Raw genomic sequence first — 144,179 nt, 5'->3', positions numbered from 1 at the left:
AATGGTCTATATTCCACTCTATAATCCTTCATGAAAATTCAAAATTAAAAAAAAAAATATGTAAAATGACTGGAATAATCTAAATTTGTAAATAAAATAGTGAATTTACCTCTTCAAGCCCAATTAATGGGTTGTTTTTGGATTCCACCACCATTGTTTCTCTTATAACAACCATATTTGTCACGACCTCCTCCAAATCTATTACCCTAGTTATCCAGATGTCCTCTAAAACCCCTTGTGCTAACATGTATCGTAACTCAAAGATTCAGATAAGCATGTAAGAAATTTAGAAATCCAAAACAAAACATTTGTGTGTGTATGTGTGAGAGAGGCATAGATTGGTTCAGTTCGGTGAGCAGAATTTAGCACTATCTTTTTGAGTCATATGAAAGATAAGCATATAGTCTCTGCATATGGTCACAACTTCATTGCTATTTCTTTCCGGGCAGCGGATGGTTAAACATAGACGACGGTGTACCTAGCGACACGATTGAAGGGTTTAACGGCTACGGTGGAGACTAAGAGAAACGAAGACGGTGTTTTTGAGTCTAGGGTTTTAGAGAGAAAGCCTATCTGAATGCTAAATGGAATTGAATCTATAATTTGAGATGGGGATGAATAGTTCAACTAAGGAGATGAATAGCATCTGATATAGGGAAAAATGACCAACATTGAGAGATTTTTGCCTAGATTTCATGCAAAGATAAATCGTCAATTCAAAAACCTGCAAAAGATAAGGAAAGGTATAATAATTGACTTTTTCAGCATCTGATCAGATAAGATAAATTTTTTCTAGAATGCAACAAGTTGTTATCTACTGTCTTCATCCCAAAATTATTGTCGACGTTTGACTTTTGAAGTATTTCCATGTCCACTTTAACTATAAATAACCTTATTTGTGTTATATAATTTTTGATGAAACTTATAACAATGAAAATGCATTTCAAAAACAATCTATTCATATATATTGAATAAACAGTTATAATAGAAAAACTAAATTATTTGAAGTCAAAGTTGGATAAAAGAGACTTACAAAATCAAACGTAGATAATAATTTTGGGACGGAGGGCATATAATGTTTTAAGGGTTGTATCTCTTAAAATTCAAAATTTGAGGCTAAATGCTTATATATATTCTAATAAATGAATAGTTTTATTCTTCATTTGACATGCATCATCCTATTAGACCTCCTAATTAATGCATATTTTATTCTACTTTTGTTATGTGTCATCCTATTATGTATCCTAATTAATGCATGTCACTTGTCAACTTCATTTCAAATTTTCGAATTTTGAATATTTCACTCTAATTATATTAAATTAATAACATTAGAATTAAAATTAAAATAAAATTATTACAAATTATAAAATCATATAATTTCACATATTTATTTAAATCAATGATTAAAATTTATATAACTAAAAATATCTCTTAATTACTAATTTATTTAAAATAATTAATTAATAATTTTGAGTTTTAAATATAAAAATTTAATTAATTTTGTAACCGTGGTTCCCACACGTTATAAACTAATATATATATATATATATATATATATATATATATATATATATATATATATATATATATATATATATATATATATATAGAGAGAGAGAGAGAGAGAGAGAGAGAGAGAGAGAGAGAGAAAGAGAGAGAGGAATGATCATTTAAAAACATATAGTTTCCGAGAACCTAAGAACTAATTTTAGACCATTAGATCAAAAAAATAGAAGGCTGTGATTTATAATGGCAACTTTGTAAATAACTGTGAAAAAAAAAGAGACGGGGCTATCTATATTTTTCTTAGCCAGGGGTGTTATCGACATTGAAATACATCCAAACTCTTTCTCTCTCTCTTAAAAATCAATGTCACACCTGTAGATCTTTAACGATCTCTCCCTTTATCCCTCTACCGTGCCTTTTAATCACGACCAAATTCCGATAGAATTGATGACCTCAATGTTGCCTGCGGTGTGAGATCTCCTTACATTGTTGCCTCACCTCATCGTTGATGTTCTTATACGATGTTTCCTAACCACTTCTATATCTGGACCCATCTCATCTGCTCTCCTGATTCTCTAGATCCTTAATTTATCATCGCCTCTGCCGTTCCAGTGCCTGACATCGGTCATAAGTCGGTCGCCTTATGGATTCAATATCAAATTTCACTTGATGTGTTGAAGATCGAAAGGAGATGAAGGTGAAAGTTGTTCTAGGGTTCCGGCCAGATGTTTTCTCATAAACAGTTATCTCTGATGTCCCTGTATGCATGAAATCTGAAATCAAAATTTTTATCAGCTCATCTGACCTTGTAATCGTCGAGATCAATCATCGGTGTACGGTTAGATTCTAATGTTTCATGTTGCTTTTATATTTTGATCTCGATTATTCCAACATCTGCTTTAATTTAGTATGTTTTGGTTACCATACGAGGGTGAGGGTGAGAGTGAGATGTGAAGGCTATCTAATTAATTATTTATATCTACCTCAACTCATTTCATAAACAATTCAAATTCTTGCTGATGAATCCAACTGGAGTAACTGATATGGTGGTTATCATTGTGTTCCTCAGGATTTGCTGATGTTAACCTATTGGTGATGAATTCAAATTGTTTTTTTTTTTGAAATTCCCAGAAGGTGTTTGATCTTTTGTCCATATGTAGTTCTGTTTGATCGGGGTAGGATTAATAGTCATATCTTCTCTCACATGTTTGTTTACCTCATTGAAATGATCTTACTAAACATATACGTCTGGAGCTCATGCTCTAGGGTGTAATGGTTTTCAATTTAATAATTATCATATATGTGTTGATATTCTTTATGTTCTTCTTGTAGTAGAGTGTAAGTCCATTAATAAAGCTTGGAGTTGAAATGACGGCTACACCCATGTTGCCACCAAACTTAGGACCTGGAGATGAAAATGCTCCAGTAGCTCCGCTTCCACCAGAGACAGACATAACCTGAATATGCTCCAGGGATCAATAATGGTTAAACACATACGCACTTGACCGCAATCTTGTCTTTGATTACTTTGCATTTTCTCCTTTCTATGATTACACATGTAACAATGAACAACTCAGGATGTGCTCAATTCACCCTTTAGACATCTCTCATCTTCCGTAAGGTTTTCTTTCCATTCAATTTCAATTCAAGTGTTATCTCTAATCCGTATATAATGAGATTATGATTTAGTCTTTACATACAGTAGAATGAGAATGACCCAGATCGCGCTCAAGGGAATGTGCTCGAGATTATGATCGTCAAAGGTATCTTTTTTTTAATAAAATTTACTTATTAAATTTTGGTATATATGATGGAATGGAATCACAAAGGAATGGAATGAGGAAGGTAATTAGAAAACATAAAAAAGTTATTTTTGAAACTAAACTTTTAATCAAGTAAAGATACATGACTACATTTATGTATTTCAATTAGTGTAACTAATATTTTTGTTATTTTTGGAAAATAAAAAGAAGAATCTAATTGAAGTTTGAAATTATTTAAAAACATTAAAATATTATTGAAGATTATATAAGTAATTTAATTTTTGTATATAAAAGTTGTTTATTATAGTGATTCACATGTAAATAACATGTGATTCACATGTAAATATCATTTGATTCACATGTAAATCACAAGTGAATCACATATGAATTACATGATTCACATGTAAATCACATGAGATTCACATATAAATCATATGTAAATCACAAGTGAATCACATATGAATTACATGATTCACATGAGATTAACATGTAAATCACAAGCGAATTACATATGAATTACATTATTCACATGTAAATCACAAATGAATCACATATGAATTACAAGTGATTCAAATGTAAATCACATGTGAATCTTAAAAAATATAATCGCATGTGAATCTTACATGAAATAATCATATGTGAATCTTACATGATTTATATATATGTTTTTTGTGAATGTTCTTGCATTAATCATTTCTTTTTTAATTTTCTTGTAGATTTAGAAGAATATTGGGAAACATTAGAAGAGATGAGAAGTGATAAATTGATGAAAATATAGAAATCTTGACTCAAATATAGGAAAACGCTTTGAAATTTTGTAGCATTTTTATTTTATATGGAATAAAATACTTGTACTATTGTGTTTATAGATAGTAAGTAAAAATTGGTTTTGTATGATTTATTTACGAATATTATAGTATAAGAAATATATATACATGCACTTGAAAAAATATGTAGATATGCTCCTAAAACATCGTTTTTTTTGGTTAAATAAGCTATAGTTGTTGTTCTTGTTGTTGTTTTTTTTATTTTTTTATTTTTTTTATTTTTTTATTTTTATAATTTTATGCTTTCTAAAAAAGTTAAAAAAAAATCCGCAATTTAAAAAAAAAAATACAAAAATATTCTTTTATAAAAAAAATCCAAAAATTTGTTTTATAATGTTAATTTGAGAGTTTTTTTATTAATATTTCCAATAATACAAACACTACAGATGATTGGTATGATGACGATCATGCCATTAATATGTTAATCTTGATCTAACGCTCTACCTTTATTTCTTAGGTTCTCGGGAAACTATGAGTTTTCAACGGATCTCAACCCTATATATATATATATATATATATATATATATATATATATATATATATATATATATATATATATATATATATATATATATATATATATATATATATATATAGACACACGGTTAGGATCAAATGTGAATCACAAATATTGTGTGAATGTGTGATGAGAATTAGATTAAAATAGATGAATAAATGTGATATTAAGGTACATGTTATTAACATGGATTAACATGTACTATATAACTACAATTAATTAGTTATAAGAGTAATTATGACATTTTATTATGAGAGAGAAATAAAAAAAATACATAAATTTTAGAAACCCAAATAAAATAATTAATAAAAATCAAATCAAATCTCATATTTTATCCAATACATTTAAATCAAATCATATTCACGACTTCATTCAACACGTATGAACATATACTTCCATTATTTCATTCTTTATTCTTATAGAATAGAATTTCATTCATTGATTTTTTTTTATTTTTATTCTTTCATTCTTAAAGAATACAAATTATTGAGAAGCAACATTTTTAAAGAATACACATCATAAATTAGACAATAAGATATCAATCTTTAAAAAATTATTTCAATATAATCAACAATTCATATTATGATAATAAGAACCATTCTTAAAACAACCATTTTTAAAACATAAAACAAGAATATATACAATTTTTTTTTTTTTTAAAAAATATAGTGTAATAAGAATTACCATTTTTAAAACGTAAAATAAGAATATATAAATCATTTAAAAAAATTTCCACAACTTTATATAATACTTTCTTTAAGAATATAACATCATTCTTGAATATACAAAAGTTTTATAATATATACTACATTCTTTAAGAATATGGCATCATTATTTAAGGATATATCTTTGTTGTTTGATGATTTTCTCATGCATCTATCTTTACCTCCTTATGTTTGAACCTAAACATACAAATCATTCAATTAAAACACACAACATGAGAAATCATATGATACAAAATAAATCAAGAACATCCATTAGGTAGAACCAAAAGCAATACACAATTTGATAAGCCAAATCTTCAAGTGTATAAGAGCATAAGAGCTCTTTTCTAATACTAACGGATACAAAAAAAAGTAATAGACTAAAGAAAAATTGAGGGTTGAAATGTGTATGTAACCATATAAAGTTATTCAGGTTCATATACTAGTTATTGATTATGATAGTCAAATTAAAAGCCAACACCTGCATCATCAGCCTAATCAGTATATTTCTAACTATAATTCTAATTGAGAAAAACCCTATTTTGTATCCAAGTTAAGATAAAAAAAATAGGAATTGATGACTTACCAAAGTGCAACCCAAATAAGAACACATAGAATAAGATTTATTATTATAATAAATTATTCAACGGACTTGATGCAATTTCAGTTCATACCTACTGCAGTTTTGTGAAAATAAAGATTTTGAAAAGAGAATATAGGTAACCTGAAAGGGTACTCTTGAATCAACAGTGAAGAGGAAGGTATCAATTGTCTCTTGTAACATATGGACAAAATTTTACCTCCAGAGGATCTCCATCAGTTCGTTATCGTGACTCGTTTGGGAACCAATTTGAACATAAAATTGATCAAAGAACTCAAAAGTTTTCTGATTTGGGACTCTGTTGGAACCCCCACCGGTGTTAGGGCTCATTAGATTTCACCATTAACAAAATTAAACAAATGAATAAGGTCGATTATGTTCCCTTAGTTACATCCGATTCCTGGTTTTCTTAAGCACAAAACATCGTTAGGTCATGCTCGTAAGTAAGGTCGTCGTTTCCATTAACAAAACAATTGTCGATGAGAGTGACAAAAGGAAGGGAAACAGAACTCCCGGATGACGTTGTTGGCATCGGTCGAGATGAGATGGTCGGGTATGGTGGTTTCTCGTCGGAGATGATGAGTAACTCCAACATTATCCTTGTTTCTTGAATTCATCTACCTCGCCTGATACTTTCGTGCCCTAGTCTATGGAAACTAAATATTGTTAATGTCTTCCTTAATTGTAGGTAATTTTATGTTTGAATATTAGTTTTATAATTTTAGATAGTACATTAATTCATTGTAGATTTCCAAAGTTACATTTTTAAATTGATTGGACCATATTTGGTCATACAATCACACAATAGTAGTGTGAAATCTAAAGATTAGAAAAGTAATACATAATAACAAGAAATCAAGACTTTTATAGATTAAACAACAAAAATCATTCTTATACTCAATCTATCTATTAACTTAATATTTAGAAACTACAAACCCTAGATCAATCTTCCGGAAAAAACTTCTCGCCGGAAATCATAGTACATCTGTTGGATATCTCACTAGAATATATTATCATTGCCTCAGCCATAGTACTCACCACTCTGCATCTCTCCGCTCTGTCATTATTGACCAATGTGTCTCGGTCTCTCTAGTCTACCGTTTTCAATAACTCGAAATCCGACGAACAACCTCCAACAGTGCATCACTACAGGTGTCTCCATTTCGCCTTCCACCGAAATGCAACACCGACTAACATCTCATCAGTATTCTTCCTCACTCTACTATGCCAGATTTGTAAGGTAAATCTTCATGTCGCTCTTTCTCTTACTAAAAGTCTAGAAGTGTTTTAAATTTTGAAAGATGTTAGCCTGACAAGTATTAAAAGATGCACCAATTTTACTATTATTTATTTTATTACCTTTTAAATATTTTAATATGATTTAATGTATAAGAAAACCTATATAAACGTTACAGAAAAACTCAAATAGTAACTTTGTAACGACCCAATTTTCATGTCCAAAAATTTTCATTTTAAAATATTACTTTTAGAAAACATTAATAAATAAAAGCATTGTTTGATCACGCCATAACACCTCGCAAACCATGTTTTAATATTCAAACCATACAATCCATCAAATATCAGAGTACAATCCCAGTGAATCTCGTAAATGCGGAAACCGAAGAATGTGTGTGTGTCATGCTGCTACCGTGCTAGTTCCTTTCCCCTAGCTGAGGAGGTACCTGAAACCAAAACTGAAACCGTAAGCACAAAGCTTAGTGAGCTCCCCCATAATACCCCATACCATACAGCATATAACAAATAACATGCAATTAGGAGATACGGGCCCCGCCCACACTCGTGAGGATACGGGCCCCGCCCACACCTCACTTTCTGAGAGATACGGGCCCCGCCCACACTCGTGAAGATACGGGCCCCGCCCACACTTCGCTACCTGGGAGATACGGGCCTAGCCCACACTCCATTCTCGGAGGGATACGGGTCTCGCCCACACCCAACTGTCAACACATATCATACAAGTATCACGCAGCCAACAAGTATAAACAGTTCTATCATACTGGTATATATCACAATCAACTCGACTAATAGATACGGGCTCGGCCCACACTATAATACTAACGTCTCATCTATACGGGCCGACCTTGGTGCCTTAGACCCGTTACTAATGAAAGGAAACTCACCTCGAAATAGCTGCTGGTCTGTGTGGGAATTGATCACCTACTACTGCTGCTGTTGCTCCGGAAACTCCCCGGCTGTAATTCCCACAATATACTTAATCATACACTGCTAACTGTCCTTTGGTTAAAAAGACCATTTTACCCCTGGTCTAGCCCTAAGTCAAATCGAAGTCAACTATTAGTTTACCCGACTCGCCGAGTGGATCTCCACTCGCTGAGTCCCTAGCAAACTATTGACCTGGGTCCCTGATTCTACTCGTCGAGTTGGGCTATGACTCGACGAGTTCATCTTCTAAACTGACGTTCAACCTCTTCATCCTACTCGCCGAGTTGTATGAACAACTCGTCGAGTTCATCTTCATCCGAAGAACACTTTATGCCAAGACTCGCCGAGTTGTATGAACAACTCGCCGAGTCTGTTCTTGATCTATGAAGATTGCCTTGGACTCGCCGAGTCAGGGCATTGACTCGCCGAGTCCTAACATGGGTGAGTTCAGCTCCCAACTCACCGAGTCACCCCCTGTGACTCACGGCTCAACTCGATACATCATGAAGGGACCAAATCGGTGACTCGCGACCAAACTCGCCGAGTCACCCATACGACTCGCCGAGTCATCGCCATGCATCCACCAAATACACCGATTTACTCGATTTCAGTCCATGCCATTCATAGATCTGGACTTCTAGGACACAAATCACACGTAAAGTTTCCAACTTTACGTGTGGATACTCACTAATATGGATTTTAGGGTTCAAAATGCCTCAAAAGGGTAGATCTAGGATGAACAAGCCACATGGGGCCATAAAGCTAACAGATCTGAGCTCCTGGAGCTCAATCTTGCCTAGATCTAAAGGCCAATCCACTTATTATGAAACATTAAGTACAAACAAGCTTGAGGAATTGCTCAAGAGTGTCTTAAGTGAAATCTTAAGCATAGAAACAGGGGAAAAACGAGATATACCTCAATGATACAGCTGAAAAACACAATGATGCTTGGATGGCTCTCCTTTCTCTTGATCTCCTTCCCTTCTTGCCTCAAAACCTTCAGGAATGCACACAAGAGCCTCAACTACACAAGAAACAAGCTTAGGACGAGGTTTGGGAGCTCTGGGGGTGAATGGGGGCTGGCAAGGGGCAGATACGGGGTTTAAATAGGGAGCAAACCCCTGAAACTTAGGGTTTCATCCAACAGCGGTGACTCGCCGAGTCCAGGATATGGACTCGCCGAGTCGCCAACTTAAACGTGTCCTGGGTCTCGTCCCTACTCGGCGAGTCGGACCTACTGACTCGTCGAGTCCAAGGCTAAAATTGGGCAATACTCAAATAAAATTCACATACCGGAAACCAGGTGCTACAAATCTCCCCCACTTATTTTAGACTTCGTCCTCGAAGTCTGCTGCCCGGTCCTGAAACAGCTCGGGGTAATGCTCCATCATCTCGTCCATCGGTTCCCAAGTCCATTCCGAACCCTTGCGGTGCTGCCATTGCACCTTTACTAGTTCTACCCTCTTGTTTCTCAACATCTTTGTCTTTCTGTCAAGTATTGCGACTGGGCGCTCAATGTAATTCAAGCTGTCGTCAACCTGAATATCCTCCAATGGTACTACTGCTGAATCGTCCACCAGGCACTTCCGCAGCTGTGAAACATGAAAGGTGCTGTGGATCTGACTGAGCTCGGCTGGCAGGTCCAGCCTATACGCCACCTTGCCCACCCGGGCTGCAACCCTGAACGGCCCGATGAACCTTGGGCCCAACTTGCCCCGCTTCCTGAATCAAATGACACCTTTCCAAGGCGACACTTTCAGGAGAACCATATCCCCGACTTGGAATTCCAAGTCGGATCGACGTCTATCGGCGTAGCTTTTCTGCCGACTCTGTGCAGTCTGAAGTCTGCTCCGAACCTGCTGGATCCTCTCGGTCGTCTCTAGCACCACCTCGGTGCTTCCCATGACTCTCTGGCCAACCTCACCCCAACATATCGGGGTTCTGCACTTCCGCCCATACAACATCTCGAACGGTGGTCGGTCAATGCTCGCGTGATAGCTGTTGTTGTAGGAGAACTCAGCCAAGGGAAGATAGGTATCCCAGCTACCACCGAAATCCAACACACATGCCCGCAACATGTCCTCCAAAGTCTGGATGGTCCGCTCACTCTGACCATCTGTCTGCGGGTGAAAGGCGGTGCTGAAATGTAGACGAGTGCCCAACTCGTCATGAAATTTCTTCCAGAATCTGGAAGTAAAACGCACATCCCTGTCCGAGATCACCGATACTGGCACCCCATGCCGTGCCACAATCTCCCTGATATAGATGTCGGCCAATTTTTCGGCCGATATGCTCTCCTGAATTGGAATAAAGTGAGCACTCTTGGTCAATCTATCCACGATGACCCAAATCGAATCCACTCCACGTGCGGTCCTGGGAAGCTTTGTAATAAAATCCATCGTGATATCTTCCCATTTCCACAGTGGAATGTCCAACGGCTGCATCTTGCCATGCGGTCTCTGATGTTCGGCCTTGACCTTCCTGCAGGTCAAACACCGCTCGACGTACCATGCCACATCCCGCTTCATGTAAGGCCACCAATAATCCGGACGAAGATCCCTATACATTTTCGTCGCCTCGGGATGAATAGAAAATCGGGACTTGTGCACCTCATCCATCAAAATCTGACGCACGCCACCGTGATACGGCACCCACACCCTACGGTGTAATGTCAAAAGTCCTCTGCCATCATAATCAAAGGAGGAAACCTGACCCACCACACGCTCGCTCTTCCAATGCTCCTCCTTGATAGCCTCCTGTTGAGCCTCCCGAATCTGCTCCAACAGGGGAGTCACCACAGTCATCCTTAAACAAACGTCCCTGATCGGCACCGTCTTGCGGCTAAGCGCATCGGCAACCACATTGGCCTTCCCCGGGTGGTAAAGGATCTCGCAATCATAATCCTTCACCACGTCCAACCACCGCCACTGCCTCATATTCAGATTCGGCTGGTCCATGAGGTACCTCAAACTCTTGTGGTCCGTGTAGATGGTACACCAAACCCCGTAGAGGTAATGTCGCCAAATCTTGAGGGCAAAGACCACCGCCCCCAACTCCAAATCGTGCGTCGGGTAATTTACCTCGTGAGGCTTGAGCTGCCGTGAAGCGTAGGCAATGACATGCCCTCTCTGCATCAAAACTACGCCCAACCCCGAAATGGATGCATCGCAGTAAACCACAAAATCCTCGACGCCCTCAGGCAGGGCTAGGATAGGCGCCTCACACAATTTCTGTCTCAACATCTCAAACGCAGCCTGCTGCTCGGGTCCCCACCGAAAGACCACGACTTTCTTCGTCAGTCGCGTCAGGGGTACGGCTATCTTGGAGAAATCTTGGATAAACCTCCGATAGTAGCCTGCCAATCCCAGGAAGCTCCGAATCTTAGATGGAGACTTCGGGACCTCCCATCTCATCACGGCCTCGACCTTGGCCGGATCAACCAGAATCCCGTTCTGGTTGACTAGGTGCCCAAGGAATTGCACCTCGCACAACCAAAACTCACACTTGGGGAACTTGGCATACAAGCTCTCCCTCCTCAGGGTCTCTAATACCTCCCTCAGATGCTCCTCGTGTTCCTCCCGAGTCTTGGAATAGACCAAGATATCATCGATAAAGACTATCACAGACCGATCCAGCATCGGTCTACACACGCGGTTCATGAGGTCCATGAATGCGGCAGGAGCATTGGTGAGCCCAAATGGCATCACCACGAACTCGTAATGACCATAGCGCGTCCGAAACGCAGTCTTCTGCATATCCTCCTCCCTGACCCTCATCTGATGATAACCCGAACGTAAGTCAATCTTGGAGAACAAGATGCTCCCTGAAGCTGGTCAAATAGGTCGTCAATCCTCGGAAGCGGGTATCGGTTCTTCACCGTTACCTTGTTCAGCTCCCGATAATCTATACACATCCGATGCGACCCGTCCTTCTTTCTTACAAACAGAATCGGGGCTCCCCAGGGTGAACTGCTCGGCCGAATAAATCCCTTGTCCAGCAGCTCCTGTAGCTGCGTAGACAACTCATGCATCTCGGGAGGAGCCAACCGATATGGTGCTTTGGCTATCGGATCCGAACCGGGAATGAGGTCAATCCTGAACTCCACCTGTCGCTCCGGAGGTATCCCAGGTAGTTCCTCCAGGAAAACATCTGCAAAATCTCGAACCACCGGGACCTCGCTCACGGTCGCCTTACCCGCCTCCCGGGTATCCATCACATACGCGACATAACCCGCGCATCCCTGCTGAAGGTAGCGCCTAGCCCTCGCTGCTGAACATACAGTGGGTCCACACTGCGGTCGCTCTCCATGAATCACTAACTCTCCCCCGCTTGGGGTCCTGACTCGCACTAGCTGCTGCGCTCAATCTATCACTGCCCTATTAGGGCTCAACCAATCCATACCAATAATCACCTTGTTCCCACGCAATGGGATGGGAACCAAGTCTACCAGGTAACGCTCCTCAAACAGTCGCAGAACACAATCCCGAAACACCATCGATGCTCGCACCGATCGATCGTCAGCAATCTCTACCTCTAACGGGCAATCTAACTCGCCTGAAGTCTCATGAAATCTCTTGCTAAGAGCAAGGGAAACGAACGATCGGGATGCACCCGAGTCGAACAATACCTGAACCGGAATGTCGTTCACATGGAACGATCCTAATTCACATGCATACACACGGAGCACATATCAATATCATAACATAAAACAAAAGATAGAAGGAAAGAATCATACCCGTCACCACATCGGGCGCGACGCGTGCCTCGTCGGCAGTCAACTGAAATGCCCGACTCCTCACTACTGGAGCCTCCGCCTTGCCCTGCCGACCGTCCGTGATCCGCAGGGTCGCTGGAGCCGGCGCCTTCACTGGCGCTGCAACTGACAACTGGGGGCAATTGGCCTTCTTGTGGCCCCTCTGGTTGCAGTGAAAACACAGCAACTCGGATGTCTGAATAGCTGAAACTGGAGCAGTACAATCCCTGCTAAAGTGCCCTGTCTTGCCGCACTTGTAGCAGCCTCCTGATCCCATCTTACACATCCCCACGTGCGTCCTGCTGCACTTCCCGCAGCGGCTCGATCCTGAATGACCTTTCGGTCTACCGTCTGGTCCCTTGGGCTTCTTCCCCGAAGCCCCTCCTGCCTGACCGTCCTCTAGTTTCCGTTTCCGGATGTGCTCCAAATCTATCTCTCTCTCCCTAGCCCTGGCAATCATGGAGTCCAGGGTGGGGCAAGCCGAAAAACTAACATGCTCCCGGATGTCAGCTCGTAGCATATCATGGTAACGAGTCCTCCTCATGTCCTCGTCACCGGCATACTGGGGCACCAATAAAGCCCTCTCACGAAACTTGGCGGTGATCTCCGCCACGGTCTTTGTCGTCTGCCTCATGTCTAGAAACTCCCTGGCCAGCTGCTGAAGCTCGACCGCCGGCGCAAACTCTGCCCTGAACCTAGCCACAAAGTCCGACCAGGTCATTGCCTCGATAGCCGAGGCTCCCAACGAGTCACCCACTGACTCCCACCAATCCCGGGCTCGGTCCCGTAAACACCCTGCTGCGTACCTCACCTTCGACCCCTCGGGGCAGAAGCTAGTCAACTGGGAGGACTTGATATCCGCAATCCACCACCGGGCGACAATGGGGTCCTTCACCCCATGGAAATCCGACGCACCACTGCCCCTGAAGTCCTTGAAGGACAGTGTGCGAGATCCTAACTGGCTAGGGGCTAAATCGCTCCTGAATGCCCGTAGGCGATCCTCCATCAACTCTATGATCCCTTCCTTGATAGACCCAAAGAGGATGGGGGTCGACTCAAGGATGCCCCTGGTAATCTCCGACGTGATGAACTCACGTAGCCTCTCGTCAATCGGCTCGGTGCCTGATCCCGAACCTGACCCCTCTCCTGACCCGCCATCTGTCGGTCTCGGTCGAAGTACCACCATTCTGCAAAACATCATAATAATCATTAGTGATACTGCTACTTTCTGAGGGATCTCAACTACTTACAGGTTCCTTGGTCTCGTCTTGGCCTTCCTCGGCTAAGGTACGGATCCTCTGCTTCCAGTAGTACGGGCCCATACTACCTTTCACATCTATCCGTACCTTCCCCGAGAAATTCCTCGACTTCACCAGATCCCCTTTACTACTGCTACTCTCTGTCATTCTCATCCTAGGATTGCCCTAGGGAAAACTCAAGTTCAACACGATTGGTCCTCAGCTGCTGTAGGTCTCCTCATAGTGCCAGTTAGCCACCACCTAAACACCATCACATGGGACGAGGATTAGATAATCCTTCAAGTAAAAGATCCGTCCCTACAACGGTTGGACTCAAACAAGAGCTGCGCAATAGGGCCAGTTCCAATACTTTGGGATTATTCAACCCTGATTACATGTGGTGTGACGTGTTTACCTAGTGGCTAACTCCCATTACTCAGAACCCCACAAAGCACGAAGCAAGCAGCATTCGGATAAGGGGAAACAGACTCAAGCCAAAACTATCCTTATAACAAGAAACGACACTTAACATAGGATGCTAAGCTCATACTATCAGGCATAACCTAAACAGGCTATCCTACTGCTGTCTACTCAATTCTAGCATGCAATATTCATAAAGTTGTAACACACAAGCAGGCACATAAGGCATCACTCCTAGATCCTTAGCCCTATTCTAGCATGCAGTTCTACGTAAGCTGATAAACATAACATAAACTTGTATGGGTACTATGGGGAATACTTACTTGAGCTCGGCCGGTCGCGCACGTCACACACTTCGCTCTTTCTTATGACTCTTTTCCGGGTTTTAAGGAAAAATTTCTTTTGGAAAATCTTTCAATCCCTCGATTTGAGTTCAGACACTCCCGAAGGCGTGTCCGAATCCCTCAAACCAGGGCTCTGATACCAACTTGTAACGACCCAATTTTCATGTCCAAAAATTTTCATTTTAAAATATTACTTTTAGAAAACATTAATAAATAAAAGCATTGTTTGATCACGCCATAACACCTCGCAAACCATGTTTTAATATTCAAACCATACAATCCATCAAATATCAGAGTACAATCCCAGTGAATCTCGTAAATGCGGAAACCGAAGAGTGTGTGTGTGTCATGCTGCTACCGTGCCGGCTCCTTTCCCCTAGCTGAGGAGGTACCTGAAACCAAAACTGAAACCGTAAGCACAAAGCTTAGTGAGCTCCCCCATAATACCCCATACCATACAGCATATAACAAATAACATGCAATTAGGAGATACGGGCCCCGCCCACACTCGTGAGGATACGGGCCCCGCCCACACCTCACTTTCTGAGAGATACGGGCCCCGCCCACACTCGTGAAGATACGGGCCCCGCCCACACTTCGCTACCTGGGAGATACGGGCCTAGCCCACACTGCATTCTCGGAGGGATACAAGCCTCGCCCACACCCAACTGTCAACACATATCATACAAGTATCACGTAGACAACAAGTATAAACAGTTCTATCATACTAGTATATATCACAATCAACTCGACTAATAGATACGGGCTCAGCCCACACTATAATACTAACGTCTCATCTATACGGGCCGGTCTTGGTGCCTTAGACCCGTTACTAATGAAAGGAAACTCACCTCGAAATAGCTGCTGGTCTGTGTGGGAATTGATCACCTACTACTGCTGCTGCTGCTCCGGAAACTCCCCGGCTGTAATTCCCACAATATACTTAATCATACACTGTTAACTGTCCTTTGGGTAAAAAGACCATTTTACCCCTGGTCTAGCCCTAAGTCAAATCGAAGTCAACTATTAGTTTACCCGACTCGCCGAGTGGATCTCCACTCGCCGAGTCCCTAGCAAACTATTGACCTGGGTCCCTGATTCTACTCGTCGAGTTGGGCTATGACTCGACGAGTTCATCTTCTAAACTGACGTTCAACCTCTTCATCCTACTCGCCGAGTTGTATGAACAACTCGTCGAGTTCATCTTCATCCGAAGAACACTTTATGCCAAGACTCGCCGAGTTGTATGAACAACTCGCCGAGTCTGTTCTTGATCTATGAAGATTGCCTTGGACTCGCCGAGTCAGGGCATTGACTCGCCGAGTCCTAACATGGGTGAGTTCAGCTCCCAACTCACCGAGTCACCCCCTGTGACTCACGGCTCAACTCGATACATCATGAAGGGACCAAATCGGTGACTCGCGACCAGACTCGCCGAGTCACCCATACGACTCGCCGAGTCATCGCCATGCATCCACCAAATACACCGATTTACTCGATTTCAGTCCATGCCATTCATAGATCTGGACTTCTAGGACACAAATCACACGTAAAGTTTCCAACTTTACGTGTGGATACTCACTAATATGGATTTTAGGGTTCAAAATGCCTCAAAAGGGTAGATCTAGGATGAACAAGCCACATGGGGCCATAAAGCTAATAGATCTGAGCTCCTGGAGCTCAATCTTGCGTAGATCTAAAGGCCAATCCACTTATTACGAAACATTAAGTACAAACAAGCTTGAGGAATTGCTCAAGAGTGTCTTAAGTGAAATCTTAAGCATAGAAACAGGGGAAAAACGAGATATACCTCAATGATACAGCTGAAAAACACAATGATGCTTGGATGGCTATCCTTTCTCTTGATCTCCTTCCCTTCTTGCCTCAAAACCTTCAGGAATGCACACAAGAGCCTCAACTACACAAGAAACAAGCTTAGGACGAGGGTTGGGAGCTCTGGGGGTGAATGGGGGCTGGCAAGGGGCAGATATGGGGTTTAAATAGGGAGCAAACCCCTGAAACTTAGGGTTTCATCCAACAGCGGTGACTCGCCGAGTCCAGGATATGGACTCGCCGAGTCGCCAACTTAAACGTGTCCTGGGTCTCGTCCCTACTCGGCGAGTCGGACCTAGTGACTCGCCGAGTCCAAGGCTAAAATTGGGCTATACTCAAATAAAATTCACATACCGGAAACCAGGTGCTACAAACTTATAATAATTTGATATATTGTAATGATATCGTAACCATTTAAATTTTAATATTTATTGATTGCTAAATTGTTAGTAAAATTTATTATTTGTTAGTTACCTTTAATGCTAATTAAATTCAATGTAATTAGTATAGTCAAAATGGAATTATAAATTGATATTTATTAACTACTAATAGATTATATTATATAGTAGGTTACAATCCGCGGGAACCACATGTAAAAAATTTATAAAACATTTATATCATACCTGTATATATCGTCATACCTTAATACGAAATCGGGTGACAGAATTAGGTATATATTTCAAACGTATCACATTAAATTTTAATGTAGACCCGTTACCATAAAAAACTGATATTAACCGGGTATCTATTTCAAACATGGACATCTGATTGTTTTAATATAATGACGTGCTTTTATAATTATAATGATGTGATTTTTATAGAATAGAGGCTGAAATAAAAAAGGGGCAAAACGGTATTTAACATAGGAAGAAATTAGTGTTTTTGAAGGGACACATGGCAAATTACTTTGGTTTATTAGAGAGAGAGAGATTTTGTATGAAAATAGAAAAACAATATCTCACTTTCTAAAAAGAAACAAGACACCACCGTTTTGAATGTTTATGCCTAGTGTTCATAACATTTATCAAAATAAAAATTTGTTTATATAGGTGATTGTTTAAACGTTTTGGTTTTGCTCCTCCTATTATTAGGATTGGTCCAAACGTATATGGGGTTCGAGACAAAAAGAAAGAGAGGGCACTTTAAAGACAGATATAATAAATATTAAAAAAAATATTATTTATTCTATACTATAAACGTGTTCAATCAGCAATAACAAGCAAACCAAATTGTTTATCTTTTGAGTTAGTTTAAGTTTAAACAAACTTTAATCCCTAAAAATCATATAATATATATATATATATATATATATATATATATATATATATATATATATATATATATATATATATATATATATATATATATATATATATAGTATTTTTAAGACATACAAACTATTAAAAATAATCACTAATATATCCTACTATTTTTAAAAATATATTGAATATAATAATATTATTTTTTCTAAGATGTACAAACTATTAAACTAATAGTACAAATAATCACTAATAAAATAATATTAAATTTTAAATTTTTTAACCTTATAAACTCAATGTACAATCAACCAATGCATAAAATTTGACTCAGTTATTTAATCGGGGATGACTATGTTGAATCCTTGAATATCTAGAAATTTATCTCTGTTCTCGCCGCCGATCTCGCCCCTTTTAGCTAATTGGATCCACAACACCACCAGATACACGTTATATATCTTTTTCTCTCTTTCTTCCTTCAATCTCTGATACGCACCGGAAGAACTCCACAACTTGTTGTTTTTTTTCTCGCCGCCACCATCACCGGTTACCACTTGATGTCGATGTTTTGCTCCATGGCTTTTGATTTTAGGGCTTATTTAAGAAAAGGTAATGATTTTATGGCTTATAACCGCACCATAAGCACATTCCTCTCTCTCTCTCTCTCTCTCTCTCTCTCTCGATTCCGATTTCACAGCTTCAGTTGTTTTGTTTTATGATTTCACAGGTTTTGCAAAATTTGATTGTCATTTGATTAGCTTCATTTTTTCATCACCCTTAGCATCGCCACATAAGACCCTTCATAAAACACGTCTTAAATAAACCCCATATTCGAGTTTTTTTATTTTTAAAAGGCTATATTTTCTCTGAATATTTGGTTTTTTCTTTTTATCAATATTTTATCTCTAAGGCTACCTCCAGGTTTCTAATTAAAGTTTTTTTTGACTAACTCATGTTTCCATCCCGATTTTGTAGGAGGCTTGGACGCATGTAAACAAGATACGACAAAGTCTAACCATGTAAATCAACTATGGATCTAGATTTTATTTGATTTTCATATGTGTTCTAGTTGTTTCCATCGATATGGTTTTGATTTAGGTGATGATTGGATACAAGTCTGGTTTTATGTTTCATTGATGGATTTCTTCTTTAGATTCGGGTGTAAGATATATTACTTTTGATTAAAGACATTCTCTTCACAAGAAACTTCAGATCTAAAATCTTACAACATGGAAACCTTTTGTATCAGAAAGTTATCTCTTCTTATTCTTCAGGTTAGATTTAGGAAAGCAAGAAGCAGAGGTGCTTAAATTCTGGATTTGTTCATCCTTTGGGTTCTTAAACTTTTTGTAAGTGAGTTGGTTTTTAAACTCTTATAATATTATTATGCTTCGTTTGTTGATTATATTGATTCTTATTTCACGGTTTTGGGATTAATGATATCATTATTCTTTTGATATAATTGCTCCATTACTCAAGTCTTTGTGACTTTTGGTTTTGTTGTAGGAAGTGTTAATGGATTTTGCTTAACTGTTGATTACTGGAAGTGTACTATAGAAAAATATTGAGATCAAGCTTACATGTTGACGATTAACCTACTTCTCTCTCTCTCTCTCTCTCTCTCTCTCTCTCTCTCTCTCTCTTTCTCTCTCTCTTTCTCTCTTTCTCTCTCCTTCTCTCTCTCTCTCATGCATGCATCCACTTCTTAACAAGTTTATATCGTGACCATTCTTTGTTTTGGGAAGTTTAGCCATCGTATGAAAAACATCTTAATTGACTTGAATGGGAATAAGTTCCACGAGGAATTATTGCCTATTGAACTAAACGGTTTCGACATTGTGCTAGGAATGGATTGGCTTAGCGCCAATGATGTCGAGATATTGTGCAAGAAGAAGATTGTAAAAGTAAACCCGTCTGGGAAAGAGTCATTTATGGTGTATTGGGACAAATGCAGAGTAAATTCTGGAATCATTTCAACAATGAAAAGCTAGAAAGTGTTTGGCCAAAGGATGTACATCATATTTGGAATTCGTGATCGATGCTAAGAAGGAGAAAAAGAAGATGCAGAGAATTCCTGTTGTATGTGAGTATGCAAAAGTATTTCCCGAAGATTTTCCCGGATTACCGCCTGATAGACAAGTGGAGTTCAGAGTAGACTTGTTACCAAGGACGACATCAATAGCAAAAGTGCCTTAACGACTAGCACCGACGGAGATGAAGGAGCTACTGATGCAACTTCAGGAGTTATTGGAAAAAGGTTTCATTAGACCTATTTCATCACCCTGGGGAGCTCCGGTGTTATTCGTGAAGAAGAAAGATGGAAGCATGAGAATGTACATCGACTATAGAGAGCTGAACAATGAAACAATAAAGAATAGATATCCGTTACAGAGGATTGATGACCTGTTCGATCAACTTGAAGGCTCAAGTTATTTTTCAAAGATAGATCTGAGGTTAGGATATCATCAGTTGAAGGTGATAGAGCAGGATATAGAGAAGACTGCATTCAGAACACGATATGGACACTACGAGTTTTTGGTTATGTTGTTTGGACTAACCAATGCTCTAGCAGCATTCGTGGATTTAATGAATCGGGTTTGTAATCCGTTCCTAGATAAATCTTTGATAGTGTTCATAGATGACATTCTGATTTACTCAAAAATCCAAGAGGAGCATGGTAAACACTTGCAAGAAGTGTTAGAAGTCTTGAAGAAGGAGAAGTTGTATGCTAAGTTCTCTAAATGGATTGGGTTGTGTTTTGACCCAAAGAGATAAGGTGATCTCATATGCATCTCAACAGTTGAAAGAGCATGAAAAGAACTGCCTGACTCATGACTTGGAGTTGGCAGCAGTAGTTTTTGTTCTAAAGATATGGAGGCATTACCTCTATGGCACGAAGTGAAAACTGTTCACTGATCATAAGAGTCTTCAATATCTCTTTAGTCAGAAAGAATTGAACATGAGGCAGCGGTGCTGGCTAGAATTACTTAAAGACTACAACTGTGAGATACTTTACCACCTCGTTAAAGGAAATGTTGTCGTTGATTCTCTCAGTCGAAAATTCAATATTGAAAGAAAAAGGCCAATAGCGTTGAGAATAGAAGTTGTCTCGACAATTGTGGAGAGTATAAAGAAAGCTCAAGAAGAAGCTTCTAAGAAGAATGACCGAAAGGAGGAACGTTTGGGCAAAACGTTGGTGTTTGGTACAAATGGTCATGGACTGAAGGTATTCCAAGATCGTATTTGGGTACCTAAGTCAGGAGGAATAAGAGATCTTCTGATGGAAGAAGCTCACAAAACCATGTACTTAGTTCATCCTGGTAGCACTAAAATGTATAGGGACCTGAAAACCTATTACTGGTGGCCGACAATGAAGCTTGATATTGCAAAGTATGTGGCGAAGTGTATGACCTATGCGAGAGTCAAGGCACAACATCAAAAACCATATGGGAGTTTAGAACCTTTACCTGTGCCTATGGGTAAATGGGAAGACATTGCTATGGATTTTGTCACTAAACTGCCCAGAAAAAAGAATGGTCACGACATGATTATTGGATTAATGTCTAAATCCATAACTATATTTGGTATGTACTTGACTCGACCTGGCATGATCCATTTGGGTTGCATGGCATCATGCACTTGGATAGACTAAATGAGAGAAATAAGACACTTACGGTTATTAATATATTATAAGTTCTAATATATTAATAATAAGAATAATAATATTTAATTAGTATTGATCAAGAATTAATTTAGAATTAATTATGTGATCAAAAGAAGACTAATTAAATATATGGGTTGATTGTGTAAATCATCCATAACTTATATAGTGGGCCAAACCTCCATGGATAATCAAGTTGGGTTAAACCCATAGGATGATCCATGGAGGTTACATAACCCATGGGTCATCGAAATGAAAGGTCATGACAATTAGGGTTTACATGGTGTAACCCTAATTGTAACATACTATATAAGCATCATATTATTCACCAAAACCGGACACTAGTGTGTGTAAAAAAGGGTAGCTGATTTCATGATGTGTGGATTTCTCTCTAAGTTATTCCAATAGCATTTGATGTTATGTGAGCCATTTGAGGTGTCACCATTGAGGCACTATGCACTCAAGCCCCATAGAGTCAAGCTACACTATAAGAGGTATGTATTCTATCTATATTATTACCCAAGTATCTATGATTGTATGCTAGATAGGGTAATACCTTGGAATATTAGTATTTGCATGTATATTAGAGAAAACATAGATCCAAGGTATTTAGGGTTGCATGTACACCATAGGAGTGTTAGAATACTCAAAACCCAATGGTGGTATCAGAGCCTAAGCTTGTTTTCTTGTTATACTTGCAAAATTGGCTGAAAAGTCAAAGTTTGGAGCTGTCTGCACAACAGACTCGCCGAGTTCACGAAGGGACTCGATGAGTCCAAGGAAAAAAGCATCCAACTCGTCGAGTTGGTTTGTGCACTCGACGAGTTGGACCCCTGACAACATATATTCGATTGTTTTGGCTGGAATTGAACTAGAAACATTACCCTAAGATGTTTTTGAACTTATAAACTTGTTTTTGATGTGGTAATGTTCATACTAATCCAATTCCAAATATAATTGTCAATAGATTCATGTGTTGTATCAGTTTAAAAGTTATGCTAATTACATGAAAAAGTTTGATATGTATTGTCTTTGTTCATATGAGTTGCTTAGATTAATAGATAAGTTAATTGATTATGTGTTTTCAATCCATTTTAATCAAAGAGGAGATTATATAATGTGTTTGTGTAACTTGTCCTCAAGTTACATCAAAGGTCACATTTAAGTTTCTTAAAACTCATAAAAGATGGCAAAGGTTACAAAATGAAGAGTCGTGTTCTCATTAAATGGTTTTATGAATCCATAACTTGTCCTCAAGTTATGGAGGTTCAAGAGTCACTTCATTAAGTAATAAAATGTGTAACCTTAATTAATTTCATAAGTTACAAAATAAAGAAAATGTACATTCTTTTATTAGTTTAAAGTCTTCCATAACTTGTCCTCAAGTTATGGAACTTGAAGAGCCTTTTAATTAAAACTACTTTAAAAACGTAAGTTATGGAATTAATTAGTTTTGAATAGTTTCAAAACTTGCCCTCAAGTTTTGGAATTTGAAAAAGTTCACTTATGAATACTTTAATTCCAAGTTAGCCCTTAGAATTTTAAAAGTTAAAATTCAACCCTTATACCTTATAATATTATAAGTTAATTATATATATATATATATATATATATATATATATATATATATATATATATATATATGTATGTATGTATGTATGTATAAGAGTAAAGTCAATCTTACCGTTAGTAGGCCTCATTCACAAAGTCGGTGTATAAGGTTGCTGCCTATAAAATGGCAGTTTAATAGGTGTCCACTCTCACCCACCGCTTCCTTGACTGGTGGAGGGTCGTTAGCCGAATGGGTAGGACAAGGACTATAATCTTCCATTCATTAAAATTATTAATGATAAATACGAAGTAACTAAACCTTTTATAAATACCCAATCTTAGCTGCTTAGGAAAATGTGAATAAGTTGCTAATCCATGAAATTACACTTTGCACTTTGTTTAAGTCGGTTAGTGGAGCGTGTGTGGTTAACCACTACACTAACTCGTATTTAACAAGGTAGTCAAAGGGTAACTTAATGTTTATCATAGTATCGATGGAGTGTGTGTGGTTAACCAGCACATCGATTGAGGGGTAAACACTTAAGGGTACCAAGTAATTTGCATGGTTACTTCACACCTTGTTTTGTGATCCTCAGCATCCCAGTCACAAAACCTGAAGGGCACACTCGAGATTGAAACATGCCATTGAAAAGTTTAATGAATCTTAAAAGATCTAGGAGTTTCAAATCCAATTAAAACCTAATCATACATTTCATTTATCTTGGTGGAAATTGGTGAATCGTCATTCACCTACCTTCAAATATTTTATAGCTTGGATTACGGCATCCATATTCTAAGTTATAAAATAATTTGTTGGGTCCTAGCCTTAATATTTCATATTGCTTGTCATATTAATGGCTTTAGATCAATTATCTTGAATATCTCCCAAAAGATGTCTATGTTCAGACATCTATGATATTCCCATATCTCTTGGAACTTTACTTCTTTCACCTCCTCTAATTATTCTTCGTAACCCACAAGTTCTTGAAAAGTTTAAGGTCAGTCAATCCCTATTGGCAATCAAGGTCTATGTGTGATCACATCTTGGAGATGAAGTCACATATTGACAACCCGGGAGAGTTGGGTGTCAAAATCTACACGAAGTGGATGTTTAATCACTTTCTAAGTCACATAGTGAATTCCTTTGGGACTCCTATGAAATAGACTATGACAAGACCCTTAATAATATTATCTATTTTCTTGGTGCTGCTAAATCAGAAATGATTTGTTGTACTAGTAAAGCAAATTTTATTAGGAAATCAACTTCCCAAAATTTTATGGACGAGGACAATAGTGACACAAGAAATCCAGAAAAGCATTTTCTTCCCAATGGAAGGGGATTGACCATATTCAACTTGGTTGACAAAATGGTAAAGAAAAAGGCTAAGTCTGAGATAGTCCCATGTACTATTACCTAAGGGTCCATATGTTTCTATTGCCAAAGGAAGGGGCATTGGTTACGAAGCTGCCAAACTTACCTAAAGATGGTTAAGTCAATAAGTTTGACTTTATTTCAGGTAAAGTCCATTATCTAACTCTATTAAGTTCCTACTTTGAGATTCTTATTACATGATGTGACTTGGTCAGATGTTGATGTTTTAAGAATCAAAGAAAAGTAAAGAAACTTAAAGGAAGTATATGTTGATTCTGATTGCGAAGATGGATTTCGATCGCATGGTTCGGTGATCAGAATTTTTGAGCTATTGCTTAAGAGTTATGATATATGTTGCTTAGGTATAGATAACAACAAGGTTTTCATAGGGATTGTAAGGATAAGGTTTTCCGCAAAGTTTTAAGATAAAAAGGAAAATTTTTTATTTCATTTATTTTAAGTATCCTTACAATGGTATTTGTGGAAAAATTGTTGCTTATAAGATTCCATTGATAGCATTATTGAAAATGGATTTGATTCTTTCGTCTGTGGTAGAGTCTAATTTTACCAAATAAGGAAAGATTCTCATCAACCAAGTTTAAATTAGACCGAAACTTGGAATCAAGCATGTTGTATTGTATGATGAATGAGAATTTTCATCTTTGGAAAATTAAGACTAATTCCTTGTTAACATGTATATATTAGTCAAAGGAAAGAAAAAGGGATCGGGTAGACTTGGGTGTGTGCTGGTTAGGTCCACCACAAAGAATATTCGTCATGATTTACTAAAGCTTAGTAAATATGGTTATACTTACAAGTTTAAGTATAATTTTGAAGCATTGAAAATGCTTCAATGTATGGCAGAACGAATGAGAAGAATCAAATTTGGCAGAAAGATAAATGTTTCTCAAATCTGAAAAGATGGGAGAGTACTATCATGTTTATGATCATCTTAATGATTAAGATACCTTATCATAATTGATCCTCTAAGGTCATCTTAGTGCATTTTTATGACTAAGAAGAGGAGTCATGAATTGTTTAAATGGTTAAATAAAAAGGATGAGTCATACTTCGTTCCAAAACAATTTTTAGAGTCATACTCCAAGATTGTAACTTGAGTGACATATCTTAAAGAAGGTTTATTAACACTAGTCAAATGTAAGATTAAAAGGTTATCTACTCTTGTACATTTGAAATTGGTAAGTTGTGATGTTTTGGATAAAACAGAGACTAAATTAGACCAATTGTGTGAAGTGTTTGTCTTGATAAAGAATCCGCACTATCTCTTGTATATTAGGTAAGTGAGTCTTATGTGTCAAGAGGACAGTGGGAGTCATAAAGCTCTTGAAAGTTTCAAGACCTAATCAAGAATAAAACTTGATATTCATCACTAGCACACGACTTGAGGTGTATAACCTATCGTGTTGACATTTCTGTGCCTATTCAAGTTGACTTTGCATAGTAATTCTGAGAGTTCTAAATTGGTTGCACAACTACTTGGAAGCTATGGCAGGCCCTTGTGCTGCCAGGTGGCAAAAATTAATATTGCACAAGTTCAATCCATATGAGTTTGGATTTGTCACTAACCTTGTCTTGTGATTATGGTTTTCACAAATTCATATGGGTAGAAACTCATACACCATAAAAATCTAAGTGTCATAAGCTTTCTCTCCGATTCATGAAAATGATGTTGAGGAAACACTTTCACTAAGTAGTTTTTTTTAAGTAGATAGCAATTATGATATTTGCATTCTCAAAGTCGTTAGTGGAGCGTGTGTGGTTTACTGGCACACTAACATAGACTTGTGAGAAGTGGCAAAGGTCTAAACAATTGAGACTATGATTAAGACATCCCTTTTCATAGTTATGAAATTGTGTAGACACATCTGTGAGGTATCTAAGATAAGGTGTATGATTATCATAAAGTTTTATCAAAGCAATCTAGTATCAGAAATCTGAAGTTTAGTAATAAAGTTAATAAAGTATTGATTTCTAGAAGTCCAACTGATTTCTGAGTACATGTTAATGCTAGTGGGACCATAAGTGTTCTGCTAGTAATCATCATGTTAGTGGGAGCATGATAATTATGGCAAGTTAGCAATGTTAATTATAGAAAATAAAAGTTCAACTCGTGAGGTTGCAAGGGTTGAAAAAGTTGTTTTGCTATAATTAAGGGAGAGGAAATTATACTTCATTTCAATTCTAAAAGGCTTAGATTGAGATTTTAATCATTTTAGTCAAGAATATATATATATATATATATATATATATATATATATATATATATATATATATATATATATATATATATGAATTTCATGTTTGATTGGCTCAACTTAAGGAAATTCTATATATTGCGTTCTCAAAATTCGGTTAAGATTACGACATCCCTCTTCATAGTCAAATTTTGAAAACATGGCAAACAAAAATTATTGTATAACTAAAGTGATTAAGCAATTGTCGAGGACATTCTAAGGTTTTACCAAAGATTGGTTGCTCAAGGGTAGTTGGAAGGACCATATTGACATATTCAGGAAAAGAGACAACTCTTGTTCAGAAGTAGTAGTCAAAATAGGAATATGGAGTTGTCTCCATAGGTGGAAGTTATATGTGTAAGATTAGAAAACTTAATGCAAGAAGGATATTCAAAGCAATGTGCTTTGAGACTTCATCTCCATGGAATTGATCTCCATTGGAATAACCTGTAATGACTGTTGACAAGTCTTTGTGACTTTGTACATATTCATTACAAGAGGTCCTGTGCATATAAGTTTAAAATCTAAACATATTTTGGTAAATGTTAGGAATTTGGAATTCTTACATTTTTCGATAAGGATTTGGGAGTGTGAAAAGAGAATCATTGAAAGTACGTTTAATCGATCTATTTCACAAAGTAAGGATCATAGACAAACATAGAGTGCATACTTGATGTATTGCAAAGCAATTGTTTAGAAAATATAGTGTACATGCTTGGAGCATGGGACAACTAGTGTTTTTTAAATTCAAGAATAAAATTGATAAAACTGAAACAATGAATAATGAGTAGTCAGTATGGTGATAAATAAAAAGTGTTTTATTTGTATTCATAGTTTTGATACCATATTAGATTCATTTATTCTTGTGTTTCATTTTACATGTTTTGACTTCCAGAATAAAATAGGTTATTCTTCCTGAATGACTAAGTTATTCAAACCATCCATAGTCAGTCATATGTTGGAAGTAGATATGAATCAAGATTATGATGGGTTGGCTTGTAGAGGTCCAAGTTGGTGGACAAAGTGGTGCTACAATACTCATGAATGCTCATAAGTTCTGAGTATTGGATTTAACCAGCGCTCATTTGAATCGCTTCATGGATTTTATCACGAGTGATCATTTGACGATAATATCTTATATTCTTCAAACCTAGAGATATGTGTTGTTACTATGAGTTTATAGTACGTTGATTGCAATGAAACACATTGGTAACTCGATGTTATAAAACGTGCCTTTGTGTATGACTCAACAAGTAGTAGAACAAGCCATATGAGTCGAAGTTTATCCATTCCTTTTACCTTCAGGATAAAAGCGATATCTGTGGGCCCCTCGATGATTTAGTGATGATACATGTGAGTGCTTGGCCAAGCCAGGACTGATGTGATTTGTTCAAGCAGTCAATCATCATAAATCGAAAATCGGGAAACATCAAATGGACAGAGAGAATGATTATTAATCCATGTCTCAGTTCATATGATACCTAGAATGGAGGAATATATTATCCCTTATCTAATGCACAAGTCATAGACAAGGTCAGAGTTCAGTTACAAGGTCAGAGTTTGACAATGGCTTTTGAGAGCTACGATTGCTAATTAGGTTTCGAAGTCATACATAATAATAGTTTTAGACTTATCCAAGTGGGAGACTATTGGATTAATGTCTAACTCCATAACTATATTTGGTATGTACTTGACCCGACCCGGCATGGTCCATTTAGGTTGCATGGCATCATGCATTTGGATAGACTAAATGAGAGTAATAAGACACTTATGCTTATTAATATATTATAATTTCTAATATATTAATAATAAGAGTAATAATATTTAATTAGTATTGATCAAGAATTAATTTAAAATTAATTATGTGATCAAAAGAAGACTAATTAAATATATGGGTTGATTATGTAAATCTTCCATAACTTATATAGTGGGCCAAAGCTCTATGGATAATCAAGTTGGGTTAAACCCATAGGATGCTCCATGGAGGTTACATAACCCATGGGTCATGGAAATGAAAGGTCATGATAATTAGTGTGTGTAAAAAAGGGCTAGCCGATTTCATGATGTGTGGATTTCTCTCTAAGTTATTCCAAGAGCATTTGATGTTGTGTGAACCATTTAAGGTGTCACATTTGAGGCACTAGGCACTCAAGCCCCTTGGAGTCAAGCTACACTACAAGGGGTATGTATTTTATCTATATTATTACCCAAGTGTCTATGATTGTATGCTAGATAGGGTAATACCTTGGAATATTAGTATTTGCATGTATATTAGAGAAAACATAGATCCAAGGTATTTAGGGTTACATGTATACCATAGGAGTGTTAGAATGCTTAAAATCCAACAATGATATGGGTGGGTGTTGATCAATTCACTAAGAGTGCACATTTCGTAGCAGCCAATGAGAAGTGGTCTATGGATAAGCTTGCGAATTCTTATGTGAAAGATATTGTGAGGCTTCACGGTGTTCCTTTAACAATTGTATCGGATCGTGATAGCCGTTTCACCTTAAGCTTTTGAAAAAGTCTACAAGAGTAGTTGGGTACCAAGTTATGTTTAAGTACAACTTACCATCGTCAGACTGGTGTTCAGAGCGAACGAACGATACAAACGCTTGAAGATATGATGAGAGCATGTACCCTGAAACTCCAAAGTAACTGGGATGAACATTTACCCTTGGTAAAAATTTCATACAATAATAGTTTCCACTCGAGTAGAAAGATGGCACCTTATGAAGCTTTGTACGGAAAAAAGTGTGGTATGCCGTCTTGTTGGCTTGAGGCTGGAGAAAAGCAATTTATGGGGCCTGAGATGGTCCATCAGACTGCTGAAAAGTTGAAAATAATTAGGGGGCAAATGTTAGCAGCTCAGGATCGTCAAAAGAGTTATGCTGACAAGAAAAGAAGACCGATGACTTTTGAAGTTGGAGATTCGGTTTTACTTAAAGTCTCACCGTGGAAGGGACTTATAAGATTTGGTAAAAGAGGAAAACTGAGTCCAAGGTTTATTGGACCGTTTAAAGTTCTTCAGAGAATTGGGAACCAAGCTTACAAGCTCGAATTACCCGAAGAATTGAATGGAATTCATAACACTTTTCATGTGTGTTATTTGAGGAAGTTCACGGGAGAAGTTCCCGACATGATTCCACTTTTGGAGTTGAGAATTGATGAAAACAAAAGGTTCATTGAAGAACCAGAGGCAATCGTTGACCAAATGACTAAGAAGTTGCGATGCAAGATGGTCGAATTAGTGCTTGTCAAATGGAAAATACGAATGAGCTAAATCTCACTTGGGAAACGGAGAGTGACATGATGAGTCGCTATCCGCATTTGTTTGTTGATGTGTGATTCCGGGGACGCAATCATTCTAAGGTGGAGAGAATTGTAATGCCTGTGTTTCTGGGCTTGTCATTAATAGCGATGTAATAGGCTAGGTTAACCTTTGTAACCCGTCTTGAAATAATAGAGATGCATTATTTGAGTATTATGTGATTTGTGCTTGATTGTGTGACTTAAATGAATTAAGGATAAAAATAAGCGTCAAAATGAAATGTTATATAATCCCAATATCTATGAAGGATGTGGTAGTGGTTGTGACGAGGTTTCCGAATATATAAAGAATGCTGAAATCCGAGTTATAACGAAGAAGTTACGACCTGTCGAAGTTTCGCGACAAAACCGACACGATACTGAATGACGTAAAATATAAATTTAAGATAGAGCGATATCTAGACTTAGTGATCCTAAAGAAAGTCATGGAATATGTTAATCCGAGAGCGTACATAAAAAGAACATCCAAATCTGACTTCGTATGAGGAAGTTATGATTTTTCTAAGTTTCAGCTTAGTAGTAGACAGCTCGAAGTTCGAATATGAGATCGAGCAATATTTAGCCAAAACTTTCTAAATGAGAATTGAAGATCTCGTCAATAGTAGTGCAACGACGGAAAGACAGACGAAAACGGACGTCAGATGAAGGAGTTATGATTTTCTAATAGAGTTTTCCTGTTCCGACCTACTAAAAATAATATATAAAATATATAATAAAAATAAATTCAAAATTAGCCGACGAAGTCTAAACGAAAGTTGTAGATATTGTTTTCACCTACGCTTTCATATAAATAAAGTCGCAAACAGAGCTCGTATGCGAAAGATATGAATTTATGAAGTTCGGGGCATGAAACCCAGTACTGTGTCAGAGTTCACGACATGAACACTGTGTTCACGACGTGAACTGTAACGCCCGGGTTTCAGGGCTAAGCATTTTTATCAATGTAATAGTCTAGGTCAACTATTGTAACTCGTTTTAAAGTAAGAAATATGAAATATTTGAGTATTATGTGAATTATGTGTGTTTATGTGTTTATTATTTAATTATAAATGTATAATTAATAAAAAATAAAAATGAGCATCAAAATTAAAGTGTGAGATAATCCCGATATCTCTACATAAAGTTGTAGAATATGTCTCAAGGTTTCCGTACATATAAAGAATGCCGAAATCCGAGCTATAACGAAGAAGTTATGGCCCACTGAAGTTTTACGGCAAAACCGGCACGACACCGGGAGACGTAAATAGTGAATTTACGATAGAAGACTTTTTAGCCTTAGCAATCTAAACAAAAGTCGTAGAATATGTTAAACTAAGAACATTGATAAAAAGAACGCCCAAATCTGACTTTGTATGAAGAAGTTATGATTTTTCTAAGATTCGGCTTAGCAGTGCACGACCCGAAACTTGAATTTTAGTTCGAGCGGTTTTTAGCTTACGCGACCTAAATGAGAGTTTAAGATCTCATTAATAGGAACTCAACGGTAAAATGACAGATGAAAACGGAGTCCGTATGAAGGAGTTATGAACTCTTCGCGGTCATTTAACAGTCTAAACGCCTCCTACTGTTAAATTTGAGATCGGTAGAGAATTAGCCGACGGAGTCTAAACAAAAGTTGTAGATCTTGATTTCACCTACGCATGGTTATAAAGAACGTTGAAAATGGAGCTCGTATGCGAAAGTTATGATTTTTCTAAGTTTGAGGGCTGATACGCGATAGGGGGTGACTTGGCACCACTAGAATTGGACACGTGGCACCACCAGAAGGCCACCACATGGACCAACTCGGCGAGTAGGTCCCCCCTACTCGGCGAGTCCATCAGATTTCTCCCCTATAAATAGAGGTGCTGGGTTCCCTCATTTCCTCACTCCTCAACCCTCTTCTTTCTCTCTCTAAACTCTCTCTCTCTAAGCCCCCTAACCCCCTAAAAGCCTAGGTAAACCCCCTAGCACCCGAAGGAAGCCCCGAGGCTCCCGGAGTCCCGAGAAAAGAGCCTTTCGGCTCGGGAACGCTGCTGCAGCGAAGCCCGGTTTTCGAGAAAAATCCGCTGTAAGTGAGCTGTACCTATCCTATCTTTAGTTTAGCTTATGTTTTAATATAGGAATGTTATTAGGTCCTTAAAATAATTATTTGGGCTATTATTATGAGTTATATTGAGTGTTATTAACGCTTATATAATAATAATAATTGTCAGATAATTAATTTTTCGCGGTTATCATTAGACTAAACCCTAGTGGTATCGATACTAGGTTTTATCGAAGGAATATCATTTTGAGAGTATCGAAGTGCTGTCCGAGTGCTGAGTCACCACCTAATCAGGTGAGTGCATAGTTACTTTCAACTTACACATAGATACGAAGTATTTTATATAAATTACGTGCTATGTGTGCATATTATCTGAATACTTGCTATCTATGCTAGATGAACGTTGTTATACATGTTTTCAATGATTTAAACTGTATATGTATTTTATATCTACGAAAATGTTGGGGTAAAACATGGGTAGATGTAATAGGTGATGTGTGATAAAATGATGAGAGGCCTCAATGTTGTTGTTGTTGATCCGATCATCTAGCGGAGTATAGATGACGACCACAGACTCTTCTAGACAGTCTAGTTGAAGACTAGCAGGCTCGCAACCTGTAGGTGTTGTGAACGATGTGTTCACCGGTGTACTCCATCCCCCACATGGTTGCCTATTAGGACATTTATTGCTGAGGAATCCCCTTAGCAGTAGTGTCCGTCCCGATGATGATCCTTAGGCTAGGTCCCTTATGATACGTGTTTAGGGACGTAAAGTGAGGATAACGGGAACGGGTAATGGGGTATTGTTGATTAATGAAATTAATAAACTTATTTATTGTGGGTTGAAAACCCTATGTGCTCACCAGGCTCCCAAGCCTGACCCACTCAGTTTTATGTATTACAGGTAGCGGCGCATGAGCATAGGTGTGATGTTTTGGACGAGGGATTACAGATATAGGCCTGTAGATATGAAATAATGTTGTAAGGCTTATATTGTACTGTTTATACTTTTGATCTGTACGAACATGACATCCCGAGTCTTTTAATGAAATACATTTCTATGGAAATGCTTTTGATAAATCTTTATCATATTATTGTTTTGGGACAAATTCCGCAATCCTTTTTATTTAAAGATAACTTTGATTTTGAAATAAAGTATAAACAAAACCAGTCTTTTCTGGCCGTGATTTTGGGGATGTCACAGTTGGTATCAGAGCATTAGTTTAAGCGAACTAGGAATTTGTAGGATTTATAGACTTAAACTTAGAATGCTAGGCGATGATTGTGAGGTGTGAGCACTAGCTTATTTTAGGAATTGTGCCTAAAGTGCTTTTAGGTGCTAAATGCTTTATGCATGATATGCTGTTATTTTGTTCGGATCTATGGTCTGTTGCCGACCGGATCTGGAAACCTTATGTGTTTAGGATTCTAAACGTACGACTACGATATTAGAACTAGCATGTAAACGTTTCGGAGTGATAAGGACGATTTAAACGTCTATCCTAAATAAAGATCTAAATTCACCTTATTCGGTGTATAGATCAAGATGGCAAGGACCCGTAGTGGAAACGTGAACGCGAATGGAGGTAGGAACCAACCCCCAGTGATCGAACAAATACCAGTTGTGGAAGCCGCTGCCGGACCAATAACGATGGCCGGAGTGCAAGCGATGATCCAAGCAATGTTGGATCGTCAAATGGAGGAAACCAGGCGTTTGCTCCAGCAAAATCGAGAGGAAGCGACTATTCAGATCGAACAGCCCGAGTTGAATGAAGGGCAAACTGAAGAAGGAGACTACAGTGGAACTGTTGGTCAAGTCAACCCACCAATAGTCCCACAAAACAACCAAGATGACGAAGTCGAGAGGAATGGATGCAAGTACAAGGATTTTCTGACTTGCAAGCCATCGGATTTCACGGGAAAGGAAGATCCAATCGAGGTCATGGATTGGATCTCGGAGATGGAGTTAGCTTTCATGACGTGCGGTTGCAGAGGAAAGCTACAGATCACGTTTGCAGTGCGTCAGTTTCGAGGAGGCGCTGTACGTTGGTGGAATACCTTGGGGAAGACTTTAAGCCCCAACAAGCCCCTGCAACTGACATGGGCAGAATTTCTGGTGCAATTCAAACGAAAGTACTGCTCAGCCCAAAACCTGCTAGAGTTAGAGAACCAGTTTCTAACCTTAAAGAAGGGAAGCATGTCAATCGATGAATACATGAACAACTTCACAGAAAATATGGAGTTTGCCTTGCGTCTTGATAAGTACGCAAAGGGACTTCCATGGGAGTACGCAGTACCAGTGCGTCAGGCACCTACTTTGGAAGCAACTATCTGGGCTGCCAAATCCGTGGAGGACATGATTAAGGGAAGAGCTGCCAGCAAAATCGAGGTTGGTGAGAAACGGAAGTTCGATGGATCCTCGAAGTCCAACAAGAAGAGTAGATTCTCGAAATCTGGGTGGAGAGGAGGAGGATCAGAAGCAAAGTGGTGTGACAAGTGCAAGAAGAAGCACTCTGGGAAGTGTGATGGAGGGGTCACTTGTTACAAATGCGGAAAGCCTGGGCACTATGCCAATGAATGCACCCTCAACCAGAAGGCCTGTTATGGGTGTAATAAAGAAGGGCACATTTTGAAGGACTGCCCGAAGAAGAAAGAGGCAGGAAGACCCAACATACCACCGAAGCCGAAGGCAAGAGCCTTCCAGATGACTCTCGAGGCTGCAAAGGAGGCAGCAGACGTCACTTCAGGTACCTTTCTTGTAAATGGTTTACCTGCAAATATACTATTTGATTCCGGGGCCAACTACTCCTTTGTGTCGCAAAAATTTGGTGTGAAATTAGCATTGCCTGTAGAAAAACTAGATAATGCTCTAATTGTAGAAGTTGCCAGTGGCAAATTCGTACATGTTAGTAATCGTATTAGGAACATCGTCATTGACCTAAATGGAAATGAATTCCATGAGGAACTATTACCCATAGAATTAAACGGTTTCGACATCGTTTTGGGTATGGATTGGCTTAGCGCCAACGATGCCGAGATATTATGCCGCAATAAGATAGTTAGGATAAACCCACCCGGAAAGGAATCATTTATGGTGTACGGGGACAAACGTAGAGTGAATTCTGGAATCATCTCCCTGATGAAAGCCAGGAAATGTTTGTCCAAAGGATGTGCATCGTACTTGGCATTCGTAATCGATACTAAGAAAGAGAAGAAAGAGGTGCAGAATATACCAGTTGTGTGTGATTATCCGGAAGTCTTTCCCAAAGATCTTCCCGGATTACCACCTGATAGGCAAGTGGAGTTTCGTATAGACTTATTACCAGGAATAACACCGATAGCAAAGGAACCTTACCGATTAGCACCGACGGAGATGAAGGAGCTCATGACGCAACTTCAGGAGCTGTTGGACAGCGGTTTCATTCGACCTAGTTCATCACCCTGGGGAGCTCCAGTGTTATTTGTGAAGAAGAAGGACGGAAGCATGAGGATGTGCATAGACTACCGAGAGCTGAATAAGGAAACGGTGAAGAAAAAGTATCCATTGTCGAGGATTGATGACCTATTCGATCAGCTGCAAGGTTCGAGCTACTTCTCAAAGATCGATCTTAGGTCAGGATATCATCAGCTGAAGGTGAGAGAGCAGGATATTGAGAAGACTGCATTCAGAACAAGATATGGACACTACGAGTTCTTGGTTATGTCATTCGGACTAACCAATGCTCCTGCATCATTCATGGATTTGATGAATAGGGTTTGTAAACCCTTCCTCGATAAATCTGTGATAGTGTTCATCGACGACATTCTCATCTACTCAAAAATCCAGGAGGAGCATGGCAAGCATCTACGAGAAGTGTTGGAGGTGTTAAAGAAGGAGAAGCTTTTTGCAAAGTTCTCCAAATGCGACTTTTGGATACGGGAAGTCCAGTTCTTGGGTCATGTGGTTAACCAGGAGGAAATAATGGTTAATCCAGCAAAAATTGAAGCTGTAATGAAGTGGGAACGTCCAAAGAGTCCCACGAAGATTCGAAGCTTTCTAGGATTAGTCGGATATTACCGACGATTTATCCTAGGCTTTTCTTCGATATCTGCTCCATTAACAGCTTTGACCCATAAAGGAGCTACGTATATGTGTAGTGAGAAGCACGATGAGGCATTCGAGAAGCTAAAGAAGAAGTTATGTGAAGCACCAATACTTTCTCTACCCGACGGAGTCGAAGATTTCGCTGTTTATAGTGATGCATCTGGATTCGGGCTGGGATGTGTTCCGACCCAAAGAGAAAAGGTGATAGCATACGCATCTCGACAAATGAAAGAGCACGAAAAGAACTACCCCGCTCATGATCTGGAGTTAGCAGCGGTAGTATTCGCCTGAAAGATATGGAGGCATTACCTCTACGGCATGAAGTGCAAGCTCTTCACTGATCATAAGAGTCTCCAATACCTCTTTAATCAGAAGGAGTTGAACATGAGGCAACGACTCTGGCTAGAACTTCTCAAGGACTATGACTGTGAGATACTTTACCACCTAGGTAAAGCAAATATTGTTGCTGATACTCTCAGTCGGAAAGTCAATCTTGAAAGAAAAAGGCCAAGAGCGTTAAGAATTGAAGTTGTCTCGATGATTGTGGAAAGTATCAGCAAAGCTCAAGAAGAAGCCTTAGAGAAGAATGGCCGAAAGGAAGAACGTTTGGGAAAAACGTTAGTGTTCGGTACAAACAGTCGAGGACTGAAGGTATTCCAAGATCGAATCTGGGTACCTAATACGGGAGGAATAAGAGATCTTCTAATGGAAGAAGCACACAAGACCATGTACTCGATTCATCCCGGTAGCACTAAAATGTATAGGGACCTAAAACCCTACTACTGGTGGTCGAAGATGAAGCTCGATGTTGCGAAGTATATGGCCGAGTGCGTAACATGTGCGAGGGTTAAGGCACAACATAAAAAACCGTATGGCAGTTTAGAACCCTTACCTGTACCTATGGGTAAATGGGAAGACATCACCATGGATTTTATGACTAAACTGCCCAGAACGAAGAACGAACACGAGATGATTTGGGTAGTCGTGGATCGTTTCACCAAGAGTGCACACTTCATAGCAGCCAACGAGAAGTGGTCTATGGATAAGCTCGCAAATGCTTATGTGAAGGAAATTGTAAGACTTCACGGTGTCCCTCTTACAATTGTATCTAATCGTGATAGTCGTTTCACGTCGAGGTTTTGGAGGAGTCTGCAAGAGGAATTGGGTACAAAATTATGTTTGAGTACTGCTTACCATCCGCAAACTGATGGTCAGAGCGAAAGAACAATTCAGACGTTGGAAGATATGTTGAGAGCATGTACCCTCGAATTCCAAGGGAATTGGGACGAGCACTTACCTCTGGTAGAATTCTCCTACAACAACAGTTTTCACTCGAGCATCAAGATGGCACCTTATCAAGCCTTGTATGGACACAAGTGACGTACACCGTCTTGTTGGCTTGAAGCCGGAGAGAAGCAGTTTATGGGCCCCGAGATAGTCCATGAGACTGCTGAGAAGTTGAAGGTGATTAGGGAAAGAATGTTAGCAGCTCAGGATCTTCAGAAGAGATATGCCGACAAGAAAAGACGACCGATAACCTTTGAAGTTGGGGATTTGGTTTTGCTTAAAGTCTCACCGTGGAAGGGACTTATACGATTTGGGAAACGAGGAAAGTTGAGTCCAAGGTTTATTGGACCATTCAAGGTTCTTCAGAAGATTGGGAATCAAGCTTACAAGCTGGAATTGCCCGAAGAACTCAATGGTATTCATAACACCTTCCATGTGTGTTATTTGAGGAAATTCATGGGAGATGTTCCCGACATAATTCCAATCTCAGAGTTAAGGATGGATGAGAATAAAAGGCTGATCGAAGAGCCCGAGGCAATTGTTGACCGTAAGACTAAGAAGTTATGACGCAAGATGGTCGACTTAGTGCTAGTCTGATGGAAACATTCGAATGGGCCGAATCTCACTTGGGAAACAGAGGATGACATGATGAGTCGCTATCCACATTTGTTTCCTGATGCATGATTCCAGGACGGAATCATCCTAAGGGGAGAGAATTGTAACGCCCGGGTTTCAGGGCTAAGCATTTTTGTCAATGTAATAGTCTAGGTCAACTATTGCAACTCTTTTTGAAGTAATAAATATGAAATATTTGAGTATTATGTGAATTATGTGTGTTTATGTGTTTATTATTTAATTATAAATGTATAATTAATAAAGAATAAAAATGAGCATCAAAATTAAAGTGTGATATAATCCTAATATCTCTACATAAAGTTGTAGAATATGTCTCAAGGTTTCCGTACATATCAAGAATGCCGAAATCCGAGCTATAACGAAGAAGTTATGGCCCGCCGAAGTTTTACGGCAAAATCGGCACGGCACCGGGAGACGTAAATAGTGAATTTACGATAGAAGACTTTTTAGCCTTAGCAATCTAAACAAAAGTTGTAGAATATGTTAAACTAAGAACATCGATAAAAAGAACGCCCAAATCTGACTTCGTATGAAGAAGTTATGATTTTTCTAAGATTCGGCTAGGCAGTGCACGACCCGAAACTTGAATTTTAGTTCGAGCGGTTTTTAGCTTACGCGACCTAAATGAGAGTTTAAGATCTCATTAATAGGAACTCAACGGTAAAATGACAGATGAAAATGGAGTCCGTATGAAGGAGTTATGAACTCTTCGCGGTCATTTAACAGTCTAAACGCCTCCTACTGTTAAATTTGAGATCGGTAGAGAATTAGCCGACGGAGTCTAAACAAAAGTTGTAGATCTTGATGTCACCTACGCGTGGATATAAAGAACGTTGAAAACGGAGCTCGTATGCAAAAGTTATGATTTTTCTAAGTTTGAGGGCTGATACGCGATAGGGGATGACTTGGCACCACCTGAAGGCCACCACATGGACCAACTCGGCGAGTAGGTCCCCCCTACTCGGCGAATCCATCAGATTTCTCCCCTATAAAAAGAGGTGCCGGGTTCCCTCATTTCCTCACCCCTCAACCCTCTTCTTTCTCTCTCTAAACTCTCTCTCTAAGCCCCCTAACCCCCCTAAAAGCCTAGGTAAACCCCCTAGCACCCGAAGGAAGCCCCAAGGCTCCCGGAGTCCCGAGAAAAGAGCCTTTCAGCTCGGGAACGCTGCTCCAACGAAGCCCGGTTTTCGAGAAAAACCCGTTGTAAGTGAGTTGTACCTATCCTATCTTTAGGAATGTTATTAGGTCCTTAAAATAATTATTTGGGCTATTATTATGAGTTATATTGAGTGTTATTAACGCTTATATAATAATAATAATAGTCAGATAATTAGTTTTTCGCGGTTATCATTAGACTAAACCCTAGTGGTATCGATACTAGGTTTTATCGAAGGAATATCATTTTGAGAGTATCGAAGCGCTGTCCGAGTGCTGAGTCACCACCTAATCAGGTGAGTGCATAGTTACTTTCAACTTACACATAGATATGAAGTATTTTATATAAATTACATGCTATGTGTGCATATTATCTGAATACTTGCTATCTATGCTAGATGAACATTGTTATACATGTTTTCAATGATTTAAACTGTATATGTATTTTATATCTACGAAAATGTTGGGGTAAAACATGGGTAGATGTAATAGGTGATGTGTGATAAAATGATGAGAGGCCTCAATGTTGTTGTTGTTGATCCAGTCATCTAGCGGAATATAGATGACGACCACGGACTCTTCTACACAGTCCAGTGGAACACTAGCAGGCTCGCAACCTGTAGGTGTTGTGAACGATGTGTTCACCGGTGTACTCCATCCCCCACATGGTTGCCTATTAGGACATTTATTGCTGAGGAATCCCCTTAGCAGTAGTGTCCGTCCCGATGATGATCCTTAGGCTAGGTCCCTTATGATACATGTTTAGGGACGTAAAGTGAGGATAACGGGAACGGGTAATCGGGTTATTGTTGATTAATGAAATTAATAAACTTATTTATTGTGGGTTGAAAACCCTATGTGCTCACCAGGCTCCCAAGCCTAACCCACTCAGTTTTATGTATTACAGGTAGTGGCGCATGAGCATAGGTGTGATGTTTTGGACGAGGGATTATGGATATAGGCCTGTAGATATGAAATAATGTAGTAAGGCTTATATTGTACTGTTTATACTTTTAATCTGTACGAACATGACATCCCGAGTCTTTTAATGAAATACATTTCTATGGAAATGCTTTTGATAAATCTTTATCATATTATTGTTTTGGGACAAATTCCGCAATCCTTTTTATTAAAAGATAACTCTGATTTTGAAATAAAGTATAAACAAAACCGGTCTTTTCTGGCCGTGATTTTGGGGATGTCACATGAACTCAGAGATTTTACCCTTCCGGAGCTGGCAGACCCAAGTGGATGAGTGACGCATGCAGTGACGATCAAGCCCCACGACGTGAACCCAGAAAATTCACCCTATAAATAGAAATCAAGGGTCAACCGATTTAGGTTGCTCCTCCCTTACTCTCCCTTTCCCGATACCATCTCTAAGCCCTATTTTAACCTCCCGAAGCCCCGGTATCATCTCGATACCCGAAGCAAGTCTTGAAGCACCTAAGATCCTGAGAAGAAAAGAATTTCCAATCCGAAGCTCTACTTGCGAAAAGCCCGGTGTGTGAAGATCTTCCAGTTTCACCGATGAATACTACTCTTAGAGTCGTGGTGCTATTCGAGCATCTTCTGATCAAGTGAGTGTGTAGTTACTTTCTTCTAACGCATAATTACGAAGTATTTTATATGAAATACGTTTTATGTGTATATTTTTTTGTTATATGTGTGAATGTATATTCACTTTCTTCTATCTCATAGATATGATTTATTCTCTATGAAATACGTGTTATGTGTATGTATCGCATCTGTTGTTTGGAATATGCATTGAATGAGAATGCTATACATGTTTTAAACTATGTATAAAAATATATATTTTTATCTACTAATATGTTGGGTAGAACATGGGTAGATAGTTGATGTGTGATAAACATATGAGAGGCCTCGATGTTGTTGTTGACCTAGTCATCTAGTGGAGTATGGATGACGACCACTGACTCTTTCTAGACAGTTTTGTGGAATGCTAGTACGTCCATAACCTGCAGGTGTTGTGAACAATGTGTTCAGTGGTGTACTCTATCCCCTTCATGGTTGCCTTAAGGACATCTATTGCTGAGGAAACCCCTTGCAGTAATGTCTGTCCCGATGAAAATCCTAGATTAGGTCCCTGGTAATAGATATAGTTTTAGGGACGTAAAGTGAGGTTAACGGGAATGGGTAATCGGGTTATTGTTGGTTGATCAATTAAATATAATTATTTATTGTGGGTTGAAAACCCTATATGCTCACCAGGCTCCCAAGCCTGACCCACTCAGTTTCTTTGTATTACAGGTAATGATGCGAGAGCATAAGTTGGATGACTTATCAAGATCTTTTGATATTAGACCAGTTGTAATATGTATTTTTTGTATGGTCTATCTTTTGTTGTTTATGCTTTTGGTCTGTTTATCGGAACATGACATCCTGAATATTGGTATATAATGAAAATGCGTCTCTTGATGAAATGCTTTGATAAACTTTATTTTATCATATTTTGTTTTGGGAACAAATTCCGCAACTCTTTTAAATCAAAAAGATTTACTCTGAAATTATTTTAAAAACATAAATGAAACCGGTCTTTTATGGCCGAGATTTTGGGGATGTCATAGAATGTATGCAAGATGCCAACATAAAATTTGGGCTGGGGGTCGATTCTTGAAGATGAAAGGTCTCATTGAAGATAATGTCACCACCATTGATCCTGATTTAGATAAAGAAAAATATGCATCCATTGTTCTTCCAGTTAATGTTAAAAAGACAACATGAGGAAGATAGGATTTTTAGTTGAACCTGAGCCATTGGAGGAATTACAAACTGATGAAATTGAAAATTTTGGGGCTTCTTCCTACACATGCTTCTGATTGGGTTTCTTCTTTTCCAATTGCACATGAAGTTAGGTATTCCTCTGCTGCCATGGTTTTTTCCAACGAACATGAACAAAAACGGAGGTGTAGAAACCCTACTTGTATCTAGGTTCTAGCCAAGGAGATTTGACCTGCTCCTCCACCTATACTTCGATTTTTTTTGTTGAAGATCCAAAAAGAAGGTGATGCTTCACCAGAAGAGCCGCCGGCTGTAGAGTTTCTTGATTTAGAGAGAGAGGGAGAGAGAGAGAGAGAGAGAGAGAGAGAGAGATGGGGTGGGACCGCTTGCATATTAAATATTATTTATTTATTTATTTAAAAACAAGTAATTGAAAACATCACAAATGGTCCCTGTGCAGTGAAATGCCAAAAATGGCCATGACTTAACGGCTAAATGGTAACGGAGTTAGCCGATAGGACCAAATGTTAAAAGTTTTGAAACCACAGGGACTATCTGTGAGATTTTTTGAACTTAGAGATTAAACTTGATATTTTCGAAAACCACATGGATCATTTTTGAAGTTTTGTCTATCATAAATTTTGGATTTATATGAATGGTATGATATTAGAAACATAAACTTCTGAATTTTGTTGCTACTTTAGTTAGGGCATCACTACTTTGCTTTTTATATCAAAATCAGTTGGCCCGGTTAATGCTAATTGGTTGCGGCCAGGGTATCACTACTACTTCAAGTGACACTTTTATAAATTGTGGATTATAGGATCGTACGCTAATTTATTTCTTTATACATTATGAAAATGAAAGTAGAATTATATATGAGTAAGTTACATGAAAGTAAGATGCTATCTATATTGAACATTGATTTTGTTTTGTATAACAAGGGAGGTTAATGATTTTTTTGCAAGATGCTGGTATGTTTTTTAATTTGGGACATGAAGGGTGGTGAAAATATTACTAAAGATCTGGTTCTTTACAACTACACATGTAACAACATAAATTTTAAAACAAAAATTTCATTTTTGCAAACATCAAAAACCATCGTTTAATATTCCAAATTCAAACGTGAACAATGTTATCATAACCAAATACATCACATGATCATCAAAAAAATAGTTTCTCCGACAGTGTGTACAATTACGCCGGCGCCTTCCCACGGTTCTCGCTAGTACCTGAAACACATAACACAACAACTGTAAGCATAAATGCTTAGTGAGTTCCCCAAAATACAACTTACGCACATACGCCTTTCCATGCCCTAACCTTCCGGTCCATGTGTCTCAGGGGACTTCCGTCCCGACTAGGTAAACCTTCCGGTCCTACCTGCGTCAACCTTACGATCCACATCACAACGCCTTCCGGCCCATAACATATACGCCTTCCGACCCATACCATAATGCCTTCCAGCCCATATCAAGCATATCATACATGGCACATATAAACGTTTAACTTATCACATACAATGCATATAACTCATAACATATCCGACCTTCCGGTCACACAATAAAAACCCTTCCGGGTACAGTATAGTGAGAAAACTCACCTCGTGGAAAGTCTAAGATCTCGTGTACTCGCTAACTCCAAATCCCAACGACAACTCTACCTCGCCTAATCATAAAAATATCATTTTAATAATCAGAGACTTCCACAATTAAACTTTAACCCTTATCATCACTCCTTAGAGGGTAAAAGACCATTTTACCCTTCCTTCACCCAAAGTCTTCATGTTGACCAAAACCCTAAAACTCAACAAAAGTCAACCTTGTGAGTACGTGGGGCGTACTGCTTGATGTACGCAGGGCGTACATCGCCAACCCATGGATCGGGGTCTTCACCCAGTATGCTGCGCGTACTGGGAGTTACGCCTAGCGTAACCTTCAGACTTTAACATACTTCATTTCTGGTCTTAATCGGTTAAGCCATTACTCCAACTTCTAGATCCGACTCTGTTTATGCATCTATACCTAATAAGTCGAGACCTTTAAGCCTTAGCATGGCTGTAAAGGCTCCAACACTTCTTAACATCATTCTATTCCAACTCAAGGACCTAGATCTCATGCATGGTGTATCATTCACGTCCAAGATATCATTTTATGAGTCTACAACTCCAATAGGCCAGAAATATGATGGATCTAAGCTTATGGAGACCATTTGCACAAAAAGTCTCCACCTTTGGGACTAAAACCCTAGAAAATGGTACTTGAAGCATATAACATGAACCATATGTCAAGATCCGAACTTTTTACCTGATAATGAAGCTTCAACCTTTGCAAAACTCAGATCCACACTTGAACACCACTTCTAGCCTCCCCCAATGAGCTCTTCTTCTCCTTTGCTACATTGGAATGGCATCACCAAGCTTAGAATACTCACAAAATGGCCTAAGAACGGATGCACACTCTTTTTAGGGTTTCTCTATGAGGGATGGTGGCTGAGAAGTCCAGCCACACATTCCTTTTATAGCCCTCCGAATGGATTAGGGTTTTTAGGTCAGGACTGGTTACGCCCAACGTACCCGAGGGTGAACGCGTCCAAATGAAGCGCGCGAGTACGCGTAGCATACTCCTGGTACGCCCAATGTACTCGCCTAACATGCAAACCCTAAATGGCAATATATCAAAGATGCAGGGCTAAATAGAAGGATACTTGGATTTCGGGTTGCTACAATTCTCCCCCACTAGAACCAGACTTCGTCCTCGAAGTCTCATACTGAAAACAACTCCGGATACTGATCCCACATCTCAGACTCGGACTCCCATGTCAGCTCGGACCCCTTCCGATGTTGCCATTGCACTTGTACCAAGGGTACTTCCTTGTTCCTCAGAACCTTAACCTTCCGATCCCTGATTGCCACTGGTCTCTCCACATAGTTCAGGCCTGCATCCACCTAGATATCATCTAATGGCACCACTGCCAACTCGTCGGCAATACATTTCCTCAGCTGCGAGACATGAAAGGTGTTATGGATCTGTCCCAACTCAGCAGGTAGATCCAACCGGTAGGCTACACTACCTACCCTAGAAATCACCCTGAAATGTCCAATATACCGGGGTCCCAATTTGCCCTTCTTCCTGAATCATATCACTCCTTTCCAAGGAGACCCCTTTAGGAGCACAAGGTCACCAACCTGAAACTCGAGCTCGGACCGACGCCTGTCCGCATAAATCTTCTGGCGACTCTGCGCGGTCAACAATCTCTGACTAACCTGCTGAATCTGCTCGGTCGTCTGGAGTACAATCTCCATGCTACCCATCACCCGCTGCCCCACCTCCCCCCAGCAGATGGGGGTGTGACACCTCCTCCCATACAACAGCTCAAAGGGGCATACCAATGCTCGAATCATGGTTGTTGTTGTATGAAAACACTGCCAAGGGTAAATAGGTGTCCCAACTCCCTCCAAAATCCAAAACAAATGCTCAGAGCATATCCTCAAGTGTCTGAATCGTCCGCTCGCTCTGTCCGTCCATCTGCGGGTGGTATGCGATACTGAAATGCAGCCTCGTACCCAACTCCTCATGAAACTTCTTCAAAAACCTAGAAGTAAAATGTACATCCCGATCTGAAACAATCGACATCGAAACCCCATGCCACGATACCACCTCCCTTACATATAATTCTGCCAACTTCTCCGCAGAAGAGCTCTCACCGATGGCTAGAAAATGAGCGCTCTTCGTCAATCTATCCACAATCACCCAAATCACATCGACTCCCCTCACAGTCCTCGGCAATTTGGTGATAAAATCCATGGTAGTCTGTTCCCACTTCCATTCGGGAATCTCCAACGGCTGCAATTTACCGTGTGGACGCTGGTGCTCGGCCTTAACCTGACGACAAGTCAGGCACCTCTCGACGAACCATGCAACATCCTTCTTCATACAGGGCCACCAATACTTCTTCTTTAGGTCCAAATACATCTTAGTAGCCCCTGGATGAATCGAGAATTTCAATCGATGTGCTTCCTCTATCAAAATAGTACGCGTACCACCCACAAACGGTACCCAAATCCGGCCCTGAAAAGTCATGAGTCCTCATCCATCCGTAACGAATTCCGATACCTGACCGACAACCCGCTCCCTCTTCTGGTTTTCTGGTCTCGCAGCCTCAGCCTGAGCTTATCGGATGGTATCCAAAATCGGAGTCATCACCGTCAACCTCATACAAATGTCTCGGACCGGGGCGCTTTCCGCTGTATGGCTCAATGCATCGGCCACTACATTCGCCTTGCCCGGGTGGTACAGGATCTCACAATCATAATCCTTCACCACATCCAACCATCTCCGCTGACGCATATTCAGATTTGGATGATTCATCAAGTACTTCAGACTCTTGTGGTCCGTGTATATGGTACACCGAACCCCATAAAGATAGTGCCGCCAGATCTTGCGGGCAAACACCACAGCCCCCAGTTCCAGGTCATGGGTGGGATATCTCGACTCATGAGGCTTCAACTGCCTCGAAGCATACACTATAACGTGTTGCCTCTGCATAAGCACCGCCCCTAACCCCGATATCAATGCATCACAGTATACCACAAAATCCTCCATCCTTTCCAGGAGTGCAAGCACTGGGGCCTCGCACAATTTCTGACGAAGGGTCTCAAATGAGGACTGCTGCTCCGGTCCCCATGAAAATGCAACAGCCTTCCGGGTCATCTTAGTAAGTGGCACGGCGATCTTGGAGAAATCCTTGATAAACCTTCGATAATAGCCGGCCAATCCCAAAAAACTTCTGATCTCAGTGGGTGATTCTCGACACTTCCCATCTCAACACCGCCTCAATCTTGGCCGGATCGACCAATATCCTTTTCTGGTTAACAAGGTGCCCTAGGAACTGGACCTCTCGTAACCAAAAATCACACTTGGAGAATTTGGCATACAGCCTCTCCGATCTCAATACTCCAAGAATTTCCCTCAAATGCTCCCTAGACCTCGAATATACCAAAATGTCATCAATAAATACGATCACCGACCGATCCAGCATCGGCCTACACACCCTGTTCATAAGATCCATGAACACAGCCGGGGTATTGGTGAGCCCAAAAGGCATCATCACAAACTCGTAATGTCCATAACGAGTTTTGAATTCAGTCTTCTGAATATCTTCGTCCCGAACACTCATCTGATGATAACCCGACCTCAAGTCTATCTTAGAGAACCAAGATGCCCCCTGCAACTGATCGAACAGATCATCGATCCTCGGTAACGGATATCGATTCTTAACCGTCAACTTGTTCAACTCCTGGTAATCGATACACATCCGGTGTGAACCATCCTTTTTCTTGACAAATAGAATCGGCGATCCCCAAGGTGAGCTACTCGGTCGAATAAACCCCTTTCCCAACAGCTCCTGATGCTGCGAGGATAACTCCTGCATTTCTGGTGGAGCGAGGCGATAAGGCACCTTGGCGATGGGCGCCGCTCCCGGAACCAGATCGATACAGAACTCCACTTGCCTTTCCGGAGGCACGCCTGGTAATTCTTCGGGGAACACATCCGAAAACTCGCATACTACTGGAACCTCGTCAACCGAAATTGGCCTCCCCGCGGCCACTCGAGTGACCATCACATAGGCTATGAATCCACTGCAGCCCTGCTGCAAACTCTGCCTCACCCTGGCAGCCGAACAAAACGCTGACCCACGCCGGGTCCCCTCGCCATACACAGTAAGCACTCACCCACTAGGGTCTCGTATAGTCACCAGTTGTCTCTCGCAGTCAATGACTGCCCCAAACTTACTCAACCAATCCATGCCCACGATGATGCAGACTTCCCCTATCGCTATAGGAATCAAGTCTATAGGGAACTTGACACCAAAAATCTCGAGCACACATCCTCGAATCACGTCAGTGGCGTATACCGCTTTCTCATCCGCTATAGAAACCCGCAAGGGTCGACTCATCACCTCTCGATCAATACCGATGTGCTGGCTAAAAGCCAAAGATACAAAAGATCGAGTCGCACCCGAGTCAAATAATACCAAGATAGGTACATAATTCACAAGAAAATTACCTACGCATATCATAATATAAGCACAATATCTTAGCATAAAAGTAAATACACGAAAGAATACATACCAACTACGACATCGAGCGCCGCATGGACCTCCTCCGCAGTTAACTGAAAAGCTCTCCAACGAGCCTTCGGAGCCTCGGCTTTCACCGGCCGAGTCTCGGTAACCCTAGCAGTAGGCGCAGATCCCTGGTGAAGCTGAGGGCACTCGGACTTCCGATGGCCGGTCTGGTTACAATGAAAGCAAACCATAAATCCCTTGGGGCAATCCCTAGCAATGTGCCCCTCCTTGTTACACTTGTAGCAAGCACCCGATCGACATGCCCCCTCATGACCCTTGCCGCACTTTCCGCAAGTGCGGCCCTTCTGACCTCCCATCCTCGAATCGGCGGACATGGTCCGCTTGGCTGCCGGCTGGCACTGAGTTGGCCGCCGATCCACCCACTGAGACTCGGCCTCCTCCCTGGCCTGAGTCTCCAACTCGATCTCTCTCTTCCTGGCATTTGCCTGAAGCTCAGCGAAGGTCTGGTATGACGAGTTCGATATGAACTCCCGAATATCCCTCCTCAGCACACTCAAATATCGGCTCATCTGAGCCTGCTCGGTGGACACCTGCTCAGGGCAAAACATCGCCCTCTCATGAAACTTCCGAGTGATCACCGTAACCGAATCATTACCCTGCTTGAGGGTCATGAATTCCTGAACCAACCGTTCCCTCTCCATCGGGGGAACATACTCATCTCTGAACATAGAGGTAAACGTCTCCTAAGTCACGGCTAAAACCTCCGCAAGAGTGAAGTTCGCAGTCACGAACTTCCACCAATCCTTTGCTCCCAGGTGGAGCTGGTTCAAAGCGAATCGTACCCTCAGATGCTCCGGACATGAACAAGTGTAGAAGCATCCCTCAATATCAGCAATCCATCTCATCGCAGCGATCGGATCCTGCGTCCCATCAAACTCGGGTGGCTTCGTGTTGCTGAACTCTCGGAATAGCAACGAATCACCTCCCTGTGGTCTGGCAGCGACCACAACTGCGGTAGCTGCAGCGGCTGTGACCTTAGTCACCGCAGCGTACCGCTCATCAAAAGTCTCCATCAGAGTGGTCTTAATAGACCCAAACATCTCCAGAATCTCGGCCCGGATCGCCGCAGCCACCTCCTCGTGAATCATCTGACAAAGCTCCTCGTCACTCACACCGCTCGTACCAGGTCTATGGCGTGGTCCAACCATAATGCCTCTGAAATACAACATAAAAATATCAGAGACTCCATCGAGCATAATCGCACTCGATAACGCAACCCTACACGGTCTCCGATACCCAAGGATTCTTACTTGGGTTGCCCACTAACCCGGTGTCTTCAGTAGTACGGGCCCATTACTACCAACTATACCGCATCAGCATTCACACCAAGTCCTCCTCCCCGAATCCCGGATCATGAGTACTCTATTCTTGCTATGCACTAGCTACCCACTCGCTCTCAAAGCCTCTCATAGCAGCAGTTCCCCTAGACTAAGGCATCACAAATCAGGCCACTCTAGTCCTAATATGAATACCTAGTCTACTAGCATGCATATCATATCATAACATATCTCATAACACATATTGTAAGAGTATTTTGGGGATTTTAACGTTCAGGGGCCGGCTGACCGTACACACTGCTTTTCCTTTGGTTGTTTCAAAATCTCTTATCACACTTTTATTGCTTTTATTAATTAAAATTTTTTCTCAAATCCCCGGTTTGAGTTTAGTTACGCCCTAAGGTGTATCTGAATCCCTCAAACCAAGGCTCTGATACCAACTTGTAACAACGTAAATTTTAAAACAAAATTTTCATTTTTGCAAACATCAAAAACCATCGTTTAATATTCCAAATTCAAACGTAAACAATGTTGTCATAACCAAATACATCCCATGATCATAAAAAAACAGTTTCTCCGACAGTGTGTACAATGACGTCGACGCCTTCCCACGGTCCTCGCTAGTACCTGAAACACATAACACAACAACTGTAACAATAAATGCTTAGTGAGTTCCCCAAAATACAACTTACGCACATACGCCTTTTCAGGCCCTAACCTTCCGGTCCATGTGTCTCAGGGGACTTCCGTCCCGACTAGGTAAACCTTCCGGTCCTACCTGCGTCAACCTTACGATCCACATCACAACGCCTTCCGGCCCATAACATATACGCCTTCCGACCCATAACATAATGCCTTCCAGCCCATATCAAGCATAGCATACATGGCACATATAAACGTTTAACTTATCACATACAATGCATATAACTCATAACATATCCGACCTTCCGGTCACACAATAAAAACCCTTCCGGGTACAGTATAGTGAGAAAACTCACCTCGTGGAAAGTCTAAGATCTCGTGTACTCGCTAACTCCAAATCCCAACGACAACTCTACCTCGCCTAATCATAAAAATATCATTTTAATAATCAGAGACTTCCACAATTAAACTTTAACCCTTATCATCACTCCTTAGAGGGTAAAAGACCATTTTACCCTTCCTTGACCCAAAGTCTTCATGTTGACCAAAACCCTAAAACTCAACAAAAGTCAACCTTGTGAGTACGCGGGGCGTACTGCTTGATGTACGCAGGGCGTACATCGCCAACCCATGGATCGGGGTCTTCACGCAGTACACTGCGCGTACTGGGAGTTACGCCTAGCGTAACCTTCAGACTTTAACATACTTCATTTCTGGTCTTAATCGGTTAAGCCATTACTCCAACTTCTAGATCCGGATCTGTTTATGCATCTATACCTAATAAGTCGAGACCTTTAAGCCTTGGCATGGCTGTAAAGGCTCCAACACTTCTTAACATCATTCTATTCTAACTCAAGGACCTAGATCTCATGCATGGTGTATCATTCACGTCCAAGATATCATTTTATGAGTCTACAACTCCAATAGGCCAGAAATATGATGGATCTAAGCTTATGGAGACCATTTGCACAAAAGGTCTCCACCTTTGGGACTAAAACCCTAGAAAATGGTACTTGAAGCATATAACATGAACCATATGTCAAGATCCGAACTTTTTACCTGATAATGAAGCTTTAACCTTTGCAAAACTCAGATCCACACTTGAACACCACTTCTAGCCTCCCCCAATGAGCTCTTCTTCTCCTTTGCTACATTGGAATGGCATCACCAAGCTTAGAATACTCACAAAATGTCCTAAGAACGGATGCACACTCACTTTAGGGTTTCTCTATGAGGGATGGTGGCTGAGAAGTCCAGCCACACATTCCTTTTATAGCCCTCCGAATGGATTAGGGTTTTTAGGTCTAGACCGGTTACGCCCAGCGTAACGTTGGGTACGCCCAACGTACCCGAGGGTGAATGAGTCCAAATGAAGTGCGCGAGTACGCGCAACGTACTCCTGGTACGCCCAGCATACTCACCTAACATGCAAACCCTAAATGACAATATATCAAAGATGCAGGGCTAAATAGAAGGATACCTGGATTTCGGGCTTTTACAACACGAATGAAGAGGTAAAGGCAATAACTAATGATAAATTTACCTTTTTAATATTTAGTGTCTCTCTTCCATTATACTTATTCTATCATATGCTAATTGGTTGCTTATGCTAGAACGAATAAAGATTTAAATAGACAATGGTTGGTGCCTTTGTGTTAGGGGTAAGAATACAATTTTTTGGTTGTTTTGATATGGTGGGATGGTTTTAGGAAATTTGATTTTGTTGTTTGTTTGACTTCTTTGTATTATTAAATTAAATAAACTATGCTTTAGATATTGTCAGGTAATTGTAAAACCATTAAATCAAATTTCAATTTGAAATTACTTTTTGTTGGTTAATATTTTTGTTATTATATTTGATTATAAACGGCATAACCTAATGTCCTAATTACACTACTTTTCATTTACCTTTTAACTAAATATTTTTCTTAAAGTAATGATTATATATATATATATATATATATATATATATATATATATATATATATATATATATATATATATATATATATATATATATATATATATATATATATATATATATATATATATATACACTTCAAATTCTAATCACGTTTGTAAAGTTAATGAATCTTAAATTAACAATTTATGTTTGCGTTCAATTTATACTTCTACGTACTTAGTACTCAAAGCATATATGAAATAAAACTGTTTATGTAAAATCAAATGAAAAATATGAACATTACATATATTTATCACTATCATTGACGGAAGCTTTCATTTTCTGTTCTTTTAGAAAATACTTTTGAAAAGTAACGATTCATTATATGCCCATAGAACCATATTGATTACAATTTGGATATGGTATATTCACGAAAATAAACTATTTCACTCTCTCCTCTATTTATATTAATATTAGGTTTCCGAACGAAACTAATTGCAAAATTAACTATTCTCGCTCTCCGTTTGGTGCGGGTAATATATATATATATATATATATATATATATATATATATATATATATATATATATATATATATATATATATATATATATATACTACATAACCCATAAATTTTGGGTCCTTGGAGACGTGGGTCCTGGATAGTCGCCCGAATTGTCCACCGTCTGGACCGGCTCTACCTGTTATAAAGCTCGAGTCCTGCATTTGAAGCCAAGAAGCTCGGTCGGTGTATGCGAGAACTCAATACGGTCCCCAACCTTGAGCCTTGGTGTCTTATAGTGTTGTCAAATCATACATGTTAGTTGTTTAAAAAATAAAATAAAATATTAATATTATATATAGTTTTGGACGCAAAATGTGTTATTGTAATTATATCTTAGTTGTCGTATTAAATTAGTATCCATATGAATCCTTATATATTCATTTCATTTGTTAAGACTGATGTGAAGTCATTGGCAGAACTTGAAGAAAACCGTATATAATGATTCTTAAGCCTTGTGTTGTTGTATTTTTTGTAATTTTGATTTGCACATTAGACATTGTTTGTGCGAGAAACCTTGAGACTAAATTGTTTAATACTGATGTCGCGACAGTTGAGGTTGTAGAAGGGCAACTAAAGGCGGTTACAATTCAGATCCAGGATTCTGAAAATAAGCTCGACCAAATTAGTGGAAGCCTGGAAGCGATAGTTCAGCCTATATGTGACCAAATAAGGGCGGCTAGAATGCAGATCCAGAATTCTGAAAGTATGCTCCGCCAAATTAGTGGTAGAATGGAAGTGGATGAAGAAATTTCAAGGGAAAGGCTAGTAGAAATGTTCATGGATGATACTAGAGAAAATCTTGATGACAGGTTTAACAATGGTGTTGGTGGTCACAGCATACTTGGAGATGAAGTAGAAGGTGGTGCTTGAGGAGGAGGCCATGGTGGCTGAAACTGATAGCCATGAAACACAATGGAACTTGTAGAATAAAGGGAGCAAATTACATGCTAACTCTATCTATTTGCTTTTAAATGAACACGCCTGGTTTGAAGTTATATCAAATAAGGATGTTTTATATTATCCTTAAGTTGAAGTATTATATATGTCATTACATTATTAAAGACATGAGTGGTTTAATATCTCATAAATTGTCATGTGTATATGGATTCTCACTATAATATGAAACTATAAAGTTTTGATCGTAGTTAACAGGTTATAATTTATGCTAAGGATCATTATGGTTAAATATGGTTAATTATCGGTTAAATACTATCTATGCAATAAATATAATGTCCTGTTGAAATCATCTCAACTTTAGCCATCGTTTCTTTGTTGGACATTGTGTGCAAAAAGTTTCTTTGTTGGACATTGTGTGCAAAAAGTAAGGGCGACTGTTAATTTCTGAAATGATTTAACAAATTGAAGGTGTAATAGTGAAAAGAGTGACTTACAAGTAGACTATGGAAACTATTAGGGTTTGGGAGTGAAGTTACCCACAATCTCGATCATTGTTCTCAAGTGTTTTTCGACGGGGCCAGAGAACATAAACAAGGCATCAGTAGTTATACGGGGCTTCCCTGATATTGCTCTTCAATGCTCAAGTCATAAAAGAATTGCATATTATGATAAAATAACGATAGGAGAAACTATATCTCTTTTTGTGTGACCATTTTTTTTTGTGTGTGTGTGTTTCGTGTCTTGGGGTGGGACAAGTATTTCTTTTGCCCAGCAATCTCTTGTGAGGTATATTAATTAAATATAAGTTATTCTTTGTACTTTTATATTTAATATATGTTATATATGTGTACATGTCATTATATGGAGAACGTAGTTTCACCGATATGCTAGTCGAAAGTGTTTGCTTGCTGTGCATTTTGTTGGTCTTCTTGTTACCCATATATTCGGGTTTTCTGGGTGACAGATCTTGCGGCTAATCAACCGATTCGATATAATCGATTATATGTCGGGTTGGGTATTCCATTAAGCTCCCGAGTCCAAAGGATAAAAATTAGGGCTGCTAATTTTTATTGTTTGGACTAGACTGTCACTTTAAAGTTGGACTCCATTTAAAGCATTTAAATTTTAGTTTGGGGCTTCCTCTTAGTTAATTTTTTTTTGTAAGCTTTGATGTGTCATTGATAATGTATAAAATCATATTGAAATAAAATGCAATTTTTTATTTATAAAACCGAACAAACCAAACTAAGATTATCTATACCAGACAACGTACGCAATCTTGATTATGATAGCCTAGGTTAGTAAGGGTATCAAACACATGGGAACAAAGATGTACTACGATTGCTAAATCTAATTATTAATCAACCTTAAAACCAATCATATAAAAGGGAATTTATAAGCAGTACTCATATGAAATTTTGCTTGTCGTCTGATCACCATTTTATGATGGAAATTGAGAATATCTTTCAACGATCTTTGAGGATACTTGGCTTGAAGTTGAAAAATTATTGGATCTAAAAATGAGGTATCAGTAGCACCCTAATTTCCTTTATTTGTCGCTTTAGTTGTGTCAATCAATACATGGGAGAATACTCCAATATCGAATTGCATCAGACTTACGATAAGGGTTAGAGGTCATGATTGTGTATAAAGAGTAGTGGGCTCAATATTGACATTTGGGTTTGTTATAGGTGGAATACTAGCTTATTATTATTAAGTCATCGCGAAATAATCACCAGTAAACTAAGAACTAAACATTTAAGAAAAATCTCACCAAATCTAATTCCTATGGACCTAGTATGACTATCATGCTTGCTTCCTGATAATAGTTTTGTGAAGGGATAGCCCATATTTTCCTTCGATGACATACTATTCACTATGATATCTCCATCCTCGACTTGCTTCCGAATGTAGTGGTATTTCCTGAGTATATGTCTTGACTTCCCATGATGCCTAGTTTCTTTAGTAAAAGCGGTTACACCTTGATGTCATAGAAGATTTCCATGTGATCCTTGATCCCCATAATGACATTGAGATCACCGATGAAGTTCTTTAACCATGTAGGCTCTTCTTTTTTCTTGATACATAGGTTGTGATGCGGCCTAGTCTTGCGGTTATGAAGCTTTAATCTTATAGGCTTGTTAGAAACCAAATCACTTACTAGATTCATGATATGGTACTATTATGAACTTAATGTTAAGGTTAGCTTATGAATTATGCTATAGGATTCTTGATCTGGATAATGAGGGTTGTAAACCCAAGTCTAGAAATTTGAGACTAGGCTAAAGACTTATGGAGTTAAGTCATTTAGCAATTATGATTTGGAGTTTGATTAGCCTGGTGACAAATGGTTACTGAAGATAACTCCGAGTGAACTGATACAAGTCCTAAGGAACTTCATATATTATACAAATATGTTTGGACAAGTGGTTGTGTTGATAATTATCACAAATTAGAGGCGAAAGTAGTAGTTTTCAAGTCGTTTAGTAGTTAGTTTTTTACTAACTGGTCATACGAGTACGTGTGGATATTTATGAGTTCATTGTACAACAAGTTTTCTATGTTAGATGTTTGATATTGAAGGGTCCAGTTTATGGTTTGGTCTAGGCTTTCGATTGTAAAAGGTCTTTTGAGTCATTTTATATATTTTCAGGATGTTTGGGTGTTTACGGCCAGGTCATGTGTTTACGGCCAAAGTCTTCTATATATAAGGGTGGTCAAGGACTTTTGTGGTTGTTGATCGTTTAGTATTTGCGGCCAGAGTATTCACAAGTTGTACAAGACGTTTGTATAATACAAACGTGTGCAAGCTTGTTTCTTCTTCTTCTTCTTCTACTTTAATTGTTACTATTGTTGATTGATTGATTGCTTGATCACTGATTAAGATCCGTTTCAGGAACTTACAATTGGTATCAGAGCAAAACTGGTGTCAAAAGATCTCTCAATCAAGTTTTCGGTCTCCCTCACAATCTTCCGTCTCCTTCAATGACATCAACCAGGAGATACCCTCACGTATTCAACGCGATCATCCGATCGAGAATGTCATTGGCCAACTGGGTGATGGTGTTAAGACAAGAAGTCAGAGTGGAGATGTAAACACATGTCTCTATTCTTGCTTTATCTCTCAAATAGAGTCAAAGAACGTTGAAATAGCTTTGACTGAGCCTACCTGGGTAAATGCAATGCACGCAGAGTTAAATCAATTTGAAAAACTCGAGGTTTGGACGCTGGTTGAACTTCCTAAGGTAAAAAAGTCTCTTGACACGTGCTGGGTATACCGCAATAAGCAGGATGATTTAGGAGTCATGTCACACCCCAAAACTACGAACGGCGGAAACGTTCAGGGGTGGAGGACGTCATGTACAATATCACAACAGTGTAATATAATAAACAAGCAACAACATCATCTATTGCATTATAAGTAAAGTTTTAATACATGTGTGTTCTTTCATTGTTGTAAGACACCAAAAATATACAATCAAAATAAAAGACGAGACTTGTCTGCTCCGTCTTCTCAAAACCTGGCCTTCGTACCTGTCTACTGATTACCTGAGAATACAAGTTATTTTGAAAGAGAGCATCAGCTTTAAAGCTGGTGAATTCATAAGTATTTAAGTGTCATTGCCTTGCTTACTGAAAGCTATTTTAAAGGTCATGCAAACCTTTAAATGTAAATGTTGATGTAAGTATGAAAAACCCAAGAAAATCCCTTATTTTCTATCAGTGTGAGATGTAGTCTTCTACCAAGACCCGAATGTTTTGTTATGACAATGTAGTCTTCTACCAAGACCTGAATGTTTTGTAAGTAAAATGATAGTTTTTCCTTCTATTGACTAGTACTAAAGTACTTAGTCTACTCATTGTTTATGTGAAAGTATCACAAAATAAAGTAAATAGGAAATGTATACTAAAGTAAATATTATCCCGAAGTACTAGGGCTAACACAACGTATGTAACTGTTAACCTGAGGTACCAGCGCTAACACGACATTCATAACCTAATGAACATCTGAAGATTGTCCAATTGTCTTATGTAGCAGCACCAGGGCGGAGGAAGGGTTAGTCCCGTAAAGGTACTCCTAGTATAAGTAATAACCGTAGGCATCCGTAGATGTTCATCACCCACTGTTGCTAACAGATAGGTTCCGGAATGGTTAGTCCCGTCCGTATATCCCGAGGTACTAGGGATAGGGGCCCATCTAGGTATCCCAAGGTACTATGGATAGGGTCCTGTCTAGATATCCGGAGGTACTAGGGATATGCAGGAAGATTTACACAGAAGGTACTAATAAATCATCCTCGTAATTCGAGATACAAGTATTCATGTTAATGTACACAGTTAAGTGTATCTACGTAAAGGTACTCATGTAATGCGTTCATGTAAGCGTGTTCATGTATCATGTAAGTATATGTAAACGTACTCATGTATCATGTAATCAAATGTAAATGTACTCATGTATCAGGTAATGTACTGGTATAGACTCATGAATGAACTGACTCTTGTGTGATTCCTTGTAATAGGAATTATGTTTGATATCTCCAAGTTATCCCTATGATAATTTACTGGAAGGTAATTCGTTGTTCAAGTAGGCTTATACACTCTTACTACTCAAGGGTGTGAGAAACTAAATGAAAGTTGTAAACTATAACATCAATAAAAATATAAGAATATAAGTGTACATGCATAGTTTAGTTCAAGAATGTAAAATGGTTTTGTAAGACATCTTATGGGTTTTGAACAATAATTAACAATGACTTGATGTCATTTTTAATATACATTTCAAAGGTAAAACATTTGATAACAATGTGTTTTTAAGATTTAAAACCATTTCATGCATCACATTTTGTAGTATGTGAAATCTGTTAAATGACAAACATAGTTATAAAATACATATCAATGATTTAATAACATGTTTGTTTCTACTTGTATTCCTCCCCTTTAAAGCATTTAAAATCATTTAAAACATTGATTAGGGGTATGAACTCACCTGTAGTTGGTGATTGGGATGAACTGAACGGTATAGGATTGCTAGGTGTCAAGCGAGGACTTGTACACACACTACGATCCTAATGAACATATAATCACACATATATGCATTCAATTAGTCTTAAATCACTAATTGATAATGTTAGTACATCCTAGACATAATAAACACTTTATATAAGTGTTTCAAGTCCTAAGGATTGCATCTAAGCTATTGTGGGACAAGGTACTTGTGTTTAGGGTTCCAAAGGACCCCATATATGAGTTTACTCCCCATATACCATCACACATGGAGTTTATGGTTGTAAACTCTTGAGTTTACGGCCGTAAACTCCCAACAATGGGATATTTGTGTGTTTTGAAGTCCCAAATGATTTGTAGATATATTCCAACTTGGTGGTTCAATTCTTGAAAGGGTTTAAGGCATATAAACACTCCATTTAGGAGTTTACGGCCCCAAGGCCATTTCCCTTGGAGTTTACGGCTGTAAACTCCTTTGGGGTGTTGTTTTTGTTGTTTTCGAGCCTCTTGCATTTGAAGGATAGGTTCTAGACAATTGTTTAAAGCTAATGAGGACCCTAGGCACACTTTGGTGCCCTTGTTTGGTGTTTACGACCTAGGAGAATTACCAAGGCCGTAAAATCACTTCAAGAGGTGATTTTGATGCTTTCAAGTCTCTTGCACATGTGGTATTGGTTCTAGGCTTTTATTCCAAGCATATGAAGACATTAGGCACACTTTGGTGCCCTTCTTTCATGTTTACGGACCAAGAACCATGTCTTGGCCGTAAAATCACTTTGGTAGGTGATTTTGATGTGCTTTGGTCCTTTAATTAAGTGGGAAACAATTCCATGTAAAGGTCTACGGCTTTAGGTGTCTTAAATACACCCTTTTGTCCATTACAATGGAGTTTACGACCTAAGATTGCTCTTGGGCCGTGAACTCCCATGTGTTTGTGTTTCTTGATTGTTTTCTTGTCCTAAATACATATACAAATAAGTCTAGGGTCGTAGCATAACACAAGGAACAATTCAGGCTCGGTTTCGGGAGTTTACCGCCCAAGAACACCTTGGGGAGTAAACTCCTAGATTTAATGATTTAGCCATCTAAATCATGTTATAAGCACATAATAAGCTTTCTAACACTACTAGAAAGAGTTACTCACGTTTTGGTATAAAAAACCCGAAGATCCATGAGAGAGAAAATGGATTTTCTCTAGTTGGAAATGTGAATAATGAATGAATTTGGTTCAGAATTCTACTTATAGTCCTGAGATATTTTTGGCAGAAAATATTTTTATTCCTAAAATGATCTATAATAAAATAGAGTGTTGGAATAACAGTGTTGCACAAAACCCTAGTGCACCCACTCTCCTGATATTTCCTGAAGTGTAAACCCTGAATTACTCAAACTTACGCGAAAAGTCTGAAAATTAACTGTGACTGCTATAACTTCTATTGAAGTGATATAGTTTGCACAGAATGGAAATTTCGGGTTGTCACATCATCCCCCCGTTAGAAGGAATTTCGTCCCGAAATTAGAATTTAAGCAAATAAGAAATTACAAATAACTAAGCGAAAAGGAGAGGGCATTTCAGTTTCATCCGATCCTCACGTTCCCAAGTGAATTCCGGTCCATGCTTTGCGTTCCAGCGCACCTTCACTATCGGGATACAGCTCTGCTTTGTTTGCTTGACCTCTCGGTCCATGATCTCTGCTGGTTCCTCCACGAAGTTGAGGCTCTCGTTGATCTCGATCTCGTCGAGTGGAATAACAAGAGTCTCGTTGGATAGACACTTTTTCAAGTTCGAGACGTGGAAGGTAGTATGTACGTTACTGAGTTCTTGCGGTAGATTGAGTTTGTAAGCTATAGGGCCGATTCTCGCGAGAATCTCGAAACGCCCTATGTATCTTGGATTGAGCTTCCCACGCTTTCCAAAGTGTATCAAGCCCTTCCAGGGTGAGACCTTTAGTAGGACTCGGTCGCCCACCTGGAACTCCAATGGTTTCCTACGCTTGTCAGTGTAGCTTTTCTGTCGGTCTCTAGAGGCTTTCAATCGTTCACGAATTTGAACGATCTTCTCTATCGTTTACCGAATGATCTCCGGCCCCATGAGAGTGCTTTCGGGAACTCGTCCCTTAGCTAACTGGGTATCACCCACTTCAGCCCAGTATAGAGGGGATCTGCACTTTCGACCATAGAGGGCCTCGAATGGAGCTGCCTTTATGCTCGTGTGATAACTTTTGTTGCAGGAAAACTCAACAAGGGGTAAATGAGTATCCCAAGCTTTTCCAAAGTCAATCACACATGCACGCAACATATCTTCTAAGTTTTGGATAGTTCTCTCACTTTGCCCGTCGGTCTGTGGATGGTAGGCTGTACTCATGTCCAGCCTAGATCCTAGGGAATTTTGTAATGACTGCCACAACCTCGAAGTGAATCTACTATCTCTGTCTGAGATGATAGATAAAGGAACACCGTGAAGCCTTACAATCTCCCTAATGTAAGTTCGGGTAAGTTTCTCCATCTTGTCTGTTTCTTGGATCGGTAGGAAGTGTGCAGACTTGGTCAGTCTATCGACGATGACCTATATGGAATCAAGTCCACCCTTCGTCTTGGGCAACTTGGTTATGAAGTCCAGAGTGATCCGCTCCCACTTCCATTCTGGTATCTCCAGTTGTTGTAAAAGACCGGAGGGTTTCTGGTATTCGACCTTGACCTTTGCGCAAGTAAGGCATTTACTCACGAAGGTAGCAATATATGCTTTCATGTTAGTCCACCAGTATAGCTTTTTAAGAGCCAGATACATCTTATCTGAACCCGGGTGGACGGAATAACGAGTGTTGTGAGCTTCGGTCATGACCAAGTCTCTGAAGCCACCATGTTTCGGTGTCCAGATCCGATCCATGAGGTATAAGGCTCCGCCACCCTTGACTTCCAAGTTCTTATCCATCCCTCTAAGGGATTCACCAGCCACGTTTTCAGGTTTCAAAGCGTCGAGCTGAGCCTCCTTAATTTGCATGGACAAGTGTGAATGGATAGTTAGAGTCAAAGATTTGACTCTACGACCAGTATATTCTTTCCGACTTAGGGCGTCGGCAACTACATTGGCTTTACTCGGATGATAACGAATTTCGAATTCGTAATCACTGAGTAGTTCAACCCACCGTCGTTGTCTCATGTTGAGCTCTTTCTGGTCGAAAATGTGTTGTAGACTCTTATGGTCCATAAAGATCGTGCTTTTTGTACCATATAGATAATGTCGCCAGATCTTCAGAGCAAACACAACTGCTCCTAGTTCAAGATCGTGGGTTGTGTAGTTGACCTCATGTGTCTTTAGCTGTCTCGAGGCATAGGCGATGACTTTACCTCGCTGCATCAGAACACATCCGAGTCCTCGATTGGATGCATCGCAATAGACAATGAAGTCTTCTATCCCTTCGAGGAGGGATAGTATCGAGGCGGTGCACAAGGCTCGTTTGAGCGTTTGGAACGCTCTTTCCTGTTTCTCTTCCCAGTCAAAGGCCATGCCTTTCTGGGTCAGGGTTGTAAGAGGTTTTGCTATGCTGGAGAAGTTCTGAATGAACCTACGATAGTAGCCAGCGAGACCTAGAAATTGACGAATTTCGGTAGGTGTCTTCGGTGCTGACCAGTTCTCAATGGCTTTGATCTTGGAGTGGTCCACATGTATTCCCTCTTCGCTAACAACATGGCCCAAAAATTCGACTCACCGAATCCAAAATTCACACTTTGAGAACTTTGCGTAGAGCTTCTCCGATCGCAATGTTTCTAAGATTTTACGGAGATGTTGACTATGTTCTTCCTTACTTCGAGAGTAAATGAGTATATCATCAATGAAGACGATGACGAACCGATCCAAGTAAGGACGACACACCCTATTCATCAGATCCATGAATACTGCGGGCACGTTAGTTAATCCGAACGGCATCATTACAAACTCGTAGTGCCCATAACGAGTTCGGAAGGCTGTCTTGGGTACATCCTCCTCTAACACTCGTAGTTGGTGATATCCGGATCGTAGATCTATCTTCTAGAAGTACTTGGCTCCTTGAAGTTGATCAAATAAATCGTCAATGCGGGGCAAGGGATAACGGTTTTTAATGGTAAGTTTGTTGAGTTCTCTATAGTCGATGCACATGTGAAACGATCCATCTTTCTTCTTGACGAACAAGACCGGTGCTCCCCATGGTGAGAAGCTTGGTTGAATGAATCCCTTCTTGATAAGTTCGATAAGTTGACTGGAAAGTTCCTGCATCTCGCCGGTGCCAGACGATAAGGAGATTTGGCTACTGGGGTAGCTCGTGGCACTAGGTCGATTCTGAACTCGACTTGGCGTTGCGGTGGTAAACCGGGAAGTTCTTCTGGGAAGATGTCAGGAAAGTCGCGTACTTCTGGGATTTTCTGAATGCCTTTCATTTCTTGACTCGTATCAACGACGTGTGCGAGGAATGCATGATATTCCTTTCGCAAACACTTCTGGACTTGAATGCACAAAATGATACAAAGGCTCGTACTAGGTTTGTCGCCGTAGATAATTAAGGTTTCGTTGTTAGGAAGGTTAATACGAACTGCTTTTTCAAAGCACATGATGTCGGCGCGAAGAAGACTCAACCAATCCATACCGATGATAATGTCGAAACATTTAATTGGGACTGGCATGAGATCTATCTGGAAAGTATGGCTATCTAAAGTTAAGGTACAACCTACGTATATGCAGTTAGTACTCTCCGTTTTCCCGTTAGCCATTTCTACCGTGAATGGATTATCTAAAGCGCAGGGTTTTTGTTTTAGCAGGTGTGCAAATTTGTGACTTACAAAACTTTTCTCTGCTCCACTATTGAAAAGTATGCAAGCATATGAGTTATCGAGGAGAAACGTACCAGTAACTATCGTGGGATCAGCTACCACTTCCTCGTGGACTAGGGCCATAACTCTTCCTACACCTCCAGCCATCCCCGCTTTAGGGAAGTTCCTCTTGTAGTGGCCCACTTCGCCACAACCGTAGCAGGCTTGGCCCATACCGGCATTAGGAACCTGGGCGACTTCAGCTGTTGGAGCCTTGCAGTAACGGGCGGTGTGCCCCTTGCTGTTGCAGTTAGAGCAGAACATCTCCTTGCAAGGTCCGTGGTGGTGGAAGCTGCATTTGTTGCACTTCGGAAGGGTTCCAGCATAAGTGTTTGCTGGTAAGGGGTTCGCAGGGACAACATGAGTCACTGTGGCAGCATTGATCACCACAAGTTGTTTATTGGAGGATCCTTGCGAAGCCCCTCTTTTCCTCTTATTCCACCCCTTCTTGTTGTAGTCGTGGTTGGACTTTTGTGGTACAGGTGTAGGGTTTGTTGGGTTCTGAGGTTTTTGGTGATCTATGAGAGATTGTGCCAGTTCCTTGGCACTATCAAAAGTGATAGGCCTGGAGGCTAGCACACTTGACTGGATCTGGGGCGATAGTCCCCAGATATACCTTTCTATCTTCTTGCTCTCGAGATTAACCATCTCAGGGCATAATTTCGCTAGATCACAGAACCTATTTGTGTAGGTCGTGATGTCGGATCCAACCATTTGAAGACCCATAACTCTTGCTTGAGTTTCTGTATTTTGCCAAGAGGGCAGTACTCTTTCATCAGCATGTCTTTCAACTTTTCCCAGCTGATAAAAAATGCCACCACTAGAATCAGATACTTAACATGGCCGTTCCACCATGTTAATGCTCTGTCAGAGAAGGTACAAGCTGCGAACTTGACCTTGTTGCCTTCTTGGCATCCGCAGATCTCGAAGACAGATTCCATCTTCTTGATCCACTGCCTTAACACCATAACACCCCCAGTTCCATTGAAGCTGCGGGGTTTGGCATTCGTAAAATCCTTGTAAGTGCATTCCCGAGGGTGTCCATGGCTTTCACCATGGTTCGAGGGAGGTGCACCCGTTCCCGATCCACTAGGGACAGGAGTGTTGATTGCTGACACAGCAGCTGCAACTGCTGCTATGAAAGCTGCCTGGAACATGTTGGCATCAAAGGGGTTAGGTGGTAGAGGAGATTGAGGTTGTGGTGGTGGTGGAGGTGGTTGTATCGGTGCTTCTTTGTTTGGGTTACGTCTAGGATTTCTGCGTGGCGACATCTTTAACTATATGTTTAAAAGATGACGACATGGATAAGAATAAATGAATAAGGACTGTGTCTCATGGACTAACTCCCCATAGCCCAACAACAAATGAATAGAATGTCTAAATGAAGATGACAGCATTTGGATAATAATTTCCATATGATTAGATATTTGTCAATAATACTAGAATTACATATGTAACAAGTTCGGGAAAAATGGCCTAGAAGTAGGCCTTACATCAACCAAGATGGAAAATTTTGACAGAATTAAGACTAGATCAAGACCTAAAAGGTCTAAGATTTATAAAGACAGGAAATTAAACCAAAGTTTTACATAAACTAGGTTATCTCCAAAAGATGAGTCGATGAGATTCTATCGGCGACGAGAGCTGCTTGCATGAGGCCTCGATCCCGACAGTAGACGTTCAATTTCCCTTATACGCTTGTCCGACCTTGCTTGCTGAGCTCGAAGTTCTCTAACTTCAGCTCGGGTTTCAGCAAGTTCCCTCTGGAGATTTGCATTGCGGACCAGAGTCCTCTCATGAGCAGACTCTAGTTGGCTAATGTGGACAGTGTTAATACCAGAGTTGGCGTCAACTTCCAAAACTTGATTGATAGTCGCCTGAGCCATTATCGTGTTCCGAGAAATCCTACACACCATGATTGGTAGGACTCTATCAGCAGAACCTCCTTCAGTGAGGTTGTAGAAACTTCGGTCTCCATTGTAGGGAATGGGCTGACCTTATTCCTGACTCCATTCAGTCAAGTTAATGGCCCACAAGGGTGTGGGTCCTTGAAATGCGGGACGGGGGTTCAAGTTTCGGTTTTGAGCAGCTAGGGGTAGGTTATTGACTTCAGGCTCCGAGTCAGAACTATCGGAAAAACCTTCATTATGGTGATCATCCAAAGGGATTGGGTGATCATCTTCTGGTTCTGCCTCTAGCCAACCAACATTGCCTTGGTTCGGGAAGTACGAATCCCCGTGGTGAAATCCAGCCATTTTAATCTACGCGAGAAAAGGGATTATAAGAAATAGCTACATAGACGAAATGACTAAGATAATTACAGTAAGACGAAATACCCCTATGATATTTCTTTATGGTTGTGTTGGTAAGTCTTTTTTTAGACTTGTTGCCACATCACAACCATTCTTGGGCATATGCTAATCACTCCTCGGACCAGCATAGTTGATTAGGCTATGCCATTCCCAAGACTGACCATATATCACCAGGCTTACTTGTGATATTCAACAATCGTAATACTTTTGTGCTTGTCATTGTGACACTGATTTTAGTATGAATGCAGGCACGTATACTTTGTTAAATACTTTATTATTTAGAAGTATAACTCTTAGACAGAGTGTTTTAGTCCCTTATATTTATAGTTAGTATATCGTTTATGGGTTGACATACTTAATTCACTATAAACAATGCTCTGATACCAATCTATCACACCCCAAAACCACGAACGGCGGAAACGTTCAGGGGTGGAGGACGTCATGTACAGTATCACAACAGTGTAATATAACAAACAAGCAACAACAGCATCCATTGCATTATAATTAAAGTTTTAATACATGTATGTTATTTCATTGTTGTAAGACACCAAAAATATACAATCAAAATAAAAGATGAGACTTGTCTGCTCCGTCTTCTTAAAAGTTGGCCTCCGTACTTGTCTACTGATGACCTGAGAATACAAGTTATTTTGAAAGAGAGTATCAACTTTAAAGCTGGTGAATTCATAAGTATTTAAGTGTCATTGCCTTGCTTGCTAGGTGTCAAGCGAGGACTTGTACACACACTACGATCCTAATGAACATATAATCACACATATATTCATTCAATTAGTCTTAAATCACTAATTGATAATGTTAATACATCCTAGACATAATAAACACTTTATATAAGTGTTTCAAGCCCTAAGGATTGCATCTAAGCTATTGTGGGACAAGGCACTTTTGTTTAGGGTTCCAAAGGACCCCATATATGAGTTTACTCCCCATATACCATCACACATGGAGTTTACGGTTGTAAACTCTTGAGTTTACGGCCATAAACTCCCAACCTTGGGGTATTTGTGTGTTTTGAAATCCCAAATGATTTCTAGATATATTCCAACTTGGTGGTTCAATTCTTGAAAGGGTTTAAGGCATAGAAACACTCCATTTAGGAGTTTACGGCCCCAAGGCCATTTCCCTTGGAGTTTACGGTTGTAAACTCTTTTGGGGTGTTGTTTTTGTTGTTTTCGAGCCTCTTGCATTTGATGGATAGGTTCTAGACAATTGTTTAAAGCTAATGAGGACCATAGGCACACTTTGGTGCCCTTGTTTTGTGTTTACGGCCTAGGAGCATTTCCAAGGCCATAAACTCACTTCACGAGGTGATTTTGATGCTTTCAAGTCTCTTGCACATGTGGTATTGGTTCTAGGCTTTTATTCCAAGCATATGAAGACATTAGGCACACTTTGGTGCCCTTCTTTCATGTTTACGGCCCAAGAACCATGTCTTGGCCATAAAATCACTTTGGTAGGTGATTTTGATGTGCATTGGTCCTTCAATTAAGTGGGAAACAATTCCATGTAAAGTTCTAGGGCTTTAGGTGTCTTAAAAACACCCTTTTGTCCATTACAATGGAGTTTACGACCTAAGATTGCTCTTGGGCCGTGAACTCCCATGTGTTTGTGTTTCTTGATTTTTTTCTTGTCCTAAATACATATACAAATGAGTCTAGGGTAGTATCATAACACAAGAAACTATCTAGGCTCGGTTTCGGGAGTTTACCGCCCAAGAACACCTTGGGGAGTAAACTCCTATATCTAATGATTTTGCCATCTAAATCATGTTATAAGCACATAATAAGCTTTCTAAAACTACTAGAAAGAGTTACTCACATTTTGGTATAAAAACCCGAAGATCCGTGAGAGAGAAAATGGCTTTTCTCTAGTTGGAATTGTGAATAATGAATGAATTTGGTTCAGAATTCTGTTTATAGTCCTGAGATATTTTTGGCAGAAAATATTTTTAGTCCTGAAATGATCTCTAATAAAATAGAGTGTTAGAATAACAGTGTTGCACAAAACCCTAGTGCACCCACTCTCCTGATATTTCCTGAAGTATAAACCCTGAATTACTCAAACTTACGCGAAAAAGTCTGAAAATTACCTGTGACTGCTATAACTTCTATTGAAGTGATATAGTTTGTACAAAATGGAAATTTCGGGTTGCCAAAAGTCATAGTATGCAATAAGGCAAGATTGGTGGTTCGCGGGTTTAGACAGATCAAGGGTCTTGACTACGCTGAGGTTTATGCTCCAGTAGCTCGCTTGGAGGCTATCCGTATCTTCCTTGCATATGCTTCTTACATGAACTTCAAAGTTTATAAGATGGATGTCAAGACAACCTTCTTGTATGGCAAGGCGAAGGAAGAAATCTATGTTGATCAATCCCCTGGGTTTGTTAACTCAAAGTTTCCTAATCATATCTACAAGTTGGACAAGGCATTGTATGGATTACATCAAGCACCTCGAGCATGGTATGCGACTCTTACAAAGCACTTGCTCGAACATGGATAATCTCATGACACTATTGATCAAACTTTATTCATCAAGCATGGGGGTAATGATCAGGTGCTAGTTCATATCTATGTTGACGACATTATCTTCAGGTCTACCAGTCCGCAGCTATGCAAAGAGTTCAAAGGAGTGATGAAAAAGAGGTTTGAGATGAGTTCGTTAGGTGAAATGACCATGTTTTTGGGGCTTCAGGTCCAACAGAAGTCAACCGGAATCTTGCTCCATCAAGAAAAGTATGTGGAGGATATACTTGAGAAGTTCGGGTTTCAAGACGCAAAACCTGCATCGACACCGGTGGCCGAACGACCCCTGCTACATCCAAATACTGATGGCAAATCCGTAGATCAGACACACTACAGATCGATGATCGGATCGTTGATGTATCTAGCTGCAAGCCGCCCAGACATCATGTTTGCAGTTTGTTAATGCGCACGTTATCAGGATAATCCTAAATTTTCACATCTTATTGTTGTCAAAAGAATATTTCGGTATATCAAAGTCAACCCAAAATTGGGTCTTTGGCACCCGAAAAATTCTGAATTTGATTTATATCCATTTGCTGACAGTAATTATGGAGGTTGTGAGCTTGACAGGAAATCTACATCAGGAGGGTGTCAATTCCTTGGTGACCGACTGGTATCATGGCAGTGCAAGAGATAGCACACCGTCTCAACCTCAACAGTAAAAGCAGAATATGTTGCTATATCTGCTTGTTGTTCTCAAGTTATATGGATCCAACATCAGCTGTTGGATTACAGTTTGAACTATCCAGAAACCCCTATCTTTTGTAATAACGAGGCTGCAATTCAGATTACTAAAAATTCTGTCCAGCTTTCCAAAACCAAACACATTGATATAAAAATTCATTTTATCAGAGACTGTTATGAGCGTTCGCTCATTCGACTGGAACAGGTCCCCACTGCTAATAATGTGGCGGATCTATTCACAAAGCCTTTTAACAAAGCTCGATTTGATGTGCTTGTGAGCTTTTTGAAAATGATTCATTTTGAGGATTAATTTTTTGTTTTAGGTTAGTGTAAATTTTCGCATTTTAATTTCATTCTCACCCATGCACAAATTTAGGGGGAGAAATAAACAAAAACCAAACAAAAATTAGAAAATCAAAAATCCAAAGAAAAAACATTAGAAAATCAGAAAAAAGAAAAATATGTTGTGTTTAGTTTTGTTTATCGGGAAGTGATATCATCATGTGATAACGGGCAAACTGAATCTGTGTAACGTACCAAAGTCGAATTGTCTGTGCTTTGTGTTTGATGTGTTGGTAGACATGAAGGATTTTTAAATGGACTTGACAAGGATCATATGAACTTAAGAAGTTTAGAGACTTGACAAACTTTAACCTAGATAGTTCTATTGAGTCTGACAATATGACAATTGGATAGGTTGAGCAGAGAGATATACACGGGAATCTGCGGATACACTAAATTAATACACATCTACAACTGTGGCTTAAATTTTCCTTGATATACGAACTTATGTCCTTAATTCTGGTTCTGATAGGGCGACTGGGGGTTCTGATAAAGTAGGTATGAATGAAATTATTTTCTTGCTTTCTATCTATTAGTAATATGTTGCTTCCTCTGTATGATCGAAAGATCCGACCTGGAATGCAACATATGCAACTCTATTTATACACACATTCTTATCTAAGAAACTATTTCTATCTGTTAGCTATATGTTGTCCCCTTTGCATGATCGGAAGATCCGAATTGTTACACAAAATATGCAACATTCTTCATCTCAATTCCTTTATCCTAGTTAGCTATATGTTGTCTCATCTGCATGATTGAAATATATCTAACCTGGGACACAACATATGCATCTATCTCTAAATCTGACTTCCTCCTTAATAATTGTTCACTCACCTAAAGTAAGGAGTTCTTTGGAAGTTCTTGATAACCAGGGTATATCAGGAAGTGCGGAACACGCTCTATTGCAACTAAAATCGAACCATTTAGAGGTTGTCTGTAGATCTCGGTGCTTGATTTAGGTGGATAACAATATTCTTGGTCATTGTTAGCTGAATGGTCTTTTAGGAAAAATATCTAAGTTCACAGGATTTAATATCTTGTCACTAATAGTATGTCATAAATTTTATCACAAATCTTTTATGTTTAAGTGGACCACAATACCAACGATTGACCAGACATAGACATGAAGGTAAAGGTACTGATAAGTGGAGTAAGGATGTCTATCAACTTTGATCCCAGTATCACAAAATTATGCTCAGTGTTAGTTAAAATAAATAAAGTCTGTTTTATTTTTATTTTCATTTTACTTTAAATTTTTATTTTATTTTTATATTTATTTTTATCTTAAAATTTTAAACTTTAGAAATTATTTTTATTTTTAGTTCATTTTATTTTATTTTTATCCTCAAAATGTTTTATTAAAAAAAACATTTTTTTTAGTTTTGGATTTCGTTTTACACAGTGTGGATTGCAACCCAACTTTTCAATAGGGTATATAGGTGTGTTTACAGCCGAAATCTACTCCACCCATTAATTTTCTGAATTCTTGTCCGTAAACTCCACAGTGCACTCTCTCCTTCAAATTTTTTTTTTTTGTGATTTTTCGAGAAATTGATTCGTGATTTCTGTAGGTATGCTAAAACCAACCACTGATATGTAATTATTACATCAAATCAACGGATATTGAGGGCTTAATCGAAGAAAAACATCCATCGGCATTTACAGCTAGGAGTTTACGGATGTAAACGCCGTTTCCGGCCATGGGTGTACGGTTTTTAGGCCAAAATAAATTATTTGATTGAGAATAACATAAATTTTATATTGTTTAAATGCTTTGTTTTTGCACTTGGCATGTTTTGTATTGTTTAAATGGCAAACCTCAAATTCGTTGATAGTCACAATCTAGCAATCCTACTGGCGGAACCTCCTGTTACTCATGGATAGTTCAGGTCGATGATTAATGGGCTAAGGGAGTGCTGCTTATCTGCTACTCTCACAGTAAATCCTGTTGTTTATCAAGGCATCATCAGAGATTTATAGCAAACTGCTAAGCTGAAGAAGTGAAATGATGGAGCTGTCTCTGTTGAAGTTGATGTGAAAGGATGTAGTCTCATCATAACAAAACAATCTATCAGAGAGGTTCTTTTGATTGATGACCAATCTTCATTTCCTACTGAGATTGGAATCAATGACGTCCAAGAAATACTTGTCAAGATGGGGTATGAAGTGTGAAGAAGCTACTGCAACCTTACTAGAGATTTTTGGCTCACATCTTTGTGAGTTGCATATCTGGTAGAAGAACTAGTACTGATGAGATTTCCTTGAGAAACACAAGAGCTATTATTGCAGTTGCTGCTGGAATCGACCTCAACTTCTCAAAATTTATCTTGGATGAATTTGTGGTGAATATCGAAACAAAGACATGGGACACATTCTTGATGTATCCCATGTTCATTCAGAGGTTTATTGATATCCAATTCCCAGAGGTGGTGAAAGAAGGAGAAACCCTGGATATGAAGTCTCTTGGTCCACACACTTCTGGACTAATCAAACAAAATCGCAAGGGAAAAGTCGTCTTTCAAGGAAAGTTTCCCTTGGTTAAATTTGGAAACTTTGCTGAGCTGAATGAAACAACTGAATCTCATCGGTCTTCTGACAAAATATCTTCTGAGCATGTATCTTTAGAGCAGGTATGTTTAGAAGATGATGTCATAACTGTTTCAGATCATGAAGAAGAAGCTAGTATTCCTGGTGCCTCTGTGGCCGAAGAACATGATATGACATCTGTGCCTGTTCAAAGTGACTACAGTGAGGGAACTAAGGAACCTGCATCTGCAAACACTGAAGATGCTCATGATTCATTCGAGGATCTCGATCTCACTGGCTATGAAAAGGATGATATTCCTTTGAATTTTGGAAGTAATGAAAATCTTTTGGCCGATGAAAACCTTGATTTGTTCTTTGACAGTATCCATGATGTTGCTCATCCAACAATGGAGATACGGGAGACTGAAGATGCTATTGAAACCATGCCTCTTATCTCCAATCAGATGGATGATAATTCAATTCCTAAGGAGACAATGTCAATGATTCCTCCTCTTGATAATGTTCTTCCTACCATAGAGCCATCTGAGAGTGATCCTACAATAACTCTGACCTCCTCTCCTCCTGTTAAAAGAAGAATTCTTGATCTAAGACCTGGTGTGTTGATCTCTGATCTATCTCAAGGCCTTTAAATTCATCCAACACCTATTCTTACTGATGACTCATCTGGACCATCTCATGATAGACCAAGAACCACCTTTGATGTTGGTGGTTCTTCAGCACCCACAAAATTTTCTCCTCCTAGGCCTGATCATGATGCTGCCTCTATAAGGGTTGCTTTGTAGAACAAAGTTCAGTGCCTTCCCCTCAAGCTAAAGGAATTTCTATTGGGGAAGGCCACTCTAGAGAAGATAATCCTAGTATCATTGGGCTTCAAAAGGAGATAAATGTACTTAATCAAAAAAATATGGAGCTTGACATTCGGGTAGATGATCTTATGACTGAAAATACCAAGCTCGAAATTCAAGTTGCTAATCTTGAAGAGGACAAGACTCTAAGACAAATCATATCACTGATCTTCAGACTCATTTTGGTCTCCTCACAGCCATTTACTTTGATCTGAAGAAGAAGTTGGAAGAGGAACTTGGAGACAAGTTTAAATTATTTGTTGATGAGTCAAGAATGTATCTGCCTTTTCAAGCTCCCCTTGTTGTTCCACCACCTGCACAAACATCTTGAGTTGTGGATCGATTTGAAAAGGAACCAACTCAAGCTCCAAATGTTATTGCTCTGAAACGTGCCAAATTATCCAAATCTACTGAGAAAATAGAAATTTTGTTTAAAAGGAGCTCAGATCAAAATGCTCTTGGAGATCAGCCCAAAATCACCATTACAGACCTTGAAGAGAAATGTTTTAGAGACATATATGGTGATAGGTCAAGAATTGTCTCATGGGGCTTTCATGATGCGCTAAATATATGGCTCGTGAGACGTAAGAGTGGAAATATGGAGTTCTATAAAGATTTTAATGATTTCCATTCCTGGAATAGGGTTGATGTCACAGAATTATCGAATGCTCCTTTTGCAAATCCTTCACATGATCCCAAGGAAACACATTTCAAGAATTTTTTGGAGGATCAAGTGAAGAAGGGTTTTCCTGCAATGAATACTGTAGAGTCAATCATAAAATAATACCCCGATGTACTTGATGCCAAAACCAATCTCCCTCTTCAAACTGTGATGTGGCCTACCACTGGCCAAGTGAAACAGATTCCTATGCTTCAGAATTATCTAGATGGATCATTACAATTCATGCTCTATTGGGTGTTTGATGAAACTACATCTTTTGCTTTCATAAAACTTAAAGATGGATGCATTCTATTGTATGGAAAAAGAGATATGTTTCAATTTGGAAGATGGGATATTCATAAGTTGAATCTTCATCAGATCAAGGTTGCAGAAGATATTTTCAAGCCAACTACTAAAGAGTATACACCTATGTTTTTGATAGCATCAACAAAAGGATGCGGAACGGGGCTATAGGCAAATCAGATGTTCTTCTTGTCGACAAAGATTGAGTCAAGCTAGACCCAAACCAAGGGGGATATTGAAGGGCCCACTTTATGATTTGGTCTATGCTTTTCATTGTAGAAGGTCTTTTGAGTCATTTTATATATTTTCAGGATGTTTGGGTGTTTATGGCCAGTTCATGTGCTTACGGCCGTAAACAGGTTTACGTCTGTAAGCCCTGTTTACGGACAGAGTCTTCTATATATAGGGTTGGTCAAGGTCATTTGTAGTTGTTGCTTGTTTAGTATTCGTGGCCAGAGTATTCACAAGTTGTACCTGACATTTTTATAATACAAATGTGTGCAAACTTATTTCTTCTTCTTCTTCTACTTCAATTCTTACCATTGTTGATTGATTGATTGTTTGATCACTGGTTAAGATCCGTTTCAAGACCTTACATATATGAAGTTTTTTATCACACAAATATGCATGTTTTGAAGTTTAAGATTTAACTAGTATGGCTCGTAGTTTTAACATGAAATCTCTAGCATACATTATATATATTTATTGTTTATATGGAATTGCTACTAGTTCGGCTATAAAAGTTTGGCATGCCATATCGTTGATACCAATAGTTGGGATAATTGATGTTATTATATGTATAGTAATGAATGAGCTTATCAGAAAGTTATAAGTGAATGGGTATTAGAATGCATTATATGTGCTAGTGTTGTGTTATACTGCAAAGTTGGGACAATTGATCTCCAACACTCACTTTGTAGTATATCACAACACTAACACATATAATGCATTCTAATACCTCATGTATCTCCATTTAAAGATGCTAGTTACGGATGGCATTGGGGAAAAACCAACATATAATAGATTATAGGAGAATACCTCATGTATCTCCATTTGAATAATATGAAAAGTAGTCAACTTATTTTACTCATGACATGATCCATAGAGTAATCTTTAAGCATGGTTACTCTGATACTTAAAATCTCCATTTTGAAGTACTCATCTACCATACTCTAACAATATTAATTCATTACTATCTTCCAATAGTAGGATTGATTGTGGAATGTTAAAATAGTAAATTATTTTAGAAAAGGTTCTAAACATGCAAAAATTGGAACATAGATATTATGAACAATCATATTAACTTATTTTTAATAATTACCAAATTCAATACATTTCAAAGAGATCAAACTACAAATTGTGTTCTCAAACTAATTTTCTAGAAAATATAATGCCAATAAACCTAATATGAGCATCATGCTTAATACGTGACAATGGTTTGGTGAGTGAATCTGCTGCATTGTCTTTAGATGGAACACGACTCATGATAATGTCTCCGTTTTCAACTAGCTTGGTTATAAGATGTAACTTTCTCTTAATATGCATTGTGTACTTGTGATCTTGATTTTTTTAGCTAAGGTATCTACACCTTTATTATCACAATAGATATGAACCAGTTCAGTTATGCTTGGAACAAAACCTAAATCATTGATGAACTTCTTTATCCATACTACTTCTTTAGCCTCATCATTTGTTGTAATGTACTTTGGCTCTATAGTTGAATAAGCAATAGTCTCTTTCTTGGAACTTCTCTAAGTTATTAAACCTCTATTAACTGTATAAGCACAACGCAAAACCAAACTGAGATATTAAGTTATCTCTATTAGTTTGGAAAGTTGCATCCACATATCCTTTGACGCTTACCTCATCTTTATTACAATAGACTAACAACATATCTTTAGTACTCTAAAGATACTTCATAATGTTTTTAACTATGGTCCAATGACTTCCACCAGGATTGGCCTGATAACAACTCGTCAAACTAGTGGTGTATGAGACGTTCGACCTTGTACAAATCATAGCGTACATAGTTCATCCTATAACAAAAGAATATGGGACTCGACTCATTCTATATAGTTGTTCACTAGTATTAGTACATTGGGTTTTACTCAAAACCATGCCACCTTGCATAGGTACAAATCCTTTCTTAGATTCTTCCATCTTGAATTTCTTCAAGATTTTATGTAAGTATGTGTTTTGGAAAAGTCCGATTAGACACCTAGATCTATCCCTATATATCTTAATATAAAGTATGCAGGGAACTTCTCACTAGTCTATCATAGCGAAACTTTTTCCCAAGCCATACTTTTACACTATTAAGTGTAAGGATGTTATTGTGTATGACAAGAGTGTAACTACCATATAGGACCAGAAAGACAACTACTCTCTCAATAGATCTAATATACACACAATATTCATCTTCATTTCATGAGAAACCAAACTCCTTGATCTTTTCATCGAAATAGAGCTACCACTTCCGAGGAGCTTGTTCAAGTCCATAAATGAAATTTTCAACCTTACATACGATATTAGCAGTCTTGTACTGTACAAAACCTTATGGATGAGCCATGTAAACATCCTCAATTAATTTTCTGTTCATGAAAGCAGTTTTTACACCCATGTTGGATATTTCATAATCATGAAATACAACTATGGTAACTAGGGGTGCATTTGGTATAGAGATATAGAATTACAGCAGAGAATAAAAATGCAAAGAAAGAGAATTAACCTGGAGAAAGAGAATTCATTCTTGTAACATCCCAAATATTATAAGGTAAAAATTTCCTTTTTTTCATTCAACTATAACCATAATTTATCCTTCTTAATTATTCATAAGTATATCAAAACAAAACACTTATCAGAGTACAAAATCACAAATAACATGATGTGGAAAATCATAGGTGGATGCAGTGCGATCAGGCCGGTCCCTTCCCCTTAGAACCAGAAGTACCTGAAATATAAACTAAAACCGTAAGCACAAACCTCAGTGAGTTCCACAAAAATACTACATATCATACGTATCATTGGGCCTAGGCCACATATTGAGCCCAACCCACCATAATGGGCCCAACCATGACAAACTAATAGGCCTAACCTAACATACAAATGCAAGAGTCACAGAGATAGCTTGCACCCTACATAACGTACAATAGGCCTAGCCCTTCTTGATCTATGGGCATAGCCCAACATACAAATGGGCTTAGACAATCATATAATGGGCCTAGCCTAACAAACCATCCAAGAGTCACAAACACAACTAGCACATCATATTCTACTGGGACGACATTGGTTCCTTTGACCCATGGGTACAGTGAGGAGACTCACCTGAATCACAAAGCTGACCCCATCTAATTGCACTCCTACCAAAATACGTGTCCTTGACAACTCATATCAATCCATACAAGGTAAACCCCAAGTCTAGCTTCTAAGAATAGAATTTTGTCCAAAAGTCAAAGGTTAATGTGTAAGTCAAAGTAACCAACCCATAATGTCAACTATCCATCCATACGCCGTGAACAGAACTTGGTCACATCGTGAGATATCACTCGGTTCGATTCCTACTCATCCTGACTCACCCTATCCAACTTAGTTAAGAAAAGACTATAGAGTTGAATTCACATCGTGAGTAGCCTCCTATGATGTTGTGAGCTCCAAGAAGCTAACTAGAAACGGGTTCATTCAACCCTCACATCTTGAGATCCCATGTCTTACATCGTGAGAATAGTCTGAAGCCAAACATCCAACTTTTATGTCCTTAATCCATTAATACTTTAGCCCAAACTTTCCAGGAGGTCTTATAACTTCCTAATACAGTAGAAAGTCGATGGTTTTAAGACATATATGTCCAATACATGTCTAGATCTCATTTAGGTCAAAAGATGAAGATAAAGACATCAAACTTTCATGCCAGATTCCAAAACTCAATCATTCACTAGATCTGAACTCCATATCACTCTTAAGACCCTAATAACACATAAAGTTGCCCAATTTATGATTTCCATCGATTAAAATTGAATAACCAAGTAGAAAAGTGCGAAAAAACTTAGATATTGACTTATATAAGCATAAAGATAGAAGCTTTAACACTTATAATGGTCCATAAACAAAGTAAGGCGACGATGATGTTGAGGATGATGATGATGATGATTATGACGACGATTCCTTGCATGCCTCCACAAAGTCTCACCTTATTCTTATTCTTTTGTTCTTCTTCTACACCAAGATAGGCTCTCAATTCACTAAGGATCAAGCAAGGATGAAGAGTAATGTTTTTCTAAGGTGAAAGAGGGTTTGGGGATGTTAAGAAACCCTAAAATGAGGTTAGAGATGCTTAAATACAAAGGAAACCCTAAAAGATCATCAGCTTTGGTTGTAGTAGCTCTCTCGTCATGAGCCTCTATCTCTCATGTCGTGAGAGCAATCCTAAACAAAATCTTTATGCAACCCATATCATGTCATAAGCCTTTATATCTCACATCATGATGCTTCCTTTCTTACAAAATCCAAACTTTGACTCCTTGAAACCCTAATTCGGTTCATCCTAGAAAACGGGTGTTACAACTCTCCTCCACTTAAATTATATTTCATACTTGAAATCAATCCTAACTACCTTCTAGGTATGCAAACAACCAGGGTGATATTTCCACAACCTCAATTCGGACTGAGAATTCGATACATACATATAACGGCCTTCCAAAACTATAACCGAACCCAGCCTTAGAAGGGCTCTCAAATCCAGACGATGAACATATCCTTACCCAACTAGTGTTAACCACTAAAGAATAACCGTTACTACTCTTCCCAAAATTAGAAATCCTAAGGCCTTGTCTGACTCCCTGGCAGATATACAATTCTGAATCACTGCCAATTTGACTCCACTTCGCAATCCAAACTAAGCATAAATCCTTCTAACCCTGTATTATCTTGTCGTCCCGTAATTTCACTTCTGATGCAATTAAGACCTTCCTACTCTTGTACTTACCTACTAATTAAATGATATACTCAATTTCTACCTAGTTGTTGAGGATGTAGGCTTACACAATCGCACCACACGTCTCCTCAACGAAGGTGTATTTGGAAAGAGTTTTCTTAGCTAGCTTGCCATAATGGCCAAAAAAACCTTCTAGTACAGCCAAGGAATAACATGAACAACCATTAATCACAATTGAATCTGTCACAACTAGAAATTTTGTGTCTTGTAATCACTATACTCAAGTAAGATGTTGAATCAAAAACTTAAGAGCATGTATGATGCTTACTCTATGACAACAAAATTTCAATCCAATACACCATACAAGTACTACAAATAGTCAACAAGCGATTGGAAACCCTATAAGTTCTTGTTTAGGTCCATTTTGGACTACGACTTCCTTATTGGATGCAATGGACCAATAAGCTTCCAATTTGACTACCATGGGCTTAGAACCTTTAAATGGGCTCTAAATGGACCCACATCCATTTATTTCAACAATTTGGGCCATATTGGGCCTAGAATGATATAAGTTAAATATTATGAACCATAATTAACCTAAACTAGCCCAACAAAGTGTAAAAATCATATTATATTTTTTTGGGCCAAAAATCATCCAATATAACTATAATATGGGCATAGGGGAATTAAACCCCAATAATCCCCTTTTTCTTTCGAAATCACATCCCAAAGCATACCCAAGAAGAATGGTTGACTTAGGCTAGCCACCTCATTATTATATTGTGGGTATCCAAGCTAATATTCATCATACATCCAAGCTTTACTCACATTCCCATGCACACTCTCTTCTCCCTCTTTTTCCTTCGGCCAAGAACAAGAAAGGAATGCACACACCTCACAAACTCTCTCTAAATTACTCAAGAATCATCCCCTCTCTGCATTCAAAAATCTCGAAAATTTGGCTTGAAGCCTAAGGATCATCATAAAGAAATTCATCATCTAAGGTAAGTTAATGTCTAACTTATGATCTAACTCCCTCCACTTCATCAAAATCTCTTCTAAATTCATTCACTCTTATGATCTTGCATCCTAGAATCACCTCAAGGTCAAAATCTTCATCAAAGTGTGCTAGGGCCGAAAATCACCTCCTTTTCTTCCATCTTTTCTCCAAAACCGAAACCACACCCAAAGGTGAGCTTCATACCCCATATTTTTCGGTTTTTTATAGGTTTTGTTGGGGGGGGGGGAATACAATCAAATGTGTAGATCTATGACTATATGTATGCTTTGTATGATTTCTATGCTTATTTACATGTTTATATGTGATTATGGTGTTGAAACTAGTCAAAAGACCTTAAAAATCAAGATTTGCATTAGGATGTATGAAACAAGTGTTAAACATATTACTACACACAAATCATTTCTAGAAAAATAAACAAGTTGGTTAAAATGAACTCATTGGGCTAAAAATCCCATTTTTGGACTCAAAATGTTAAAAATATGAAGTTAAAGGGCCCAAAATGACAAAATAGAAATTCTGATGGATGAAATGAGTCAAAATAGTTTCAAAAATGTATTTTTCTGGAAATATTCTCTTTGGAGGATTAAATGTGAAATTTTTAAGCATAATGGGCCAAAAATGAATTTTTCGGCCCAATAAAGCCCAATATGCGAGATTTTCAATTTAGAGGAGCTGAAAATGTATTTTTCTATAAAACAGGGGACTACTAGTGCTCTAAGTCCATTTCAAGGGTTAAAAATGCTTTTCATATTTAAAAGGGACCAAAGATGCAAAAATTTTCTATTTTGGGCCAAAAGTGTAAAAATTGTGAAAATAAGGGTTTTAGCCGAGAAATATTTCATTTGGTGGACTAAAACTGTTTTTCAAATAACTTTGGGCTGAAAAATAACTTTTCCACAAATTTGGATGCTAAAGTGTCAAGAAAAATGGTTTGAGGACTAAAATAGAAATTTATTTTATACAAAGGGTTAAATGTGTAAATTATCTAAAGGAAAGGGGCTGCAATAATGAAACATCCTAATGTTTTAAGAAATAAATTCATAATGATGAAATACTAGCACCTCGACTATCGACAAATTATAATACACCTTCAACACCAAAAATAGTTATCAAACGAATTGATTCGGTCTCGAATCAATAGCGAATCCGAAATTACTAACACGACGAAACTTCAATACACATGCGGAAATTTGGGGAAATCAATACACATGTGAGAATACACCAGATGTCGATACACCGTCTTTGGGCTCAAAAGTTTCAAATCATGGTTGTTGGGCCTAGCTAGCCCAATGACATGATCTTTAGGCTCGAAGGAAACCCGCTTACATGTAAATGGGTCTTATATGACCTAATTTCGTGTAAAAGGACTTTTACAGGCTTTGCGCTGTTGGAACCCAAGGGCCTTCTAGTGCTGCTAGTAAAGTCGAGAATTCACCAAATGCGAGTCGGGCTAAGGGCCCTTCGCATTCACGATAGCCTTGAACGACTTACGGAAAATATCGGGACTTTGCAGCCTCTTTTCCTCCTCGGTTGTGGGGCTACACGAAGTCTGGGTGTTTGGATTAAGTGAATAGTGCGAGAGACGCCTAAGGGATCGTTTGCATGGTTGTAAACTAGTCATTTTCATTAATGTGTGTTTATAACAATTCACAACCTATACTTAATCCAATGTCACCGGGACTCAACGAATACACCCGTCGTAATGAAATAACAAGATACAATTCATTAATGCAAAATATTAGGAAAACATCGGGTTTTCGTAGGGTTTTCAATTAACACACCTACGAGTACATACCGAGTTTTACAAATTGTACTTTTACATTTATAGAAACAAACAAGCATACTTACGGATCTTCAAACTTTTTATACTAAGTTCCTTTCAGAAAATATAGGATTTTTTGGTGATTTTCAAAACAATACAAACCACTTTATTTCAAACAATTCTTATGAACTCACCAACATTTCATATGTTGACGTTTCTTTCAAAATACTTGTATTCTCAGGTAACAGGTAAATCAAAAAGGAAAAAGAAATGTACTCAGTAACGTTTTGCTGTTGTTTTAATTAGTACCAAACAATTTACTTTTGGGCATGTAATATTATGGATCAATGTACCGAATGTAAACGCTACCAGTTGTAATATTCCAATACTTGGTATTGTATAATGTTATGTTTCATGTATATTCATGGTGATGGTATTCAATTGAGTCACAATAGTCCTCGGACGTTTCCGTCGTCTGGTTCGGGGGTGTGATAGGTTGGTATCAAAGCTCTGTTTATAGTGAAGTAGCATATCGAACCATACATAGATATGCAACTATGAACCAAAAGAGGGACTAACATAACTATGAACAAAACAAGTAAAAATACAACAATATAACACCTTTACTTGCATTAGGAACAAGGAACATAACGCCGAACCAAACCAGATAATGCTAGTATCTCGGTTAAATCAGGATTGTTCTTAGTGGTACCAAGGAGTGGATGTAGCCTGATCAACTATATTCTCTCCAAAGTATACCTAACACACATTCCGATGAGATTGTGATAGCTAGGGAACCTAAAACTATACCCCTATATCACCAAAAAGAGAACGTCTGTTTAGTATACATCATAGACGTGGGAGTGACGATAGTTTATACTTTCCCCCAGTCGTCATGGAGAGAGATCAGCCAAGTATCCAGTTCCATCAAGTTCTAGTGGCTAACGGGATGCTTGAAGATGAACCAGAAAGGAATCCAGAGGAAGCACACGATGTCTGACCTGACGAATACATAGACACCAACTACGAATTTGGAGAGACCGACGATGACGCCGAGGACGGGAAAGACCGGGACAAGGATCACATCCCGTCGTGTGAGAACGAGGCGCAACCAGACCACCCCGCCCCACCAATGAACCCCCCAAGGGAGAACCGTTCCCCCGAAGTTGAGATCGCCGCACTGCGACAACAGTTGTATGCTATGGCGGCTTGGGCAGTGCGAGCTGAGCATGAGAGGGATGAGGTTATTGGAGACATGACGGAGATGGCTCAGTTACTGGCTCAACATTTCGGCATATGACCCCGGCACTACGTAGGACGCAAATTATCGCGGTTAGGGATAGACTTATCTTAGTAGGTCGTTAGGAACTATGCTATGTACCCCGACTCTATTTTTGAGTGACTACACTACTCATAGAGCCGTTATGCTGTCGAACTAGTGTTACTCATGTATGCTCTTACGAGAAAATTTTTCATATATCAAATGCGGATAATATTAGTAAAATTTTACGTGCTTTGTTATGATATTACAAATTTCTATGTGTTGAGAATCTATGATTGTATGTTAAATGGTAGGAGTGTTTAAGTTCGTACCTTGCATCTAGTCAGTAGGGTCACAACCTCTCAGAAACCCCAAACACTCAACATCTTTCCATTTCATGAAAGAAAGATGCCTGGTCGACCTACTCGCGGGAACCCTGGACCAACCCCACCCGAAGTTGACTCCACTGCATTCCAGGCGGCCGTGTCTGCTGCGGTCACCGCAGCTATGGTGCCACTTTACCAAGGAAATAATGGAGGAGGGAACGCGCAACGGGCCGGGAGTTCGAACAACGGGATGAATCAGGGACCCACCAAAACGTGTACCTACAAGGACTTTACAAATGCCAAACCACACACTTTTAACGACACTGGAGGAGTGATCACTCTGAAGTGATGGATCGAGAAGGTGGAATCGGTATTTGAGATATGCGATTGTCCTGAGCAGATGAAAGTGAAGTTCGCGGCCTGCACTTTTGTCGATCAAGCGCTCACCTGGTGGAATGGACATGTGGAAGCCGTGACACTCCCTGTAGCCAACTCTATGCCGTGGGCGGAGATGAAAGAAATGTTAATGGCTGAATACTGCCCATGAGGTGAGATTCAGAAAATGGAGCAAGAGTTGTGGAACCTCACTGTGCAGAATGCGAATATCGATGCCTACATATCGAGATTTAGTGAAATATCTCTGTTGTGCCCGGGTATGATCACCTCGGAAGGAAAGAAGATTGAGCGATTCATCTGGGGACTAACATCACCAATCCAAGGAAATGTGGTAGCTGCAAACCCCGAAACATTTGACAGTGCAAAGAGATTAGCAAAGAAGCTGTACGACCATAACAACAAGAAGGGTGAGAAGCCAGCAGAGGCTGAAGGAAAGAAGGAAGGTGATGGAAACAAAGGGAAGAACAACAAGAGGAAGGGGCGTCAGGGCCCCGAGACCTATAAAAAGCAGCAGACAGTGGCAGTTAATGCTGTCACCACACCGGTTCCAGCCACACCACATGCTCCAGCCTCAGCTGCTTCAAATGCTCCCAGACCTTATTCCGGTAATCTTCCCAAGTGCAACAAGTGCGGTTTCCATCACAATGGAGAATGCAAGGAGTTGCAGTGCACCAGTTGTAACCGAAGGGGACACACGACGAAGTACTGCAGGACCTACCCTCCCCAGAACCAACAATAGGGAAACAACAACAACAACAATCGCAACAACAACAACGTCACCACCGGCGGCAACAATGTAGGGCCTAGCCACACCTGCTATGGATGTGGGAGGACCGGGTGTTTCCACCAAGACTAATCTAACAACAACAATCTAAGAAACGGAGGAACAAGAAGGATGCTGACCATGGGTCAGGGAGAGGCGATTCAGGACCCCGCTGTTGTTATCGGTACGTTTCCCCTAAACCACACTTATGCATGCATCCTATTTGACACTGGAGCGGAGCGAAGTTTCGTAAGCAATAAGTTTAAACATTTATTAAAACAACAACCCCAGAAGCTAAATGAAACCTTTACGGTGGAAATGGCCAATGGGAAAACCGAATCCACCGGGGAAATCTACATCGGATGTACCCTAACCCTTAATCAACACGTCTTTCGAATAGACTTAATGCCTGTATCAATTAGGAGCTTCTATGGGATTATCGGCATGGACTGGTTAAGCCCCCACCATGCTGAAATTATGTGTCACGAGAAGGTCGTTCGCCTTCGCCTTTCCAATCACGAAACCCTAGTAATTTACGGAGACAAACCTAGCATGAACCTTCGCCTCATCTCGTGCATCAAGGCACAAAAACATCTACGAAAGAACAATTTGGTGTTCCTGGCTCACATAGTGGATAAAATCAAGGAAGAGGTTAACGTTCAAGACATTCCCATAGCATGTGAGTTCCCAGACGTGTTTCCAGAAGATCTTCCAGGAGTACCCCCAGAGAGACAAGTGGAGTTCCGAATTGACCTCGTTCCAGGAGCAACTCCTCTCTCTAAATCACCCTATCGGCTAGCTCCTGCTGAAATGCAGGAATTATCTAGCCAACTCAGTGAACTCTTGGACAAGGGTTTCATCCGCCCTAGTTACTCGCCATGGGGAGCTCCAGTCCTCTTTGTCAAAAAGAAGGACGGATCTTTTAGAATGTGCATCGATTACAGAGAGTTAAATAAAATCACTGTTAAAAATCGCTACCCACTCCCACGAATCGATGATCTATTTGACCAACTCCAAGGAGCTTGTTACTTTTCTAAGATAGATCTACGGTCCGGATACCACCAACTCAAAGTCCGGGAAGAGGATATTCCAAAAACCGCTTTCTGAACTCACTACGGACATTATGAATTTGTCATCATGCCCTTCAGTCTAACAAATGCCCCTGCTGCATTTATGGATCTGATGAATCGGGTCTGTCGACCATTCCTCGACAACTTTGTCATCGTCTTCATTGATGACATTCTCGTTTATTCCCGAAGCGAAGAAGAGCATGGCTAACATCTCCGACAAATCCTAGAAACTCTGCGATCGGAAAAGCTATACACAAAACTCTCCAAGTGTGAGTTTTGGCTCCGGAGTGTGAACTTCATAGGTCATGTAGTTAGCCAAGATGGAATTCTTGTGGATCCCACTAAGGTCAAAGTTGTTGAAGGATGGGCAATCCCGACAACACCCACGGAAATCCATCAATTCTTGGGTCTAGCAGGCTACTATAGGAGATTCATTCAAAACTTCTCTAAGATCGCCAAACCACTTACCTCGCATACACAATAGGGCGTACCATTCAAATGGACGGATAAACAAGAAGTCGCATTCCGAACCCTGAAACAAGCTCTCTGTAGTGCCCCGGTACTGTCACTACCGGAGGGAACGGAAGATTTCGTGGTCTACTGTGACGCATCAAATCAGGGCTCAGGTTGCGTTCTCATGCAGCGTGGAAGGGTGATAGCTTACGCATCCCGCCAACTAAAGACGCACGAAGTAAACTATACGACCCATGACCTAGAATTGGGAGTCGTAGTGTTTGCCCTAAAGATTTGGAGGCATTACCTTTATGGTACGAAGTGCACCATCTTCACGGACCACAAGAGTCTCCAGCACATACATTGGACAAGGTACTAACGGGGCCGGAGATCATTCGTGAAACCACGGAAAAGATCGTTCAAATCAGAGCTCGATTACAAGCATCGCGCGACCGACAAAAGAGCTACGCCGATAAACGGCGAAAGCCCTTAGAATTTCAGGTCGGGGATGGAGTACTGTTGAAAGTCTCACCCTGGAAAACAGTTATTCGTTTCGTAAAACGGGGAAAGCTGAACCCACGATACATTGGACCTTTCGAGATCGTCGCCCGAATAGGTCCAGTGGCATATAAACACTACCTACAGAGCTAAACAACGTACACCCCGTGTTCCATGTCTCTAATCAAAAGAAGTGTCTATCGGATGAAACACTCGACATTCCCCTTGACGAGATTGAAATCAACGATAATCTCCTGTTCGTTGAAGAACCGGTTGAAATCATGGACAGGGAGGTGAAGCGTACTAAGCAAAGTCGCATCCTGATCGTGAAAGTACGGTGGAACGCGAAGCGTGGGCCAGAATTCACGTGGGAACGCGAAGATCAAATGAAGCAAAACTACCCTCACCTAATTTAGCATTCTCAAATCTAGCTTTGAAACATAATTTCGGGACGAAATTCCCTCTAACGGCGGGATGATGTCACAACTAGAAATTTTGTGTCTTGTAATCACTATACTCAAGTAGGATGTTGAATCAAAAACTTAAGAGCATGTATGATGCTTACTCTATGACAACAAAATTTCAATCCAATACACCATACAAGTACTACAAATAGTCAACAAGCAATTGGAAACCCTAGAAGTTCTTGTTTAGATCCATTTTGGACTAGGACTTTCTTATTGGACTCAATGGACCAATAAGCTTCCAATTTGACTACCATGGGCTTAGAACCTTTAAATGGGCTCTAAATGGACCCACATCCATTTATTTCAACAATTTGGGCCATATTGGGCCTAGAATGAAATAAGTTAAATATTATAAACCATAATAAACCTAAACTAGCCCAACAAAGTGTAAAAATCATATTATATTTTTTTTGGGCCAAAAATCACCCAATCTAACTATAATATGGGCTTAGGGGCATTAAATCCCAATAATCCCATTTTTCATTCAAAATCACGGCCCAAAGCAAACCCAAGAAGAATGGTTGACTTAGGCTAGCCACCTCATTATTATATTGTGGGTATCCAAGCTAATATTCATCATACATCCAAGCTTTACTCACATTCCCATGCACACTCTCTTCTCCCTCTTTTTCCTTTGGCTGAGAACAAGAAAGGAACACACACATCTCACAAACTCTCTCTAAATTACTCAAGAATCATCCCCTCTCTCCATTTAAAAATCTCGAAAATTTGGCTTGAAGCCTAAGGATCATCAAAAAGAAATTCATCATCTAAGGTAAGTTAATGTCTAACTTATGATCTAACTCCCTCCACTTCATCAAAATCTCTTCTAAATTCATTCACTCTTATGATATTGCATCCTAGAATCACCTCAAGGTCAAAATCTTCATCAAAGTGTGCTAGGGCCGAAAATCACCTCATTTTCTTCCATCTTTTCTCCAAAAACGAAACCACACCCAATGGTGAGCTTGATACCCCCTATTTTTTAGTTTTTTATAGGTTTTGGGTGGGGGGGGGAATAGAAGCAAATGTGTAGATCTATGAGTATATGTATGCTTTGTATGATTTCTATGCTTATTTACATGTTTATATGTGATTATGGTGTTGAAACTAGTCAAAAGACCTTAAAAATCGAGATTTTCATTAGGATGTATGAAACAAGTGTTAAACATATTACTACACACAAATCATTTCTAGAAAAATAAACAAGTTGGTTAAAATGAACTCATTGGGCTAAAAATCCCATTTTTGGACTCAAAATATTAAAAATATGAAGTTAAAGGGCCCAAAATGACAAAATACAAATTCTGATGGATGAAATGAGTCAAAACAGTTTCAATAAGGTATTTTTCTGGAAATATTCTCTTTGGAGGATTAAATGTGAAATTTTTAAGCATAGTGGGCCAAAAATGAATTTTTCGGCTGAATAAAGCCCAATATGCGAGATTTTCAATTTAGAGGGGCTAAAACTGTATTTTTCTATAAAATAGGGGACTACTAGTGCTCTAAGTCCATTTCAAGGGTTAAAAATGCTTTTCATATTTAAAAGGGACCAAAGATGCAAAAAATTTTCTATTTTGGGCCAAAAGTGTAAAAATTGCGAAAATAAGGGTTTTAGCTGAGAAATATTTCATTTGGTGGACTAAAACTGTTTTTCAAATAACTTTGGGCTGAAAAATAACTTTTCCACAAGTTTGGATGCTAAAGTGTCAAGAAAAATGATTTGAGGACTAAAATAGAAATTTATTTTATACAAAGGGTTAAATGTGTAAATTATCTAAAGGAAAGGGGCTGCAATAATGAAACATCCTAATGTTTTAAGAAATAAATCCGTCATGATGAAATACTAGCACCTCGACTATCGGCAAATTATAATACACCTTCAACACCAAAAATCGTTATCAAACGAATTGATTCGGTTTCGAATCAATAGCGAATCCGAAATTAGTAATACGACGAAACTTCATTACACACGCGGAAATTTCGGGAAGTCAATACACACGTGAGAATACACCAGACGTCGATACACCATCTTTGGGCTCAAAAGTTTCAAATCATGGTTGTTGGGCCTAGCTAGCCCAATGACATGATCTTTAGGCTCGAAGGAAACCCGCTTACATGTAAATGGGTCTTATATGACCTAATTTCGTGTAAAAGGACTTTTACAGGCTTTGCGCTGTTGGACCCCAAGGGCCTTCTGGTGCTGCTAGTAAAGTCGAGAATTCACCAAATGCGAGTCGGGCTAAGGGCCCTTCGCATTCACGATAGCCTTGAACGACTTACGGAAAATATCGGGACTTTGCACCCTCTTTTCCTCCTCGGTTGTGGGGCTACACGAAGTTTGGGTGATTGGATTAAGTGAATAGTGCGAGAGACGCCTAAGGGATCGTTTGCATGGTTGTAAACTAGTCATTTTCATTAATGTGTGTTTATAACAATTCACAACCTATACTTAATCCAACGTCACCCGGACTCAACGAATACACTCGTCGTAATGAAATAACAAGATACAGTTTATTAATGCAAAATATTAGGAAAACATCGGGTTTTCCTAGGGTTTTCAATTAACACACCTACAAGTACATACCGAGTTTTACAAATTGTACTTTTACATTTATAGAAACAAACAAGCATAGTTACGGATCTTCACACTTTTTATACTAAGTTCTTTTCAGAAAATATCGGATTTTTTGGTGATTTTCAAAACAATACAAACCACTTTATTTCAAACAATACTTATGAACTCACCAACATTTCATATGTTGACGTTTCTTTCAAAATACTTGTAATCTCAGGTAACAGGTAAATCGAAAAGGAAAAAGAAATGTACTCAGTAACGTTTTGTTGTTGTTTTAATTAGTACCGAACAATTTACATTGGGCATGTAATATTATGGATCAATGTACCGAATGTAAACGCTACCAGCTGTAATATTCCAATGCTTGGTATTGTATAATGTTATGTTTCATGTATATTCATGGTGATGGTATTCAATTGAGTCACAATAGCCCTTGGACGTTTCTGCCGTCTGGTTCGGGGTTGTGATAGAATCCTTCAATTGAGAACAAGGGTGACTCACAAGTCTCACCCCTAAGTATTGGACCAATCTAGAAAATGATATCGTATTAACCAAAAATATGAAATTTTGATTTGTCCGAGATCTCCTACCTCCATAATGACCTCCCACTAAACTGAGCTATAAAATACTCATTCGACCACTTTATATTGGCAGTCTTGCACCTAATCCCACCACTGACCATACAGTTATCTCATTCTAAACGTGATCTAATACCTTACTCAAGGGAATTTCCACCTAGTCTTACCCACTCTATCGTACCATGCGGGCCTCATCCACGGGTCTCACTTAGTCTGCACAATCGAATAGGCCATGACCATGAATCTCACCTGATCAAGTGCTATACAGGACGATCCTTGAGTCAGATCCAATGATCCTCATACTGTAGCAAGGAGAAATATTTTGTTAGCATTGTCCGCCTTGACCCAGGCATATGTTGATTCTTATTGAGCCCATCGACCACTCCAACCATGGCTTAATTCATTCTAGTGAATGTTGCGACTACCTTGTTGTTGTGAGATGTCCTCTCAGGGATGAGATGCAGGATGATAGGTCTAGCATCCAAACTCTCCTGAGAACACAACACAAAGTAATCGTCAAAGGACGACCGGGTGTTCTCCTGCGATGTCGCTCCGACGATCACATTAGTTTTCTTAGAGAGAGTTTTTATGGTTAATTCTAGGAGAGAGAGAGAGAGAATGGATCCCTTCATTGAGATGGAAAAGATCCTTTATACCTATTACTCACGGATCGTGGGGACTTCACACTATGTGCGTGTGATGTGGCCTTATCTTAATGGGAGATTTGGCCACTCTAACTAACAGCTAGGAGACATTAGTTCTGGGTGCCACCTAAGCTATTCGTTGCCTTCTGATTGGCTATGGGTAAATGGGGAGATCACATTGAATGTTATTTCCTTGTGATGGGAAATGTGCTATCAGCCTGACGTTGGATTGTGTGGGCCAAGATCGGGTCTTGGCCAAGGTACTAGCATGGTAACATTCCATCTAGGCCTTCCGTTAAGTTTAATGTGACTATACAGGGTTACATTAAGATGTCCATTAGACCAATAGGCATCTGCGTTCATGATGTAGTAGCGTTATTATGGTCTATTCCCAGGCATGTGGCGAACTGCTATTGATGGCCTATGCGGTTGTCAGGGCGAAATCCTCATTCTTTGGCATTTAATCATGGAAATGGTTCGTTCCCCTTTTGTGGTATTTCAACCTCTGCCTATCCTGTCACATCCTCTTCACCTGCTACACTTTTTTTTTTCTTTAAGTTGTTATTTGAAAGAAAGCTTTTCATCTATTCATTGGAACTCTTTCATGGATTCCTCTCGTTCTCTGGGGAGAAATCTCAATGTTGTAGAGTGAGAATCTTTTTAATTCCGATTCGGGTTTATTCCCGAACACAGCGTACAAATTCCCCTCTTTGATGTGTCACTTTACAGCCCATCTAAGGGCAGAGTCGAGATTTCGATCACCTTATTCGTGGTAGGTCTTCGTTTGCCTACCACTTACTTCTTTAAACTGGATATCCGTGAATATGGGTTTTTTGTTAGGGAGTTAACTCCTATTGCTATAAACAAGAAAGTAGGTTTCAAGCTCCTCTGTCGCGCTCGAGGTCATCAACTAACTGTTCTGGTATTCAAGCACTTCTTCAACGCTTCTACTCAGTCTGGGACCCGAACCATTTCTTGCTGGAGGGGAGTCCCTACCCTTATTCACGACCAAAAGTCCAAGAAGAACTGGAAAGAAAAGTTCTTGTGGGTAAATAATGAGCTTGTTGTGCTTTGCTACCCAAGGGTTAAGGCGTATGTAGGCCGTGCTCCCATGCTTTTTGGTGCTGACAAGGAGCTGGCTAACAACTTGGAGAAAATCAGCATCAACGGCGAGGAGTGGATCGATTGCTTTTTGGCCGCCGGTGGAATGAGAGCTACTTGGAAGGCTCGTGGGAAGATGCATGAGTTCAGTGTCGAGAGGGAAGGTATAACACTCTTTTTACCTTGTCCTCCCCCTTTTTAGGCAAAACGCGTTGAAATCAGGGTTTTGGCTAACCATTTTTGTTTTCGTTTTGTTTCCAGGTGGGGCGGAAATTATATCCTTGGAAAGGGCTCTTCAGGGTCTTTTTGAGGGCAAAATTCAATGCCACAAAGTTGACCTTATGGAAGCTATTCCACCTCCTGTTTTTGGTCAAGGAATCGAGGCTACACATGAGTCTCTCGCTGGTGGAGGCGGGGCCACTGGTGATGGTGTCGGTGGTGACGATGAGTCGGATTTCCAAGACTTCGTTGTCACTGGTGCTTCCTAGAAGGATCCCACCCCTTTCGGGTATCTAAAGAGTCATTATCGTGTCAAGAGGCGCTTCGCTGTTCTGGAGGACTCTACCGGCAATCTTGCCAAGACCGCTAGCTCTGAACCCCCTCTTTGCAAGAAACACAATATGAGTTTCTTGCTTGAGGATTCCAGGAGCTCCACCCGTGCCCCCGATGAGGGTCCTTCGAAACTACCAGAGCGGGCACTTAATAGGTTAATTGAACCGCATGGTCGTATAGTAGAGGGAAACACCAACAAGACCAGACCCGTACCCACCGCCAGAGGAGCCCAGGTGAAGACTGGGTCTTCGCCTTCCCATGGTATTGCATCAGCTTCTTTTGATAAGAATACAACTGTCCCCCTTCTGTTAGCTTCTTGTCTGGATGCCTACAAGCTGGATTGGAAGAAAAGTGCCCAAGACCTTGTCTCCGATCACAACACTGCTCTTGAGTGGTGTCGACATGCATTTCCTCCCGCTACTACTGAGGCCCTAACGGTTCTATCAGATGAACACATGGCCGATGGCTTGCGCTATGCCGCACTCCGGTTGTTTTCTTATTTGGTCGCATCCGTTGAAAACATCTCCTAATGGAGAATCTCTAGTATGGTTTTGACCAAAAGAGTGTGCGAAGAGTTGAGGGCTCAGTTGGTAAAGATAGAAGCTAATAAGTGTAGTTGGGAGGCTAAGCAGGAGGCGATGCTGCTCGAGAAGGCAAGCTTGGCTGATCAAGTGGCAAAACTGGTGGGTGAGGCGAGGTGTCTGGATGACTGTGAAGAGGTTTTGAGTTAGGAGAATGTTGGTCTGAGCGAGCAGACAACAGAACTGGAGGTTGATCTGGTTACTGAGAGCACTGCAAAAGGGGTATTAGAGAAGGATGTTTCATGGATCCTTAGTAAGGGGCTCAGTAGGGTGGTGGATCGGGTGATCGACAGCCCTCAATTTATCCAAATCTTGGTACATGTAAGTCCACAAAACAGGATCCAACTAGTGATCAAACATACAATCAAGTAGTAATTGATAAGAAAAGAAGGAGTAGAAGAAAAGAATTGATCCAAGAATGCACACGTTTATTAGGCCGCAAACGTCAGGTACACTTGGATACACACACATATGACTATTGCTCATCTGACACATCTAACAAATATATATATATATATATATATATATATATATATTGTCGAAGGATTAGCCGTCTATGAAGATGTTGGAGGCGTTGTCTTTTGAACATTGTCGAAGAAAGCATCAAGGACTTCATTTCTCAGTCGTATATCATAGCTTTGCTCAATACCGAAGAATAAGTCATCGTTATCATAACTAGAAAGATCTCCAAAAAGATCTTTAAATTCCTCATCATCATTACCCTCATCATCATCATCATCATCATCATCATCATTATCTCCTCCCACATAGTCCATCAAACCTCTCTCTAAATCACTTTCATCAACATCTTCTGTATCTTCATCTTCATTAACCTCTTCATTTGTAACATGCACATGCTCCATGGCAATGATAGTAACTGGAGGAATAGGCTCTTTCTGACGTTCCGAAGCAGTAATAACCTCATCTTCAGTTTCTTCAGCATCTGAGGATTCTTCAGACTCGTTGCATCACTAACTTCTGCAAACTGATCAAACTTCACCAATGGATATTTTCCTTCAAACATAAACTTTCCCTTTCGATTCTGCTTCATGAGACCAAAAGTGTTGGATCGAAGGGATTTCAGGTCTAAGGTTTCTCCGTTTCTTTCAAGCTACGAATACTTTCTGTTAAATATCATTTGAAGAAACCTTGTAAACATCAAAAATCTATCCTTCCTTTTCCTTTCCACATTGCCTATCATTTCTTTCAGGATGTATCATGAAAAATTGAAATCGAAACTTGCAACAAGAGCAACAATAACACTCGTGTTGAGTAATGAGATCTCATCAGCACCGTCTCTTCTTCCTAAGATGCAACTCATGAAAACATGAATAAGGAATCTCCAATATGGTGGCAATAGCTTCTTAATGGTTTGAGGAAACACTCCCTCATAACCCATTCACTCAACAATTTACTCAATCTATTCCATGGAGATCTCTGATGGAAACCTAGGTTGGTCATTGATCTGTAACGCTTCACGGTTGATTTGCTCATTGACTATCATCTTCTTTCCATCAACAATCGATTCTACAGAGTCTACACCATCATCCCTTTTGAGCACAACAACCTTATTACAAAATTTCTTTATAATGTCTTGATAAATGATCACGTTTGACATGAAAGCATAATCGAGGCAACATTTCTTCAATCCTTGAACCATAGACTTAAAGTCATTGTGTGCAGCTGGTGGATCCATCAAGAAGGTGGCAATATTGTGATTGTATGAAAACTTTAATTCTGCCATTTTGAACTACACAAACCGAGCCAAGTGAGAAAATACATGATTTAAACCATTAAAGATTAAGTTTCCTCAATTATCAATTAGTTAGGCTTTAATTTTGAATTTTAATAAAAAAATGTGTTTATGTCCAAAATGGGGTTCACAATCGCAAACAGCTTCACGATGATAAACGCTTCATCGGCCATGAACTGTTCAACATCCGTGAACACCTCAACAATGTTGTCAAAAGATTTTGATCTAGTAAACCCACTAAAACAGTCGAATATTGGTTAATTTAGCATGAATGGGATCGCCTTTGCATTATCTACAGGATATGACAGTCAATTTCAGATTAAGAACACAAAATGATGATGAATCGACGAACAGTGAGAGAATCCGGATGAAGGGTTCACAGCCGCAAACAAAAAGTGAAGGTAAAAGGGTTATCAGCCGGGAATCCTGATATTTATACCTAGACCATTTACGGCTCATAGAGCATGGGGTGGAAACCCAAGATGCTTCAAATCTAAGCCCAATACTTCAAAGTTTCAAAAATAAGACATTTTGAGGACTTAAAAATTAAAATTATAATAAAATAAACTCTAAAAAATTTAAACTAAACTAATTTTGACCAAAATTTTAATATCTTAACTTTTAGAAAAATAAAAATAAAAATAAAAATAAAATAACAAAAATTGTTTTCACCATTACCAATATTTCTTTTATGATTTTGGGATCAAAGTTCCGGGACAACGTTAATCTCTTTTTTAGTATCTCCACTTTCATGAGTAGATTTGGTCAATCACCAATATTGTTGTCCACTTACACACGAAAGACTTGTGACAAGTTTGGACATACTACAAGTGACAAGACTCTTGACCAAGACTCCTAGAGGGACCATTTAGCTGACGACGACCAAGGATATTGTTGTCCGCCTAAATTTAGCAGCAAGATCTACAGACAACCTATTGAATGTTCAATTTCAGATGTGCTAGATAGTGTTTCCCGCTTCCTGACATTCTCTAGTAATCAAGAACTTCCAAAGTACTCCTTTCTTTAGATGAGTAGACAATTATTAGGAGAGAAGTCAGATTTAGCATACATATGTTGTACACCCAGATCGGATTTTCCAATCACGCAGAGGGAGTAAATATATGATTAACTGGATAGAGGGATTGAGAAATAGAATGGTGCATATGTTGTGTTCTCGGTCGGATGTTATCATGTAGAAGAGACAACACATCAACTAATAGACAAAAAGAACATGCATAGATAAGATGTATAGAAATAGAGTTGCATATGTTGCAGTCCAGGTCAGATTTCCTGATCACGAAGAGGAGGCAACATATAACTGACAGAAAAAAAGCAAGAAAATAACTTTCTACAGATCTACATTATCGAAATTCCCCAGTCACCCTATCAGTACCAGAATTAAGGACATGGGTCCATACATCGAGGACAAGTTACAATACAATTCTAGATATAGATTATCTTAGTGTAGCCCATAGATTCCCATGTATATCTCACTACTCAATCTACATGAGCGTCGTATTGTCAGACCAAACGGAACTATCTAAGTCAAATATTTGTCAAATCCTTTCAAATGTCTATATATACCTAGTCTGGTCCATTGAAATCTTTTGTGCCTTCCAACGCATTGAACACAGAGTCTAGATAGTTTAGGGTTGATACCTTACATGAATTAGAATTTTCCTTTTATCACTTGATTGACATCACTCCCATATCATCACCTGCAGATAGGCTATCATGATACACTCTTTTTGGATTTTTCATATTTTTCTAAAAAAATAAAACAAAAATAACATTATTTTAGGATTTTTGAATTTTTTGATTTTTTTTTTGTTTTTATTTCTTCCCCTAAATTTGTGCATATGAGAGAAAGGAAATTAAATTCGCAAATTTAAACTAACCTAAAACAAAAATCAGTCCTCAAAAGGTAGCATTTTTAGAAAACACACCAGCACATCGAATCGAACTTTATTAAACGGTTTAGTGAACATATCCGCTACATTGTTAACAGTGTGGATCTGCTCCAACCGAATGAGCGAACGCTCATAACAATCTCTGATAAAATGAATTTTGATGTCGATGTGCTTGGTTTTGGAGTGTTGGATAGCAATTTTTACAATCTGGATAGCAACATCGTTATCGCAAAAAATAGGGGTTTCTTTATAATTCAAAGCGTAATCCAATAGTTGATGTTGAATCCAAATGACTTGAAAGCAACAGTCAGAAGCAGCAACATATTCCACCTCCATCATTGAGGTTGAGACAGTTTGTTGTTTCTTGCACTGCCAAGACACCATCCGGTCACCTAAAAACTGACATCCCCCAGAAGTTGATTTCCTGTCAAGTTCACAACCTCAATAATTGCTATAAGCAAATGCATATAAATCAAAATCAGAATTTTTATGATACCAAAGACCTAGTTTTGGGCTACCTTTGAGATACCTAAAGATTCTTTTGACAACAATTAAACGAGAGAGTTTAGGATTAGCCTGATATTGAGCACATTAACAGACTGCGAACATGATGTTGGGTCTGCTCGTAGTCAGATACATCACGGATCCGATCATCAATCTGTATTGTGTCTGATCTACGGATTGACCTTCAGGATCTGGAGACAACAGGGATCGTTCAGCCATCGGTGTTAAGGCAGCTTTGCAGTATTTGAACCCGAACCTCTCAAGCATGTCTTCAACATAGTTTCCTTGATGTATAAGGATTCCAGTTGAATCTTGTAGGATTTGTAACCCCAAAAACATGGTCATTTTCCCCAAGGAGTTCGTCTCGAATCTCTTCTTCATAATCGTCTCAAACTCGGTGTCCCGATTTGGAATCATTGAACTGAATACTCGGTGCATAGATCTGAACAAGAACTATGTCTCCATCCACATGCTTTAAGAAAATCGTCTGATCGATCATTCCTCTAGTATAACCATGTTTGAGCAAATGATATGTTAGGGTAGCATACCAGGCCCGAGGAGCCTGATGCAACCCATACAAAGCCTTATCTAACTTGTAGATGTGATTTGGAAACTTTGAGTTGACGAAACCGGGAGCTTGATCAACATAAATTCCTTCTTTCACAGATACATATAGAAAGGCAGTCTTAACATCCATCTGATAAACTGTGAACCCCATGTTGGAGGAAAATGTTAGGAAGATACTGATAGCTTCATGAAGCGCTACAGGAGTATACACTTCAGTGTAGTCAAGTCCTTCAATTTTCCGAACCAACCACTCTTTATTTTGCACAATGACCCCACAATCATCTTGCTTTTCTAGAACACCCAACGTGTGTCTAAATTTTTTTTTCCCTTTGGTAGCTCAACCAATTTCCACACCCCCAGTTTTCTCAAAATGATAAAGTTCGCCGTGCATCGCATCAACCCATCTAGGCTCATTTAGTGCCATGTCTACGTTCTTTGGCTCGATCTAAGAGATGAAGCAGAAGTAGATACATGCATTGACATCTCCACTTTGGCTCCTCGTTCTGACTCCGTCGCCTAGCTAACCAATGACTTTTTCGATCGTATGATCGTGTTGAAGTCTGGTAGGGATTTCATGGCTGATATCATTGAGTGTGACATGAAGGTTATTCATGTTGATAAGTCCATCATGTGCTGATTCATCCATCTCAGAAAGTCTTGAATTGTGAGAGGTGCTGTCAATGTACTCATTTGCAATCGGCTCGAGAAAGAGAAGCTCCATGAAGGTTTAAGTAGCAGCGGAAGTATCTCTGGTCATGAACTCTCTTTCAGAAGGAGTGAGTGGAGTGGCTTCAGCATCATGATTGTTTCTTTGAATAGAAGAATTTGAAGAAGTGCTTGGAACAACTTCATCCACCCTAAGGGTCATAGAAGGCACCGAAGGTGGTCTGTACACAACATCTTCCTCTTCATCTTCAATAACAACCTTTGAACCTTAGCTAGAACCTCACACATCATCTGAAAAAACATTAAATGATTTAAATAAAGAAGCGTAATCAAATAACCAGTCAGGACCGACTCAAGCATCTGTCTTATTCTCCTCCATCTAGTGCATGTCCAAAGATTCAACAATCTACTTAGTTTTCTTGTTGTAGACATGGTAAGTAGTGTGTCCAACATATCCTACGAAATATTAGTCATTAGCCTTTGGGGTTGGACTCTAAGTTAAGGAGGGTGTAAGGACAACCAAAAATTTGGAAATGAGCATATGATGGCTTGTGATTAAATAGAATTTCATATGGAGTCTTCATCTTAGCTTTGTTAACCAGGACACGATTCTGGATGTAGCAGGAAGTGTTGATCGCCTCTTCCCAAAAAAAGACAGGAAGTTTAGAATCACACAGCATCATCCTTGCGGCTTCCATTAGAGTACGATTGCGCTGTTCAGCAACACTGTTTTTTTGAGGTGTGCGAACAGCATTGTACTAATGCATTATACCCTTTTCGGCACAAAAATGATCCAGAACAACGTTCTTGAATTCTGTGCCATCATCCATTCTGAGCACCTTCACTTTCTCATTTGTTTGATTCTCAACGATCACCACAAACTTCTTGATCAGATCAGTGATTCCGGTCTTGTTGGACAGGAAGAAAACCCAAGTAAACCTCGAGTAGTCATCTACCACAACCAAGCACTAAGAGCTTTTGTTGATGCTAAGAACGTTGACCGGACCAAATAAATCCATGTGCAACAATTGGAGAACCTTGCTGATTGAGTTGACTGCCTTTGGAAAATGTGGCTTGTGATGATGTTATCCTTGTGCACACGCCACACATTTTTCAAATGTAATGAAGTCTTTGACATGTAGGCCACACAATATCTCGTTCTTAGCAAGACGATTCAGGTACTTGGCATTTTCATGACCGATTTGACGTTGCCAAAGCATGGCATTGTGCTCAGAGACATTAGAAAAGAGACAAGTGACTTGCTCCGAGATATTGTGATTCATGTCTATGATGTAGGCGTTTCCATCCCGCTTTGACTTCACTATGATCCAATCTTCGGGAATAATGATTTCAGGCTTCAAAATAAGGCATTCTTTGTCGGTGAAGTGAGTTTAGTAGCCTTTGTCACAGATTTGAGAGACACTCAATAAGCTATGCTTCAACTCGGGACGTAATTAACATTCTCAAAACTCAGCACTCCATTTGTAATAGTTCCTATTTGTTAGATTTTTCCACTTCTCGTCTCGCAAAGGAAACATAACCCCCATTGAAAGTTTGAATGTCATACAGTTGAGATATGTCTCCTGTTATGTGCCTAGAACATCCATTGTCGACATACCAAGGTTTGACGACATTCCTCCATAGCAGTTCCTGCATGATGTGCGAGATTAGTTAGATTTTGGAACCAAAGTTATAGAAACATTGGGTTTTCCCTTTTTAACAAGATCGATTTCTTTTCCACTTTTTGATTTTGATTTATCACCAGATGTACAAGCAGAAGACTGTGATGATTGGACGTTTAAGCTCTTAGGCACCCGCTGGTAGTTAGGTTTAGAAACAGTTATCGGTGATTTTGAAACCGTTTTCTTTTGTTTTGATCATTTGGGTTTCCGTTTAATATTAGCCGAAGACCCACACGTAGACTTTGACGAACCCGACCTTGGCTTTAACGCATTCGGTTTCGTGAAAGTACCTGTTGTATTTTCATGAAAAATATGTTTATCCTTTTTAAGCTAAGCCTGTTTCTTGTCATTATTTACATTCCAATTATCATCACGAGAACGTGGTCTCGAGAATTTTGTTACGAGAGATCTTCCTCGCGACTCGTTCTCTCTTCTATGCACATGAAAAGGAACAAATGCATGATTTGGACAAATACGTGCAATATGTCTAGTAGTTCCATCATTAAAACATGTTTGATTATTAGCGTAAGAACTGGTACCACTCTTTTTTGGTTTATTATTCTTATTTACTCCCTTAATCTTTCCACACGTGCATGTGCAAGACTCAAGTGATCTCACAAGTGTGGGTGGAGTGGATGTGCTTATGACAGAAACATCAGATTTAACAAATACATCATCACACTTAAAAAATGCAACTGGTTCAACAGGTTTTGACACAGAGTCATCAAAAATCAAAATATCAGTTTATGAAACAAAATTAGTAGTGTTTGAAATAGAAACATCAGACACACTATTCTTATCAGACATAATCTTCTCTACTGCATGCTTGCCCTGACTTAAAAGCGAACTTGCATAGGAAGTAGAAACGTTAGTATCTTTTTACCTAGCACTACTTTCCGTCACGGGTACAGCAGGTTTGCCATACTCAAGAAATTCTTCTCTGTCCATCTCTTCTTGGGTCAAAGGTATAGCAGTGTAATTATGATTGAAAGGATGAGGGACACAATCATAACCTAGACCTACTTTTTTCTTGTCCTGCCACTTCACTTGTTTCTCTATCATGGTTGCAACTTTCTCACGTGACACATCAAACTTTTTGAAGTTAAATTCAACATTTAAAAAAAAAAATTCAATGTGTCAAGCTCGTCAGTCACAATGGCGAGTTGTTTCTTAATGAAATTATAGTTCTCACATTTGTTGCTATAGTCTTCTTGTAATTTCCTAAAATCCTTAGTCTTGGCCTTTACTTGTTCTTTTAACGGTTATCCCTTATATTTCAGGTCCTCGTTCTCTCTACGCAGTAATACAATCTGTTCACACAAAATTTGATAGTATCAATACACGTTTAAGAACGTGAAGTTTGACTGGCCTCTTTCTTTTCAGGTTTTGTAGTAGTTGACACCATGAAAGCGAACTATAATTCCATCATCTCTTCTTCATGATCTTCTCCAGCTTTTTCTTCAGGGATGTCACTGATCTGGTCCACCGCTAGATTTGTAGTTTCCCTGTTGGTAGCAGCTCCCTTGTTGTTTCCCACCGGCACCATCGTCCTTTCATTGTTTACTCTTCAATCAGGTTTAGAACAACCACGAGCAAAATGACCAGGCTCGTGGCAGTTAAATCATCGCAAATTTCCCTTGTTGAAACTAACTTTCTTCTCCGCATTCATTCCCCGATTGTTCTTTCATGTTTTCTTAGCAAATTGCATGGCCCTAAACAATGTCATTGCAATTTTCCAAGTGATGTCCATCTCCTCCACCTCCTTTGGGTGAATTTGATCTAAATCAGCGAAAGAGATATGTGGTGGCAATTCACCAGCCACAAATGCATTATAATAGTTCACTAACCCAGAAGCTAAAGCTAAATTCTCGTCAGCTTCTTTGGGATCAAACATAGGAGAAGGGTACTTTGAGGAGGAGGTTGCATATGTATACGTAATGGATGGTTGAAAGACATGGGATGGTGTTTGTGGAACAACAAAGGCTTGAATTTGTGGAACAGGTGCAGTAAAGGATGAAAAAGTATTGTTGGAGAAATCCCAAGGTTTGATGTAGAATAAGAGTTCACATGGTTGATTTCTCTCTGTTTGTCATCAAGATCACATGCTTTGATGATTGACATTGTTTCTGCAAGACTAAGTCTGTTGAGATCCTTTGTCTTCTTGATGACTGAGACATTCATGTCCCATGATTTTCGAAGAGAGTTAAGCCGCTTCTTGATTATTTCTGACTTTGGCACTGAGATTCCGACTGAACTCATCTCTGTTGTGAGTGTGATAAACCATGGTAGTTGAGCTTCCAAAGTTTCTCCAAAAACGTGATTGAACAAGTTGAATTTCTATCTTAGCATGTCCTGATGACTTTGCTTCATATCCTTATTTCTTTCATACGCTTCAATGAAAGCTTCCCATAACGCTTTTGCCGAGTCGTATTCACAGAAACCCTGAGAAATCTCCGGAGATAATGCCATTGTAAGTGTAGCCAGAGCCTTCTCTTGTTCCTCGATTTTCTTGAAGTCTTCATCAGTGTAGTTTGCAAAGTCTTTGTCAACAATGGTTTCGTTCTCCAGATTGGTAGTGATTCTGATAGGACCTTTTAGAATACTGCGCGAAATCTTGAAGTCCTTCATCTTGATGTACTTTTCCATTCGGTATTTACATTCCGGGAATCCCTCTGCCAACAGAAGACGTGGAATTTTCGTAGTGGCTCCTATAATCGAGTTCAATTTCTGATGACCTATTAAGTTTTGTGATTCCATTTTTTAATTTGTTGAATTTTCTTAATTGATTTGAAAAACAAGACTTGAAATGAAAATGTAACCGAAAACGAAAAGAGGTTCTATAACCAAGAGAGGCTCATGGTCGTACAGGGTTCATAGTCGTACACAGGAAATGATTCACAATCAGTTCACGGTCAATTCACGGTTCATAGTCAATGAGTGATTCACAGTCCAATGAGAAGTTAACGATTAATGAATGGTTCACAGTCAACGAATACTTCATGGACTACGAATGCTTCATGATCAAATGAGTTGATCACGGACAAGTTGGGTGAGTGGTTCATGGCTATATACATTGTTCACGGTCGTAAACGATTCAATAGTTGCAACCGTAAACACCGAAATTCCGATGAAAACAGATGATTTTTAGCTGATTTTGATTCTTTTGGACTTGAACTTCACGATCTAATGGAGAAAACCCAGCAACCAAGCTTTGAACAATCCCGAGAATGAAGATTAGTCTAGCAGTGAACACCACTTGAAGAAGTTTAACACTAGATTGTCTCTGATACCAATTGTAAGTCCACAAAACTAGATCCAATAAATGATCAAACACACAATCAAACAGAAAGTGATAAGAAAAGGAGTAGAAGACAAGAATTGATCCAACAATGCACACATTTATTAGGCCACAAACATCAGGTACACTTCAATACATACACATACAACGACTATTCATCTGGCACCTCTGACACCTATATATAGGGGCAACCAACCCCAAACACGTTCACTGCCCTACACACATTCACGGTGGCACGCGCATTCATAGCCGTGAACACCCATGTAACTGCAAACTCAACCAAAACACCCAATACATGACCAAAAAACATATCAAGACCTATACAGATTGTTGCCTAGCTCAAAACAACAAAATTATGATCTAACAATACATGTGAACAAGGCTTCTGTTGCTACAGGTGTAGAACAAGGTAAAAGGATTGTCTGCGAGTAGGTAACCGTCGGGGAGTCTGACCCAAAGTTCGAGGAGAATGCGGCTGCTAGGACTCAAGAGATGGAGGATATCCTAGTGGCTTACTGAAACAAACTTTGCCATCCACCTTTGCCTTGGCAGTCTGGACATGGTTGGGTTCCGTGGTCTCTGTCAAGAATCTCATAGTGATGAGTCAGACTCCGGCCCAAGCTCTGCTCCTGGTGATAAGTAACCTTGTTCTGCAACTTGTTTTGATGTGATTTCCTTGAACAATATATATATATATATATATATATATATATATATATATATATATATATATATATATATTTATGGTCTTTTCTTCCCTCTACGGGCATTTGAAAGTTCGGCAGTTCGAAAACTGTGACAACCCGATATTTCTACTCTATGTAACGACCTAAAAAGTCAACTATTGTAAGCACTTTTGTTATAATAAAATTAACTTTGAAAATAAAATATCCAAAAATCTCTAATTAAATTACCTACTATGTTAGATGTCATTAAACCGTGATCGTACGTAAAAGGAACGTCCAAATCTAACTTCTTATAAGGAAGTTATGAATTTTTCCAAGTTCAGCTTAGTAGTGGACAACTAAAACCTCGAAACGGAGATCGAGCGACTTTTGGCTGGAATGACCTAAATGAGAATCAAAGGTCTCGACAATGGTTTTTCAACAGTAAAAAGTCTGGCAAGAACAGACGTCAGATAATGCAGTTATGAATTTCTAACAAAATTTTCTTACCGCAACCTTTTAAAAATATATAATAAAAATAATTTCAAAATTTGCCGATGGAATCTAATCGAAAGTTGTAGAGTATAGTCTTACCTATGTGTGGATATAAAGAACGTCGAAAACGGAGTTCGTATGAAAAAGATATGAATTTTTGAAGTTTATTAAATATTAAAAAAATAGAATTTTATATTTAATTTCGGTATTATCCGAAGGGTGAGTCACGGGCCGATCAGAGTTACGCATAGCGTACTCGAGGCCTAGGCCTTGGATCGTCCACGTCGCCCCTATGCGAGGCTATGCCTCTTCCCATACGAAGTCCGAGGCAGTCAAGGATGCGGTCACGCATGACGCACGAGTACGCCCAGCGTACCAAGGCGGTTCCCACCCCCTATAAAAGGGATGCGAGGGTTCCGAAGAAAAGGGCCAATTCCTCTCATCTTTCTTGCATTTTTGTCTTGTTTTCCGTGCATGTGGTATCCTGAAGTCCCGGTTTGCTTGCTCAAGTCCCGAACGTCATTTGTGCTCCCGAGATTCCCGAGAATCCCGAGAAAAATCCTCTTTCTCGAGTCGAAAATTCTGCTCGGTTTTCATCTCGCCTTCTTCGATCTTTCAAGTGAGTTCATACCCCTATAAGCCACACTTTTAAATGTTTTATAAATATTTTTATATGCTTTTAAGGTGGGGAATACAAGTAAAACACTCGATTATTATCGTGTGTTATATAAAGTTTCATTATACGCTTTTTATCAATGGAATCATATGTGATTTATAACTATTATAGGGAAACTTTCATATGCAAAATATACCACAATAACATCTTATCTTTTGAAATAAGAAATGATTTATGTATTTATGTAAATCAAACACTCTGCTTATACTGTATGTATATGTGTCCGTTTTGGCACTACAAAAATTATACTTTTCATAACAAGTGAGCATTTCACTAGGGATTACTATACTAACGAAACGCACTTTTCGAAAACTATAATAGGTATAGTTTTACGAGAACACTACGAACTTTTACATACTAGAAATATTCTTTCAAGAAGTTACTTTCATATACAAGAACAAAGAAACATTTTCACACATAAATCTGTTTTATACTAAGCTTTGTGAGACATTAAACTTCACATACGCTACAGTAGACCATTTGGGCATTTCAAACGAACATTCCAACGCCTGAAGAACGTTGTGTATAGGCATTTCTAGTCAATAGCATGGTTATAAAAGTCACATAGAGTATTAAAAACACATTGATTTACGGGGTTTTTCAGACATATTGGAGATTTCATACGTACATAAATTAACTACTTTAGGCATTAAAAATGTAATTGTGATACAATTTTGGAACTTCTAAACCGCTACCCACATATAGGAAAATATAATTTATCTAGAAACAAACATTGGTCTTGATTTCAGGCTACATTTATACCAGTTGAAAATATGGGATTTTCTAGGAATCAACGAACAAAAACAAACCATTACAATTTAGTTCATGCAACATTTTCATTTAATACTTATGAAACTCACCAACTTAAATGTTGATCTACTCTTTCGAAACTACTTGTATGTCCCAGGGATTTAGTAATTGCAGGTACCAAGCAGCTTTTTGAAGAAGGAATGTTGTGGCGCCAATTTAAATTCATATTTTTGGCATCATATTGTAATTGGTTTTGAACATGTATTCTTTTAACAATGTAAACTTTCAATTATATATATGATGGTTGTATTGCTTTCTTTACTATGTATTCATTTGTTAGGTTACCACATGAAGTCATCCGCCCCCCCCCCCCCCCCCCCCGAACGTTTCCGCCGTTCCGGTTTGGGGGTGTGACAAAAACTATGACAATGCTTACAAGTTGTTATGTATGTGTTTCAGGTACTAGCGAGGACCGTGGGAAGGCGCCGACATGATGCATACACACTGCTGCTAATTGAGATCTTGGGGATTTTATATATGTATTTGATATGAAACATGAAATAAATATTATTTGTTGAATGAAACTACTTTATTTTTAATGAAAAATTTATTTGAAAATTTGCGTTGTTACAATTGGTATCAGAGCCTTGGTTTGAGGGATTCGGGTGTACCTTCGGGTGTAACTGAACTCAAACCGAGGATTTGAGGAAAAATCTTTAAAATTAATAAAGACATAAATTTTTATAAATGGTAAAGTGGTAAACAAGAACGGAGCAGTGTGTACAATCAGCCAGCGCCCGAACGGTAAAGATCCCCAGAATACCTTACAATGTTATGTTATGCACTGAATTATGAATTGTTATGCATGCTAGAAGACTAGGTATACATGATAGGACTTGAATGGCCTGTTTTGTGATGCCTTAGTCTAGGGAGATTGCTTATATGAGATATTCGGTAGCGTACTAGTAGATAGTGCATACTAGAAGTAGAGTACTCATTATTCGGGGTTTGGGGAGGAAGATTTGGGACGAATACTGATACGGTGTGGTCGGTAGTATTGGGCCCGTACTACCGAAGACACCGGGTCGGTGGGCGAACCATGTAAGAATCCCTGGATGTCGGAGACTGAGTAGGGTTGCGTTATCGAGTGCAACAGTACTTGATGGAGTCTCTGATAATCTTATGTTATATCTCAGAGACATCATGGTTACGACACGCCACGGAGCGAGTTCGAGCAGTATGAGTGACGAGGAGATTCGTCAGATGATTCAGGAGGAGGTAGCTGTGGCGGTTCGGGCTGAGATCCCGTAGATGTTTGGGTCCATTAAGACCACCCTGATGGAGGAGTTTGAGGAGCGATACGCCGCACTGACTGAAGCTGCAGTCGCTGCCGCTACCGCAGCTGTGGTCGCTGCTAGGCCGCAAGGGGGTGATTCGTTGCTATTCCGGGAATTCAGCAACACGAAACCCCCTGAGTTCGATGGGACACAGGATCTGATTGCGGCGATGAGGTGGATCGCTGACATTGAGGGGTGCTTCTATACTTGCTCATGCCCGGAGCACCTGAGGGTACGGTTCGCCTTGAACCAGCTCCGTCTGGGAGCGAAGGATTGGTGGAAGTTTGTAACGGCGAACTTCACTCTGGCGTAGATTTCAGCGGTGATGTGGGAAAGGTTTACTGAGATGTTCAGGGATGAGTATGTTCCCCCAGTGGAGAGGGAACGATTGATTCAGGAGTTCTTGACCCTTAAGCAGGGTACTGATTCCGTTGCGGTGGTCACACGGAAGTTTCACGAGAGGGCGATGTTCTGCCCCGAGCTAGTGTCTACGGAGCAGTCACGGATGAGCCGGTACTTGGGCATGTTGAGGAGGGATATCCGGGAGTTTGTGTCAAAATCCACCTATCGTACTTTTACTGAGCTTCAGGCGAACGCCAGGAAGCGCGAGATCGAGTTAGAGACCCAGGCCAGGGAGGAGGCCGAGTCTCGGCGGGCGGACCGGCGACCGGCTCAGTTTCAGCCGGAAGCCAAGCGGACCAAGTCCGCTGATTCGAGGATGGGAGGTTCGAAGGGCCGCACTTGCGGAAAGTGCGGCAAGAGTCATGAGGGGGCGTGTCGAGCGGGGGGTTGCTACAAGTGTGGCAAGGAAGGACACATTGCCAGGGATTGCCCTAAGGGGTTTATGGTTTGCTTTCATTGCAACCAGACAGGCCATCGGAAGGCCGAGTGCCCGCAGCTTCGTCAGGGATCTACACCTACTACCAGGACTACCGAGACACGACCGACGAAGGTCGAGGCCCCGAGGGCTCGCGGGAGAGCCTTTCAGTTGACTGCGGAGGAGGTCCGCGCTGCACCCGATGTTGTGGCAGGTATACTGTAATTCGCGTATTTATTTAAAGTTGAAATGTTATGCTTATGTTAATATATGTGTAGGTACTTTTCTTGTGAACTCTATGCCTGCTCTTGTGTTATTTGATTCGGGTGCGAGTAGATCCTTTGTATCTTTAGCTTTTAGTCAGCATATCAGCATTAGTTGTGAGCCGTTAAATCGGCCTCTGAGCGTTTCTATAGCGGCCGAGAGGGTGGTTTGTGCTACGGAGGTTCCTCGGGGATGCATGCTAGAGATTTTTGGGATTGCGTTTCCGATTGACCTAATTCCTATTGCGATGGGTGATGTCTGTGTCATCGTGGGCATGGACTGGTTGAGCCGATTCAGCGCCGTCATCGACTGTGAGCGCCAGCTGGTGACTATACGAGACCCTAGTGGGGGAGTTCTTACGGTGTACGGCGAGGGTACTCGTTCGGGATCAGCTTTTTGTTCGGCCGCTAGGGCGAGGCAATGCCTACAACAGGGATGTAAAGGTTTTGTGGCGTATGTGATGGATACGCGGGAGGCTTCCGAGAGACCGAGGACAGTGGAGGAGGTTCCAGTGGTGCGTGAGTTTCCAGATGTTTTTCCCGAGGAGTTGCCGGGAGTACCTCCTGCGAGGCAAGTGGAGTTTGGTATCGATCTGATTCCGGGGGCTGCGCCTATTGCGAAGGTGCCTTATCGTCTTGCACCTCCAGAGATGCAAGAGTTGTCCTCGCAACTCCAGGAGTTGCTGGGGAAGGGATTTATTCGGCCGAGTAGCTCGCCGTGGGGAGCACCGATTCTATTCGTCAAGAAGAAGGATGGTTCACACCGGATGTGTATTGACTACCGGGAGTTGAACAAGGTGACGGTCAAGAACCGCTATCCGTTACCGAGGATCGATGATCTATTCGATCAGTTGCAAGGGGCATCTTGGTTTTCCAAGATCGATTTGAGATCAAGGTACCATCAGGTAAGAGTGCGGGATGAAGACGTCCAGAAGACAGCATTCAGGACGCGGTATGGGCATTACGAGTTCGTGGTGATGCCTTTCGGGCTCACCAATGCCCCGGCAGTGTTTTTGGACCTCATGAACAGGGTATGCAGGCCGATGCTGGATCGGTCTGTGATTGTATTTATCGACGACATCCTAGTGTATTCGCGAACTAGAGAGCAGCATGAGGGACATTTGAGGGAGGTCCTTGAGGTACTGAGGTCGGAGAAGCTATATGCAAAATTCTCCAAATGTGACTTCTGGTTGCGGGAGGTCCAATTTCTTGGACATGTTGTTAATCAGGCAGGGATATTGGTCGATCCGACCAAGGTGGAAGTAGTGATGAGTTGGGAGGCACCGAAGTCACCTTCCGAGATCAGAAGTTTCCTTGGGTTGGCGGGGTACTATCGGAGGTTTATTAGGGACTTCTCCAAGATCGCGGTACCGCTCACCAGATTGACCCGGAAGGGTGTTACATTCTCATGGGGACCCGAGCAGCAGACTTCCTTCGAGACACTACGTCAGAGACTGTGCGAAGCCCCGGTATTAGCCCTCCCGGAGGGGAAGGGGGATTTTGTCGTATATTGCGACGCATCGATTTCGGGACTGGGTGCAGTGTTGATGCAGAGAGGCCATGTGATAGCTTATGCATCGAGGCAATTAAAGCCTCATGAGGTGAGATATCCCACGCATGACTTAGAGTTGGGGGCAGTAGTGTTCGCTCTCAAGATTTGGCGTCACTACCTGTACGGGGTTCGTTGTACTATATACACAGACCATAAGAGTTTGAAGTATTTGATGTATCAACCCAACCTAAATATGCATCAGAGGAGATGGTTGGACGTGGTTAACGATTATGACTGTGAGATCCTATACCACCCAGGCAAGGCTAATGTGGTAGCCGAGGTATTGAGTCGTAGAGCGGAGAGCACTCCATTGCGAGACGTATGTTTGAGACTGACGGTGATGACTCCGGTGTTAGATGCTATTCGTGGGGCACAGGCCGAGGTTGTGAGAGCCGAGATGCAGAAGAAAGAGCGGGTCGCTGGGTTAGTTTCGGAGTTCGTTAAGGATGGACGAGGACTTCTGACGTTTCAGGGTCGGATTTGGGTACCATTCGTGGGCGGTACGCGTGCTACCTTGATGGAGGAGGCTCATAGATCGAAATTCTCGATCCATCCCAGTGCTACGAAGATGTATTTGGACTTGAGAAAGGAATATTGGTGGCCTTGCATGAAGAGAGACGTCGCTTGGTTCGTTGAGAGGTGTTTGACCTGCCGTAGGGTTAAGGCCGAGCACCAGAGACCGCATGGTAAGTTGCAGCCCTTGGAGGTTCCTGAGTGGAAGTGGGAACAGATTGCGATGGATTTCATCACCAAATTGCCGAGAACTGCCAAGGGAGTCGATGCAATTTGGGTGATTGTGGATAGATTGACGAAGAGTGCACACTTCCTTGCCATTAGCGAGAGTTCATCAGCGGAGAAGTTAGCGGAGCTATACGTGAGAGAGGTAGTATCTCGGCATGGAGTGCCGATCTCGATTGTTTCAGACCGCGATGTACGCTTCACTTCCAGGTTCTGGAAGAAATTCCATGAGGAGCTGGGTACTAAACTGCATTTTAGTACCGCATACCATCCCCAGACAGACGGTCAGAGCGAGCGGACGATTCAGACACTGGAAGACATGCTTAGAGCGTGTGTGTTAGACTTCGGGGGTAGCTGGGATGCGCATTTACCCTTGGCTGAGTTTTCCTACAACAACAGCCGTCATTCGAGCATTGGTATGCCACCTTTTGAGTTGTTGTATGGTAGGAGGTGTCGGACTCCCATTTGCTGGGGGGAGGTGCGACAGAGAGTGATGGGCAGTACCGAGATCGTACTCCAGACGACAGAATAGATTCAGCAGGTTAGGCAGAGGTTATTGACCGCCCAGAGCCGACAAAAGAGTTATACGGACAGATGCCGGTCCGAGCTAGAATTCCAGGTTGGTGACTTCGTCCTCCTGAAGGTTTCTCCTTGGAAGGGAGTGATCCGGTTCAGAAAGAGGGGCAAGTTGGGGCCCCGGTTCATAGGTCCATTTCGTGTAATTGCAAGGGTAGGTTGGGTAGCTTATCGGTTGGAGTTGCCAGCAGAATTGGGACAGATTCACAATACCTTTCACGTATCACAGTTGAGGAAATGTATAGCCGATGAATCGGCGGTGGTTCCGTTAGAGGATATTCAGGTGACTTAGAGTTGGGGGCAGTAGTGTTCGCTCTCAAGATTTGGCGTCACTACCTGTACGGGGTTCGTTGTACTATATACACGGACCATAAGAGTTTGAAGTATTTGATGGATCAACCCAACCTAAATATGCGTCAGAGGAGATGGTTGGACGTGGTTAAGGATTATGACTGTGAGATCCTATACCACCCAGGCAAGGCTAATGTGGTAGCCGATGCATTGAGTAGTAGAGCGGAGAGCATTCCATTGCGAGACGTATGTCTGAGACTGACGGTGATGACTCCGGTATTAGATGCTATTCGTGGGGCACAAGCCGAGGTTGTGAGAGCTGAGATGCAAAAGAAAGAGCGGGTCGCTAGGTTAGTTTCGGAGTTCGTTAAGGATGGACGAGGACTTCTGACGTTTCAGGGTCGGATTTGGGTACCATTCGTGGGCGGTACGCGTGTTACCTTGATGGAGGAGGCTCATAGATCGAAATTCTCGATCCATCCCGGCGCTACGAAGATGTATTTGGACTTGAGAAAGGAATATTGGTGGCCTTGCATGAAGAGAGACGTCGCTTGGTTCGTTGAGAGGTGTTTGACCTGCCGTAGGGTTAAGGCCGAGCACCAGAGACCGCATGGTAAGTTGCAGCCCTTGGAGGTTCCTGAGTGGAAGTGGGAACAGATTGCGATGGATTTCATCACCAAATTGCCGAGAACTGCCAGGGAAGTCGATGCAATTTGGGTGATTGTGGATAGATTTACGAAGAGTGCACACTTCCTTGCCATTAGCGAGAGTTCATCAGCGGAGAAGTTAGCGGAGCTATACGTGAGAGAGGTAGTATCTCGGCATGGAGTGCCGATCTCGATTGTTTCAGACCGGGATGTACGCTTCACTTCCAGGTTCTGGAAGAAATTCCATGAGGAGCTGGGTACTAAACTGCATTTTAGTACCGCATACCATCCCCAGACAGACGGTCAGAGCGAGCGGACGATTCAGACACTGGAAGACATGCTTAGAGCGTGTGTGTTAGACTTCGGGTGTAGCTGGGATGCGCATTTACCCTTGGCTGAGTTTTCCTACAGCAACAGCCATCATTCGAGCATTGGTATGCCACCTTTTGAGTTGTTGTATGGTAGGAGGTGTCGGACTCCCATTTGCTGGGGGGAGGTGGGACAGAGAGTGATGGGCAGTACCGAGATCGTACTCCAGACGACATAGCAGATTCAGCAGGTTAGGCAGAGGTTATTGACCGCCCAGAGCCGACAGAAGAGTTATGCGGACAGACGCCGGTCCGAGCTAGAATTCCAGGTTGGCGACTTCGTCCTCCTGAAGGTTTCTCCTTGGAAGGGAGTGATCTGGTTGAGAAAGAGGGGCAAGTTGGGGCCTCGGTTCATAGGTCCATTTCGTGTAATTGCAAGGGTAGGTCGGGTAGCTTATCGGTTGGAGTTGCCAGCAGAATTGGGACAGATTTACAATACCTTTCACGTATCACAGTTGAGGAAATGTATAGCCGATGAATCGGCGGTGGTTCCGTTAGAGGATATTCAGGTGGATGCGAGCCTGAATTACGCCGAGAGACCAGTAGCTATCAGGGATCGGAAGATCAAGGTTCTGCGGAACAAGGAGGTACCTCTGGTGTTGGTTCAGTGGCAACACCGGAAGGGATCGCAGATGACTTGGGAGCCGGAGCGTGAAATGCGGGAGCAACATCCGGAGTTATTCGCAGAGTGAGACTTCGAGGGCGAAGTCTAGTTCTAGTGGGGGGAGTTGTAACAGCCCGGAATTTCAGGTATTGCTGTAAAGCTATTTTTGGGGCATTTTAGGAGGGGACTCGGCGAGTTGGTGCCTGACTCGCCGAGTAGGACCACAGGTTTGGTCGCGGGTTTGCGACTGGACTCGACGAGTCCAGATATGGACTCGACGAGTCGACGCTGTTCAGCAGAAACCCTAGCTGTCTGGTTTGGGATCGTATATAACGCCTCTTAGGCCGTCATTGTTCGTTTTTGCTTACTGAGAAGAACCCTAGAACGATTGTGTGCATCTGGAGCAAGGATTGAAGACCATTGTTGGGTTTGGAAGAGTTGTGTGCAAGGAAGAGGAAGGTTTAGCTAAAGGAACAGCAAGAGAATCACGTTCTGAGGATTGGGGACACAGAAAGTGCATCAATTAGGTAATATCTCGGATCTCGTTCTTCTGTGATTGATGTGTATATGAAGTTAGGGTTTATAAAACCCATTTGATAATTAGATGGATTATTATGTTATTACCCAAGTGTTTATACCCTAGTAATAGGATGTTTAGAGGTCCAGATAGTCCCATGAGTGTGTATTTCGGGACCATACGTGTTTCAAGAAGCAGTTGATCGACTGCATGGCATGGACTCACCGAGTCGGATGAGCAGACTCGGCGAGTAGCTTGAAGATTCACTGGGACTCGCCGAGTTGTTCTTCAGACTCGGCGAGTGGAGTCGGGGTGGCCCCACGATTCTTCCACGAGGACCTCGTCGAGTCAAGAGGGATACTCGACGAGTAGAAAGGGGAACAACAGGGAAAATCGGGGAGGACGTCTAGACTCGCCGAGTCGCCTTTGCACTCGACGAGTTCGGTCAAGTTGACCGTTGACCAGAGTTGACCTGCATGTAATTTCGTAGGGTCAATTGTCTTGTTTGATAAGATTATTAATAAGGGTATATGGTATTATAGGGAGACTGCAGATCGGCGGACTGAGTGTGAGTGGTTTCAAGAGTTTATAGTTTACATACTACGAGGTGAGTCTTCTCACTATACTGTACCCGGAAGGGTATCTATGTGTGACCGGAAGGTCGAATATGTTATGTGTTATATATATGCTATAATTGAAAAGGTATTTGCTATGCATGCTATGTATGTTCTATGGGCCGGAAGGCAAAGTATTATGTGACAGAAAGGTCAGGTATGATATATGATATATGTGCTATATGTGTTTAAGTAATTGTACTATGTGTTGCATATGTTTATGGGCCGGAAGGCAATATGTTACGGGCCGGAAGGCAATATGTTACGGGCCGGAAGGCAATATGTTACAGGCCGGAAGGCAATATGTTATGGGCCGGAAGGCAAAATATTATGGGCCGGAAGGCGATTATCTCATGGGCCGGAAGGCGTTGTACTGTGGACCGTAAGGTTCGGGCCTGGAAAGGCGTATATGTGTAGTGGTATACTGGGGAACTCACTAAGCATTTATGCTTACAAGTTGTTATGTATGTGTTTCAGGTACTAGCGAGGACCGTGGGAAGGCGTCGGCATGATGCATACACACTGCTGCTAATTGAGATCTTGGGGATTTTATATATGTATTTGATATGAAACATGAAATAAATATTATTGGTTGAATGAAACTACTTTATTTTTAATGAAAAATTTATTTGAAAATTTGCGTTGTTACATGGATGATTTACATAATCAACACATATATTTAATTAGTTATATTTTGATCACATAATTAATTCTAAACTAATTCTTGATCAAACTAATTAAATAATATTATTACTATATTGGAACTTATAATATATTAATAAACCACAAGTGTTATTTCTCTCTTTTAGTCTATCCAATTGCATGGTGCCATGCAACCCAAATGGACCATGCCGGGTCGGGGAAAGTACATACCAGAAATAGTTATGGACTTAGACACCTTATCCAACATATAGATCTATACGCAAAATCATATGCAAACTCATACGCTCCCTAATTAAGGAGATTCTGGATACAAAAATGGTCATGACAGGTAGTTCCATGTCCCGTTTAATGGCTCACATAACTGAGTGTAATGTATATATAATGTATGCTAGTTGTATTGTATGTTCTCCCTGTGTCTAGCCTGTATGTTCTCTCTATATAGTATTGTAATGCATTGTGTACACTAGTTGTATGGTGTGCTCTCTCTCTCTCTCTAGCATTATTGAAATGTACTGTGTGTACATGCTGTATTGTGTGTTCTCTTTATCTAGCAAGTATTGACTCATACAAGAACTGACTCTTTGTATGATTCATTGTTCTAGTATTAGTATTAGTAAAACCCTAAACTACGCCTATTGTAGTTTACTAGTAATATAACTTGTACGTATGAACATGGAAGTATACCCTTGCTACCCAGGGTATTGAATTGACTGGAAGAACCTTTATGACTATATATGTACACATGATATATAACTAATAGTTAAACGACCTTCGGACGGATACCCGATACCCTACCAGGCCACATCCCAACGGGGAAAAGGAAATAAAGCGGGTTAGCCTTCCTAAGTTATTCAAACATTACTTATGTAACTATACATATCTAGGCATGCAATTGACAACATAAAAGTATAAAAGACGTTTCGTAAAAGCATTTGATATGTAAAAGAGTTTTTAAGTCAGTTTGAAAGTAAGAAATTCTCTTGTTGATAGGTATTAATCACATGTGATTGAGATAATAACTATAGTAACTTTACTTGTATCCCCCCCCATAAAATCATTTAAAATCATTTAAAAGATAGATTAAGGGGTATGAACTCACCTTTAATGAGTGGTACGGATGAACTGAAGATGTAGGATTGCTAGGTGTCAAGTGAAGTCTTGAACACACTCTATGATCCTAGTTAAAATATAATATCACATATATGTGTCCAATTAGTCTTTAAACAACTAATAAACAAAGTTAAGACACCCTAGGACATGCTAAACACCTTATACAAGTGTTATAAGTCCCAAGGATTACATCTAAGTGTTGTAGGGAAAGGCTAGTGTGTTTGGGGTTCAAGGAAAACTCCATTAGGGAGTTTACAGTTTTGTGGTCACAACCAAAAGAGTTTACGGTCGTAAACTCTTAAGTTTACGGCTGTAAGCTCAGAAACTTTTGACCATTTGTTGTTTGAAGCCTTAAAAGTCCCTAGAAGCTTTTCTACTTGAATTATGCGACTAAGGAAGGAACTAGGGCACCATTTCACTCCTATTTTGAGATTACAGTTCCTTAACCATTTTCCTTTGAGTTTACTACCATAAACTCATAATGTATATGGTATTTTGGGGGTTTTAAAGTCCTTAGCACATCAAAGAATCGATCCATGTTAGTTACTAAAGCATAGGAAGGAATATGGGTTAATTACACATACTTTGGGGTAGCTCCCAAAACCGTAAACACATATAAATGACAGATTTTTGTGCTTTTTATGTGACAAACACATCAAGGAAGGATTTAGACATGTCTCGTAAGGCTTGTGAAGGACTAAAGCACCCTAAGGCACCCTTTGGCACTTTTACTTGGTGTTTACGGTTCATGAACTTTTGGAATCGTGAACACCTTCTTCTGGGTGTTCTTGGGACATTTCCTTGATGTAAAGACGGATAACAAGCTTTATAAGACTCTAGGATAGAGGTACTTACTATATGGAAGCTTGAAATTAGCTAAGAGTCTAAGAACACTTGTATGTGTTTTTTGTGTTCTTGGTGTTTTGGAAATCTAAACGAAACACAAAATTGGATGGGTGAAAAGATGTATAATCACTAGTTGTTATGATATAACAACAAATCAACCCATGAAGTATTACATTTTCGGGAAATCGGGTGAAAGACGGGATGGTAGTTGAGAGTGTTTGGAGTTTTCTCTTGAGCTTCCAAATAAGCAGTGAGGTATTTTGGGGAGTAAAATGATGCTTAAGGCATGAGTTTACAGTTTTGGAAAAATTTTCGACCCAAACATAGAAGTTTGGCCTTGAATTTCTTAACTACGTGGTACTTGCGGTTTTGGAATTTCAAGACTCCAGACAACACTTCCTTTCACCGATTCGTTTAAAGAATAATTATTATTAAAATAATCAAACGAACTTTAAATTTGCTAAAAACAAATAAAAATGAACTTGACTTATAATTTGAAGTGATTTAGTTTAGGGTTTGACCGAACGAAAATGTTGGGTTGTCACATAAGGCACCAAGGCCGACCCTTTATCGGATGGAAATCCGGGTTGTTGTTATGTTATTGCTTTAACATGTGGTTGCACCCTGGTAGTTAGGATGGTATATGCTAGAGACCTGGTTAAGGTCTGAATCCTGGTATATAGGATGATGTGATGTTAGTGATCGGTTAGGTCAGTATCCTAGTTAGAGTGTGCTATATATGTGATCTGCTAGATTGGTTGATTTGTGATCAATTGCTATACGATTATATGTTTATGTGCACATGGTTGTTTGATTAGGGTTGGGTTGACGTGGGTCTTGCTTTGTGATGTAGGCCAACATACCCAGGGCGGACCGGATATTCCGAAGGCCCAACGAGTGATCCGGATAGGCTGTAGGCCCCACGAGGGCAAAGCAGACATACCAAGGCTCAGAGAGTGGACTAGGCCGACTGAAGGACCGCTGCGGGCGGACCAGTCATATTGTAGACTTAGAGAGTGGACCAGGTTGGTTGAAGGCCCGGTGCGGGCAGACCAACCACACTGCAGACTCGATGTATGTTGCTAGACTCGGAGGGTAGGCCAGGTGGATTGAAGGCCCAGTGCGGCGGACCAGTCACCCAGTAGACCCGAAGTGCATGGTTGTTCTGTTTATGATATGATATGTTATATGTATGGTATATGTGGTTGGTATTTTGGGGGTAACTCACTATGCTTTCGGGCTTACAGTTTTCAGTGTATTGTTTCAGGTACTTCAGGAGATCGTGGCAAGGTGAAGGTGTGATCGTACCGCTCCTCATGTTTTATGTGTTTATGATGTGGTTCTAGGAAATACTATGATAATAAATGAATTAAAAACCTTTTTTTAATGAATTAATGAATATGGGTTATTTTTGAAAAGTTTAAACTGGATGAAAATTTTTGGACGTTACAAGTTGGTATCAAAGCCTTGGTTTAAGTGAATTGGAGGAACATTCGTGTAAATCCAATCTCAAATCAAGGAGAGTTTTCAAAGAGAAATAAAAAATGGTTTTCAAAAATAAGTAAAAGAGGACGCAGAGGGTACGATCAGCCGGAGTTAGTAAGTTAGCCCAAAATTACCATACAAGTTACTTGTTTATGTGATATGTTAGAACAGTATGCTAGTGTTCGGCTAGCGATCTTCAGGTAGTGCATGATAGGGTTTCCTGATTGTGATGCCTGCTAGACTAGGGTCTCCTTTTATGTGAGTTTCAGTGTTCCTCTAGGAGTGAGGATAGAGTGCTTGCTATGTTCGTTAGTGCTTGGGGCGTTGTGATGATACTTGAGACAAATATGGGTATGTGTGGAAGGTAGTATGGGCCCATACTACTGAAAGAGCAGGACCCATACGCGTTTCAAGGAAGTCACAACCCCTGGGCGGTTGATTAGAGAGTCATTCTTGGTGGTTATACGAGGTTTCGGAGGATCTCATGGTATATTGTAGAATGGCGATTACGAGACGCATCGAGGCAGGATCTGGTTCAGGATTAGCAGCCGGAGAGGGTGGTCAGGAGGGGTCAGCACTACCTGAGGTCGTTGTCTAGATGAGTACGTATGACTTGGATGCCAAGATTCGTGAGATCGTTGTCTAGATGAGTACATCAAGACCGCCATGATTAAGTACTTTGAAGAGCGCTATGCAGCACTTACGGAGATGGCTACAGCGGCTGTAGCAGCAGCAGGAGGAGGAGCTGGTAGAGGATTTCAGTATCGGGACTTCGATAATACGAAGCCCCTACTTTTGATGCAGTTATGGATTCGATCGTTGCAATGCGATGATTGTCGGATGTGGACGGATGATTCTTCACATGTTCATGCCCTACTGATCAGAGGGTGAGGTGTGCTTTGAACCTGTTGAGGCTCGGGGTGAAGGATTGGTTGAGGTTAACTACAAGATCATATTCAGATGCGCAACAGGCTGCGGTTTCTTGGGATCAGTTTCGGGAGATGTTCAGCATTGGTTATGTTTCACGGTTTGAGAGAGAGAGGTTGGCTCAGGAGTTCCTGGAGATAAAACAGGATACAGAGTCAGTGACAGAGATCACTAGGATGTTCACTGAGAGGGTGATGTTTTGCCTGGAGTTTCCTTCAGAACAGGCTCAGATGTCCTGATATTTGAGTATGCTCAAGAGGGACATCAGGCAACTTGTGTCCATGCAGAGATGTGATACCTTGTTAGAGCTGTAGGAGGCCGCCAGGCGGCATGAGCTGCAGGTTGAGTTGCAGTTGAGAGAGAAGAGGCAGGCCCCGGTGTAGTCGCAGCCGGCGCCAAAACGGTCCAAGACCGTTGATTCTTGGTTGGGAGATCAGGGCAGCCGCACTTGTGGGAAGTGCTGGAAGAGTCATACCGGAGTTTGTAGGTCCGGTGGTGTGTGTCGCAAGTGCGGGAGAGAGGGGCATTACGCGAGGATTTGTTATCATTGTCATCAGGTTGGTCACATGAGGTCCAACTGTGCACAACTTACTGCCAGACCGCTGCAGGCTCCAAGACTGGTCACTTTAAAGATTACGGGTGGAGGTTAGGGTGGAGCAGAGCCCCCGAGGGATCTGGGACGTGCTTTTCAGCATATAGCAAAGGAGGTCAGGGCAGAGCTGGATGCAGCTGCAGGTATGTTTCCTTCTTGATATCTTGTTATCTTATGGTTCATATGGAGTGTTTTATATCTTCTAGTCCTGTTTGCATGATTCATGGTATGGTATTCGTTCATCTTTCGTCGGGTTTATCGTATGATCGAGGGTTTTGGTATTGGGAGTCTTATTTGGTTATCACCCTTGGGGATTGATGGTGGGGAATTAGGCTTTTTGGGTCTAAATGTCGTGTTTAGCATTTGCAATTTGAGGGATACTCAGCTGGGGCTCGAACTCCCTTAGAGTTCGAGATGTGCAATGTCGGAAAGTGACTTTGTAGAGGTTGCTCGTTTCAGAATCATATCAAGTATAAGACAATTTATTGAGTAGGATGGTGTAGGTGATGCCGGTTGGGTCATCTGTGGTTGGTAGTCAGTGCTCTAAGTGGGGAGAATTGGAAAATTCTCAGAAGGATCGATAGCATGAGATGTCAATTAGTTGTTTGGGTTTCAGCGGTGGTTCAGTCAGCCAAGAGTGTGGGCTGGTATGAATAGGTCAGACAAGTGGGGCGGGATATAGAAAAAGGTTGGGCCTAGGGTTAGGCCGAGAATTGAGTATATAGATTGGAGTTAGGGTTCGGAACCCCAGGAGGGCTAGAACAGTATGTACGGGAAAGATTCCTAGAAAGAATGGTTCAGGATGACGTAAGATAGTTTTGAGCGGTCCAGACAGACTGAGGGAAAGGGAAGGCGTACCAGTCAGACCGAAGGCTCGGGGAATGGTCCAGACAGGTTGAAGGCCCAGGAGGGCGTTCCAAATATGTTGAAGATTCCGAGAGTGGTCCAGATAGGCTGAAGGCCTAGTAAGGCGGTCCAATCATGCTAAAGACACTGTATGTGTTAGTGGATTTTTACGAGGAAAATGAGGAAAAGCGCCACCAGGGAATAATAATTGATATGGTCTGGCCCCAAGTATTGATCATGTTAGTGGAAAGCAGTGCATGGACCTGAGAGTCCTTGCGAGCAGATTCAGGGTATATGGAAGTTCAAGAATAGCAGTTGCTCTACATGGATAATGCAGAGTGAAGTGTAGCTCAGTGGCACGTGCAGGAGCAGTAAGGGATGTTGAGTGGATTTCCTGGAAAGGAAAGGCATGTAGCTCCGGAAGGAGCGTGGGTACTCCAAGAGGAGGAAGTGGAGTAAGTGGATTATCGATAGTGCTTCAGCTATTGGTAGTAAGTACTGGGATTGTACCAGTGGTGTGTAAGCACATCCGGATTGGGTGTCTGTTGAGGTTGCGGAAGGATTTCCAATAGTGTAGAACTAGAGGAGTACGGAGGGGATGCAAGGAGGCAGCATTGGATTTTTCCAGTATGGTTGTGATCATGAAGTTATGTATATAGCGGAAATTCATCCTAGGGATGTTTAAGGGTATCATCAGTGTGTCGGGTTTTCCAGCCCGAGGATGCTAGAGCAGGTTCAACATGCGTATGTGACTGCAGGGGAGAACTCATGGGAGTTGCTCAGGAGATGAAGGATTTCCCATACTGTCATCTCAGAAAGAAATGAGTTGGTTTCGAAAAGGAAGGCGGGATGAGGCCCAGATGTGAATTCGATAAAGGATATGCCAGTCGAGGGAAGGGTTAGCAGCTTGGTACAGGGTCAGGACCCGATGGTTCAGGGTGATGTCTAGACAAAGGCTCAAGTGATTGTTGTGATTTGGGGTGATGAAAGTATCATCGGTTGATCATTGGTTAATAAGGGTTGTCATCTGAGAAAGAAGCCGGTGGCCGGCTTGGATTGGTTGTCGTAACTCTGTAAGGGAAGAGTCGGACTTCATAGAGGTTTGATAGAAGTGTTCGGAGGAAACTGGGTCAACTGATCCTAGATGGTACATTATGGGAGTATTATCTGGAATTATGTACCGCAGCAGGCTTCGAGGACGAAGCCTAATTTAAGTGGGCGGGAATTGTAACACCCCGAGTTCAGAAGTGCAAGTTCAGGGATCTTAGTGTAAATAAGGAAGGTCAACTCTGCGAGTCAATGGATAGACTCGGTGAGTTGATGGATAGACTTGGAGAGTCGAGTCGCGATTCTGGTCAGGTGTTAAGTGACCGACTCGGGGAGTCGGCGGCGGGAATCGGCGAGTTAGTGTTGAGGGAAGAAAACCGTAATCTGGGGGTTGTGCCCTATATAAATCACCTTATAACCCACCCCAGCCTCTTTTGCACTCCTTTTGACATCCATAAGCTTTCCCCATCAAGTTCAAACCCTAATTTGAGAGTGAGAAGGATCTAAGTGTGTTTAGAGCTTGGAGAAGAAGGATACTTGAAGCAAGAGTTGGTGGAATCATAGAGGAGCGAAGTGGACCTGATTTCCTTGCTTGTTAGCATCAGATTGAAGGTAAAAAGTTGTTGCCTTGACCTTGTTGTGCTTAGATTGTTCATCGATGAAGTTTAGGGCCAAATTGTCATATATGAGTCTCTTTTCGATTATTGGGTTCAGATCTGTGGTTGCTACTACAGATCTAGATTGGTCTTGACTCATGAATTTGGAAAGTGATAGCTTTGGGGCTTGATATAGAGTGTCCTTGACTTAAATCTACATTTTAGTTTGATTAGAGCTTGTTGAGCCTTGCATGCATGTAAAGTTGGAAACTTTACGTGTGAATCTGGCCCTAGGATTCCAGATCTATGTATTGTAAGCAACGGAATGGCTTGAGATCGTCTGAATGCAGATATTACGTATGGAATCGGCGAGTTTGGGAGATGACTCGGCAAGTTGGGCTTGATATCAGTCTTGAGTCGCATAGTAACTGGACGAGTCACATGGGTGGACTCGGCGAGTTGTATGAAGATGGGCAGGAACTTGACGAGTTGGAAGAACAACTCGGCGAGTCTGCTGAATATTGCCTTGGACTCGGTGAATTTGTTCTTGCACTCTGTGAGTCTGGTCGTGGAGTCCTAACCTAATCTGGTTGAACGGTAAATCGGTGAGTCGAGGGACGACTCGGCGAGTTGAGTCGCGATATGGGAGTTTTCAGAGCATAGGGACTCGATGAGTCAGCAGGTTGACTCGGCGAGTAGAGTCAGTCAGGGAGTTTGAATTTGACGGAGGACTGTAACTTGGACCAAGGGTTGACCAGTTTGACTTCCAAGGGTATGTTGGTAATTAATGGTTTATATTCGTTTTTGTTATTTGGTAATGATCAGTTGTGGAGTTCATGCTGGTCGTTGGAGCAGTGTGGTTTTACTTCTTCAAGTTGGCAGTTACACGTGAGTTATCCTCACTATATCGATAGGGTCTAAGACACCAAGGTCGGCCCTTTATTGGATGGAAATCCGGGTAGTTGTTATGTTATTGCTTTGCTATGTGGTTGCATCCTGGTAGTTAGGATGGTATATGTTAGAGACTTGGTTCAGTTCGGAATCCTAGTATATAGGATGATGCCATGTTAGTGACTGGTTAGGTCGATATCCTGGTTAGAGTATGCTACATATGTGATATGCTAGATTGGTTGATTAGTGATGAATTGATATACAATTATATGTTTATGTGCACATGGTTGTTTGACTGGGGTTGGGTTGAGGCGGGTCCTGCTTTGTGCTGTAGGACAACATACCCAAGGTGGACTGGATATTCTAAAGGCCCAACAAGCGGTCCGGATAGGCTGTAGGACCTACGAGGGAGAACCAGACGTACCGAGGCTCGGAGAGTGGACCAGGCCGACTGAAGGCCCGGTGTGGGCAGACGAGTCATATTGTAGACTCAGAGAGTGGACCAGGTGGGTTGAAGGCGCGGTATGGGTGGACCAACCACACTACAGACTCGATGTATGTTGCTAGACTCAGAGGGTGGACCAGGTGGACTGAAGGCCCAGTGCGGCGGACCAGTCACACAGTAGAACCGAGGTGCATGGTTGTTCTATTTATTATATGATATGTTTTGTGTATGGGATATGTGGTTGGTATTTTGGAGGTAACTCACTAAGTTTTCGGGATTACAGTTTTCAATGTATTGTTTCAGGTACTTCAGGAGATCGTGGCTAGGCGAAGGCGTGATCGTACCTCTCCTCATGTTTTATGTGTTTATGATGTGGTTCTGGGAAATACTATGATAATAAATGAATTGAAAACATTTTTGTAATGAATTAATGAATATGGGTTGTTTTTGAAAAGTTTAAATTGGATGAAAAATTTTGGATGTTACAAGTGTTGAGCCAATTGATTAGCGGATGCGGGAGTATATATCATCAGAGATCACTTGTGGTATTTTGGAGCAGACTCTTGTAATCTTCAGTATGGTCAAGGTGGGGATTATTGAGATTTCGGAAGCTTGTCTAGGAATATTCCACATTAAGATTATGGCTATTGTACGAGCTCGCACTCTTTCCTTCCGTAAGTTTCATGCTTGTGGAGCTCTCATGTTCTTTGGGGAGAAGGAACCCATTGCTAGCAGGAGATGGTTAGTAGATATGGTGAATGCTTTCTACACTCGTTTTTACCCTAAGGGGTTGAAGGTCAGGGTTGCTTCCTGTATTCTGAAAGACAGAGCATGAGATTGGTGGGAAGAGGTAAATTTCACTTTGGGAGGCGAAGCCCTAAAGATAATGAATTAGGATGATTTTTGTGACCTGACTTAGGGTAGTTTTTGTGACCTGACTTTGGGAGGCGAAGCCAAATGACAGAGACTGTGGCAGAGGTCACTACCAAGTTCCGGGAGAAGGCCTTAATGGTTTCACAATATGAAGCGGATCAGGAGATAAAGAAGGTAAGGTATCATGATATACTGATGGATGACATTTGGGAGTTTGTGAGTTTGTTGGGTTGCGAGACCTTCAATAATATGATTGTTAGAGCCCAAGAACGGGAGATCGATTTGGAGCACCTCGAAAGAGGATGCCATAGCAAAGTCAGGTCAAAGTGGGCCAAGCGAAGATGCCCAAGACTTAGGATTCACGTTTAGGAGGCAATCAAGGTCGGGGCCGTTATGCCAAGTGTGGGATAACCCATGAGGGAAGATGTAGGGAGATAGTTCAGGGATGTTTCAGTTGTGTTCAGATGGGTTTTTTTAGTAGGGATTTCCATTGTGGTTCGGTTTTGATTTGTTTTCACTGCAACTAGGTGGGCCAAAAGAAGGCCAATTATTTGATGTTGAAGGGTGGACCAGCGAGTGCACCTGCTCTACTTACTTTGAGGATCACCGACGATCGTGAGGGCAGAGCAAGAGCCTCAACTACGAGAAGCTGAACATTTCAATTTAGGACAAGGGTGGCCACTATTTCATCAGATGCTATCATAGGTATATTATCTTTGATTTCCTCATGATTTATTATTCGCATATATGTACCCTTGAATCATGTGATTTTATGTGTAAGGAATTTTTTTTCGGTTTAGTTTCTCTATAATTTCATGGTTGATATTACCAATGATTATTATATGAGATGTCTGCATACCGAGGGTTAGGTGTGGGACACATCTGGTGGAGTTGGATTCGGATTGTCAAATAGTTTGTTCTGGGCCATTTGTGAAGGAAATTTGGGGGTACAGCTTAGAAGATTGGTAGATGGATTAAAATGATTAATTCAACTATAAAGTCAAAGATCAAAATTTTTGTGTCGCATAGTACGGATGACAAATGTTTATGGAAGGACTTTGGGGTCTGATCGCTATCATTACTAGGGAAAGGGCGGTAGCAATTGTATAATGATGGAAGACACATGGGTCTGTTGAAATGTCAAGATTGAAAAAGGAATTTCAAAATTGTATTGGTTGAAGATGGTTAGAATGTTGAGATCCTTCAGTGAGTGGGTAGTTGGATTGGTGATTCGTCTGTTCCGGTCAAGGGTTATAGTTCTTTTTGACTAATTGAAATGACTTAAGATGTGGAGTTGTATGTATTAGATTAATGTCTAAGTACATAACTATAATTGGTAAGACTTGACCTGATCCGACATGGTCTATTTAGGTTGCATGGCATCGGAACAGTTGGATAGACCTTTTATGAGAAAAGGATATATTTGTGACATATTAATATATTATAAGTTCTAATAGATTAATATAAGATCATGTTATTTAATTAGTATTGATCAACAATTAATATGAACTTGATTTAGTGAAAAAAAAAAGAATAATTAAATATATGGGGATGGATTGTGTAAATCATTCATTCTTTAATATGTGGGCTTTTTATCCAACATTCCTTATGTTGGGTTTAACCCATGTAGTGACCCATGGATACTCCATGGAGGTTAAAACTCATAGAGCATAAGGAATGGGTAAAGTCATGGGTTACATGGTGTAACCCTAATGTGCACACTATATAAAGACCCCATTAGTTGGTGAAATGGGCACTAGTGCATAATATGGAGGGCAAGCCAATTTCCAAGTCATATATCTTATTCTCATGGTTATTCCAAGAGTTCATGATGTTGTGTGAACCATTTGAGGTGTCACACTTGAGGCACTAGGCTCTCAAGCTTGATGGAGTCAAGTTACATCAAGAGGTATGTATTCTAACATGTTATATTACCCAAATATCAAAGATTGTATGCTAGATAGGGTAATACCTTGGAATATTCATATTTGCATGTATAATAGAGAAAACATAGATCCAAGGTATTTAGGGTTGTATGTGCACCATAGGATGTTGTAGTATACTAAAACCCAACAATGGTATCAGAGCCATAGGTTGTTTTCTATTATATTCATGCAAATGTTTGATTATCAAAGTTGAAAAAACAAACATGAAGTTTGTCAAATTTTAATATAATTATTTGTTTTGTGAAAAACTAATTATTTGTAAAATTTGAATCATTTGCTATATGAGTTCGATTAGGTAAGATTTAGTAAAAGATAAAATGATATGATTATTTTATTAGTTTTAAAAGTTTGATCTAAATGTTTTAAGGAGTTACAAATTTTGTCATAAAATTTTGGAGCCCAATTTTTTTTTTTATTATTTTTTTTAAGTTGTGATCTTAAGAGTTTTGAAACTTCCATAAGTTATGGATATGAAAGTTTTTTTTAATAAAAAATTTTGATTCAAAGTTTTTATGGAGTTACAGAACTTGTTGTTAATGTTTTAAAGAATTCCATAACTTGTTCTTAAGTTATGGAACATGGAAAGTTTCATCATAAAACACCATTAATTCCATAAGTTATGGAATCCAAAGGTTTTCAAGAGTTATAAAATTTGCACTCATATATTGAAATTTGAAAAAAGTTTTTTATGAAAAAAAGAATTGAATTCTAAATAACTTAAACAATTAATTAAATGGTTTTAATTTTGAATTTAATAATTGGAATTATGATGACTTGTTGAATTGTTCAAATTAACTCTTATGGACTTTATTAATAGTAAATTAAAGCGTTTAATTAAAAGAGTATTATTAAATCCATAAATATATGACTTAAGTTTAATGAAATTAAAAGTCTAGTTTAATTAATAGATTAAACCACCAAGTATATCAAATGTCTAAAATACACACTTATACTATTATAATAGTAAAAGTTTAATATATTATGTATATAAGAGCAAGTTGTCTTACCATTAGTAGGCCTCATTCACGATGCGGTGTATAAAGGGGGTATAAGGTTACTGCCTATAAAATGGTAGTTTAATGGGTGTCCACTCTCACCCACTGCTTCATTGACCGGTGGAGGGTCGTTAGCCGAACGGGTAGGACAAGGACTATAATTCTTCCTTCATTAAAAGTATAATGATTAATATTAAGTAACTAAACACTTATAAATTCTCAATCTTAGTTACTTAGGAAAATGTGAAATAGTGCTAACCCATGAAATTACACTTTGTACCTTACCAAGTCGTTAGTGGAGAACGTGTGGTTAACCGGCACACTATCAAGGGCTAGTAAGAGTGCCAAAGGGTAACTTGACTTTATTATAGATCGGTGGAGCGTGTGTGGTTAACCGGCACATCGATTAGGTGATAAAGTTAAGGGTACCAAGTCAATTTGCATGGTTATTCACACCTTGTTTGTGATCCTCAGCATCCCAGTCACAAACTTAAGAGGGCACAATTGAGATTCAAACATGCCACTGAAAGTTCAATGTATCTCAAAAGATCTAGGAGTTTCAAATCCAGTTAAAACTTAATTATATTTCGTTTTCTTGGTGGAAATTGGTAAATCGTAGTTTGTTGGGTCCTAGCCTTAATATTTCATATTGGGTGATATATTAAGGACTTAAATCAACTAAACTTGAATTTCCATTATAGATGTCTAGGTGAGACATCTATGGTCTTCCCAAATCTTTAGGAACAAGCTTCCTAGTGAAGATGATATCCCAAATGGCAATCAAGGTGAAAGATCAATCCCTTTATTGTGCATTAATGGGACTGGAAATCATGCTTCACTTCTTCCACCTCCTCCAAAAATTCTCCCTATCCCACAAGTTTCAAGACTTGATAAGTTCTAAGTCACTCAATCCCGATTGGCAAGCTAAGACCATATGTGCTTACATCTTGGATATTAAGTCACCTATTGGCAAGCTGGGAGAGTCGTGTGTAGAAGTCTCGAGGTAGCTAGCTATTGACTTGGTTCTTCAGTCACTCCCTAATGACAGATCGCGACATGACTCTTAATGATCTTACATATTTGCTTGATGTAGTTAAATCAGCAATGATTTGGAGCACTGGTAAAGAAAATTAGAATGGAAGATCAAATTCCCAAACTTATTAGGACATTGACAATTGTAACATTAGAAGTCCAGAAAAGCTTTCTCTTCCTAATGGAAAGGGATCGGCCATGGTCGAACCATTTTGACTCAATAGTAAAGAGAAAGACTAAGTCTGAGATAGTCTCATGTACCATTTCCAAAGAGTCCATGTGTTTCGTTTGCCAAAAGAAGGGGCATTGGTTGCAAAGCTTCCATATTTACCTGAAAGATCTGGTAAAGTCAAAAAGTTTGACTTTGCATTAGGTAAAAGTCCATTACCTAACACTATTAATTTCCTATATGGAGATTCTTAATACATTATGTAATGTAATTACATTTTGATTTTTTGGAAGAATCAAAGGAAGCTTAAAGAAAGAGTGTGTTGATTTTGATCGCGAAGATAGATTTCGATCGCATGGTTCGATGATCAGAATTTTGAGCTGCTTAAGAGTTATGATATATTGCTTAGGAATAGATAGCAACATGTTTTTCATATGTATTTGAAATTTAAGGATAATATTTTTTTCCGCAAATTATTTAAAATAAAAGAAAAGGTTTTGATTTATTTATTTTAAGTATCCTCAAAATGGCTTTTATGAAAAAAATTGTTGTTTATAGGTTTCCATTAATAGAAATATTGGAAAATGAGTTTGATTCTTTCATTTGTGGTAGTGTCATAATTTACCAAATAACAAAAGATTCTCATCACCCAAGTTTCAGTTGGATAGAAACTTGGATCCATGCAAGTTGTATTGTGATATGAATGAGAATTTTTCATCATTGGGAAATTAAGACTAGTTCTTTATTCACGTGTACATGTCAGTCAAGTGAAGGACTAAAGGATCAGGTACATTAGTTTCTGCACCATTCAGGTCCACCACAAAGGTTGATAATATTATTCGTTATGATTTACTAAAGTTCAGTAAATATGGTTATGCTTACAAGTTTAAGTGTGATTCTGAAACATTGGGAAAGTTTTAATTTATGGCAGAATGAATAAGAATAAACAAATTAGGCAGAAAGATAAAAGTTTCTCCAATCTGAAGAGATGGGAGAGTACTTGAGTTTCTTGTTTATGATTATCTTGGTGATTATGAAACCATATCGCAATTAATCCTCTAAGGACACCTTAGTGCATTTGATTGGCTAAGGAGAGGAATCATGAATTGTTGAAATGGTTAAATCAAAAAGATAAATCATACTTCATTCCAAATCAAATCTTAGAGTCATACTCCAAGATTGAGCCTTGAGTGGCATAATCTTTAGAAAATTTAAAACACTTGTCAAATGTCGAGTAAAATGTTTTATACTCTTGTACATTTGAAATTGGTAAGTGGTGATGTTTTGGATAAAACAAAGACCAGCTGAGACCAATTTTCTGAAGTGTTTAACTTGATAAGAATCCACACTAACTCTTGAATATTTGTTTTGTCAAGGAATGGTTCTTGACAAAGAGAATCTTATATGTCAAGAGGTTAGTGGGAGTCTTAAATGATCTTCAGACAGTTTCAAGAACTAATCAAGAGTTTTTTTAATCACTAGCCCACGACTTGAGGTCTCTAACCTGTCGTGTTGAAATATTCTTATTTTTGTGTCTATTCCATTAAAAGTTGACTATTCTTGTGAGTTCTATGAGTTCTCAATTCTTTGCATAACAACCCGGAAGCAATAGTGCGCATTGTGCTACCAGGTGGCAAGAAATTAAGATTGACCAAGTTCAGTCCATATAGGTTTGGATTTGTCACTAACTTTGTCTTGTGATTATGGTTATGACAAATTCACATGGATAGGAACACTTACATCATAAAATCTAAGTGTCATAAGGTTTCTCTTCGATTCATGAAAATGATGGTAAGGAAACTCTATCATTAAGTAGATTTTGAGTAGATAGCAATTATGAGAATGACAAAAGGTCTAAACATTATGATTACGGCATCACTCTTCATAATTGTTTGGACACACATGTGAGCTATCTAAGGAAAGGTGTATGATTTTGATAAAGTCTTACCAATGCAATGACGTATCAGAAATCTGAACTTTGGTAAGAAAGTCAATATAGTATTGATTTCTAGAAGTCCAGTTGATTTATGGGTACATGTCAAAGTTAGTGGGAGCATCAGTGTTATGCTAGTAAGATAATAATCATTATGCTAGTGGGAGCATAATTATTATGTTTAGTGTTGCAAGTTAGAAATGTTAGTTGTAGAAAACAAAGTTTCAATTCGCTTTGAAATTTTGTTATGCTATAATTAAGAGAAAGGATTTTATACATCATTCTAATTCTACAAGCTTAGATTGAGATTTTAATCAACTTTAGTCAAGGATATATATATATATATATATATATATATATATATATATATATATATATATATATATATATATATATATATATATATATATATATATATATATATATATATATATATATATATATATATATATATATATATATATATGAATGTTATGTTGGAATGGTTCAACATAAGCGAGTTCTATATATGTTGCATTCTCAAAATTCGATTATGATTACGACATACCTCTTCATAGTTCGAATTATGGGAACATGGAAAATAAAAAAAATTATAGCATGAATCATGTCCCATATGCCCCGGGTAGAGGATTGATTACATGTGCTATAATATTTATCCATTCTAAAATTTTCAAATGCCTAGGGCATTAAGAGGGAAAAAGGAATAGAACTATGACTAAAATGATTAAGCAATTGTCGAGAACAATCTGAGGTTTACCAAAGATTGGTTGCTCATGGACAATTGGAAGTATATAGTTAGGACCATATTGACATATTTTGAAAGAATGAAACTTTTGTTCAGAAGTGATGGTCAAGATGGAATATGGAATTGTTTCCATAGGTGGAAGTTATTCTTTGAAGATTAGAAAACCTAATGCATAGAAGGATGTTCAAAGGATTGTACTTTGAATTTGAGACTTTGTTTCCATGGAATTGTTCTCCATTGGAATGCTTTGTAATGTTTTTTTTCCATGTCTTGGTGACTTGTGTGCATATTCATTACAAGAGAATCATTGAATATAAGTTTAGAATCTAACATGATTACGGTAAATGACAAGAATTGGGTGTTCTTACATTTATTGTAAAGGATTTTGGATTGTGAAATGAGCATCATTGAAATATTGTCAATCGATCTGTTTCACAAGGAGATGACCATATGTAAACATAGTGTGCATACTTGGAGTATGACATAGCTATTGTTTGGATAGACATAGTGTGCATGCTTACAACATGGCATGACTATTGTTTTCAATTCAAGTACAAAGTTGATTACTCGAAACATAAATAATGAGTAATCAAAATGGTGCGTAGAGAAAAGTTGTTTTTGTTTACACTCAATGTATTGGGGTCATATAAGATTAGTATTATTCTTATTTTTCGCTTTGCATGTTCTGACCTCCAAAATAACTAGGTCATTATTCCCGAATAACTAAGTTATTCAAATCATCCACAGTCAGTCATATGTTAGTAGTAGATTTTAATCAGGACTGTCATGAATTGGGTTTGTAGATGTCTAATGTGCTTACACATAGCAAGAGTTGCTACAACATTCATGAGTGCTCATAAGTTCAGAGTATTGGATACAACCTACGTTTATTTGAATCACTTAATGGATTTTATCACGAGTGAGTCATGAGATGATAATATCCTATATTCTTCAAACCTAGCGATATGAGTTGTTGACTATGAGTTGATTATACATTGATTGCACGAAGATGCATTGGTCACACGATGTTATTAAACGTGCCTTTGTGTATGATTCAACAAGTAGTCAGTACAAGCATATGAGTCAAAGTTTATCCATTCCTTTTACCCTTAAAGGGATAAAAACGGTATCTGTGTGCCCCTCGATGATTTAATGATGACACTTGTGAATGCTTGGCTAAGCCAGGAGTGATTTGATTTGTTTAATCAGTCAGTCGTTATAAATCGGAAATCGGGAAACAACAAATGGGTTGAGAGAATGATTATAATCCATGTATCAGTCCATATGATATCTAGAATGGTGGAATATATGATCCCTTATCTAACGGATAAGTCATTGACAAGATCAGAGTTCAGTTACAACGAAAGAGTTCGACAGAATCTTTGAGAGCTATGATTTCTAGTCGAGTTCTGAAGTCATACTCAATAATAGTTTTACACTTATCCAAGTGGGAAATTGTTGGATTAATGTCTAAGTCCATAACTATTATTGGTAAGACTTGACCCGACCCGGCATGGTCCAATTGGGTTGCATGGAACCGGAACACTTGGATAGACCTTTTATGAAAAAAATATATATTTGTGACATACTAATATATTATAAGTTCTAATATATTAATATGAGATCATGTTATTTAGTTAGTATTTATCAAGAATTAATTTGGACTTGATTTAGTGATCAAGAATTAATTTGGACTTGATTGTGTAAATCATTCATTCTTATATAGGTGGGCTTTTTATCCAAGATTACTTATGTTGGTTTAACCCACATGGTGACCCATGGATACTCCAAGGACGTAAAAACCCATGGAGCATGAGGAATGGGTAAAGTCATGGGTTATATGGTGTAGCCCTAATGTGCACACTATATAAAGACCCCGTTGGTTGGTGAAATGGGCACTAGTGCATAATATATAGGGCAAGCCAATTTCCAAGTCATATATCTTTTTCTCATGGTTATTCCAAGAGTTGATGATGTTATGTGAACCATTTGAGGTATCACAAGTGAGGCATTAAGTTCTCACGCTTCATGGAGTCAAGATGCATCAAGAGGTATGTATTCTAACTTCTTATATTACCCAAATATCAAAGATTGTATGCTAGATATGGTAATACCTTGGGATATTCATATTTGCATGTATAATAGAGAAAACATAGATCCAAGGTGTTTAGGGTTGTATGTGCACCCTAGGATGTTATAGTATACTAAAACACAATTGTATCATGGTAAGTGCTTGGGATTAATAAACTTGCTGAGATTTCAGTAAGTATTCATCTGGCTTTGGAATATGTAATAAAAAAAATTAGTTCTTGTAAGCTTAGGTTGTCAACAGTATGAGTTGTAAGAATGAGAGATGGCTGGGAAACCCATCAATTTTTTGAATTAGAAGAGTGTGGCCGAATCCAAGTAGGCGAGAATCGTTTGGATTTCTAGGTATAGAACTAGGTGCGAACCAGGAAAAGTTCCACATCCTATTCGAGGGGCAATCCAGTTAACATGGCAGTTTGGATAGCGATTTCACAAGAATGGAGGTTCAGATACTTCCAACGACATGTTGGCACATTCATAGTAATACATACTAGACATGTGAATGGATCCAGGTTAAGGGTTGTGTTAGAGCCTCTCTGCTCGTTCTTGTCTGACTAAGGCTTTGGGGTTCAAAGCATGACCTGAACACTTGATTTGGATATAGTAAGATGTGGGTTCAACTCATGATGATTATGGTTGGTATGGTAGATGGATGGTAAGACAATGGTTTGGGCCCATGGTAGTATGGAAGTGTTGTAAGACTACGGGTAGTCGTAGCATACATAAGGATGATAGGCAGGAAAGGAAGTGTTATAAGTCTACAAGTGTTAACGTTACCCAGTACGGTCACGTTAAACTTAATGGAAGGCATAGACAGAAAGAACATTCCAATCACAAGGAAAGAACATTCCATGTGATTTCCCCATTTATCCACAGCCAATTAGGAGGCGACAATTAGCTCAGGTGACGTTCATAACTAACGTCACCTGGTTGTTAGTTAGAATAGGAAAATCTCCTAGTAAGAGGAGGCCACGTATCGCGGTCATAGCGTGCGGTCCCCACGATCCCTTAGTAACAGGTATATAAGGATCTTTTTCGTCTCAAGGAAGGGATCCATTATCTCTCTCTCTCACAAAATTTACCCTGAAAAACTCTCTCTAAGAAAACTAACTTGATTTGTCGGAGTGATGTACCGGGAGAACACCCGGTCTTCCTTCAACAAATTCTTTGTGTTGTGTTCTCAGGAAAGTTTGGATACTAGACCTGCCATCCTTCATCTCATCCCTGAGAGGACATCTCACAACATTTGGTGACATCTGGACGTATCCTCAGAGTGATACAGCCAATTAACGACACTGGTTCCGCATAAAACGGTGATCTAAGCCCAAAAGCACCTACGCCTACAGTAGGAGATCTGTTTCAAATACCGGTGCTGATAACCAGATGACACCACCAAAAATATAAGTCACATATCCCAATCCAAGTGCTCATGGGATAGATCTTACCGGTTACGGGGCCAATACTCCAGAGTAGTTTCCGATAGTTGTCATCGGACGGTTCATCGCCCCAGACGACGATATTGCATTCTGATCGGCTGCAAGGACCTCCACATAATAGCAGGGAAGTACTTACTATCTCTAATCCACATAAGAGAAACACGACTCACCAAGAAGGGAACGAAATAGAGGTACTCTCGAGAAATCTATTCAAAATCAGTTTTTCAATCGACGATCCCAGACCATTGAACTTGGATCTGCGAGATCCGCACCTGATATCTGGATTTATACATAAGAGAAATATCCATCGAATAGATATCGAAAATGGTAGTTGCTCCAATATACTCTATGAGCACTATTTTAGAAAACTACCAGATGCGTGGAAAGAGGGGCTATAGCCCCTAACCAGTGGGTCGTTGATATGGTTCACTAGACATAGTTTGTGACCATTGGTCATAATTCGGTTACCCTTAACGATGGTCAGTCACGATGAGAAAGATCGAATCACAAGAATAATCGAATTCTCTATGATCCAATATCTAGTAGAACACAACATTATGCTCGGACGGTCGACAATCTCCTCACTACACCTCGTACTATCGACGATCCATGGCATAATTAAATTTAGCACATGCCAGGGATCAGCGAAGATCCTTGCCACAAACATTGGCCACATTAGTGTCACCAAATCATAGCCACTCTCTAGCTTGTGCGAGCTCCATAGAAGTCAAAAGATGGATGTTCCACCAAGCTGCACCAAAAAAACATGGAATATCCAGAACAGCTTGTGTGAATTAGTGCTCACTTTTCAGACCAAACCAGGGAACGATTGGTGGGACTTCTAAAACAATACTCCACTATTTAAGCTTGGAAACCAACCGATCTGATGGGTGTCGATCGACAAGTTATAGAACATAGCCTTAATATCTCACCAGGGAGTAACCCTTTTAAACAAAAGAAAAGGGGCCAGGCAGCAAACCGAAACAGGGCTATAAACATAGAAGTAGCTGACCTGGTGTATGCTGGCTTACTCTGGGAGGTCTTGTTCCTGATGTGGATAAAAAACCTTGTCATGGTGAAGAAAGCTAATTGGTCGAGGAGAATGTCCAGTCGTTTGAATGTTTTCGGCTAAAATGTTTCCTCGACGCATACAAGGGTTATCACCAGGTGCATATAAAACAAGAAGATGAGGCAAAAAACAGCCTTCCATACAGAAAAAGGCACCTTATGCTACCAGAAAATGCCATTTGGGCTCAAAAACGCAGGCGCTAGTTATCAAAGGCGGATGGAAAGGTATTTTCCGATCAAATTGGTAGGAAAAACCCATCAGTGGTATCAGAGCCAAGGCTTACTTGTTTAAATTTTTGTGAAAACTGCTTGAAAAATCGACTTTTCTGATTTCTGCCCGTATGAACTCGCCGAGTCCATGGGAGGACTCGACGAGTCATTGACCAAATGCAAGCTAATAGTCGAGTCAGTTCTTGCACTCGACGAGTAGAGGCTACAATTTTCAAAATTTTGGTTCTTGTTTTTGGAAATGGACTATGAATATTACCCTAAACTGTTTTGGTGGTTTAATACTTGTTTTAGTTGGTGTAATGTTCATGTTAATCGATTTATAACAACAAGTTATCAAAATTACAAGTTTTTCAGTGTAATTTTTGATTCATGAAAGTGTTCATATTCATGTTCTTGATCTTATGATGTTTTAGATGATCATAGGAATTATTTGTAACCTATTTGGTAGATTAATTCATGATCTTTATGTGTTTTAATGGAGTCCATAACTTGTCCTCAAGTTATGGAAAACAAAAAGTCATTTTGCTTTAAAACAATTAAAAGAACACATGGGTTATAAAATGAAGAGTCTTCATTTTTAATAGCCTAATAAATTCATAAGTTATAATAAATGAAAAGTTTTGAAAGTTTACAAAACTTGCCCTCAAGTTTTGGAACAAGTAAAGTCTTGATTAAAACTTTAGTTCCATCCCTTAGAATTTTAAAAGTTATATACTTATAGTATTATGATTTTATAATTATATATATGTATAAGAACAAAGTCGTCTTACCGCTAGTACGCCTCATTCACGAAGCCGATCTATAAGGTGGATATAAGGTTGTTGCCTATAAAATGGCAACTTAATGGGTGTCCACTCTCACCCACCGCTTGTTTGACTAGTGGAGGGTTGTTAGCCGAACGGGTAAGACAAGGACTTATAAATTCTCATTAAAAGTATAATGATTATTATAAAGTAACTAAATGTTTTATAAATTCCCAATCTTAGTTACTTTAGGAAAAATGTGAATAAGGTGCTAATCCATGAGAGTACACTTTCACCTTGTTTAAGTCGTTGGTGGAGCGTGTGTGGTTTACCAGCACACTAACTTGGACTTAACAAGGAAGGCAAAGGGTGACTTAAGATTTTTCATCAGGTCGGAAGGAGCGCGTGTGGTTTAGCAACACAACGATTAAGTGAAAAACATTAAGGGTACCAAGTAATTTGCATGGTTACTTCACACCTTGTTTTCTGATCCTCGGTATCCCAGTCACAAAACATGAAGGGCACACTCAAGATTGAAACATGCCATTGAAAAGTTCAATGAATCTCAAAGAATCTAGGAATTTCTAAAAGACAAATAAAACCTAATAATTTATATTTCATTATCATGGTGGAAATTAGTGAATCGTCATTCACCTACCTTTCAAATATATTATAACTTGGATTACGACATCCCTCTTCTAGGTTATAATATATTGTGATTGGATCCTAGCCTTAATATTACATATGGGTGTTTTATTAAGGACTCTCCCTATATCTAAACTAAACTTACTTACTTCTTTTCGTATGTCTTCCAACAATGTTACTCCTGGCTCAAACCCTACAGGCTCCTTCTCTCTCATGAACCTTTGTGGGAGAGTCATCTTTGATGGATCCAACTTTACTAACTAGATCAAAAACATCAGGATGGTCACTCGTGACAAGAACAAGGAATATGTTCTTGACAAGGAGCTCAAGGTGCCTGAGCCAACTGCTACTCCTGAGGAGTTTGCTGAATATGAGGCACCTGAAAGAGATGCAACCAAAGTGGCATGCATCATGATGGACACCATGACAGCCGGGCTCCAAAAGTCCTATGAGGACTACTATCCTTTTGAGATGCACCAGGATTTGATCGACCGCTGCCATCAGAGTGCTCGTCAAGAGTGATATGAAATCATCTCCTCTATAATCACAACCCGAATGAAAGAAGGCGAACCCATCACCAGCCACATGCAAAAAATCCAAAGGTATGTGGATAAATTGATAAAGTTGAAGGTGAACTTCCCTGAGGAGTTAGCAATAGATATTATTCTGCACTCCTTACCTGCGTGTTATGATCAATTCCGCATGACATACCACATGAATAAGGAGGCAGTTACACTTAGCAAACTTGATGGACTCCGGAAGACCGCAGAATCAGGTCTTAAAGGTAAGTCGGTTATGACCACTCCTGCTACTACTCCAAACTCAGCACCTGTCCTGGCAATCGGGAAAGGTAGAGGGAAGAAGAGAAAGAACCCTTCGAAGGGTAACAAGGGTAAGACCCTTGATGGCTCCTCTTCTAGCGGAACCAAGAAAGGTTTCGGTACACCTCCTTCTGATCCCAAAGATTATGAATGCTTCTACTGCCACGAAAAGGCGCACTGGAAGCGTAACTGCCCAAAGTACCATCAAGATTTGAAGGATGGGAAGGTTAAACCCAACCATGCAGGTATTTACACTATCTCATCTAATAATTCACTCTATTCTAACTCTTGGGTCCTTGATACCGGTTGCGATATTCATATTTGTTATGAATTGCGAGGACTAAGAAGAAGTGAGAATGTGGACCATGGAAAGATAAACTTGATCATGACGAATATGAAAGTTTCACCTGTCACCAAGATTGGAGTTTATACTTTGTTGCTTAGTAGTGGATTTACTTTAGATTTGAATAAATGTTGTTATTCACCAGAAATGGCAAGAAATGTTATTTTCTTTCATGCTTTGTATAAACAAGGTTTACCTTTTCTTTTGATAATGAAACTGGTGGAATAAATGCTTGTTGGATATAGTGTCTAAGTCCATAACTTTATTTGGTATGAACTTGACCCGACCCGGCATGGTCCATTTGGGTTGCATGGCATTGCAATACTTGGATAGACTAAATGAGAGAATAAGGTACTTATGCTTATTAATATATTATAAGTTCTAATATATTAATAATAATATTATTTAATTAGTATTTGATTAAATAGTAATCTAGTATTAATTTTGTGATCAAAGTGAGACTAATTAAATATATAAGGGTTGATTATGACAATCATCAATTCTTTTATGGTGGATTAATGATCCATGGTTTATGGGTTATGGATGTAACCATTTGGAGCTCCATGGATAGTCCATGGGAGTTACAAACCCATGAGTCATGAGAAATGAAGAGTCATGACAATTAAGAGTATTCATGTGAAAACCCTAATTGTGACACCACTATAAAAGGGACCATTTTGCTAGTAAAATCGGACCTAGGGGCTACTAGAGAGGGCATACCCAATTTTGAGTGCTAGAAGTATTCTCTCAAGTTATTCCATGTTCTGTGGTGTTGTGTGAAGCATTTGAGGCACAACATTTAGGGTGCTAGGCTCACAAAGTCTTGAAGGAATCCAAGCAACAACAAGGTATGTATTTCTAATAGTTTTTATGTTTCATATATTCCCCATGCCATGCTAGTTGAGAAATAACCTTGAAAATGAAATTTGCATGTATATAGAGAATACATAGATTCAAGGTTATCAGGGTTGCATGTACACTTAGGAAGTGTTAGAATGCTCAAAACCCATTAGTGGTATCAGAGCCTAGGATTGTTTTCTGTATATTTGATGCAAAACTGCTTGAAAACCGAAAAATTCTGCATTCAGGTGACTGTACTCGCTGAGTCCATGGGGAGGACTCGCCGAGTCCAAGAACAAAATCATCCTGCTCGCCGAGTAGGATAATGCACTCGGCGAGTAGGATCGAGCTGGCCAGATTTTTTAAGTTTTTTTTGCTGGAAATGGATTAGAATCATTATCCCAATCTTTTTTGGACTTGTAAAATCTGTTTTTCAAAATGATAATGATTATCTTAATCCATTTTACATGACTTTTAACAATTTCAAAGTATTATATATGTTTATATGATTTCTTCAAATTGCTTGACATGAATTTGTGTTCTTATGAGTTTTTAGAAGATCATAGGAATTATGTGTAACCACTATGTGTGTTTAATTCTTGATCTTAATTGTATTGATGGTGTCCATAACTTGTCCTCAAGTTATGGATAACCAAAGGTCACTTCTTTAATTTGTGTTTAAAGAACTAAAGAGGTTTCATAAAATGAAGAGTCTTCATTTTTATGAACCATTAAAACTCATAAGTTTAGGAAAATTGAAGAGACTTGGAATAGTTTCAATTCTTGCCCTCAAGTTTAGGAATTTGAAAAGTCTTACACTTTAATTCCAAATTTAACCTTAGATTTTAAAAAAAAAAGTTTAAAAATCAACACTTATACTATTATTATAATTTTATTATATAGATATGTATAAGAATATCTCATTCTTACCGTTAGTAGGCCTCAATCACGAAGTCGGTCTATAAAGGGGGTATAAGGTTGTTGCCTATAAAATGGTGACTTAATGGGTGTCCACTCTCACCCACCGCTTCCTTTATCGATGGGGGGTCGTTAGCCGAATGGGTAGGATACGACTTTAAACTCTCATTAAAAGTATAATGAATTATAAAGTAACTATACATTATAAATTCCCAATCTTAGTTACTTTAGGAAAATGTGAAATTGGTGGTAGCCCATAAATTTACACTTTGTACCTTACCAAGTTGTTAGTGGAGCGTATGTGGTTAACCGGAACACTAACATGGACTAGTAAGAGTGGCAAAGGGTAACTTAACTTTATTATAGATCGGTGGAGCGTGTGTGGTTAGCCGGCACATCGATTAGCTAATGTTGTTGAGGGTACCAAGTCAATTTGTATGGTTATTCACACCTTGTTTGTGATCCTCGGCATCCCAGTCACAAACTTGAGAGGGCACATTCGAGATTCAAAAATGCCATTGAAAAGTTCAATGTATCTCAAAAGATCTAGGAGTTTCAAAAACCAATAAAATGTAATAATAAAATATTTCATTCTTATGGTGGAAATTGGTAAATCATCATTTACGTACCTTCAAATATTTTATAGTGTGGATTACGACATCCCTCTTCCACCTATAAATAGTTTGTTGCATCCTAGCCTTAATATTTCATTTAGGTGACTTATTAAGGATTCTTAATCTAATGAAACTTATCTTCCTTTTATTCCAAATGTCTTCCAATAATAATGCTGGCTCAAACCCTACAAGCTCCTTTTCCCTAATGAACTTGTGTGGTAAGGTCATCTTTGATGGGTCCAACTTCAATGAGTGGATCAGAAACATCAGGATGATTACCCGCTATGAGGGCAAAGAATATGTCCTTGAAATGGAGCTTAAGGTTGTTAATGAAGCCACTGCTACTCCTGAAGAGTTTGCAGAGTTCAGTGCACATGAGAAGGATGCCATCAAGGTATCCTGCATCATGATGGGCACAATGACTACGGAACTCCCAAAATCTTATGAAGATTTCTACCCCTATGAGATGCACCTGGATCTGATGGAAAGGTACCATCAGAGCGCACGTCAAGAGAGGTATGAAATCATTTCCTCCATGATAACTGCAAGGATGAAGGATGGTGAACCCATCACCGGTCACTTGCAAAAGATGCAAAGGTTCGTTGACCGGTTGCTAAAGCTCAATGTTGACTTCCCTGAGGCATTGGCGATTGACATCATTCTCCATTCCTTACCTTCAAGTTTTGATCAGTTTCGTATGACTTATCATATGAACAAGGAGGAAGTCACACTTAGCAAACTTCAAGGACTCTTAAGGACAGCTGGAAATGGCCTTAAGGGTAAAGCGGTTGCTACTTCTACTCCTTTAACAGCCCTTGTTCTTGCAATTGGGCAAGGGAAGGGTAAGAAGAGGAAAAGCCCTTCGAAGGGTACCAAGGGTAAGACTCTTGATGGTTCCTCTTGAAGTGGGACAAAGAAAGGTCCCATTACTCCTTCTTCAAACCCAAAGGAAGCACAGTTCTTCTATTGCCAGGATAAGGGACACTTCAAGCGAAGCTGCGCCAAATATCTGCAAGACATAAAGGATGGGAAGGTTAAACCCACCCATGCAGGTATTTACACAATATTTTCTAACAACTCATCTAATGCTAATTCTTGGGTGCCTAATACAGGGTGTGGTATTCACAATTGTACTGATTTGCAGGCACTAAGAAGAAGTGAGCAAGTGGAGCACGGGAAGATAAAGTTAGTCATGGGCAACAGGAAAGCATCACTTGTAACCAAGATAGGAGTTTATTCTTTATTGCTTAATAATGGTTAATGTTGGATTTGAATAAGTGTTGTTACTCGCCCGAAATGGCGAGAAATATTATTTCTTTTCATGGCTTGTACAAACAAGGTTTTACATTTTCATTTGATAATAAAGATGGTGCTATTAATGTTTATTACAATGATGTATTTTACTTTAAATCAATACCTTGTGATGGTGTATATGAAGCCATGAATGTTGTAGACAACCTAGGAAATAATGTGTTGTATATTGATTCTTCTGATATCTTGGATAAAGCATCCTTGTGGCATTGTCGTCTTGGACATGTTAACAAGAAGCGCATAGGCCAACTCCAAAAGGATGGAGTCTTGGAATCATTTGACCTCAAGTCAGATGATAGTTGTGAGTCTTGTTTACTTGGAAAAACAACAAAGTCACCCTTCACAGGTACTTGTGATAGGGGTGAAGGTTTGTTGGACCTTGTACACACGGATGTGTGTGGGCCCTTCAGAGTTGCTACAAGGGATGCAAATCGTTATTATGTGACTTTTACTGATGATTATAGTAGATATGGATATATTTACTTAATCAAGCATAAGTCAGAAACCTTTGAAAAATTCAAAGAGTTTAAGCAGGAAGTTGAGAATCAATTGGGCAGGAACATCAAGATGCTCCGATCCGATCGGGGAGGAGAGTATCTTAGCATTGAGTTCCTTGACTATCTTAAGGAATGTGGGATTGTCTCACAATTGACACCTCCCAAGACACCACAATTGAATGGTGTGGCTGAGAGGCGCAATCGAACCTTGCTAGATATGGTTCGTTCCATGATGAGTCGAGCTTCGTTACCAATCTCTTTCTGGGGGTATGCCTTAGAGACTGCCGCCCATATCCTTAATCTAGTCCCTCCTAAAAGGTTGCCAAAACACCTCACGAGATGTGGACTGGGAATGTTCCCAATTTGGACCACATCAAGATTTGGGGTTAAGCTTTTGTGAGGCGTGAGACTCATGACAAGCTTGAACCTCGAAGCAAGAGGTGTATTTTCATCGGCTACCCACAGAGATCCTTTGGTTACCTCTTCTACAGACCCAGTGATAATGTCGTCTTTGTAGCAAGAAGAGGAGTCTTTCGTGAGAGAGAATTCATAAGGCAAGGGGACAGTGGGAGGCAAATTGACCTTGAAGAGCTTCAAGAGTCAAGTGGTGAAGGAACCTCTAATACTATCAGCCAACCTGAGGAGGAAACTCTTGTTGAGCCGATAGATGAGTCTGTACCTCCAAGATGTTCCACTAGGGTGAGGAACACACCTGATTTTTATTATGGTTATCACATCACCACTGAAGGTGATACATTTATCAGTGATAGTACGCTGATAGATTTAGATGAACCTAATAATTATAAGAAAGCCATGACAGACCCTGAGTCTACGAATTGGCAGGAGGCAATGGACAACGAGATTCAGTCCATGTATGACAATCAAGTTTGGAACTTGGTTGACAATGTACCAGGTCGTAAGACAGTTCGGTGCAAATGGATCTTCAGGAAGAAGACCGACATGGATGGGAAGGTACAAACTTATAAAGCATGATTGGTTGCGAAGGGCTTTTCTCAAACTCCAGGAGTTGATTATGATGAGACCTTCTCACCAGTAGCTAAGATTAAGTCTATTAGAGTGTTGTTAGCCATAGCTGCATTTCATGATTATGAAATATGGCAAATGGATGTCAAAACCGCTTTCCTTAATGGGAAGTTCGCTGAGGATGTTTACATGGCTCAGCCAGAGGGTTTTGTCGATCCAAAATACCCTAATAGAGTGTGTAAGCTTGAAAACTCCATTTATGGATTGAACCAAGCATCTCGCAGGTAGAATCTTTGCTTTGATGAGAAAGTCAAAGAGTTTGGCTTTTCTAGGAGTGAGGATGAGTCTTGTGTATATGTCAGGGCTAGTGGGAGCATAGTTAGCTTCTTGGTGTTGTATGTGGATGACATACTTCTCATAGGAAACGACATCCCAACTTTGCAGGAGGTTAAGGCCTAGCTTGGGAAGTGTTTTGCTACGAAGGACCTTGGGGAAGCTGCCTATATCCTAGGGATAAGGATATTGAGAGATAGGAGTAAGAGACTAATTGGACTTAGTCAAAGTACTTATGTGGATAAGGTACTGAAGAGGTTTAGTATGCAAGATTCCAAGAAAGGAGAATTACCAATCTAGAGTAATGTCAAGCTAAGTAAGACTCAGAGT

Source organism: Lactuca saligna, chromosome 5 (assembly GCF_052625555.1).
Source record: "Lactuca saligna cultivar CGN05327 chromosome 5, ASM5262555v1, whole genome shotgun sequence".
Classification (NCBI taxonomy): domain Eukaryota; kingdom Viridiplantae; phylum Streptophyta; class Magnoliopsida; order Asterales; family Asteraceae; genus Lactuca; species Lactuca saligna.
Note: the sequence above shows the minus strand (reverse complement) of the source record.